We start from the raw sequence: 133,860 nt of genomic DNA on the forward strand, positions 1-133,860 counted from the left end.
CTTTAATGTTTATTATAAATAGTCAACCACACAAGAGTAATTGTTTTTTAGCCTGCACCTATGTTCTTGTCCATTGCCCTCACAGATTCCTGCAGCTAAGCTTGGATGTACATTTACATTACATTTAAAGGTTATTGATGACATGGCTCTGAAGTTTGACTTTTTGCACCATAACAATACTTATTGGCAACTAGTCATCATATCTCTAGTCCTTTAATGTATTTGCATTGTACTAAAATGAGTTCATTTTCAATGGGCATATATGTGGCTGAAAAAGGTAGCCTAGTGCATCCCAAATTTTTCAACATTAACATTTTAATATAACATTATAGTAATTACGGCCTTTAGAAAAATGTTTTTTTGAGGAGGTGGGGTAGTGCACAATAGGCCCCTGTGGCACGGCCCAAGCTTTTGTTCTTAATGGCATTTTTTTTCCTTACATTACTTTTACTTTTATACTTTAAGTAGTTTTTTAAACCAGTACTTTTACACTTTTACTTGAGTAAAAAGCTTGAGTTGATACTTCAACTTCTACAAAAGTCTTTTTAAACCCTAGTATCTATACTTCTACTTGAGTAATGAAAGCCAATACTTTTGACACCACTGGTAAACAAACTATTAATATAGCATTATATTCACAGACAAGCAGATATGAGCACAGAATACAAATGCAACGTTTAGTTTGTCTGTGAATAGAATGCTATATTAAAAACGTTTACTGAGTTTGGTCTTTTAAAAACATGTTTTAATGCATTACGCCACATTAAGCGTTTTCCTTTTAGTCTAATGGTTTTCTTTTGGAGGAAAATGCTTAACACAATTAAATGCATTGTGTTCTTATTCTGCACTCATCTGCTTGTCTGTGAATATAATGCTTCATTAATTATGTGTTTACTTAGACAACTGCACTAAAATACTAGCAACAGATTACAGGTGTGTCCTTTCAGAATCATCACTGGCCGCTAGAAATAAGAGTTTCTCGATTTCTTCACTTTAAAATAATTAGGAGCAGCATATTTTCCTCAAATAAAGGGGAGGTAAAAGTTTATGCTTTGCAATGTAGTAAAGTACGCACACATTTCCTTTCATTTATGTCTATGAAAGACAATCGAATCAATCAGAGCAGAATAATTTACAAATCTCATAAACGTATATTTTATGCACAATAGAATATACAGTAGATAACATATCAAATGTTGAAAGTGAGACATTTTGAAATGTAATGCCAAATATTGGCTCATTTTGGATTTCATGAGAGCTACACATTCCAAAAAAGTTGGGACAGGTAGCAATAAGAGGCCGGAAAAGTTAAATGTACATATAAGGAACAGCTGGAGGACCAATTTGCAACTTATTAGGTCAATTGACAACATGATTGGGTATAAAAAGAGCCTCTCAGAGTGACAGTGAATCTGGAACAATCTCTGTGCGTAAGGGTCAAGGCTGGAAAACCATACTGGATGCCCATACTGGATGGGCTCAGGAATACTTCCAGAAAACATTGTCGGTGAACACAATCCACCGTGTCATTCGCCGTTACTGGCTAAAACTCTATAGGTCAAAAAAGAAGCCATATCTAATCATGATCCAGAAGCACAGGTGTTTTCTCAGGGCCAAGGCTCATTTAAAATGGACTGTGGCAAAGTGGAAAACTGTTCTGTGGTCAGACGAATCAAAATTTGAAATTCTTTTTGTAAAACTGGGACACCATGTCATCCAGACTAAAGAGGACAAGGACAACCCAAGTAGTTATCAGCGCTCAGTTCAGAAGCCTGCATCTCTGATGGTATGGGGTTGCATGAGTGTGTGTGGTATGGGCAGCTTACACATCTGGAAAGATGAGCATCATCAATGCTGAAAGATATATCCAAGCTCTAGAACAACATATGCTACCATCCAGACGTCGTCTCTTTCAGGGAAGACCTTGCATTTTCCAACATGACAATGCCAGACCATATACTGCATCAATTACAACATCATGGCTGTGTAGAAGAAGGATCTGGGAACTGAAATGACCAGCCTGCAGTCCAGATCTTTCACCCATAGAAAACATTTGGTGCATCATAAAGAGGAAGATGTGATAAAGAAGACCTAAGACAGTTGAGCAACTAGAAGCCTGTATTAGACAAGAATGGGACAACATTTCTATTCCTAAACTTGAGCAACTTGTCTCCTCAGTCCCCAGATGTTTCCAGACTGTTATAAAAAGAAGAGGGGATGCCACACAGTAGTAAACATGGCCTTGTCCCAACTTTTTTGAGACGTGTTGATGCCATGAAATTTAAAATCATATTTCATAATCTTATTTTACCCTCAAAATTATACATTTTCTCAGTTTAAACATTTGATATGTCATCTATGTTGTATTCTGAATACAATATTGAAATTTGAAACTTCCACATCATTGCATTCTGTTTTTATTCACAATTTGTATAGTGTCCCAACTTTTTTTTTTTTATCGGGTTTGTATCAGGTTACAGAAACATCACAGAAACATGTGCAAAACACAAGATTTGAATGGAAATATTGGATTTAAACAAAATTGGTTTTGGCCAAGATAAAGGCTTTTTAACTAACGTTAGTGAGGACCAGTCATATGGCTCTAGTCATGTCCTGGTTGTCTCCAAGTGTGTTTCAGATGCAGTCGCTGTTGTCGCGCTGTGCTGCCGATCTCTTTCACAGTGGACAGTGAGACGGGTTCAGTGCAGTGCCGTTATCCCTTCAGACCTGCTCCTGAACACGACCTTCCCACAGATCACTCCCAGAACCACACCAGTGACACGGATGGAGACAGAAGTGAGACATTTTTTTATTATTAGGAGCACTAATGATGCTTTTTTTTTCTCGAGTGTTTTTGTGAGCATCCATGTGAATAGGACAGAAAACATGAAATACTCAATATTGAATAATTGAAAATTATATATAGGAATATCTGCATAGAATAATTTTTAGGTTGAAAGAGCTACACAGTTACTAAAACAACCTTATTTAATTGAATCTGAATATATCATTATCATTGTGTTTTTCTCGTTCTGGTCTCAGTCTCATCTCGGAGTGTCGTCCGTAAGGAACATCCCTGGATGAAGCTGATTAATCCAGGTCCCTGGTCTCGTCTTCCTCCGGCTCCATCCCCTCATTCACGCCACTAACTCACGACCTTTAAACCCTTCCTGGAAGAAGATGAGGACAATTCCAATGATGAAGAGGTATTGAATGAAGGAAGTTTCTGAATAACTGTGACAAAGCAGTACTTGTTCTTCACTTGGTGAAGCTGGTTTATATTTAGTCTCCTCTACTTTAGACGAGTCATGTGATCTCCAGGCTGGAAATAGAGTTGCTGCTGTTATCAGGATAGCAGAAACATCAGCATCAGGTCCGAATCAGTGAGAAACACACTGTCTGTGACTCATTTCAACTGATGATCAGCTATAAACAATAAAGAAAGGGAAGGTCAAAAACCTCAAACTTCACCTGATTCATTGTCCAGTTATCATGAGATCAGATCTGAGTCTAGACCGACAGAGACCAGACTAGACCTGAGTCCTAAATTCAGACCAAGAACCAGGATCTCCACTTTAATGAACTGTAATAGAGAACACGGTGCAGCTTTATTTCACCTTTCAAAACCGTGTGATTTCTCTCTAATGTTAAACCTGTGGTTGAAGCAATTATCACTTTTATCTCATTAGTTAGTGTATCACTGATTCTTGAGAGTCGGGACAAAACATGTCCCACGTAGAAAAGTCTAATTTATAGCAAAAAAGTTAAGAAATTCATCATTATTGACATACTTACAAGGTTAAATCTAAAGGAATTGTATATACCTATCTGATTTTTAGAATAAACTTTTTTATCTTTTTGGGGAAAATTTTTTAAATGTATGGTCTGTGGTTAGAAGGTCCATGTTATTACACTTGTCCTCAGCAAGAGGTCACAATATTAACCATCCCAAAAAACTTTAAAAAAGCTCTACAATCGTGAAAACATATATCAAATAAAAAATAAGGGGTATAAATATAAAAAACAATGCATTAAGTGAACATCAAACAATATTTTCCATAAAAATCTGCCTATTAAAGTTGTGTCCTCAGTTTCTGTCAACTCCGTCAGATTTTTTCATAAAGCTCTTTAAATCAGGAAATAGCATGGTCAGCTATATCCCTGAGGACCCCTTTTCATCTCCCTGCCTGTGGTGAATGCAGCACTACCACACATGCTCTGTTACATTTGACATTTTTTTATATTTTAGACAAACAATGTCAATATTCCTATGGTCACAGCTGCACCATGTCAATACCATCTTTGTGTTAAGATACTTTTTTTTTTTTTTAAACCATAGTGGACTGAATTTAAGCATTTAAGTGAGGTTATTGGGACAGCTAGCAACTGAGGAAAAACTACCTAGCTGCAGTGTACAATACATGTTTTGGCAGGAAAATACATGCCCTCCGTCAGACGTCAACTCCGTCAGGTTCTATGTCTGACGGAGTTGACCTGTGTAACAGAAATGAGTCGAACCAGACAAATTAAAGAGTCTAAAAGCTGTGTGCATTGAAACACGAGCTGAATTCCTCAGGAAGTCATAAATCAGTTCTAGTGCCACAAGAGCCAAGCAAGATGACCAACCAATTTGTTCACACAACAGCTTTCAACATAAACACCACTGGAACAATTATTTACAATTTCAATTCGAAGAAGAGAAATTTGGTGTCAAATTTGTTGTTCGTAATTGAAATGCAACGCTGGACATCACATGGAAACCCATGAGTAAAACACTTACATTGACTTCCCCCCCACCTAGCAGAACCAGACTGAAATTCCTAAGGGGGAAGGGATTTTGTCTCCACAAAAGTCTTTGTCATGAGAATGGCAAAGAAACTGCTTTTGTACATATCTATGGACCAGAATGAACTCAAAAAGAATCAGTCCATCGCATCACTCCATATTCATTTATGTGTAACCCACACATTTGACTATCATGTTATAATCACTTATTGTGTATGTTTTTTTAAATAACTATGGGATAGCTGAAGGGTACATAGTCGTGTTTGATATGTGTGTGATTGTATTTTCTTGCTTGATATTGTCCTGACAATCATTTATTTGTAAAATATATCATAATCTGGTAATAGGAATCATGTCCGAAAATTAGACCCTGCAAATTCGGACCACATGCTTGGTAAGATAAACAAATGATTTATGATATCCCCGAGCCAAGACAATATCTGATTGGTCAAGACAACATTTGAGGTGTGGCCAACAGGCCACTTTAAATACTTTGGACACCATGAAATCTTGCTTTTTAGTCAGCTTTTAGTCGGCTTTTAGTCTGCCTTTAGTCTCTGCTATTAGCCATGTCTGTTTCTAGTCTCTAGCTATGCTTCTGCTAGCTTTTAGCTTCTAGCCATGCTGTTTAGCATGTGTTCTTTGAGCGCGGTTCCAGCGTGCTTCAGCCTGCACACGCCTGCTGCTACTTAGCCACGATGAGAAGGAACACAACCTAGTCTCGTCAAACTTTATTTCTTTTCTTTTTCGTTTGAGAGTTTCGTGTTCTGAGTTAAGTTTTGTAACGTCGAGTCTCCGACGCCTGACCTCGGGTGCCCGTTCAACTTCAACCAGCCCACACGACTCTGCACCTTCAGCCAACGCCCAACAACCATGGGCTTCCCAAGACGTCACTTCAGCGACTGAACTTCCAGCCAATCAACGACCTCGGGATAGCCCTTTCACCGAGGCTCCTTCTTCACAGGAGATGCAAGTAACGTTACCTCCAGACTGTGACCTTTATTGGTGTATCTAATATAATTTTAACCTCATTGAGGAACTCAATGTGAGCACTAATTACGTGATTGATGGTTGTTCATGTGAATGTAATTTAACATATTGCTGTAAACTTGGGATCCCATATTTTCATTCTCTTAAACTCATCTTTCCCTAACTTTCGATCTTCCTGCAACTTGTATGAATGTGTGAGTGTGCGCGTTTATGTGTTAGATTAGTTTATATGTCTTAGATTTATCTAATAAAGCCTTATTCATATTGAAAAGAGAAGTATCTTGTGTTTTGTGCTTACAAGTTAATGTCTTAAACTGCCGATCTTGTTACTGTGCTAATTGATAGTGTTTCACTATAGTTTGGATATTAGTATCCAGCGCAGATTTGATGTTAAACGGCTCGTTCACTGAACCGCAGAGCATCTAAGTGATCAGCCGTGAAACAGTGATTCTGTTCAAATTCCCTTTAAAATCTTAAATGATTCCCTTTGAGCTAAATTGACCTGTTTCCCTTACACCTGTAAGCTGACGGAGTTGACAAATCCACCAATAACCTCTTAATGTGTGAATATAATATTATTTGTGAATATAATGAAGGGTTAAACTGATATTTCAGGGTTTTATTTACACATAAATGCTCATATATAGCGTGCATTACATTATTTAACCATACGCATCTGACTTGTAGATAATGGGCAGGCAGTGGTCTATTATTGTGTAACGTGTAACTTTGCCAGCACTTTAATATATATATATTTGTATATGTAGAGACCGAGATAGAGATATGAGAAGCCAGTGTAGGGCTGAGCGATATGGCCAAAAAAAATGATCATGATACATTTTTTTTATATCAGTCGATATCGATAATTATCACGATAAATGTCAAATCTTTATTTCAAGTTTAAAGGCAGATTTTTGCTCCTAAGTGAAAGTTGTAGAAAACAGAGCGTTAATTGTGGTTTTAAACTACTACTGGTTTTAACTACTTTAAACTACTCTTTATTGTCATTGTCAACATATCATGACAAAAAGAGGTGAACATTTCACAAATCTGAGGTAAAACATTCAAAAAAAATTGTCAACACCGTCAGTTTTTCAGTCAACAGCGTCAGTTTTTCAGTCAACACCATCAGTTTTTTCATCAACACCGTCAGATCTTCGTGAACAGCGTTGGATGTATGAATGTTTTTGTTAATTTTTTTTGGGAAAAAAATATTCTTCCTTCAGTTTATGTTGTTTTTGTAATAAAGGACCATCTGATCTACATCCTCTTATGTTTTATCTATTTAAGGAAGTTGTTTTTACAATATTGAAATTAAAATATGCACAACTATTTAGAAATCTGAGTTTTCTGAATATTGTGAAATCACAACTTAAGTATATTGTAATAGTGTTTAGTTACTCTGATATGTAAAAAAATACAATATATAAACTTTAGAACTTTAGATTCTTGTTGGATTTGAAGAATTAAAATTGTATACTTTTTAGTGTGTCTGACGGAGTTGACACAAATCCAGTTCTGAAGGGAAACATGTTTATTTGTTAAAAATGTGTTTTTATTTAGAACCTGTTCCTTTACATGGTTAAATAGCTAAGACCTTTCTCTGCAGAAACATATAACTCTAATTGATATAGTGTGTTTTTTTTTTTTTTTTTAGTTTTTTAAAACGGGTTTTGTCCCGACTCACAAGAATCAGTGGTATGTGATCTTTAGTCAGTCAGAGAACCAGACAAACAGACATGTGAAGAGTCAGCTTGTGGTTGTGGGTTGTTATTTTTCTGTTTGCAGTCTTACAGGATATGGTTTTTGTGTGTGTGTGTGTGTGTAGGTGTGTGTGTGTGTGTGTGTGTGTGTATGTGTGGGCATGTTTTTGTGTCATATCAGGACACAACTCTGTATAATGACATGGGTATGACACAGGTATTACAAGGAGAGGGTGACTTATGAGGACATAACCCATGTCCCCATTTTTCAAAAACGCTTATAAATCATACAGAATGAGTTTTTTGAGAAAGTAATAATGCACAAAGTTTCCTGTGAGGGTTAGGGTTAGGGGTAGGGTTGGTGAAGGGCCATAGAATATACAGTTTCTACATTATAAAAACCATTACACCTATGGGATGAACCCACTTTTCACAAAAACAAACGTGTGTGTGTGTGTGTGTGTGTGTGTGTTTGTTTTATCATCAGTTTGTCTCTGTTTTTTTCTTTCTCAAGATAAACCCTTTCAGTTGTGAAAACTCAGTTGCACACAAACCCCAAACCTCATCCTCATTTCCCAGCATGCACCAGACTGCAGCTTCTGTTCATGGTTTCCCACTCAGCAAAAAGAAGGTCAGACACAAACTGTCTTTGTTACTTCATACTAATGGAAGGAGAACTTCATTTATAGTACAAGACAGTCTTAGAGAAAAAAAGAAAAATACTTTCATTGTATTATTATTTTGGTCAAATTCATTATTTCTTTCAGGTTTCAGTTAACATGCATCTGTTTCTCTGTATAATCATATTTAAAAACATGTTGTGATTTTCAATGATATGAAAAAAGTTATTTTACACATGATAATCATGTGTTATTGATGGATGTTTGTGTTCTTCATCAGGGAGGAGGAGGAGGATCCAGAGGGAACTTTGAACTGCGTCCTCTAGGGGGCGCTTTGGGGAACACCTCGTCGTGACCTGTGTCTGAAGCATACATTGAAAAAACACCAACTTGTTGGCCGGCGACAACCTCCGACTATAAATCAGCATCGGGAGAGTACGTCACTATCTTTTTCATCTTCACTGACTTTGTTTTGTTTGAAGCGTGCATCTGAAAGAACCGGTAAGGGCAATCTTTCTCTGTTTTCATGGCGACAACTAGCAAGCGTTTATATCTTTAACACTTTCTCATACTGAGGTTAGTGCTCTGCTGGGTTTTTACCCAGGAAAAGCAGGAGATATTTGAGGATGGTGAAGATGCTGAGGCTGAGCCTTCTCAATTCTCCTGCCCTGCGTATGTAGAGCTGTTGGAGGTTATTGAGCATAACCCTCCAGCTCAGGTGAGCCTTTCATTTGTGCATGATCTCCATACAGAGATTAAAAAGAAATGAAAGATGCCGTTTTCTTCTCGCATCCATCGGTTTCGGCATGAAAGTAATCTGCCGACATCGAGGTGATGCGCGAAAGCGGCTAGGAGGGAATGCCCCCTGTAGAAAGAGCTAAAAATTTTATAATTTTTTTTTTTTTCTGCAGGGCAAACCTCCTCTCTTAATCTCCCTCCTTGCCATCTAAGCCCCTTCAGAAAATCATCTTGCTTAAATTGCAAGGCATACGCAGTAGCAGGTCAGGCTGTGGCTTTATTACACACAATGCTGGTGCTTCAAGCATATCAGACTGATCTGCTAAGAGACCTGGATAGAGGCAGGGGCCTTTTTCTGATCAGGTAGCTGAGCTGCGCCGCACCACTGATCTCTCTCCGTGCTACCAAGCAGGCCGCCTCCGCCATGGGCAGGACAATGGCAGCCATGGTGGCAGCTGAGAGACATCTGTGGATGAACAGACATCGGGAGGAAAGAAAATGCTTTCTGCTTGATGCTCAGGTTTCGCCTTCTGAACTTTTTGGTATTTCCGTTGAGACGGCGATTTGAGAAGTTCACGGAGACAAAGGCGCGCTCTGCTGCTTTCAGATCATTCATTCCATGAAGGTCCAGGTCTGAGCCCGAACAACATAGGGGTCAAATGGCTTGTAGTACATCAATTCTTCAGTACAAGACAATGCTCTTGTTCAACAACACTGAAAGCATGAAGGTGTTCAATAAACTCTGATTTCATACACAATACCAAAAAATAAATTTCATCCTTAATAAAAATTTTAACAATCTTTCCAAAAACAGGTGCATCATCAACAAACTCTAAGAAAACAACAAGACCACTTCGATACTCAGTACCTTGACACTTTACCCACGGTGTGACCATTACTTGTAATGCTCCTCATTTAGATTTCTATTACGCAATATCATTCGTGGAACATCCTTCCTACATAGCATACTTCCTGTGCTAACACCTTGTCAGTGAGACAGAGTCTGCAGTAATGTTTTGCAGAAAAAGATTCAACATAACCAAGAATACTATTTAGACCTAGGTTATCACCAGTAATTTGTTAAATAATACCAAAGATGGGCTCCTCAGAAAATGACACCATTATTACCTTCTTCTCAAGTACTTACACATCATCAACCAATGGGCCAAGTATTTTGTCCATGCCATATTTTTTCCATCTTCAGAATGGAACAAAGAAATTAGATGTATGTTCATTAAGGAAGAGTTGATGTGTGCTGGCAGGTTACGAAGTACAAAATGTAAACAGCCATGTTTATGAACTCCTGCTTTAGATCCTAATGGGTTTGCTGTTTCAAAATCATAATAGTAAAGTGCATTGTGTGGATGGAGTACAAAAGGATGTCTTTAGTAATACTGTCCATCACAAAAATCACGATACATGTCACTTTTTGTCGTTCCTCTTGAATAAGATTACAGACTTTATCATTCCTAAAAATGAACAAAAGAGTGTTCAGAAAGTGTCATTAACTGTTGCCTGTTCATACATCCCAGAGATTTTATTTTTTCTTGAATCGTATCTGACACCTGTATTTCAATAGGTTCAACAACACCCCAATATTTTCTCCATTTTCTATCAGTATTAAAATCAGAGAATGGATTATTAAAACCATTTAAAACTGCTTCAACTGAATTCTACTTGTGCTGTCAACAGGCACAACATGTAAAATGTTTTTTCTTAAACTTGTATAGAAATCATTAACAAAATCCTCCATGCTTTCAACAACTGACATGATTACACTGTTTGCAACACCATTGCCCTGTAATATGGCTATTATAGATGCACACCTTTCCCTTGAACTATCCCTTGAAACAGAAGAACATTCATGCAAACTGGCATCATTATGTAATCTTTGCTCTGTGTCAGACACAACAAGTGATACTGCTTCACTGAGATCTGGAGCTTGTTGATTTTGTAAAGATACCGTTCCACTGCTTGATGCTACAGCCCTCAAATGAAATCTAGTTAAATGTTTTCTAAACCCTTCATAACTTTTAAATTGCAAGGAACAACCATCCTGATCACAAACCAGACCAAATTTCTTACCAGGATATAAACCATGTACAAGTTTTAGGTGCCGAATTAATTTAGCTATTGTAGCAAACAGTGATTTATAGACGTAGCATCTAAACATCATTCAAAAACTTAGCTCTAAGCTCCTTTACTCTTGGGCTCTCACTTGTGGTACCAACATCAATTCTGTACACTGTAGCCTGGAGAAAAGTGTACAAATTCTTGAGTGGAGGATCATAACTGAGACTGAAAACAAAATATACCATGTAGAGTTCATCAATGGCAGCCAGTGAAGAGGATTCTTGACAGGGGATGAGCTTTTTATCCACCACAATGAAGTAGAGACTGATGGCTTCCTTGCTGCTCCCTGAGGCAAGAATGTATGGCTGACGACTCTCTTCCAGCTCAAGGTGTTCCTGTATACTCCCGCATGCCTAAATGGGGAAAAAATTAAGTCTATGAATAATAATGATAAATTAATAAGTACAGCTTTATCAGTTAACATTTATTTGAGACTTTTTAGCTTAATTGCACATCATAAAGACCGGGAAGCACTCCAAATCAAAACAGTACATGCACGAACAACTTAATTTTAGTTTAGATTTAGATCAGATTTAGATTAATTTTACATTTATCGTTTTACAGTTTATCTAATAGTAAAAAATAAGATGAAGAAATTACTGAATCAATTCCAAGTGTAACACTTATAGCCCTTGTATTTTGGCACCAGTGTACCAGATACCTACTTTGTGAAACACCACCAGATGGTCAATAGCCTGTGAAATACTGATCCTTTGGATTTTCTTTCTTCCTGAAGCCTGGGGTGATAGGAGATGCAAAAGTAGAAGGAAGGATGATATATCACTGTCCCACTCTGAAAAAAAAGTAACTGTGTTAAATGTCTACACAAAAATGAGTATGTATAGTATGATTTCACTGCAAAGTCATTGGAAGTATCACCTGGGGAATCCTGTGCCTCGCTGCTTTCTTTGCTCTGTTTGGCAGATGACAGTAATCTTTTCAGCAGTGGAGTGGAAGTCAAGGTTTCTCCTAGTCTGATAACCTTTGCTTTGAAAAACTGTCGGCCACCTTTCCAAAAGTCTGGAAGCAGTTTCTGACCCAAAGAGGAGTGTGAAGTCCTGAAGAATCTGAAGCAGTTTGAAGAAAACACAAAGAAATTACAATATATTTTGATTACAATAATGTGGCCAGTTTCAACAATGCAGACCATTTGACAGTTCTCTGATACTAATATTTCAATTTTAGTAAAAACTGAAAGAAAATCCATACCAATCCTTTAGTGTCCAGGAATCGAGGAAAAACAGAGAGAATGGTGGTGGATCCCTCTGGATCATGGACAAGGCGCTGTCTGTATTCAAACGTTGCCTTCATCTTCTGCATGATGACCTCACGTTCACTTGTATGATTCATCAAAGAGATGGCCTCCACACTTTGATCATTATCTAGCTGATGTTCTTGGAAACATAGCTGTCTGTCAAGCAAAGGACCTCCCTTTTCTTCTGTTTTTGGATCGTCCTTATTTCCAGAAGGTATTGTCCCCCTTTGTACTGTCTTGAGGCGCCATGACAAGAATCCAGTGTTTTTTTGGCCATCATAGAAATTTTCCTGTTGAAATGACACAAATTCTTAATTTAACCCTTAATTAAAAATGAAAACATCTTTAGACATTTCCAACTGAGCACAAAATATTGAATGTCCAATCAGTGATGACTTACATATCAAGTCCTTCCTTGGGGATCTCTGAGTGAGGGAAACAAGGTGATAATTCCCAATCCATACTTTTGTTTGGTAAGTCGATGTGGGACCCTTCTGAAGAATTGGAACACTCAATGTTACTTTACGCTGATAGGAAATGTTTAAGAACATTTAATTAAACTAATTTTTAGAAAAAAAAAAAAAAAATTGGTCAATTTGCACAAATTTGTATCAGCCAACTACATCTATCTACTTCACAATCTATAGAGCATCAAAATCACTAACAAACTGAATAATGCAAGACCGAATTATATTTTTATAATTACCCTTCTGTCTCCATCATGTGTGCAACTAAGATGTTCACCATCACTTTCCTTGTGTCATCACTAATTGTGCCTGTATCTTCATACTCCTTAAGCACATTTCCTCCACCTGGTCTTGTCTGTAGAATTTGTTTTATCAGCTATAAAAAAGAGAGTATTATTAGCAAATACTATTATGAGAGAAAATAGTGCAGTAATATCTAAATTACCCTTAAATATGACCCTGATCTAAAAAATATTACCATGATATATGGGGATTACAAAAAAAAAAAAACCTTAATGAAACTGAATATCATGATGAGTAAAACACCCAGTGTCTGTGTAAGGCTACTGGGACTCACATCTCTGGCCTGTGCTCGTTGTGATGCCACATCATCATCATCATCCTTTCTGAATCATTTTGGACTAAAACAGTCACTCTCTTCACTGCTTTTTGAAGTTAGAGACAGTGTATCTGTATCCAAGCTGACTGAAGACTGAGGTGTGGAAGATCCTGTTAACGTTAAAACTGGGGTTAATAGATGTCATGTTAGTATATATTAATACTGAATTTAAAAAAAAAACTAATAATGAGAATTTTTAAATCCAGGACATTGGTTGTTGAAATAAAACGACTGAATATGACCCATTTGTTTACTTTTTAGAAATAAATAGAAATAATTAAAACACTACCAGTACTCATTCATAAATTGGGATACCGATCATTCAGCAGGTCCTGTTTTCACTCACCCATGTCAGTCAACTCATTTATGACTAAAACCAACCCACTGGTGGACATTAGATCAGGAAACACATCTTTATCCACCTCTGTACCAGTTTCATCTGTAACTGTAATAGCAAGGTCGTCTGGAATTGAGAACTTCTCTTTCACTGCAAAACAAAATATTTACCAATTTTAGTCAAGTTTTATTCATAATTTGATAAAGCTATAAAAACATATAGATTTAATTATTATGATATTAAATATCTCTCACCCTCTGCTAGAAATAAAGCACGCCTCTGAGATTTTTATGAATTTCTTCCTATTCCGAAATTGTGCTTTGACAATCATTGTGATTAAGCATCTGAACTCCTGGCTTGTAGAGGAAGAAACACATCTTACTGGTTTGCTACAAACACAGACTCAATTTGAAACAAGATTGTAAAAAAATAAAAATATCAAGACAACTTTCATAATTTATCAAAACGGCAAAGATACCAATTAAATCGAAATAGGTTAACTTTTTATCCGGTATAACCCGTAATTTACAAGACAAAACGGGAACTTTTGAGAAATGATATCATTTTCGTCTCCGTGTAAACTTTCACACTCTCCTCCTCCGGCAGTCTAAATAAGCACGCGGTTTCTTCATCTATTGTAACCGGAAAGACTTGAAATACAGTTTTACGCTACGTACAGCACCCCAAAGGTCAAACCTCGTTATTGCCGATACATTTTACATAAAAATATCTGTGGTAAATTGGTTTTAATTCTCAAATGAGACTTCCCCGATGACGTATGCAGCCTTCAAATGCGACCAGGACGAAGCCTCCGAAATGAGACAGCAATATATTCCACGACTTTGTTAATACGAAAACACATATTACATTTTTTGCTCCTTAAAATGTAATTGAGTACTTTAATTCACTAAAATAAATAAACTAACTTTAACCACATCTGACCATAGACTGTATAAAAACACAAATCATATAACGCTGCTAAAACATCGACATTAAAACGTATCAAGTTACCACAGTTCAAAACCATGAAGGTCCCAGAAGCATGGTCAACGATCAGCAGAAATCCAAGCCGAATCTTAAAACAAAATCTGAACAATCTTTTTTAGGCCAATAACCATATTGATATATACATTTTCTGTTAACGTTAGAGGACTGCAGAAATTCCACGTGCCACAGTTCACCTGTAAAATGGCGCGCGCGACTTTATAGACTCATTTTGAAAAGAACACGATCAGACTTTAATCAATAAAATTGACTGCTGTGTGCGACACACGAAATGACAGACGAAACTTCTAACGTTAAGTTATATTCAAAGCTTTAATTCGTTGATAAAGGGGCATGACATAGGATGAATTTACAAAAAGCAGAGCTCGTTGGCTTTCTCAATCATTATTATAATTATCTGTGATTGAATTATAATGATTATATACAAATTATAAATTAGAATACATTTACAGTCTGTATCTGTAATATAACATTAAATTGAAAGACTTACCACCACGCTTCCAGCGAAGTAAAATGGCGTCCGCATGTGGTCTGTTTCGATGAAAATTGACGTCTGTCTGCACGTTAATGGAGGTGTGGCCTGATTAACTCTGAATGAGAGTTGACGTCTGCAACTATGTAAAATAACACCAACTCTTATTTGAAACCTGACACTTCTGGTGTTAGACCCATTCTGTTCAGTGTTGATCCAACACTATATTTTAACACTTTATTGTAACACTGGAAAATCAACACTGGTAAATTTATTGTGCAGTAAATGACAATATTATTATTAATATTATTTAATTGTACTACAGTAAATTAATGTTTAAATGGCAGACCTACTTCACGTTTCACAGCTTTTACTGCTAAAAATGACATGGATGAAATGGATTTTCAGTACAGTGCTTCTTTAATTCAGTTTGAAGGTGGTTTTCAATCTGCTCAAGACAGTCGGGTGTTTGAGTGCATTTATACACGTCCTCTTCAAGTCTGTCAGTGCAAGATTCAATCATCATTTAAACAGGATGTTGTCACTGAAGATTTAATCAGAGACCGCTGCTTCACAACAAATGTTTCTCAAGGGAAAAATACAACAGATTTTGAATTATGTATATATAGACACTATAATCTTATTTTGCATGCCACTACAGTATTTTCAGTGGATGGTAAAAATTGGAAACTAGCAAATCAAAATGAGGATTTTTTAAAGATTGCTAAGCATAAATTTAGTTTTTAGGAATAATAATACTATGGTTTCATAGTTTACAAATATGCAACTATGAATTTCTAAAATGAGATAAAAGCCCACCCTTTTATAGCTGACAAAAATCTGGTCTGAACTAATGCATTAGCTAACATTAACAAATCAATTGTATTGTAAAGTATTATGATTAATACTGTTAGAAATTCAAAACCATAAAAAGTCTTACTTTTTAGAGAAAAAAAATGCATTCCAGCTCTGGGTTTATTATATCTAATCTATATAGAAGGTGTTTATTGTATTTAAACTGGGTTTTATATAAAGACACACTTGGCTGTATTTAAAACTCGTCTCTATAGAGTATAAAGATGTTTTTTTTTTCATAAAGGGATGAATGTCTGTAGTGGAGCGGTTGTGGTAAAAAGTCCTTATATGGCAATGATCTGGATATTTAATATGCTAATTACCAAACACTAGTGTTCATCTGCTTCCTTATCTACATCAGAATAATTTAAGAACAACTTCAGGCTCATATAATCTTGTGAATCTGTCAAGGTTTACTCTCAAACCAATGATTCTATTCAATTAAAAAAGTCCATGTTCATGTTTACAAAAGAAAACACCCATTCTCTTTCTGATCATTCTGATCATGTGATTTCAGTAACCAGAGTGTGTCCGTGTCTATATAAAGACCTGCAGAAAGCTGACATTTGTTATTTGAACTTCAGAAGATGAACAGACTGACTTACAAAGAGAGACAGCAGCTCTCAGGCTTGACTTCATTGCTGAATATTCAGTTTGTTTTTAATTCCTGTAAATAAATCAGAATGACTTAATTTGCAATGGTACAGTATATAAGATAAAATTAGTCTCAAATGTAACAACTGCATGCACATTTCCACCCATTTGATACATTCTGCAACTAAATGCTTTTTCAACTAGCTTCAGCAAAACTCAGAAATAAATTTATGTGCCTTGATGTGTACAAATACTGTTTGTAAAAACAAAAGTTCTCTTTCATGTTAATGCATCATGATTTTTGCATGCGTCACATCTGAACATTTCATAAGCTGTTGATGAAACTAATGTAGAAAAGGTTTATTTGCCTGTTAATAAGATACAAGATTATGTGAGAGTCATATCAACGAGAATCAGATGCCACTCCAATATAAGAGTATTTTCCAGAGTTGTGAATCTGGTCCCTGTGTGTTTCTGCTGGTCATCAAAGCCGACAGATTCACTGCAGAAGAGAGAAGAACTGTGGAGAAGATTGAGAGATTTTTGGGACCAAACCGCTTGAATAAAACCTGGATTCTCTTCACCAGAGGAGACGAACTAGATAGAGGAAACACGACAATAAAAGAATCTCTTGAGAGAAATGAAGCACTGAAGACACTTGAGAAGTATGATCAGAGATACCATGTGTTCAACAACATGAAGAAGAGAGGACCAAGTGCAGAGGTGTCAAGTAACGAAGTACAAATACTTCGTTACTGTACTTAAGTAGAAATTTGGGGTATCTATACTTTACTCGAGTAATTATTTTTCAAACGACTTTTTACTTCTACTCCTTACATTTTCACACAAGTATCTGTACTTTCTACTCCTTACATTTTAAAAAATAGCTTCGTTACTGCTATTTCATTTCGGCTTGTTTTCATTCCGGCTTGTCATCATTTAAAAAAAAAAAAAAAAAAAAACCCTATACAGATAAATCGCGCCATTCGGATGGAGTGAATTTGATTGTGGTTGGATGAGAAGTATAAACATATACCATCCCGACACCCTATTGGTTTGTACGCGATCCATCACACCTGCACATGACACAGATCACATCACACTCCAGCAAGGACATAGCCAGTTTTGGGTTTGTTTATCAAAAAATATATTTCTTAAAAGTAGGGTTGGGTATGGAACCAGTATCCGATCGCCTCAGAGTCAGTCTGCTTAAATTTAATATGAAGCCGGCATCAGACCGGTCTCCTCCCCCAACACAGTCTCACTCTCTACTCGTCAAATGTCTGACGCATGGTCAAGTGATCTGGCGTCACTTTTTTGACGCACTGGGTATACCTTTGGCGTTATTTTTCAACGTGCAGGTTAGTCCGATAGACTTCTATGGAACTCAGCAGCGTTTAAATTTGACGTCTTGGTTCAGCACACCGCAACTACACTGAATAAATAAAAATAAATAATAGGCTACAAAAAAAATTATATATGACAGAGATCGTTTTTATCTGGCCCTCCAACTTGTTTTTAAGGGTTTAAATATTCTCGCAATCTGATATCAAAGTGATCTCTGTGCCAAAGCTTAGCGCGTTCATCAGTGGTGAGTTTAACAACACTCAACTGCAGGTAAAACAGCATTCAGCGGTGAGTTTGACCAAATCAACACTCAACTGCAGGGAAAACGACATAAAAAGGTGAGTTTAACAACGCTCCAAGGCGCGTGCAAGTAAGCAGTTTAACCGTTTTCTTACAACCCATTTCGCTTATCGCTTATTCATAGTTCATCATCTCTATGAAATCACGTTCAAGAAGTCTCATTCAGCACACATCGCGATACTTGCCATCAGTTTCCATGTGCCACAGGGTCGGTGAGTAGATATAATTACGCTCTTTTAATGCCTGTTATAAAATGTATTCTGTCTTTATTAATCAGATTAGCGCCGTATTGTTTTCTCGCTGTATTATATCAGTCATCCGCGGCTGTCTTTGAGTTTCATTGCGTTTAACTAAATGAACACACCTGCTAACTAGTGTGATTAAACCCTGTCGGTCACGTGACGTGCCATAGACTTTCAATATATTCATTTCATGTCAAAGATGTAAATTTGTAGTAAAATCATGGTAACCACGACACGTACAATAGCAACAAATTAAATTTGAAGTTAAAACCCAGGAACGGGACATTTACCATGTTTTTGCCTCAGTAACTGTAGTTCTACTATGGTATATTAATAACCAATACAACAATACAATAATCATCAAACTAACTATGGTTGTACAACTGTAATGGTCGTTTTTGATGTGCTTTTATATGACAGATATCACACATTTACTGTACCATGCTTTTGATACCTTTTTATGTAAATCCAAAAAAAGTAAATAAATAAAAGGAAACATTTTTCCCTTCCTGCAGTTCATTCATATCAGTTTATATTTTAAATATTTTGCTCACAAAACATTATTAAAATTCTGTTTATAATTCTATTTTATTCTACCCCTCTCCCTTTCTTATTTTTATTATTATGTATTTTTTTTTTAGCTGAAAAGATGTAAAGGAAGCAGTCATCCCTGTGGTGTTTGTGGAGAGGTATTCCTTCAGAAATGGAGAAGACTGAAAGCTGCGGAGGCAGACATTTGCAGCAGTAAGTCTGTGTTGGTTTTACATTTTTATCAAACTGCTGTTATAAATTGCACAGCATTTGTTGTTTCTTAAACTTTTGCACTGTCCAAATACCCACACTTACCATCTTTGCACTTGACCAATCGATTATTTATTTGACGTATTTCCTATGTTTAGGCCAAGTGTTCGAGTGGGCATGGTGACCACAAGTGTGTGTCGAACTTTTCATCACCTGATGACAGTGGTTCCCAATCCTGATCCTGGAGAACCCAGCACTGCACGGTTTTGGCGTCTCTCTTATCTGACAAACACACTTTTGAGGTCTTGGAGTCTTCACTGATGAGCTGATGAGTTGAATCAGGTGTGTTTGATCAGGGAGACATCTCAAATGTGCAGTGTTGGGCTTCTCCAGGACCAGGATTGGGAGCCACTGCCTTACGGGACACACTTAAGTGTTTACAGAGATTTTTAGTTTGATCATTCAACTTTGCATTTTAAAATAAATTAATTGAAAAATTATTTTCAATATCTAATTATTATTATTATTATTATTATTATTATTATTAATATTTTACATACATTGTAAAGGTTTCCGTGACCCCTTGTGAGATCTCGACAAAAGGTCTCACAATTTATTACAAAAATTGATGCATGATGGGATACACTAAGCCTGGTATAGAGCTCCGGAGTGGTATTGGAGATAATGTGGGTTTAGTGTTCATTAAGGGCACTGCGCTTTGGCATTATTAAGACTTGCGCACTACTGATAACAGTCCTGTTAGCTTGTAATAATTTTTTTTTATATATATATGAATATAGCTGTATAATTACACACACACATACGCACAGTAATGTATAAGATGCATGTAATGTAGTAATATTTTTCTTTCTTTCTGTCTTACAGGATTGTTTGCAGATAATGCTGTTCAAGCTCAACAGCTCTTTTAAGAGCTAACCCTCACAAACCTTCCTAAAAACTAAAAGAGCTATTACTGAGTCTCAGCGAATCTTGCCATGATCAGCTCTTCCCAGGTACATTTGTTTAAAATATTTTTGAATCAACATTTACTCATCAAATGCTCTGGTCTGAATCTTATTTTAAATTAACTTAATTATATGTTTAATGAGCAATGTTAATTGCACACAGAGTAAGATTATCTTGTTTTTCAGAAGAGAAGGAAGACCAAGGAAATGATTTGCTCATGAGGAATGAAGACGGCCATCTTGAGCCCAAACAAAGACTGAAGTCCTCTGGTATGTGTGTGTTGAAGCAATGCTGTGTTATGTGTTACAGCACTTTATGATTTTATCTCACAGGACTGTTCATCTCAGCCGTAATTTATTCTTTCTATGTTTTTATTCTTAATAAAAAAAAAAATTATATACAGCTATTACAATTAAATCATGTAGGCAAAGTGTGACTGGAATATTTTTAAACTTTAAGTAAAAAAAAAAAAAAAAAAACACCAACTGTTTGTCTTAAATAAAAGAATACAAGTTTTATGTAAGTGGTTTACATTATTTCATTGTTTCATAAATGTTGTATTATAAATTGTGGATTGATAGTTGATTGGTTTGAAGCCAGGCCTTACACTAAAACACATTTGTGAGAGAAGTCAGGAACTTTGAAGATAGATTAGAGAGGGGAAAAAAGACACATTTACTGCAACAATAGATGAATTATAGAGGCAAAAAATTCTGTCACATGCTAAGGGGTGTCTCATGAGCAAGTCCTTTGCCTTAATTCTTGCAGAATGAAATTTTTATTGCAGTATTTTAATTTGTACAGATGATCTCATCAGCCAAATGGGGGGTTTTGACCAAGTGATGCTCTTGAAAGGACTGAAAGAAGAGGATGTGGTAAATTGTCTTCAGAGAAAAACCTTCTCAAAAGGTCTTAAAACAGCTTGAAGAATGGTAAGTGTACAGTACTACAAGGGTCATAGTTGCTCACCCTGCTAAAATCACACAGAACATAAGCTGAGCTCTCTGTCAATTAAACAACTTCTTCTGCATTGTTTGTTTCACTTTGACCAGGTCTGGGATCTTAGGACTGAGAGATCCTCTGGCTGAGAAAAGGCTACACCACACCAGTGCTGGATATCAACCACAAACAGTTTCCAGACACGAGAGAAGAAGAACACGATGGGGAGATGAAACCAGTTTAGATGTGATGATGGGAATCATTATTTTCTGGAACAGTATCACATGTCTTAAATGTATCACATGATCTGTATCACAGTTGACTGGATGGATTATTTTTACTTTTAAGGACATTTCATCACTCATCTGTGTGAACTGATTAATTTATGATATTAATGAATTTTTGATCCTTTATTATTTTCCTTGAACTGTGTTTGTCTTGAAGCTACTTTATCAACTTCATAGTCTATGCTTCAATAAAATTAATATGGTGAATATTGTGTGTTGAAAATTCTTGGTAAATTCATAATTTTACTAGATACTGTAGGCTACTATGGGTTTATTCTACACTTGAAAAACTACATATTAATTACCAGGATTATTTTTTGCTTAAACATTAATGACATCTGGAACAACAATACACCAGAAAGTTAGTATTGTATATATTTAATCACAAATATGCCTATATATATATCTATATAAAGGGATTTACTAGATGAATTATTTTGAAAAGCCATTTACTTTATAGTTACAAACACTTGAGGGATAACTGAGAATGTAGCAGGAATGATCAACATGGATCTTGTACTGCATTAAATCCAAGAGCACGCACATTACTGATGTTCAGCATCTGAGGACCCAGATAAGGGGATGAGGAGGACATTTTTACACTGATTGTTGCTAATTAGTTAATATATATGGTATTCTGAGTACTCCATGAATTATTCCTTGTGGAATAGTGAAGTATCACAATGTGTATAAATTCCTTTCAAGTCCTTGATTACTGCTTAACAGTGGGGAATAGATAATGGCATGTTGTTGCAGGTTTATCCATTATATTTATTACTGTTAACTTCAAAAATAAAATAAATAATCTATAATTTTTATTATTAAATCATTTCTTTCTAATTTTGCCATGTTTCATCAGAAAAGGTTAGTCTATGAAAACTGTCAGATATAAATGTGACTCAGCTCAGTTTGTTGTCCATTATGAGGAGAATACATACATGTAGGTTTTACTGCCCTTCTACCCCCAGGGGCCCAGTAGCACCCCCCGGAAGAGCCAAAAACTGTACATTTGAAATGGCTGTAAATCAGAGTCCAATTAATGAATCAAAGAGAAAACCAGAAGAATTTTTACTTATGCTATGCTGATAAAGTAATGTCGGGCACAGTTTTCAGATATAAATGGAAATGTTTCATAAAGCCATTTTAAATATTGCCCACTCTAAAATACCAAATTTCACTCTGTCTTTCAATTATATCATAGAGGTTTACACAATGAAACTATTCATATATCCAGTTTTCCATTAAATATATTATTTATTTCATTTCGTCAATAAAACGATTTAAACTACATTACCCACAAGCCTCCGTCGTTCTATATATGGAAAGGCGAAACTAGGGGCTGTTTTTTGTAGTTCATCGAAGTTATGATTAGGGTTAGGGTTAGGATCTCGCTAAAGAGGTAATTTTCCTCAACATAGCAACCCTTAATTGTTGACTTAATATATTACTAATGTGATAATAGTAGCAAAACGTTCTTTTGTAACACGATGCGCTGTTTAATATGGGTTAAAGGATAGTCCAACCACAGACAACCCTGCGATGACAAGGGACATTGACAGCCAATGATATCAAAGCTGAGCAGCGGCGTCACGCTTCCTTATCCATTTATGACCGATGTCTTTCGTTTTTCGGCTGAAGGGATAGATTGGTTAACAATCAATAACATTTGCTACCTATTAGATTGTGTTTTATTAACGTCTACACCTTCCTCCAACAATAATGCAAATGCGCTAATTATTGTTTTCAGCTTGACAAAAATTGGACAATATTGATGAGCACATGGCCAGCATTCGCAGTTCTATCGAACCGATTCCTCTCATTAAATCTTTTTTTTTTTTTTTCAAAGACAGGTGCATTTTCTAATCAAATGATTAGCTTGTAACATTTAAATTGCATGTTATGTTTTGTTTTAAAGCTATAAAAATTATTCACTTTTGTTTTCCTGTGATTTGCCATTCTTTACCAATTGAACTCTAGCAATAAAAACAGAGTTAAAAAAAACTGATTCAAAGACAAATTGCCCATATAACTGCACTGCATCCTCTGTCAATAAGTTGTTTTTGCCACTATGAAGAATAAAAATTCTTTGCAAATACTTTTATTTAAAAAAAAAAAAAGTAAATACAGATAGTCTTTCAGAGAACACTGAAGAATTTATTTGACCAAAAAGTGATACAACACACTGTTTCAAACTCAGAAAATAAAGACCATGAAGACATGCATGTCAAGTGTGCAATATCATCTATAAACCTCCATCAGCACAGCATCAAATAAACACTGATTGTCCAAACAAATGGAAGAAAGATAACGTTCAGGAAAACAAACACCTGCTACATAAAAATGCAGAAATAAAACTGACAATAACATCATTCACTTCATGACTGGAACTAGGGGATGGCTGTGCATGAATACGTCCTTTACGAAAACTCCTGATGAGAACTGATGTTTGTTTTTTTATGATAAAAGCACCAGAAGTACAGTTTACTGTATGAAGCTTGAAAAAGAGAACACAATGCTTTATCAATATAAAAATACTATTTTCAACCATTGTTTTGATCACTGGTTCTGTATACAATATATGGGTTGCTGGAAGGTCACAATGTATTCATTATAAGCTTAGAACTAAAACAAAACTGCACTGCAAAGTCTAAACACTGATCAAGGGAGCATTTCTGTGTGTGTTGGGAAGATAAAGAGTTAAAGAGGTGAGTCCTTGTGCATGATCGAGAAGAACATCATTATCTGCGAACAATCCTGAAAGACAGAAAGGAAGGAAATATTATTACATGCTACTTTTAGACCATAAAACCAGCCTCTGTAAAGATGCTGTATAATTATATATTAAATGCATCTATTATTAAAAGCTAGTCAATAATAGCAAGCTATATTCATATGAATTATAAAAAAATATATTACATGCTTAAAGGAATGTTATCCGTAGTGTAATTGATCTGCTCACGGAAACCTTTCCAATGTATGTGAAATATTATTAATAATAATAATAATAATAATAATAATAATTAGATACTGAGAATAATTTGGTAGTAAAACAAAGTGTTGCATGTTTTCTTGGTGTACAGAAAAGTATATTTATTTTGTACATCATTTGCAACTGCTTTTTTTTTCACTTAATTAGAAGCCCCAAAAATTAAATTGTCCTCTGTAATAGGGACTAATGAAAAGAGAATTAGAATTTATTTTAAAATGCAAAGTTGAATAATAATAAAAATAAAAAAAAAATCTCTGTAAACACTTAAGTGTGTCCCGTAAGGCAGTGGCTCCCAATCCTGGTCCTGGAGAAGCCCAACACTGCACATTTGAGATGTCTCCCTGATCAAACACACCTGATTCAACTCATCAGCTCATCAGTGAAGACTCCAAGACCTCAAAAGTGTGTTTGTCAGATAAGAGAGACGCCAAAACCGTGCAGTGCTGGGGTTCTCCAGGATCAGGATTGGGAACCACTGTCATCAGGTGATGAAAAGTTCGACACACACTTGTGGTCATCATGCTCACTCGAACACTTGGCCTAAACATAGGAAATACGTCAAATAAATAATCGATTGGTCAAGTGCAAAGATGGTAAGTGTGGGTATTTGGACAGTGCAAAAGTTTAAGAAACAACAAATGCTGTGCAATTTATAACAGCAGTTTGATAAAAATGTAAAACCAACACAGACTTACTGCTGCAAATGTCTGCCTCCGCAGCTTTCTGTCTTCTCCATTTCTGAAGGAATACCTCTCCACAAACACCACAGGGATGACTGCTTCCTTTACATCTTTTCAGCTAAAAAAAAAATACATAATAATAAAAATAAGAAAGGGAGAGGGGTAGAATAAAATAGAATTATAAACAGAATTTTAATAATGTTTTGTGAGCAAAATATTTAAAATATAAACTGATATGAATGAACTGCAGGAAGGGAAAAATGTGTCCTTTCATTTATTTACTTTTTTTGGATTTACATAAAAATGTATCAAAAGCATGGTACAGTAAATGTGTGATATCTGTAATGTAAAAGCACATCAAAAACGACAATTACAGTTGTACAACCATAGTTAGTTTGATGATTATTTTATTGTTGTATTGATTATTAATATACCATAGTAGAACTACAGTTACTGAGGTAAAAACATGGTAAATGTCCCGTTCCTGGGTTTTAACTTCAAGTTTAATTTGTTGCTATTGTACATGCCGTGGTTACCATGATTTTACTACAAATTTACATCTTTGACATGAAATGAATATATTGAAAGTCTATGGCACGTCACGTGACCGACAGGGTTTAATCAAACTAGTTAGCAGGTGTGTTCATTTAGTTAAACGCAATGAAACTCAAAGACAGCCTCAGATGACTGATATAATACAGCGAGTAAACAATATGGCGCTAATCTGATTAATAAAGACAGAATACATTTTATAACAGGCATTAAAAGAGCGTAATTATATCTACTCACCGACCCTGTGGCACATGGAAACTGATGGCAAGTATCGCGATGTGTGCTGAATGAGACTTCTTGAACGTGATTTCATAGAGATGATGAACTATGAATAAGCGATAAGCGAGAATGGTGTGTAAGAAAACGGTTAAACTGCTTACTTGCACGCGCCTTGGAGCGTTGTTAAACTCACCTTTTTATGCCGTTTTCCCTGCAGTTGAGTGTTGCTTTGGTCAAACTCACCGCTGAATGCTGTTTTACCTGCAGTTGAGTGTTGTTAAACTCACCACTGATGAACGCGCTAAGCTTTGGCACAGAGATCACTTTAATATCAGATTGCGAGAATATTTAAACCTCAAAAACAAGTTGGAGGGCCAGATAAAAACGATCTCTGTCATATATAATTGTTTTTGTAGCCTATTATTTATTTTTATTTATTCAGTGTCGTTGCGGTGTGCTGAACCAAGACGTCAAATTTAAACGCTGCTGAGTTCTATAGAAGTCTATTGGACTAACCTGCACGTTGAAAAATAACGCCAAAGGTATACCCAGTGCGTCAAAAAAGTGACGCCAAATCACTTGACCATGCGTCAGACATTTGACGAGTAGAGAGTGAGACTGTGTTGCAACACCTCCCCGTCTTTCAGCGCGCTCTTCAATCCGCAGACCGCGGCGCAGAAGCGTGAGCTCAAACAGAGACAGAGGACACAAGGTGTGTGTTTATCGATAGATTGTTAGAATGTCCGTATCTGTGCAGTTTTTTGTCATAAATACGGTTTACAAAAGGTCACGAAGAAGCTGTCGCTTTCTCATCTACTGTAAAGTTTTCGCTTGTCACAGCTCATCACACCACAGCCGTTTCCTCCAGCGACAATCTAGCCCTTAACACATATGAACGAACACATACTTTAATTACACTTATTTAAATATACTTAATTTAATCATACGTACTTTATACATACACTACTGTGCAAAAGTCAGGCACGTTAGTATTTTCACTTAAAAGAATGGTGTTCTGCTATTTATATATTTTGCTGTAGTGTGTCAGTATAAAATATCAAACTGCTTGTGCATTCAAAATCGCACTAGATTATTATTAAAATTAATGGCAAACTGATATTTCCTACTGACACACTGCAGCAACAGATATAAATAACTGGTTAAAACCATTTTTTGGGGTGAAAATACTATTTTTTTTTCTTTTCCATAAGACTTTTGCACAGTACTGTATTTTAAAAACGACATTATAGCTACTTTATAAAGAATGATCATACAGTAATTCACAGAACTGATTAAAGACAAGTGACAGACAGCACTCATCTGAACTAAATATCAGAGTGAGTGACAGAGATACAGTAGAGACATTATGTGTGCTTTTATATTAAATAATGACCCAGATTGTAAATTTAATTTTTTAGCCTTAGATTAAAGGAGGCACATCTTGGAAAATGAGAGCATCCAAGGTGAAAGTTATGGATTTATTTTAAATATTTGTAATGTAATGTTATCCATAGTTTTTTTTTTGTGTGGTTCTTTTTTTTAAAGTATCGGTTCAGGCACCGTTTAGGAGCCGGTACCATTATAAAAGTATCGAAAAGACACTGGACCTTACTTAAAAGTTATTATTTCTCACTGGCTCATTTACCAAATGAGTACTTTCTCTTCTTCCTCCGCACATTAAGCTATTGTAGGTAGTTCGGTAGCGAGACGTTTTAATAAATTAGCGTTTTCGATTGACGATGCGATTGACAATGTTGTGATAAGTAGGCTATACCAACTTTGTAACTCGTTACCCCCCGAACACTGGACATAGCAGACGTATGTACCAAATACAAGAAGTTATCAATCAAGAAGGTATCAGGATTATGACTTTTTTTTCATTTTTAGTTTTGATTACTCACTTGGATTAATCATTCATTTTGACAGCACTATAAAGTTTATTGTATATAGACAACCATACAAGTGTAATTGTTACTAAGCCTGCACCACTGTTCTTGTCCATTGCCCTCGCAGATTCCTGCAGCTAAGCTTGGATGTACATTTACATTCCATTAAAGGTTATTGATGACATGCTGCTGAGGTTTGGCTTTTTGCACCATAACAATACTTATTGGCAACTAGTCATCATATCTCTAGTCCTTTAATGTATTTGCATCGTACTAAAATGCGTTCATTTTCAATGGGCATATATGCGGCTGAAAGAGGTAGCCTATAGTGCATCCCAAATTTTTCAACATGAACATTTTAATATAACATTATAGTCATTATGGCCTTTAGAAAAATGTTTGTTTTGAGGCGGTGGGGTAGTGCACAATAGGCCCCTGTGGCACGGCCCAAGCTTTTGTTCTTAATGGCATTTTTTCCCTTACATTACTTTTACTTGTATACTTTAAGTAGTTTTTTAAACCAGTACTTTTAAACTTTTACTTGAGTAAAAAGCTTGAGCTGATACTTCAACTTCTACAAAAGTCGTTTTAAACCCTAGTATCTATACTTCTACTTGAGTAATGAATGCCAATACTTTTGACACCACTGCAAGATATTTATGATTGCCAGTCAAATTGATATCCTCTCCATCTATGTTCGTCAACTCTGGACTCAGTGTTGATCTTCCAAAATCAATGAACATATCCATGTTTTTTTTTTCCGCCTTTATTTGAAGGTGGAATTTCCTACACCTCACAAAGTCTTCTACTACAGGACCGTGCACTCGATCCTGTTCCTGTAGAAGACTCATTATCATAGAGTCATCTGCATATTTGATAATATACCTATTGACAAAACATATGGATATGATTTATTGATTCTTTTAAATAATCTTCAAATAAGCCTATTCCTTAACCTGTGGCTCTCTCTAGTGGGCAACATTAATATCACAGCTTTTAGCCTCAGGTTATGTTATCACATAGGCTTTGATAATAAAATGAACTGCATTTTTTTTCTTTGAGCATCATGTAAGTCTATTCAGTGACTAATATGGTGGTTCAAATATATTCACACTTACAGTTTAAATAAATACAATATAATAATATAGGCTGATGTTTATCGGAGCACATATGAACTTGCTGGTAATAGTTAATACAACACATCTCTAAAGAAAAAAAATATTCACTATACAGTAGACCCCATTTCTGAAAATGAGTTAGTTGTATGATCAGCAGATGTCTATTATTTCAGAGTTCAGAGTTTTGTTATTTTCTCATGTCATACGGCTGCTTATTATAATAACAGTTTGTTCATGTTAATAGCCTATATATTGATACCCCCCCCCCCCCAACACACACATGTTAAGGACTTAAGCCCTTGTTGATTTTTCTGAAAAGTAAATAATATTACGTAAATCGTAACTATTCACCAGCTGTTTTATTTACAGTATAGGCTAAAGCTTGGAAATGCATCTTCATCTTTTACATAATGAAAGACTTTTTTGTTTTCGATTTGAATTATTTAAAGCATTCATTGCAGATAAAATCACAGTGTCATCGTCCCCACAGATTTTAGGTTAGTTTGATTAACAAGTTAACAACTTGATGGATGCATATTGCTTTTTGTGTTTGAACAAAGTATATTCACTTATGGTTTGAGAGATACAGGTAGAAATACACCAATTGTTTGTGCGCAGTGATGTACGTGCATGATGTATGTTAAGTTTTTCATTTAACCATATTTTAACCATTGTGGTTTAAAAACAAATGTAACTGGTCAGGGAAATTAAGCGGTGGGGCAGAATTCATTTTGGCAAATGCCCGCTTTCAGATGCTTAAAAGTTCAAAAGCTCACTTAGGCCTATGTGTTGCATTGTCTCGTCGTCCACACACTCATTTGAGTCTTAAACAAACCTTAATAGTTTAATATAAAGATTTTAAAGGGATAGTTCACCCAAAAATGCTGTCAAAATACTGTCATAATTTACTCAGCCTCAGGTTGCTCTCAACCTGTATGAACTTCCTTGTTCTCCTCGGAATGAAAGAAGACATTTTGAAGAATGTTCACAACTATGAGGTTTCTGGTCCACATTGACTTCAGTAGTGTATTTTGTTTTTCATACTGTAGAAGTCACTAGGTCCCAGCAACTGTGGGGTTACCAGGATTGTTTCAAATAAATAATTTTACATTCAACAGCAGAAGGAAACCCTTACAGGTTTAGAACAACAACAGACCTTTCATTTTTGGGAGAGCTATTCCCCTAAAGCAGCTTAACTTAGCTGCTGTTAAAATTGGTCAATAATGTTAATCAAACATTAGAAAGAAAATCACTCGCTCTCCTTGACATAATCACTTTTGTAAAATAAATAAGAATTAATTTATATTACATTTATACAGTGAAGACTATACAGTTTATTTGTACATTTATTATTCAGTGCCGTAAGTGTTTCAAGTAGGTCTATTTGTATTTGTAAGTATAAGCTTCTTTTTACTTTTTACTTATATATTAGGGAGCCTTGCAGTAAGTCATAGCCTCGGGGCCTTAATGCAGCCCTTTAGCTTATAATGATGTGTGTAGATTTTACTTTAGTTTCTGCACAATTCACTGTATTTATCAGGATTTTGTTTCAATTTTAGTTTAACTCCGTATTTAGTCTGACTAAAATTTTCAAGTGATCATTAAATTTAGACTGAATTTCTAAGTGAAAACTGATCACAAACGTTGATTATCACAGAAACATCGAGGTGAAATGTCTCCCGTTAGAAGAGAGCTTGAGCAAAATGTCACACCATTTACTTTCACTTTCACTTTTGAGTCACGTGACGCTGTTTCTCTCCGGAAGGATATATACATATACACAAGAAATATTGGAAATACAATGATAATAACATTACAAGGCTGGCCTCCAGTGGTTGCATAGGGAAGTTCAGAGAATATCACGCAGAATCAGTACAGCTGTTTACTATTATAATGCATGGAAACCAACTAGATGTGACACACTTCTGCTGGAAAAAGTTATTAAGTATCACAAATATGTGCAATAAAATTTTACAAGTGGTTAAGAGAACTGATAAAACATCTGTCTTAACATGAATGAAATACGTTCATGTTAAATGTTGAATGCAAACAAAATCATTTAATCAGAATACAGCTACTTCTCAATGGCTAGCAGTGGAGATGGTGAGTCAACATAAGCTCATTGTTTTAGCAGACGCTGAGAGAAAGCACTTTTTTATGTTCGAAAGAAAGAAAGAAAAATGACAGACAACGATTATCTCTGAGATCTCATAAAAGCTGCAGGTGCTTGTATAAGTGTGGAATGTCAAGATTTTTATTGAAAAAACTAAAATACACAGTTGAACCAAATGAAACCTAACTATATCAAGACAGCAGACAGAAAAAAAAACTTACCAAACCATAAACAAATAAAACATCCCTGACACAACATAATTTACATAAAAGGTTGGTTAAAAAAATAATGGACAGATACAAACTTGAGCATGCTTAATGAACATGAACTTTGCCTTAACTTAAAAAAATTATAATAATAACAATAATATTACACACTACACTGTAAAATAACATAAAAAAGTTCTCTCAACTTTTTGAGTTATCTTTTTTGTACTGACCAAGTTAAGTTGTACTTACTTAGAACATGAAGTATTTTCAATTTGAAAATTTTAGTTATTTGAATATATAAAGTTTTTGGCTACTACGGATTACCATGTGGCATCACAATTGAAACCACAACCATAAATGTATTTGGTTTTCTGGGAGAATGCACTGGTGATATTGCTTAATGCTTTAAATGGAAAAACTGAGATTAAATCTTTGTTATATTAACTAAGAAACATTTTTTTTTTCTTAGTCCTAAAACAGCAGAAAGCAACAAATCACTCTAGTATGTTTAGTAAATATATAATTAAATATCTACATTAGCTTTGTATTATTTTTTTACCTTTGGATGATCGCCAGACCCATCTCCTGTCATGCATGTCAGTCTCACTGGGAATCTGACTTGGGGGGTTTGTCAGTCTCTCAACAGTGGCAAAAAGAGTACAAGTGTTATTTAAGTTACTGTTTATAAGGTTTGAGAAGAAGTTCTGTCTAGCTGTGGCTAGTTTCACATTAAAAGCATGAAGGCTGTCTTTATAGATGCTATAGTGAATTTCAAGTTTCGTCTTCCTTCACATCCGCTCGGCTTTTCTGCATTGTCTTTTCATAGTCTGAACTGCTGTAGATCTTCTCCAAACTGATTTCTGTCTGTTTGTTTTCTTACTGACTATTATTGGAGCAATATCATCAATAACATTCTTAACTTTTGAGTTGAAGGAGTCAAGGAGAATATCAACAGAGTCTGCAGAAATGCTTGGTGTTAGAGATATAGCCTCCATAAATAGTACGCTTGTGTTCTCGTTTATGCATCTCCTTCTGACGGAGACAGATCTAGATTCAGTGGTAGCAGAGATCAGTATATCAAAGAAAATACAGAAGTGATCAGATAGTGCTACGTCCTTAATAACAACGGATGAAATGTTTAGACCCCTACTGATGATTAAGTCTAGAGTGTGTCCTCCTTTGTGTGTGGGTCCATGCACATGCTGAGTCAAGTCAAAAGTGTTTAGAACCGTTATCATTTCTTTTGTAGTTTTGTTTTCTGCATTATCTATGTGAATGTTAAAATCCCCTGCAATTGCAAAACAGTCAAACTCTGAGGAAATTATTGATAACATTTCTGTGACCTCTTCAACAAAGGCTGGAGAGTATTTTGGAGGCCTGTAAATAACAATAAACAGAATGTGTGGAGCACCTTTCAGCACAATCCCTAGATATTCAAAAGACAAGTACTGACCAAATGACACTTGCTTGCATTGATAGACATCTTTAAATAGAGCAGCTACACCCCCACCTCTCCTAACAGTCCTGCAAACACTCATGTAAGTGAAGTTAGGAGGGGCTGCTTCATTTAGGATTGTTGCACTGCAGCTGTCTTCTAGCCATGTTTAGTTTAGAAACATAAAATCCAGATTGTTTGTGGTTATAAAGTAATTGATTAGAAATTATTTATTTTTTTATGGAGCGAATGTTTAAAAATGGTTAACTTAAACTTGATGGCAGTGCTTTGTGTCTCAATAGCAATATTAGTTTGATGCATAATAGGCAGAGATATGCATAGGTATTTACAAAATACTTGAGTAAGAGGTAATAATTACAGATGTAGAATGAATTACAGAAATGAATTACAGAACACAGGTAATGATTTGTGTGTTAGCTGTTTAAGCTAGAGATGGAGGATAAACTGTTTTTATGTGTAAATGTTCTAGTTCACAGAGATCTGTAGCGTCTGTCTGAGGGGAGAAGTGCACACAGGTTGTGTCCGGGGTAAGAGGTGTCTGTGATGATGTCACCTGCACGTTTATTCACTCTGGAGTTGTACAAGTCCTGAAGACTGGGCAGGTGCACACAACTGATCCTTTCTGTGGTCCTAACAGTCCGTTGAGATGAATTTGCTGGCTGATCCAAACCAGACAGTTATAAAAGAGCAAAACAGATTCAATAATAGCCGAGTAAAACTGTGTCATCTGTGCCTGTGGCAGGATTAACTTTTTCAGCTAATGAAAGAAGTACAACCTATGCTTTTTTACAATGGAGTCAATGTGAATGCTTCACTTTGTGTGAACCCCCAAAATCTACATATTCTAATATTTTAAGCATTTTCCCCAATATTCAGATTAAATTAGTTGTTAAAGTTATTGTAGTCGTCTGTGGAAAGCTGCTAGGCTTACTGATTTTTTTATCCATCCAAGAAAACATAATTTAGCACTTTAGTACATTTGCAGATGTATTTTCTCTTTTTAGAGTCACTTTTACAAGTCTCCTGCTTGTTATTACTGTGTCACTTTTTGTACTTTCGTTTAAGTGATATTTTTACACAAACCTGTATTTTACTAGTTAGGCTTTTCTTGACAATCTGAAATGTATTGTTTAACTTTTCTTAAGCTTCAAAGTTATTCAGGTATGTTGTTATTCAGAGTATTTCTTTTTGTTAACCAAAGAAATGTTGAAGGACAAAGAAGAAGAGCCTAGAAAACAATACAGTCAGATGATACAGCAATTAACTTCTAACATCATTAGAAGAATGGCATCTACGCTAATATTAGTCTGTTTCTCTCTTATTCCGAGGTCACCGTAGCCACCAGATCCAATCTGTATCCAGATCAGAGGGTCACTGCAGTCAAGTAAAGTCAAGTCACCTTTATTTATATAGTGCTTTAAACAAAATACATTGCGTCAAAGCAACTGAACAACATTCATTAGGAAAACAGTGTGTCAATAATGCAAAATGATAGTTAAAGGCAGTTCATCATTGAATTCAGTGATGTAATCTCTGTTCAGTTTAAATAGTGAAGTCAACGATATTGCTGTAGATGAAGTGACCCCAACTAAGCAAGCCAGAGGCGACTCCATCGGTGACAGAATGGAGAAAAGACCCTTGGGAGAAACCAGGCTCAGTTGGGGTCCAGTTCTCCTCTGACCAGATGAAACCAGCAGTTCAATTCCAGGCTGCAGCAAAGTCAGATTGTGCAGAAGAATCATCTGTTTCCTGTGGTCTTGTCCTGGTGGTCCTCTGAGACAAGGTCTTTACAGGGGATCTGTATCTGGGGCTCTAGTTGTCCTGGTCTCCGCTATCTTTCAGGGATGTAGAGGTCCTTTCTAGATGCTGATCCACCATCTGGTCTGGATACGTACTGGATCTGGGTGACTGCAGTGACCCTCTGATCTGGATACAGACTGGATCTGGTGGCTACGGTGAACTCAGATGCCATTCTTCTAATGATGTAGAAGGTACATGTTATGTGAAGTGTTCCCTGTTCCGGTTTACCTAATTAATGCAGCCTAAAAATACTTTAACAGATTTGGATATAAGAAGAATATGAGTATGTTATGTGTAAGCCAGGTTAAAGAGATGGGTCTTTAATCTAGATTTAAACTGCAAGAGTGTGTCTGCCTCTTGAACAATCAAATTGCCTGAGTTTTGAGAACCCAGCAGACGTGGAGGATTATAATGTGAAAGTGAAAGTGACGTGACATTCAGCCAAGTAATGTGACCCATACTCAGAATTTGTGCTCTGCATTTAACCCATCCGAAGTGCACACACACACACAGAGCAGTGAACACACACGCATACACACACTGTGAACACACACCCGGAGCAGTGGGCAGCCATTTATGCTGCGGTGCCCGGGGAGCAGTTGGGGGTTCGATGACTTGCTCAAGGGCGCCTAAGTCGTGGTATTGAAGGTGGAGAGAGAGCTGTACATGCACTCCCCCCACCCACAATTCCTGCCGGCCCAAGACTCAAACTCACAACCTTTCGATTGGGAGTCCAACTCTCTAACCATTAGGCCACGACGGAGCTAACAGGAGCTCATTCAAATACTGAGGTGCTAAACAATTCAGGGCTTTAAAAGTAATAAGCAATATTTTCAAATCTATACGGTGTTTGATGCAGTCACCCGGATACAGTACGTATCCAGACCAGATGGTGGATCAGCACCTAGAAAGGACCTCTAAAGCCCTGAAAGACAATTCAATTCAATTCAAGTTTATCTGTATAGCACTTTTTATGATACAAATCATTACAAAGCAACTTTACGGAAAATTACTTTTCTACAATATTTAATAGTAGCTTATAAGTGGTGACTGTCAGTTTGTGCGCATGACAGGATTTTTCAGAAAAATTAATACAACATGTAGTCAGCTAGACGATGAACATTATTAACAGCAATAATTATATGATGCAGTCACACTTTTTAGCAATATGTGTTAGTTCTGTTTGTTCAGGGTTAGCATCATCTGAGGGCCTCTGAGGGTCAGCATCATCTCTTCTCTGGTGTTCTGGATCCAGACTGGAGCTTGTGTAAATCCTAGTTACCATGGGATGTAAATCCCGTGGCAAAACATAGAAACAAAATAGAGACATCATTAGCATAGCTGCTGATCCAACAAACTAAAATTAATTAGTTTAACCCAAGCTAAAGAATAAGAATGTGCATTTGATCAGATGCAACTACACTCACAATTTAAGAGATACATTATTCAAATGCTTGGCGAAAGAGATGCGTTTTTAATCTAGATTTAAACAGAGAGAGTGTGTCTGAACCCCGAACATTATCAGGAAGACTATTCCAGAGTTTGGGAGCCAAATGTAAAAAAGCTCTACCTCCTTTAGTGGACTTTTCTATCCTAGGAACTACCAAAAGTCCAGCGTTGTGTGACCTTAGGGTGCGTGATGGGTTGTAGCGTGGTAGAAGGCTAGTTAGGTACGCAGGAGCTAAACCATTTAGGGCCTTGTAGGTAAGTAATGATAATTTGTAACTGATACGGAACTTAATAGGTAGCCAGTGCAGAGACTGTAAAATTGGGGTAATATGATCATATTTTCTTGACCTCGTAAGGACTCTAGCCGCTGCATTTTGGACTACCTGTAGCTTGTTTATTGACGAAGCAGGACAACCACCTAGAAGTGCATTACAATAGTCCAGTCTAGAGGTCATGAATGAACTAGCTTTTCTGCATCAGAAACAGATAACATGTTTCGTAGCTTGGCAATGTTTCTAAGATGGAAGAATGCATCTCCTTCTGACAGAGACTGACAAACCCCCCAAGTCAGATTTTTTAACTCACTCTGTTAGCTTAGATAATTGAGAAGTTTCATCTGGTCTCATTGAGATATATAGCTGAGTATCATCAGCATAACAGTGGAAGCTAATTCCGTATTTTCTAATAATATTACCAAGGGGCAAAATGTATATTGAAAATAGAAGATGACCTAGGACGGATCCTTGTGGCACTCCATATTTTACTGATGATAAATGAGATGACTCCCCATTTAAATAAACAAAATGGTAGCGATCAGACAGGTTGGATCTAAACCATCTTAGAGCCTGCCCTTGAATACCTGTATAGTTTTGTAATCGATCTATGAGTATGTCATTATCTATGGTGTCGAACGCAGCAGTAAGATCAAGTAAAACTAGAAATGAGATGCAGCCTTGATCTGACGCAAGAAGCAGGTTATTTGTAATTTTAACAAGTGCAGTTTCTGTGCTATGGTGGGGCCTGAAACCTGACTGAAATTCTTCATACAGGAATATATATATATATTTTTTTTTTTGCAGGAAGGAGCTCAATTGAGCAGACACAATTTTTTAAAAAATTTTAGACATAAATGGAAGATTAGAAATAGGCCTATAATTTGCCAGTTTACTAGGATCTAATTTTGGTTTCTTAATAAAAGGCTTAATAAACACCAGCCTAAATGGTTTTGGGACATGACCTAAAGTTAACGACGAGTTAATAATATTGAGAAGCGGTTCTTCGGCTACAGGTAACAACTCTTTCATTAATTTAACGGTACAGGATTGATCTAATAAACATGTTGTTGGTTTAGATACAATGATAAGTTTATTTAGCACTTCCTGTCCTATATTTGTAAAGTGCTGCAGTTTATCTTTGGGTGCGATGGATGAAACTGAAGTGTTAGATGCTGTAGAATCTACATTTGTTATTGTATTTCTGATGTTATCTATTTTATCAGTGAAGAAATTCATAAAGTCATTACTATTAAACGTTGGTGGGATATTTGAATCAGGTGACGTCTGGTAATTTGTTAATTTAGCCACTATGATTAATAAAAACCTTGTTTTGTTTTGGTTATTTTCTATGAGTGTGTGTATATGCTCAGCCCTAGCAGTTTTTAGGGACTGTCTATAGCTGGACATACTGTTTTTCCATGCAATTCTAAAAACTTCCAAGTTAGTTTTTCTCCATTTGCGTTCAAGACTACGAGTTTCTTTTTTGAGGGAGTGAGTATTACTGTTATACCATGGTACAGTACGTTTTTCTCTAACCTTTTTCAATTTGATGGGGGCAACAGCTTCTAATGTATTAGAGAAAATAGTGCCCATGTTGTCAGTCATTTCGTCTAATTCATGTGTATTATTGGGTACAAATAGCAGCTGAGATAGATCAGGAAGGTTATTTGCGAATCTTTCTTTGGTGGCTGGAACAATAGTTCTGCCCAGACGGTATCGCTGAGACATATAGTTAATATCAGTTATACGCAGCATGCACGATACAAGGAAATGGTCTGTAATATCATCACTTTGAGGTATAATATCTATAGCAGTAAGATCGATTCCATGAGATATAATTAAATCTAGTGTATGATTAAAACGATGAGTGGGCCCGGTGACATTTTGCTTGATTCCAAAGGAGTTTATTAGGTCAGTAAATGCAAGTCCTAATGCATCATTTGTATTATCAACATTAATATTTAAAATCTCCCATGATTTGCGCTTTATCAACTGTAACCAGAAGGTCTGAGAGGAAATCTGCAAAAAGACAGCGGAGACCAGGACAACTAGAGCCCCAGATACAGATCCCGTGTAAAGACCTTGTCTCAGAGGTCCACCAGGACAAGACCACAGGAAACAGATGATTCTTCTGCACAATCTGACTTTGTTGCAGCCTGGAATTAAACTACTGGTTTCGTCTGGTCAGAGGAGAACTGGACCCCAACTGAGCCTGGTTTCTCCCAAGGTTTTTTTCTCCATTCTGTCACCGATGGAGTTTCGGTTCCTTGCCGCTGTCGCCTCTGGCTTGCTTAGTTGGGGTCACTTTTCATCCTCAGCGATATCGTTGACTTGATTGCAAATAAATGCACAGACACTATTTAAACTGAACAGAGATGACATCACTAAATTCAACGATGAACTGCCTTTTTGTTTTATTGACACACTGTTTTGCTGTTTAATGTTGTTCAGTTGCTTTGCCATAATCTGTATTGTTAAAAGTGCTATATAAATAAAGGTGACTTGACTTGACTGTATAGTAAAAGAGTAAAAAGGTCCTCTACTGGCAGACTGGTGTTGATACTGACATGACAGCTACTGCTTTATTATAAAATATATATATGTATATATATATATATATATATATATATATATATATATATATATATATGTATATATGTGTATATATATATATATATATATATATATATATATATATATATATATATATATATATTAGATGGTGTTACGTTCATGGACTGTCTCTTTCCTTATTTGGTCTTTTTCCTGTTCTTGTGTAGTTAATTGATTGATTCCCACCTGTCTCCAGTTCCCTCATTACCTCCTGTGTTCTCAAATACCCTGTCTGTTCAGTTCTTACTCGTCCGTGATTATTATGATGTAATGATGTTAATGTGTTGTATATTGTCTGTTATCTCCTTCGATGTTCAGTAAACTCCTCATTTGATCAAGACCCTCCTCGAGCGCTTTATTCTATACTAGAGTACACCCACCCAACTGTAAAAGAATCACGAACCAAAACATTATAGTCAGCTGCGTTTTTTCTTTCTTTTGTTTTTGTTTTCCTCCCTCTCCCGGAATGGCTATTCCAGCTGTCCGACTCCTATGCCTGGAGCAACTGGACCATTCGCTGGAGGACCATACCAGGGACTTTCTCGATCTGGCGTGCCTTACCCACTTCCCCGACCGCTTCTGTTTCTGATGCAGAAAAGCTAGTTCATGCATTCATGACCGCTTCCCCGATGACTTCCTCATCTGTGATTATTGTGATGTAATGATGTTAATGTGTTGTATATTGTCTGTTATCTACTTCGATGTTCAGTAAACGCCTCATTTGATCAACCTTTATTTGAGCGCTTTATTCCATACTAGAGTACACCCCCAGATGGCAATGGCAATGCCAATTTTATTTACATAGCATTATTTACTGTAACCAGAGTTGACCAATGTGATTTACAACATAATATCTTAAAACAGCAATAAAATAATGAAAATAAAAGTAAAATTAAAAGCCTTATCGAACAAATGGGTTTTTAATTAAGATTTAAAACTGATCACAGATTAAGCCATTCTAATAAAAATGGGCAGATCATTCCAGAGTCTTGGTGCAATTGAAACAAAAGCTTGATCCACTCAGTGTTGTCTTGGGGATAAACAAGAGTTTTTGGAGGACTGAAGAAGTCTAGTTCGACTGTGCTCAATACATAAATCAGATATATAGAATGGAGCCATATCAAATAGTGACTTTTAGACAATTTGTCAAATTTTAAAATATACTCTGTAATGCACAGGCAGCCAGTGTAAGACTGTAGAACTGGAGTAATATGATCATGTTTATGAATACCGGTCAAAAGTTTAGCTGACGCATTCTTAACCAGTTGTAATCTATATGAAGATGTTTCACTAATCCCAGCATACAGAGAGATACAGTAATCTAATCTAGAGGTAATAAAAACATTAATACCTTTCTCAACGTTTTTAAAAGACAGAAAAGTCTTTGCTTAAGACAGAGGCTGCAACTGAAAAAAGGATGATTTGACCACAAAATTTATCTGCCACATTAAACTTCAGACGTTCATCAAATATCACCCCAAATTTTTTATATATTGCTTAACACATTAATTTAACCCACCAAGGTTTGTGTTGGGAGCAATCAATAAATCTGAGGGTTTAAAGACAATCATTTCTGTTTTTTCCTCATTGAAATTCTTAAAGTTTAGTGACAACCATGCCTTTACATCTGTCAAACAGCCCAAGAGGGCATCCAGTCCATCCGAATTCCATGTTATAGTCAGATAAACTTGTGTATAGTCAGCATTACAATGGAATGACAGCCGATAATATCTAAAAATGCAACCATGCGGAAGCATATATAAAGAAAAATGGATGGGAGCCAAAATTAATCATTGGAATACCCCACAGGTTACTACAGCATTACCAGAAGTACGATCGCCTGTCTTAACTGAAAAAGTTATTGTGATGAGTGGGGTGGGTGATTGATTTGGGCGGTGGAGTGATTGGTAAATTAGTGACACCTGCTCGACCCACCGGTCTCGAGTCCCACGGAGGAGATTGGAAGGATACAAAAGAGGATGGACGATAGTGAAGCAGGAGAGAGGACCAGGCCTGGACTTTATTTTGTGTTTGGTTTTGTTTGTGCGCAGCAGTCGTCCGTGAGGGGCTGTCACGCTGTTTTGTCTTTATTTTAAAATTAAAGTTTCATTTCAATGTCCACCGGTTCCCGCCTCCTCCTTCCTGATATTATGAAGTTTTTATATTGTTACAGTTATAATGGTAAGGTAAGATTTAAACCACTTCAATACACTGTCTATTACATGCCTGCAATACCTGTACAGTGTTCCAATCAATCAATAAAGGCAGCATGATCAACCATATCAAACGGCAGCAGTAAGATTTAAAAGCACAAGAACAGCATATTTGTCATAGAGTCACATGTTAATAGTATCATTAAAAACCTTCAACAGTGCATGCTCAGTAGAGGGATATTTTCGGAAACCAGACTGAAATACCTCAAAGATCGTATTGTCAGCTAGAGAAGTTTTCTCTTGTTCAAGAACGGTTTTCTCCAGAATTTTTGTAATGAATGACAAATCGGAAATGGGCCTAAAATTTGCTAAAACGATGGGATCCATGCTCTGTGTTTTAAGCAGAGGACAAACAGTTTCATGTTTTAGCAGCACTAGAATAGTACCAATGATTTATCAGAGTCAAAAGATATGGACCCACCACATCCAAAACTTAGTCAGATGCTTTAAGTCAGATGCTTTAAGATGATACACTCATTCTATGAAACAGTTTTCAGTAGGAGTAAAATGACTTAAGACCACTAGGGGAAGCTGAAGGGTCAAACAGAACAAGATTTAGACCCATTCTTAAATCATGTTCCTTATTTACAAAGAACTTGAGAAAATCATAACATAATAGCAAAGACACTTCTGTAGAAGATGGGAATTTAGCCTGTCTCCCATTGCATGATAAAAGAAAACGGCTAAAGATAACACCAAACTTTATAAAGTTTTTTTTTTTTTTAACTAAGAATATATACATTTTGGGCTGTAAATTGACTATTATCCAAGAATACAGACATTTTGATTATACAATAGACACATTTATCATTCTTCAATCCTTTTCCTTACATTTTGCAAGTATATCTTTACTATTAAAGCTTAACACTTTATGTCCGTATCCGTTTATTGGTCCCATTGAATCATTTTAGTGTTATTTGAACAATGAACATAGAACTAATGTGAAACTGATTTTTTGGGGGGATTTTTTTCCTTCTGTCAAACTGAATCCAGTCTAGTTTTTCCTTCACTTTTCATTTTGTTCTTAGTATGTTCTTTGTTAGTGCTGATAGTCCTGGAAGCAATTTCTCTTTTTGGTAATGCAGAGGAACATCTTGCATTTGGTACATCTCATGTACGTCTTGCTCTTGCAGCCCTTATTTCTGCATCTTTCTGCATGCTTGGTATCCAAAAATATTCAATTGGACTCCAGTCTGCACGTGTTGTAGGGTCATCTTGACACACAGGAAGCCCAGGTAACACAGGTGCAAATCTGATATGAAGGCAAAAGAATAATAAATGATAAATAAGTTTAAATACTCAATGCAGCTGAATTAAAAATTGTGGAACTGCATAAGACATATATATTACTCCTAGCCCACAGAGGGTGTCGAGTTTCCTGCTCATCCCTGTCTGTGTCTGCATCTGAGCCTTCTGCTTCATCTTCCTCTTCTTCATCACTGTCTTCTCTCACTGGTTGAAACTCATCCTCATCTCTCTCGTCATCTGACAACTCTAAATCTGAATCTCCCTCAACTGTTTTGTAAAGAATTCTATCTGCTTCAGTTCTGTTTCCTATAACAATGTGGAGTCATTATTTACATGAAGATAGTCCTGATGTCCACTATAATTGACATTCATAAAATGGCAAATTTTTCAAAAGATACATAATGTATTTGCTATCAGAACTAAATATATGATTCCTAACACCTTAATAAACAAGAAAATATATCATAGTAACAAAACCATAGACAAACAATATTTTACTCACCTTTTATCTTTCCATAAAATGTGCTTGTTCCTATGCCGTCCAAAATTCATACAGGTTTGGAGTGGCATGAGGGTGAGTAAATGATGAAAATTTTTCATTTTTGGGTGAACTATCCCTTTAAGATATCAGCACAATAGCATACTAAGCAAAATATCATCTAATTATTGTTATCGATAAAATCCCAGAAAATATTGAGATAAATAAATATGAGAAGGGCTTTTTTTCCCCACAAAATGTCTGTGTACGTCCCTGGATATGAAGCTGGATATGTGTGATGCTAACATTCAGAAGCATCAACTTTTAAATCTCCAAGCATATTAATATTGTTTTGAAGTCAGAACATAATATTGTTCAAGTAATTGTGCAAAAATTATGCTTCATGAGAAAACAGTTTGCAAAACATGCTGTGTATTAAAAACAAAGTGAAAGTTGTTGGGATTTTTCAGGTTCAAAAACATTTTTTCAGTTTTATCAGTTTCCATTTATAGCTATTTTTATGTTTCTGAAAAATTATATTCATTTTTAATCATTTTTAGTAATTCCACAGCAGTTTAGCGCTGCTGATTGAAGAGCGTCAGTGAAGCATGTAAGTGAATGAAATGTCACAGTTTTGCACTGTGCTTTAAAAATGGCACCGGATGTGTGCTCTCAGTTCATATAGAAATCAAAAAGTATAACAGTTTGTTGATCTAAAATTGTAACTGTGCATTAACAGCTGTCAGTCATGTCAGTACCAAAATGACCAGTCAGAACTTATCTACACAGCACATGCCGCACATGCATTCCACCTTATAAATCCTGTATATATCACATAATGGCACATTTTGGATTATTTTTAAGTTTTTCTACTTCTTGTTCTAGCTCCTCTTTTTCTTCTCCTTTCTGCTCGTTCAGGTGCTGATAGAGTTTTTCCAGTACTTCTCGTTGTTTCTTATGTTCTTCCAGCATCTCTTTGAGCTCCTGAACGTGTTGCTCTTTTCTCTCTCTGAAATCATGCAGTTCTTCTGCTTGTTTTCTGGCTTCATCTTCATGTTTCTTCTTCATCTGTTCTATTTCCTCTTCATATTTCTTGTAAATTTCATTTCTCTCTTTCTCTTCTCTTTCTTTTCTCTCTCTTTCTCTTCTCTTCATCTCTTATTCTTGTTCTTGTTTCAGGTCTTCAATCATTTTTTTCCATATCTTTCTCTCTTCTTCTTGTCTCTTATCATCTTCTTGTTTTCTTCTCTCCCACTCCTCTTTTCTCTCTCGTTCCAGTTGTTCATAATGTCTTTCCATTTCAGTTTTCTTTCGTTCATATTCTCTCTCTTTTTCTTCTCTCTCTTGTCTCTGTTTCTGTCTCTCTTTCTCTATCTTCTGTCTTTCTTCTTCTCTCTCTCTTTCAAATGTCTTTCTCATTTTCTCCATTTCATCTTGTTTTTCTCTCAGTTGTTCATCATGTTTCTGTTTTCTCTTTCTTTCCTCTTCCTCTCGTTCTTTCATCTGTTGTTTCTTTTTATCCTCCCATACTCTCTGCTGTTGTTTAATTTCCTCTCTTCCTTCATTTTCAGCCTCTTTTATTTTTCTCACCCATTCTTGTCTCTCTTTCTCTTCTTGTTCTTTTTTCCTTTTTTCCTCTAAATCTCTCTTTTTCATTTCTTTTTCTTCTTTCATCTTTAACTCTGTTATAACACGTTCTTGTTCATTTCTTATCTTTTCTTGATCTCGTCTGTATCTCTCTTCTCTCTTTCTATCTTCTTCTTCTCTTTCTTGTTTCTGTTTTTCATACTGTGATCTCTGATTGTCAATCTCTCTCTTCATTTCTAAAATTTTTTTTATATATTCAGCTCTTCGCTGTTTTTCTTCTTCTGATCGTTTCTGGTTTTCCTTCTCTCTTTCCTTCTTTTCTGTTTTCTCTTTTTCTTCAGACTCTTTTCTGAGTTTTTCCTCTGTTTCTCTGAATTTATTCTCCATCTTCATTCTCTCCTCATCTGCTCTTTGTTTCTCTTCCTCGAGTCTCTTCATCAGGTTTTCCTTTTCCAGCTCATATTTGGCTTCTAATTCTTCTCTTTGAGCATGAATCTCTCTTTCTCTCTCTTTCATTATTTCCTCCATTCTCTTCTTAATGGACATCTCTGCCTCCTCAAACATGCTGTTAGTGAAGTATCGACCCTGATTACTGTTCTTCACCTCTTCTATCATGTTTAACAGTCGGCTCACTTGAGTTCTGTCTTGTTTTTCTCTGTTATTGAAAGACAGGAATCTGTTTCCACAATCTCTGATCAGTTTCTTCAGTTCAGCAGACTTACTTCTCTCCACATAATCCTCTATAGATTCACCCTCAAGTTCGTCTCCTCTAGTGAACAGAACGATGCTGAACTGAGCAGCTTTTGGACCGAAGATCTTCTTTATCAGATCCACAGTGTCTGTTTCTTCCTTGGTGAATCTTCCCAAACTCAACACAATGACAAACACATGAGGTCCAGGAGATGAGAGTGAAACACATTTCACTATTTCATCCACCACTTGTTTATTTGGCAGTGATGTGTCAAAGAGTCCTGGAGTATCAACCACAGCTACTGATCGACCGTCAACTTCACCAACTCCCTTCTTACAGTCAGTCATCACTGAATATCTTCTTGCTTTACTCTCAAACTCATTTCTTCCAGAATAGTGTTTCCTGTTGCACTCTTTCCATTTCCTGTTCTCCCAATCAGCACAATCCTCAGACGCTTCAGATCATCTTCACATTCAGCACCTAGAAATCATGTCAGAAGATTTCATGTATTAGTGACGTGGAATTAAATATGGGGCTTTTCAGCATATATAACAGTATATCAAGTGATTATACCTTACTGTCATTAAGCCATTGACACATTTAGGACACAGCCAGAGTATGTTCATCTACAGAGACAGGTGTGTTATAGTGGGAAATGTTAATTCATCTATTTAGGATGTTGAAATTGAGCAATGCTGGAGGGGGAAGTGGACTAACTAATTGTTTTGAACCATCAAAAATAAAAATAAATAAATTATAATTTTAATAATAATAATCATCCCTATATGCTTGTCCACCAATCAAGAGCAGCAAAATACTAGGCTGTTTGTCCATTGGATATAACAATTGTCATTCAACTGTAGTAAAACCAATTAATATCCCCCTTTAAACTTGAGTCACGCCAACCCTCTGAATATTTGAATGAAGAGATTACATACCGGTTTTATGAATGAGAACCAATCTACTAGTGCCACAAATTGATCTGATGGCGCCGAAACGAACGCATCCTTCAGGGGCTGCTAAGCGTAAGGCTAAGTAGGCACGCAAAGAAAGTGCAGCTCGTCGTGCAGGTATCATCTATTTTGGAGTGATTGTAATGTATTGTAAAAAAAATAATAATAAACTGAGCCTGACGATCAGCGTCGTTTTGGGATAGATCATTTTTACGGTTATTCTGAGTTCAAAAGAGCGCGATCACTGATGGACAATTCACTTCTGACACTTTGAATCTGAGCGTACAATGCTGAATTTTGTTAGAAAATAGATACGTTACGAAACCGTACGAAAGAATATGTTCGCAGAAATGGCAGAATTGGAAATGGAAAGAGGCGAATTCATGATGAACTGTTGATCTGAATCTTACAAAAGAGTCGGTTCTCCTCGATGGAATGGATTACAACCTGTGGAATCAAATCTTGATTCCTTACGCCTCTGAATCAAGGAATTGATTAATTTCCTTTGGAATCGATTTCCAGCCCTAGTCAGGCGCTTACTGTCAAAATACTAAGTCAAAGAAAAAGTAAAGAAGTTTGTCAGTCAAAGAGCAAGCGCACTATACTAGAGCAATGTTTATTATGTTTCAAAACAGCTACCTCAACTGTCTGTATATCTTCTAAAACGCAGATGTTTAGCCTACATTTACTCCTCGATCATAATACACTTACTTAATTTTTTTCGTTTTCCAATCATAAATACTGTTGCCATATTTATTGAAAATAATTTTAAGCATATGAACAAGCACACCCGATTATAGTTAAAGAAACGAACTAGACTTTTTATTCAGTAGTTTATTTCTATCACTTCCACTAGCAGCTGATTTTTGTATATTCATATTAAATGTATTTCTCTACAAAACATAATATGACATATTTAGTCTATCAAAAATAAAACTGTTCATTATCCCAAATAAGGGGTTAGTGTGTTACTATAAAGAAATTACTGAACAAATTACTGAAAAAATTCTGGGCCAAAATTCAGAGCCCAGAGCACGGAAAGCTCGCCAAATACACATAATCTTTACTCTTTTTAATTTGATGTGTAAGTGTGAACTCGTGAATTCTAAAAGGTGGAGAGGAGGAGGGTGGCAGGGGGGGCTCCAACATACATTTTGCCTAGGGCCTCCAAATGTCTAGAACCGGCCCTGCCTAGCATATGCTTATAAACTGAAGTGTACTTTGCGCTTTAGTTTTAGCAGATTATCAATGTTTTCAGCCTCTGGAAGCTTGAGTGATGAGATGTTTGAAGACTCATTATCAGTGTTCATATTCTCAGACATAAAAGAGCAGCTTTTGACAGCAGATGATTGTAAATGCTGAATTAGAGCAAATGCAGTAAAATATGCAATATATTTAAACTTACTGTTTGTACGACCAGCTATGTATGTGTTTATGTATTAGAAAGTTCATATTGCTTACGGTTGTGTCTTTCTTCTCCTCTTCTTATGTTTTCCTCTCGTTGATGTTTCTCCAATTTCTCTTTTTCTTTCTTCATCTCCTCCATTTCACGTCTAAGTGTTTCTCGTTCTTGTCTCATCTCGTCTCGTATCTCTCTCAGATGTTTCTCTTGTTCTGTTATCTCTCTTTTGAGCTCCTCTTCTCTTCTCTTTCTCTCTTTTTCATGATTCTGTTGTTCTTCCTTCATCATCATCTTCATTCTCTCTTTCTCTTCTTCATGTTTCTTCATCTGTTCTTCTTGTTCTTTATTTATTTTCTCCATCATCATCTTCATCTCTTTTTCTTCTGCTTCATGTTTAGATTGAAGGTCTTCTTTCTCTCTTTCCATTATTTCTCTCTCTTGTTTCAGTCTCAGATTAAATTCATCATAAACTCTCTGTTCTTCCTGTCTTCTTTTCTCATCCTCCTCTTCTCTTCTCATCTTTTCCTCTAGTTTCTGTTTCTCCCATTCCTCTCGTTCTCTCTTCATCTTTTCCTCACTCTCTTCTTTCTCTTTCACTAGTCTTTTATATCGTTCTTCTCTCTCATTAAACTCTTCTTCTCTTTTTTTCCTCTCATTTTCTATTATGCTCATCAGTCGCTCTGTTTCTGTGTTGTGTTTGATCTGAAGTGTTTCTTTTTCTCTTTTTCTTTTCTCTTTTTCTTTCTTCATCTCCTCTATTTCACGTCTAAGTGTTTCTCGTTCTAGTCTCATCTCATCTCGTATCTCTCTCTGATATTTTTCTTGTTCTCTTATTTCTCTTTTGAGCTCCTCTTCTCTTCTCTTTCTCTCTTTGTCCTGATTCTGTCTTTCTTCCTCCATCATCATCTTCATTCTCTCTTTCTCTTCTTCCAGTTTCTTCATCTCTTCTTCTCTTTCTCGGACTCTGTCCATCAGGATCTTCATCTGTTGTTCTTGTTTCTCTCTCTCCATCTCTCTGAACATCTTACATGAGTAGAAACTCCCTCCGTTCTCTCTCAGCATGTCGTCTATCTTCTGCAGTAGATCAGTCACCTGTGTTCGGTCTTCAGTCTGATTATTACTGAACACATGATATCTGTTTCCACACGCTTCGATCAGCTTCATCAGAGGAGGTCCAGATTTCCCCAAACACTGTTCAATGGTCTTGTTCTTCAGGAAATCTCCTCTGGTGAAGAGCACCATGGTGTACATTAAAGATATCTCCCCAAACGTCTCTTGGATGATCTTCACTGATTTAGCTTCTTCTGGAGTGAATCGTCCCAGTGGTATCAGTAAGAGAAACACATGTGGTCCAGGCAGGATCATGGAGATGCAGCTGCTGATTTCTCTCTGGATCTCTTCATTACTGAGTTCAGTATCAAACAGTCCTGGAGTGTCGATCACAGTAACACGTCGACCGTTGATTTCAGATGATTCTCTACGACTCTCTTTAGTCACTGACTCAAATGATGTTTCTGCCTTAAAAGCATTTCTTCCTAAGATTGTGTTTCCAGTTGCACTTTTGCCAACTCCAGTTTTTCCCAGAAGTACAATCCTCACTTCATCGTCTGTGTTTTCTCTTGAAACTAAAATTGAAAACAAAACAAATCATACAGAAATGTAAGAAAATATGTTAATTTACTCTCATGACAAGACCTACAGGGGGTTCATTGATCTCCAAATCAGTGTAGCGCCATTTTGGCAAATCTGAGCAGTATGCAGGCGTCGTACGATCTTCTGTATCAGCCGCGCTGAGCTGATGCACTGTTTTCTTTCAAACCAAAGTGTAAATACAATACAAAAAAACATATCCTTGTGGCGTGGCTGATACAGAAGAGCATATACGCTGCCTGCGTACAGCTCAGCTTTTCCAAAATGGCTCTACGCTGACTTGGAGAGACACAGAGGAGAGGAATTGTAGAATAAAGTCGTTACTTTTGGTTTCTTTGTGTACAAAAAGTATTCTAGTCACTTCATAATGTTACAGTTGAACCACTGATGGCAGATGGACTATTCTGATGATGTCTTTCATACTTTTCTGGACCTTGACACTGTTATTTATTTGCCAGTCAATGGGACAGTCTCAAGCCTCCCTGTTTTCATCCAAAATATCTTAAATTGTGCTCTGAAGACAAACAAAGCTTTCAAGGGTTTGGAATGACATGGTAATTAATGACAATATTTTGATTATGGGGTGGAGTAACCCTTTAAGAATGTTGAATGTCACAGTTTTGCTGTTTATAAATACAAATACATAAAATACAAATTATGAAAAAAATATATATATATATACCTTGTGACAGTAAATGTGTCTCTAATGAATTAATTTTCTTCTTCATCTCTTCATATTCCATCAGTTTATTCATCTGAGTCTCCAGAAATGTCTCTGTGGAGTAAAACTCTCCTCTGTTTTCTTCCAGCATCTGCTCGATCTTCTCCATCAATGTGGACACTTGTGTTTTTGAATCAAAGAACTGATGTCTTCCTCCGAATCTCTCGATGACAGACTGTGTTTCTTCATTGAGTTCTGTCTGATGCTCTGAGTCCTGCATTATGAGGATCATGAGGTGTTTTTTGATCCTCGAGCTGAATATCCTCTGGATCTCCTCTATTTCTGCTTTGTCTTCATTATTGAGTGGAGCACCAGGAACAATAACGATAAAAACATGAACTCCAGGATCACAGAGAGACACACAGTTGAGAGTCTGACGCATCACTTCCTCTTCTGAGAGACGAGTCAGAGCTGGAAGCTCTATCACTCTGATCTGACGACCATGAAGCTCCCCGTCTGTCTGCTGCAGGATCTGCTCTGATACGGAGGATTTTAACATCCCGTCGCTCCCACACATGACCAGATTCAGCTTCACATCCTCTGAAACTGATAGAAGAAAAAGATTAAAACATGTTCAGTTATTACTAGAAACATTTCATTGATTGGTTTTTCCGTATATAAACTGACATTCTCCACTGATAAACTACAACTAAATATTGCAAAAACTTAATTGTCTGTAAAGTTATAATTGAATTGAAGCTTCAAATATCCTCACACTCACGTTTATCTGTGGTCTGTTGCTCCACTATGAAACACTGTGCAGCTTCAGCACACTCCAGGTGTCGTCCATCATTCATCTTCACAATCTCCTCAAACATCTGCAGAAGATCCTCAGGAGAGCTGCTTCTCTGAAGACTGAAGTGTCCGTTTGCACATTTCTGAATGATTTTCTGTAGGATGTCATTGGTTTCTGTGGTCTCTTGTGTGCTGAGCACCATGGTGTGTTGATAAACCTGCTCAGAGAAAGAGAGCAGCACCTTCTCCACACGCTCCTGATCTTCTGTTGAACACTGCTCATGTTTGAGGAGCAGAAGGATCACATGAGGTCCTGGATCAGACAGAAACACACACTCTCTCACTGTCTGTGTGATCTGATGATCTGAGATGTTCGTCTGGAGCAGCTGAGGACTGTTGATGATCATCAGGTGTCTGTCCTTCAGTCTTCCTCCGACTCTCTCTACAACATCTGGAGCAGCTTCACTGTCAAACGCTGCTCGTCCTAAGATGAAGTTTCCTACGAGACTGTTTTCTGACACGCTCTTCCCCAGAAGAACAATCCTCAGATCACTCACTGAAACACACAAAACATGTTACAACATTAAGAACTGTAGCATTCTACTATCACAGATAGTACACTCCAGCAGGACAACATTTAGATTGAGAAAAACTGCCCACATTTGTTGCATATTGATCATTATAGTCATTGATATTCTTCTCTAGACTTACGGTTGGGTGGTCTTTCTTTGCTCCGTCGTCTCCTCTGAGCAGTACCGCGAACAAGAGCTGTAGAAATTAAAAACACAAATTCAATTCTTTCCTCTGTCCCCCTCCACCACTTCTATAACAGCTGATGATTGTGCCACATTCTTCACAGACAAAACCAGAATGATAAGTAGTAATTTCTTAGCCCCACACACACAGGACTTCAAACCAACCACATCCACTGTTATAACACCCATCTTCTCCTTCTGTTCCCTCACTGAGGCAGAAATAGCCAGCCAGCCATCCTACAACATGCCCAGACCCAATCCCCTCACACCTCCTCCAAGCTAGCTCTCCTACACTTTTACCAGCACTCACACACATCATCAACACATCTCTTCACACCGGCACCTTCCCCAACCAGTCAGGTTTCAGGAGTGGCCATTCAACGGAGACTGCACTACTGTTAGTCACAGAAGCCCTGCGGATTGCAAAAGCTGATTCCAAATCATCAGTTCTTATTCTGCTGGATCTATCTGCTGCTTTTGACACTGTCAATCATCAGATCCTCCTGTCTGCCCTATCATCACTGGGCATCACATTGATTACACTTCACTGGTTTGAATCATATCTTACTGAGGCTTGGAGAGGGGAGGTATCCAAAGCATATCAACTGGTCACTGGGGTTCCTCAGGGTTCAGTTCTTGGACCCCTCCTCTTCTCCATATACAATACATCACTGGGTCCCACCAGCTCTATCTTTCATTTCAATCTCAGACTGCTTGGTGGACATCTCGGCATGGATGAAAGAATACCACCTACAGCTCAATCTGGCAGAGACTGAGCTTCTTGTCTTCCCTGCCACTCCAACTCTACACTATAATTACTCCATCCAGCTAGGTTCTTCTACAATTACCCAGTCAACTTCAGTCAGAAATCCTGATGTTACCTTTAATGACCGGCTGACCTTCAAAGACCACACTGCAATGACTGCTTGATCTTGCAGGTTTGCATTGCACAGCATCAGAAAGTTCAGGCTCTTGTCATTTCAAGGCTGGACTGCTGTGATGCTCTTCTGGCTGGACTTCTATCAAGCACAATCAAACCTCTACAGATGATTCAGAATGCAGCGGCATGACTTTTCTTCAACGAGCCCAAAAGAGCCCATGTTACACATCTCTTTATCTCCTTGCACTGGCTACCGGTTGTGGCTCGCATCAAGTTCAAGGTATTGATGCTTGCATATAGAACGGTCACAGGCTCAGCACCCGCATACTAGGGCTGTGCTATTAATCTAAATCGTAATAAAATCACAATTTGAGCGTGCACAATTTCTAAATCGCTTAATAGCATGATTTTCAGAGGCCCCGACCTCCCGCAGTAAGCTATCTGAACCAGTCAGAATGAAGTGCGCCTAAATGGAGCGCGAGAACAGAACAGACTGGGCATATGCCTAACTCCAGGTTCACACACTCTGTCTGTGATGTGTATTTCTTCCGAGCCCATGTTAAAGGATCAGAGCGTTCACACTGCACACTGTAAATGATGTGACCACAGAAAAGGTTAGAAATGGAAAGGTGCTAAAATAATGAATATCTAGCGCATGAGCATATAGAGAGTTGCGAATGCACAGAATACAGTTTGAGCGAAGGGAGACACATTTTAAGTGTGCGCACTCTCTCCGGGTGAGAGCATCGTGTATATGAACACACGTGTCTGGTTTTGTGACCAAGCAAAGGAAATCTGCGTGCGCGCGGAGAGATTGGCGCTCATGCATTATTTTTATGTGCTTTCGTGTTACAATAACGCGCTCTCGCTGCTGCTTCTGCACCGCATACACATATTATATGCACTGCAAACGGAGTACGTGTGAACCTTGGGCAATAAATCTATTTCAACACCTGAGGCGCTGCTACAATGAGCTCTATGACCAATGCCATGTCTAGACATTTTGTTTGACATCTTTACTCAGTGATTATTTTGACTAATGTCTTTTCTAGAGACATGTTACAACTTCTTAATAAAGCTCTAATTGGTGAATCTAAAACACTCATGACCTGAAACATCAACAGAAACATGACTGAGAAGGAATGCTTAAAGGGGGAGTGAAATGCTCGAGTATGGCTCTGTGTGACGTTAGATGGAGCAGAATTTCCTTATATGGGTCCTGAAGGCACTTCTGCCTAGAGCAGAGCAGAGCAGAGGCATTCACTGATCAGAGCGAGAGCGTCGCGAAATGTCACAAAAGAAGTGTGTTTTTGTTGCCAGGGCAAGACAACCCTGCACAGATTACCAAAAAAAAAAACATCAAGGGACCAGTGGATGGAGTTTATTTTTACAGAGCATCAACGGAGTTGTGCAAGTGTTTTTGTTTGTTCCCTGCATTTCGAAGATGCTTGTTTTACAAACAAGGCCCAGTTGTACACCTTTAAAGAAAAAAAAAGACGACATAAAGTGGAACTTAGTCATTTTCCAAAACCGCTAACAAATATATACAGTTTCAGTACATACCACATAGAGACGTCGTTGCTGATGCTGCTCTTGTTAAATTTCAGCCTCTGGATCTGATTCTGGATCATAAATAAACGGCTGAATCTGACTGTTAGCCATGGTTTGTTTGGGATGTTTTTTTCCTCACGGTAATGTCACAGCTTCAAACGCTCTCAACGCAAAAGCTTACTTGCGCTCGTGATTCTTTAGCTCCGCCCACACGTCACGCCTCCAGCCGCTCGTGTTTTTCCGAAAAAAATCGGCACAGACTATTTTTATCTTATAAATATAATAAAACTAAAGACTTTTTGGAGTTATGAAGTATGCAGTACTACTCTATAGGTACTCAAGAGAAACGGGATATTGAGTGAAAATGAGCATTTAACCCCAGTTTAAATCATTTACATTTACATTTATTCATTTAGCTGACGCTTTTATCCAAAGCGACTTACAATTGCTATATATGTCAGAGGTCGCACGCCTCTGGAGCAACTAGAGGTTAAGTGTCTTGCTCAGGGACACATTGGTGTCAACCAGTGGATTTGAACCCAGGTCTCTCCAACCAATGGCATGCGTCTTATCCACTGCGCCATCACCACCCCCAAATATCCCCAAATACCAAAAATAAATAAATAAACAAATAAATAAATAACTTTTATTGTAAAAACTCAAAGTAAAAATTCTCCACATTTCATTGTACTTAATAGTAATTGAGTAAAACTTAATGAAAATCTAGATAAATCCGCTGTTCATCTTACAAAAGGACAGATTAGAGCTCTTCTAACTGAATTTCAGCTCTTCTTTACATGATCTACTTTTATTAATTAAGCAGATCAACTCAAGATGTTTTGTAAACCTGTATATCTCCACATTTTGCAAGTGTATTTTCTTTAAAAGAGATGACTGACTCTGATGTTGATTCAGCTATTAATATGATTGCTAGATGAAAGTCTCACCTTGTCTTTCTCTGCTGGACATGTTTAGGTTCTGTTCTTTCTTTACTCATCAGCTGATCATCATCTTCTCTGAGTCCTGACGTCTGTCTCTTCATCATCCTGTCAGATATTACACTGGTTTAACCTTATTAACACACTAAACATACGATTTAATGACAAAACAAGAGCTGTCTGAGAGATTTGTTTAGAAATGTGCACAATTTTAAATGAAAATGTATTCAAAATGCAACAAAAGCATTAAACTTAATAAGAACTGATTAATTACAACTTTACATTTTCCCCTAAGAAACAACTTTAGATTGTGTTATTGTTGTTCTCTGATATATATGAAAGTGAAACCAACCATTTCTGCGACTCGTACAGTTACAATTACACTCTTAATACGGTCATAAAATCATCATTTTGCGTCGTATATTGTATTTACTTATTTAACTATATAGCACGGAAAGTGTCTTTAAAGTAAAAGTGATACCAGCATGTCGAAGTTTGTCATTCCCTTCATGGAAGCAGGAAGAAACCTGTGTGGGCGGAGTTTGTGACGAATCACTCGTTTATCATTAATATTAATTATCTGTTTAGCCTCATCCTTCAGTCACTCGGTTCTTCAACTCCCTTTCACTTTAACTGCATTGGAGAAAAGTTGAAGGCAGTTGATAATTTTCTCATTAAAGCTTTCAAATAAATGCATTTTGATTTTATTTGCGTACTGACACGTTTGTATTTCACAGTCTCTCAGTACATTTAAACCATAGACATATAAATACCTAGACGCCTGATTGGCCGCTTTGAGCCGTTGACGCGTCCGCCATGTTAGTGAGGGCAAGACTGCCTTAAAACAAATGAAAGTAAACGGGGGAGTTGAGGTTTTTACTGAATAGAAACACCATAACGTTCTCACTTACCAATCAATTTCAGAGGTTAAAAAACAGTTAAAAAAAACTTTGCCTCCAGTTGTTTAGTAAGGTTTGGAAAATTATTAATTGAAAGCTCACATTTGTCTCACTTGATGATTTCGTTGATTTTTTCGGTTTACAAATCTGTTAATTTAGTATAACTGTGACATATTCATGTAATGTCATTTGAATGTACATTACATGATATGTAGTTGTTTTATTGCTTTCTCTGTGTTCAATCGCAACATTTTTCTTTCTTTTTTTTTTTCTCTCTTTCTAGTGTCTCAGGTCAGAACACAGCTCATTCCCTTTGAAATACTAGGATAAAACCTAAATAATACATATTTAAAAACTAATAATTTACTATCGTTGAGAAAATTTAATAAAACAAGTAAATACAAATCACACACTTGAAGTCTGCTTTTCATTTTGATAGCACTTTAGCCTACAGAAGAATACAACAAATAATAACATGTAACCGATGAGGCTATGGATCCATTGAAAATGAAAATATGCACTGATACAGTGCACAGTAGAAATATAGTAAAAGTGATATGTTATATTAAAAAGTATATGTAGTACAACTTAAAGTAAAGTGAATAATATGAAAAGCGAGTACAACAGTACAATAACATATGAGATATAATATATTTATTAAATTCTATGTATAATATGAATAATACCATAATAAATAACTGAACAACAATAGGTTAATAATAGCAAGAAGAATATGTAATATAAAGGCTGGAATAATACAGAATAGGTAAAAATGAAGAATAAATTAATAGTAAAATAAAGAGTAAAGATGTAATTTTAAAATACTAATTATTAATCAAATTGAGACACAACTAATGACACAACACAAAAATATTGTGGACATGAGTTCCAAATTGTGTTTAATTAATGAGCTCCTGTTCGGAGCCTGTTTGCGACTCCGTTGATTCGGATCGGCACTTCGGAGCCTGTTCGCGACTCTGTTGATTCAGATCGGCACTTCGGAGCCTGTTCGCGACTCTGTTGATTCAGATCGGCACTTCGGAGCCTGTTCGCGACTCTGTTGATTCAGATCGGGACTTCGGAGCCTGTTCGCGACTCGGTTGATTCAGATCGGCACTTCGGAGCCTGTTCGCGACTCTGTTGATTCAGATCGGCACTTCGGAGCCTGTTCGCGACTCTGTTGATTCAGATCGGCACTTCGGAGCCTGTTCGCGACTCGGTTGATTCAGATCGGCACTTCGGAGCCTGTTCGCGACTCGGTTGATTCAGATCGGCACTTCGGAGCCTGTTCGCGACTCGGTTGATTCAGATCGGGACTTCGGAGCCTGTTCGCGACTCTGTTGATTCAGATCGGCACTTCGGAGACTGTTCGCGACTCTGTTGATTCAGATCGGGACTTCGGAGCCTGTTCGCGACTCTGTTGATTCAGATCGGCACTTCGGAGCCTGTTCGCGACTCTGTTGATTCAGATCGGGACTTCTCTGAGCCTGTTCGCGACTCTGTTGATTCAGATCGGCACTTCGGAGCCTGTTCGCGACTCTGTTGATTCAGATCGGTTCGCGACTCTGTTGATTCAGATCGGGACTTCGGAGCCTGTTCGCGACTCTGTTGATTCAGATCGGGACTTCGGAGTCTGTTTTTTATTATCGTGTGACGGTTTGTAGGTGTCCAATCTGTCGATGAGTCAGGTATGTTTTCTTCTGTCTGATGTGAGAGTTATGAGAGTTGCCCACTCCAATATGGCGGCGACGTTGACGTGCGGTCGAGCGGCCAGTGAGGCGTATTTATATGTTTATGATTTAAACAATGGCTTTTGTAACTCACTGTATATTCAATGATATGCTCAACAAAACTAATGCAAACGTTGTCTTCAAAGAGGGTAACTTACATTTCAATCATACAATCTCCAGCGAGCTCATTATTTAGCTAATTATTAATATGCATATAAACGCCATAAAATATATATATATATATATATATATATATATATATATATATATATATATATTCGTCGGTTTTTGTTTACGTACGAGGTCAGTGTTGTTGCGCTTGTGTTTCTGTACGGACTTTGGAAACTGCAGCACCGCCGGAAGTTCATTCCATGCTTTGATTCGCGAAGAGACCACAATTCTAATTATTTAGGAATTTAACAATTTAATCGTTTTATACGACACGCGAGACATCAATAATGTCTGACAACGAAGACAAGTGAGTTATCCAGCGCGTCTGTTAGAGTGTTTCTGAGATGTTTATGAGTGTAAACACGACGAGACTCTTAAGAATCTAGTGTTTGTGAATCCTGTCTGGATTTAAAGCGCGAGGTCGAGCGAGTATTTCATTTGTTTGTCTGCTTGTATGTTTATTCATCTCTGGTTCTGTGTTTTGTCTGTGCTCAGTTTCGACGATGGAGATTTCGATGATGTTGAAGATGAGGAGGCTCTGGATGATCTGGAGAACGTGGAAGATGTGAGAACAGAGTTTATATCGTCGTGTCTGATGAATGTATATCTGATAACTTATATAGAACGAAGTTAGCTGACTGAGTGGACTCTTTCAGGGTTCAGTTCTTGGGTTTGTAGCGCTTTAAAATGAAGCGATTCTGTGGGACTAGGTTTAAGATGCCTCCAGTATTTGAGGGATCGTTTATGCATATTGATAATCTCTCTCTCTCTCTGTGTGTGTGTGTGTGTGTGCAGGAGGATCAGGAGCACGTTCAGATCCTGCCGGCGGGTGAAGGACAGCAGGCCAATCAGAAGAGGATCACCACTCCGTACATGACCAAATACGAGCGTGCACGAGTGCTGGGGACACGAGCGCTGCAGATCGCGTGAGTGACCTTTGACCCTCACACCCAAGTGAACTCTAGTGAATGTGTGGCATAGCCTTTCAGAGTAAACCTCATTTGGTGTGTGTGTGTGTGTGTGAATGAGGAGAAACCTTCATCGTTGACCAGTGTCTGTGCTGTTTATCTTCTGAAATCACAAGCACTAAAAAACCTCTAGCAATCTTCTCGTCTAGAGTTCATTAGTTTCTGAGTCTCCTCACGAGCGTCTGTTGTGTCTCCAGCAGTTTGTGTTTGTTCTGTCTCCTGTTTGTTTGTGTCTTCACCTTACGATGCTGAGAGTCAAATATACATCACACACAGCAGTATCAGATTACTGTTATTAATATACTATTACTATATTTATTCATATTTTGAGTTTATTTCAGATTTGTTGTGCTTTTGTCACTTGTTAAACATTTCCCTTTATTTAGTATCAGTCATGTTAGTACTTAAACTTATTATTAATTTCTAATGCAAAGTTGCTGCAAAGAAAGCATTTATAATTTCCATTTAGTTTGCTTTTAATCCAATAATTAGGTTTTATTTCAGTCTTATTTCAATTGACAAAAAGGTTTAATAGTTTTATTTCTAAATTTGTTTTTTTTTTACCATAAAAACATCAGCCAGTTCATATTATTTGTATAATAGCACTGTTTTTTAAAGAAACATTGCTTTGAAGCAGCTTTATATTTCCTGTTTGACAGGATGTGTGCACCAGTGATGGTGGAGCTGGAAGGAGAGACGGATCCACTGCAGATCGCCATGAAAGAACTCAAGTACGACAAGAAACACACATTTTATTATATTACAGCATCACTGACAGTCAGAATTAGTATGTTTGTGTGTGGTGTGTGTTGATCAGGAGCAGGAAGATCCCCATCATCATCCGTCGGTATCTGCCAGATGGGAGTTATGAGGACTGGGGCTGTGACGAGCTCATCATCACTGACTGAGACACACACACACACACACACTCAGCAGTGTTTCCAGCTCAGATCTCAAGTCTTCTGCTCTGGAGCTTCATGTTTCTTCCAGCAGTTCCTCTGTTTGTCCAGAGGAGGGCAGCACAAACACATGATAAACTCTCAGCAAAGAGGACCAGTTCATTCTCAATATCATTATTTATTGTTCATTCGTTTCCGTTTTATTCATGCAATATTAAACTTTTTTTTGTAGGAAATTATACACTGTGCTCTTATTTTTCAGATTGTTGAGAAACAATGTCACATTATCAGTAGATTCACACTGAATGTGTTTAATAGTTTGATTTTAAGTTGTTGATTACCACAAAATAAAGTTTAGGAAAAGTGAGGAAAACAATAAATAATTTATAAATCTTTTTTTTTTTTTTTTTTTTTTTTTTTTTTATGTAAAGTCAGCATAGCCATGAGAAGAGTTTCGCGGGGTTTGATTCGAATGTATCATCGATAACGAACCGTTTCCACTTGACTGACGCACTAACAGCGGGATCTTGATGTAAATATTCATGTCTGAATCTGTATTTTGAGGTGAAACTACTTCTCAAGATATATGAACGTCTTGTGATGTAATTCCTGTGGATGGAGTTTAAGGTCCGTAATCACATTGGCTGAGTAAGTACCGTTACAAACGCGCATTCTTTAGAGTATGAATGTGTGTATATGGATCTATTCTGGATTTATAATATTGTCCCAGTCATCATTGTCACGTAAATGACGGAGTATTGTGTTGCTTCACACTCGTAAATCCTCGGTTAAAAAGTCCGTTGAACGCGCGCTTCAGAATCTCACCGGAAGTAGAAGGTCATGTAGAGGAGACCGGAGGAAACTAACGCGCTCAGTTCCTCCAATCAGAGACGAGATAAGAGTGACGACACCATCTCTGTCTGTGCAAGATCGTTTCATCGTTTCTTTTACTGTCTATGGTTTCACCTCAGCTGAAGTTTTCAACAAAATACTGATCTTGAGGCATAAAGGGTACTTTTTTATTTTAGATGACTGTGATTTTGAACATACATACATTTGACCTCTGTTACTGATAAAAAAAAATGCTAATATATGTGTTTCCATAGGCATATATATGATGTCTATGTGTGTTTCTACCTAGCATATGACAGGGGCAGGGCTAACAATGTGCCACATGAGTCGGTGTAAACACCTTGTTTGTCTATTTTGACATTTTTCAGTTAGAAAATGAACATATTTTAATCTAAAAGTACTTCAAAAATATTAGTGTTGCACATTAAACGAGCTGGGAAGTTGTGGCCTAATGGTTAGAGGGTTGGACTCCCAATCGAAGGGTTGTGGGTTCTAGTCTCGGGCCGGACGGAATTGTGGGTGGGGGGAGTGCATGTACAGCTCTCTCTCCACCTTCAATACCACGACTTAGGTGCCCTTGAGCAAGGCATTGAACCCCCAACTGCTCCCTGGGCGCAGCAGCATAAATGGCTGCCCACTGCTCCGGGTGTGTGTTCACAGTGTGTGTGTGTGTTCACTGCTCTGTGTGTGTGCATTTCGGATGGGTTAAATGCAGAGCACAAATTCTGAGTATGGGTCACCATACTTGGCTGAATGTCACTTCACTTTCACTTCTTTATTTTTAACCAATGAATATTATCCCCACATGATCTTAATGCTAATATGTCTGTCTTGTACCATTTCATTAAAGTTTGGTTAAAGACTGTTCTTGATTCATCAGCTGATTACTATATACGAGTAAAATATATATTTAAATATTTTTTTTCTTCTGCAGAAATAAATAGACTTTGCTTTTCAAATTCATTTGATGCCAGACATCTAAAAGAATTTGAACCATTCACAAAAAAGTATTGGTACTACAGTAGTAAAATGGTTTCTCTGAGGTCGGCTCTTATTTGAGATCCTGTGGGTTAATGTGGCTTTGTTTCAACTTTATAATAGTCCCCACCAAAGGGGCAATACACTTTGACTTCTTGCATTTAACTTAATATCGTAGTTTTGGTGTTATTAGTGAAAATATATCAAAATATATATATTGTATTATTGGAAAATGTTAATGAGGTGTTTATATGATCGTCCCACAGCCAGTCTAAGTGGTTTAAATATATGTTAGATGTCACTTCAGTTCATTCCTCACTCTGGAAACGGATGGTGACACTGAGCGCACATCATTGTTGGATACATGATATAGAAAGGTCACATACAGTTGTGTTTCACATCCTTCATGTTACTGGATTTCATTTCAGCCAATATACATATTCAGTATTCAGTAAATAATGCACTTAGATTCACTTCTGAGCAAAACATTAGCAATGGTTTATGGGCAATTAATTTTGTCCTCGTAACTCATGGAGTCACAGTCGTATGATGATACAAAAGCAGAAAATTAAAGGTTTTTAGATTATGGTTTGCACTCGTTTAACTTCTCTCTCTCTCTCTCTCTCTCTCTCTCTCTCTCTCTCTCTCTCTCTCTCCCTCTCCCTCTCTCATGCACACTGTTTAGGAATGTCCAAATCCTGTTGCAGTGAGACCTGCAGTGTGTGTGTGTGTGTGTGTGTGTGTGTGTGTGTGTGTGTCTTTGTATCCAGTGAAACCCTCCCTCCTCTCGCTCAGCCGGAGCTGAATGAGTCTCTTTGTTTAACCAAAGTATCACACAGATGATTAAATCAGGGGAATTAGAAATCAGCGTCAACTCTCAGCACACACACACACACACACACATGCAGATAAGCAGGGTAGCATTCACACACACACAGTGTCAATGCAGAGGCTGTAGAGATGTGCAGTGCATGATATTAGTCTCATCCAATCAGAATGAACTTACAAGCTCATAAAAACATTGCATTTGTTCAGAACAGAATACTAGCATACTGCATGGACACAAACTCAATCTAAACTACATTGCTGTCACATGACTTCATTGTGTTGCGTGATATGGAAATATTTGCATTATTATATGCAGCATTCAGTTTCACATTTGTCTTAAATACAGAAAAGTAATATATTCTATGTGTCCATATAGGCTACTGTGTTCTGGTGGAATACATGGGTGATAACTATGGTATAGATAATGAATACACATATTTTTACACAAAAAATTACACATCTAATGTGTTACTCACCATTACTTTGTAATTAATTGATTTGTGAAAATAAATATGTGTGTGTGTTAAAAAAGTAAGGAAGAATAAAATGAATATCCAGGTAAGTATAAAGACAAGGAGGCATTTGAACAGACTGCAGCTTTATTTAAAGTGAGGGAAGTTAGTCACTGCTCTCTTCTATTTACACTGATAAAGAAAAACAACAACACTTTTACCCACCACAAAATTACAGTTTCCAACATCAGAATAAAACACTACTGATAAAAACCGAACAAAACAACAAATATAAATAATAGTATGTAATATACAACAAGAATGCTGTTTGTTTGCTGTTTTTGAATAATACTAAAGAACAGGGCAAAAACTGTAACAGTACCAAAGGGAAGAGAACATCTAATAACTAACCCTGATAGCACAGGTATCACAGAGATGTCATTTACATCTCCAGGACGTCTATGGGACCTTTCCTATCAGATGACAAGTGATGCATATGATTATGTAAAAATGACATCTTAAAGACATCTATAAGATGTTTGTACACAACAGATGCTTTCCAGATGAAGCGATCTTTAACAGACCTCTTGCAGACGTGCGTGTGCTATCTGGGAAACATCGTTTACAGTAACAGACTGCAAAAGACATGTTTATATTAGCCGCAATCTTTTATTTCAGTTTTTTTTTTTTTAAACGGTGTTTTAAAAAATATATTAAACGTTAAGACTGGCATTGTTCTGAAACGACATTACTTCAATAAAAGACCAAACGGCGCGCTCTTTCAAATTCCTGTAGACTATTTGTCACGTGGGCGTTTAAATATTCATAGCGGCTAACGGCTGATCAATTTAGCGCGCTGAAAAAAAAAATAGATTTGCGAGATTTAATTCGAATTTATCGTCGATGACAAACCGTTGCTGATGGACTGAGGCACTTAAGTAAAAAAAAAAAGTCTTTATTAACCGGAAATGGTTAATACCGATGACTGAAATATTGCCTGTGTTTGGAGTAAAAAGGTAAAGACGAGTAATTATCACGTCCTGGCACTGATATTTACACACGCTGAAAGTCATAAAACACTAATGTCATTAACAAACACTAGACAGTGGTGAAGACTTTTCAGTGTAGTTATGGCAGCACAAATAACAAGAGTAACAACAATAGAAACGATTACAACAACGAAAACACGTCATTATTTGTTGATAAAAACAATATGGCCTTGTTTTGGTTAATAAAAAGAGATTATTCACTCATACAAAACCACAACAACATGGATTTCGAGATACTATCATCAGTTGTGAGTTTGTGTGTGTGTGAAGTTTGAGTGATCTAGTGTTTGAGCAGGTCGACTTCTGTACTGATGTTTGGTTTGAGTGTTACTGCCACTCAAGAGTTCAGAAACTGCACCTATTTTTGTTGGATGTTGTTTAATGTTTTGGTCTCAGAACTTTGGTAATATGTTTCATGAGGGACCACAGGTGTTTAATTTCTTCCTCCTTTAATTCGTCTAGCGTTGAGTGAATCTGTGTCGGTTGTGAAGGTTTGATCAGCCTGAGGCATGTGAGAATATGTTCCCTGCAGATCTCCACACACACAAGTTTCTCTCAGGTTCCTGTCTGTGTAGACTGTGGTGCAGGTGAGCGTTTGTCATGATATTCAGTCACACTTTTGTTGGACCCTACATCGACTGGATACCAAACCAGCACGTTGCGTCATGGTCGAGATAAGGTGGTGTATACGGGCTGCTCCCAGTGTGTTGGGCTGTGTGACTGCGGCACGGAGCCGGGGTCTGGAATGGCGGTGTACAGGGGCCTCTGCGAAGGGCCCATGTAGGAGAAGGCGGAGTAAAGGCCAGAGGTCTGGCTTGAGTGAGCGTAGTACGAGCCGGATGCCTGGTGCTCAGCGTATTCGGCGAACTGCGCGCGGGACGCCAGCGAGGGGAAGGCGGCGCTGTAGTGTGGCAGGTATGTGACGTGTGACCCGCTCGCCGCTGCATCACTGGAGAAGTGCGTCTCACTCTTAATCTGCGTCTTCCCGCCATCCGATCCCAAGTGCTGTTGGGATGGCAGCTGCTGCTTGGAAAGCCAGGCGGTGGAGTGACCGCTAGCGGCTGCCAACGCACTGGAGATGCCGTAAGTGTACGGTGAAGCCGAAGACCCAGCGCTTGTCCCACTCGATGACTGTGGGTGCCCGTTGGGCGGCAGGTACTGATCGAACTCGTTCACATCAAACGGCTCCATGTTGGCCATCACCTCATGGCTGATCTCGCCAATGTCCACATTTCCAAAGTCGATATGCGGTTTTCCACTGGCCGATGAGGAGGCGGAGCTTCCATCTGCTCCCACCCCCAAACCGCTCCTGGAGGCTCCGCCCTCACGCTTGCCCTCACCGGATTTACCACCCTGCAATTCTGTTTTAGGAGTAGTAGGGGGCGTCGGAGGGCTGTGACTCTGACCTGAAGGAACAAATGGATGCATTTTAGAGGAAGCAGTTTGGGGTGAGTAAGATTTTTAATGTATTTGAAGGTTTTTGCTCACAGATGCTGCATTTATTACTTTTCTAACACTATAAATGTCTTTACTGTCACTTTTGTCAATAAAAGTGAGCCCGGATGTCTTAACAGTAGTGTAGGTGAGTGTAGCTCACCTGTAGTGTGAGGGTGGTGTCCGTCGCCCAATGGTGATCCTGCGGCTCCGCCATGAGCCACCTCCAGATGCAGACTTTTGTAATGCGATTGGCTGTGACTGACCTCGCCCTCAGAGTGGGCGTCACCCTCAGAGCTGGATCCCGGTTTGCCGTTCTTGCGTCTACGTGGCTGGTACTTGTACTCGGGATAATCTTTCTTATGCTGCTTCCTCAAACGCTCAGCTTCCTCGATAAATGGCCTCTTATCTGACTCGTTCAGCAGCCTGAGACAAACATGCAAAAAAAAAAAAAGGATTATCTTTCCACAGTATATATAATGCAAAAATGTTCATGCATTTTAAAATGCCAGATTATTCAAGAGTGAAATGCTCAACCAATGTGACATGTAACAGTTAATCACTGGACAGATAAAGAGAATCTAATAAAGAGAAACTCCTATAGAAATTCATAACTCAGGCACCAATATAAACTGACATTACAATCTTATTCCAATCAACAGAATTGCAATACTCCATCAGTGCTTTTTAAATTTTAATACTTAAGTTTTTAAAATGTGTGTAATAATTTTTTTCCCTGTGGCCTTATTTACTGTATGTAAAAACAGTAGTTAAGTTCTGAATAGACTATAGACACTAGACTTTGAGATTGTTGAGTTGTTAAACACTGAAACTGTCTCAGATTTCTCATCTGAGAGTTTAACATGAGCAGACGATCAGTGTGTGTGTGTGATATTCCAGCTGGTGTCTGAACGAACTCTGCGGTGTGATTCTCCACCTGTTGTGCTGTCATCTGTAGAGCGAGACACTTTCATTCAGAGACTGCAGCTATAAACCCAGCAGAACCAAACACTCGCTCACACATGAAAATAAACTATTTTAGATAAATGCCCTCAGTAATAGCTGAAGCTGGCCTTCTAGCTCAGGTTAATAGTGTTGTTTACAGACTGTGGCCGGTGTGTGTGTGTGCGCTCTTTTCCACAGCAGCTCCTGAAGGGATTTGTCCTTCTAATCTGGCATCTTGAAGGAATGATTATTCTGAGTTAAAGCCCCTGAGAAACTCAAAGCCAGAGGCTGCGTTAACAACAGCACTGGAGCAGTGTACAGTCAGTAGTGTGGTCATCAGATGGACAGCAGAACCTAAGAGAGCCATTAAACTCCAGCATCAGTTATTTAATGAGACAATTACAGTAATGAATTCATGGAGGCTGTTTCTTGAGTGCTTTATGATGTGAAGGGATTGAGAATGTGCAGATGGACCTTTAATTCAGTCACCATGATTTTATAGAGATGCTTTGTTTTGCTTCTCCCCCCCCCCCCCCATTATGTTTATTAATTATATTTTCAACAATGACTAATTATTCCTATCTGTCAATTTTTTTTACGTTTTACTGTTAATTTGATTTCTTATGCATCTTTTATGATTATATTTCATATTTCAAGTAAAACAAAGTGAAAAGCAAACGTGCTGTTTAGATAAAGATGCCTTTGGAGTATATTATATAAATATTAATTTGTGCATGACATTGCAAACATTTAGTAGCCTACCATATTTTATAGTATTATGGTACTAACATCACTGCACCATGGTGGCGCCACAGCATCTTTAGTAAGGGTTACACAGGTAAACGTTATGTTTTGTCTCTCACCTCCAGAGTTTTCCGAGTGTTTTGCTGAGCTCGGCGTTGTGCAGGTGCGGATATTGATCCGCCAGTTTCCTGCGCGCGGCCTGCGCCCACACCATGAACGCGTTCATCGGACGCTTCACGTGCGGCTTGTTCTTACTGCCCGAGTTCACGCGCACGGGCATGGGTACGAGCGTCCAGTCGTAACCGTTGAGCACCTGACTGACCGCCTCACGGATGCCGATGGGGAAACGGTCGTCGTCTTCGTCGGACTTCACCGAGACCCCGGCCGCATCATCACCGACGCCCGGCATCTGAGACGCCTGACCGGGAAGAGGGGAGTCCGCCCCGCCGGGAGCACCGGACGAGTGTCCGGGGGACATGGAGTGACCGTCGTCCGAAACCCCGGGACTCATTTCCACTTCGGACATACTGTGCTCCTCCGCCGACATCGGTCCTCGCTCTGCGGCCACAGCTGTCTGCGGAAGGTCTAGTTGTTCTGGCAGGGCCTCTGGTTTTTAAGTTTATTCACTAAAAACAGTTGCCAATGCTTTTTAAAATATTATATATATTATTATTTACTTTAGGTCCTCCAATGGAACGTTAACTCGCTTAATTTTTACACGATCTCAGTTCTTTTCAAAATGAATCCATCCGCCGTCTTTCTCAGGATAGCCTATAGATCTGCTGAAAAACCTGCAAAAAACACACACACAAAGGAATGTTTATTTATTTTTATTATCATAGGTTGTCACGCTACCTTTACATGTTTTATAAAGTATTTCTTCTGAATGTGTGATAATATAAATACGGAGTTGTAATGGGATATAACCGCACAACCTCTTGGCTGTTCATGACCCAGCACTCCGAACAAGATAAACCTGTTCAGGAAAAACTGCTACAAACACTGAGGCTTTGACTTTATTTAGGATTGGTCTTTTTTCCAGCAGTCATACGGTGGCGTCAGTGTGTGAGTGTGTTATTTTAGCTTCACTTCTGCTAACAAGCTACTGTTGAAGGTTTGTGGGTTTGTTCAAGCTCCCGGGAGAGAGAGGGCAGGATAATACGGGCTTCATTCCGCGCGCTGCTGGATAAACACGGAGCGGGCGGCTGCGCTGCTGAATTACACACTGTTTGTTGCTGAAAGCACAAGTGACGACTTATAACCAGCAGAAAAACACGGAGAGTCATGGCAGTGCGTTTCTGAAAACTCAAGCAAGCGGCATAAATAATAAACTATTTATTTGGCGTCTATAGGTCTGACTGAGGATCAATCGGAGAACCAGATTTTCTCTTAAAGTTTGAACTAAACACAACAGATAACCTACTGTTTTATATACGGCAAAAATACTAGAGATGCCTCTTGAATTAGATCTTAGACCTGCTGTTGATCTCACACATCCATCCGACATCAGTTTTAATTAAGATCAGTCACAGGTGATTTATCTCAAGTGATAACAGATTCATTTAATATTAATTCAGTGATCACATTTGGCTGGGTCACTGGGATACAAACGTTTAGATCTGTGTCCGATTGACTTGTGTGTGTTAAGTAGAAGTTTCTTTGGGACACAAATAGCCTAAAATGCACCTCGTGAGACTTGATAATTAGTTTTTAGTAGGCTAATACAGGTATCGGTCAATTTCTTTAATTACGCTTTTGGGTTTGCTCTGTTTTCCGTTCAGCACATTTTCTTTTCAGAACTTTGTTCATTCATTTTAACAACTCACAACTCTTTATTATTGCTCTTTTTTTATCCGCCAATTCTAACTTCGTTTAGGCCTACTATTTAAATCTTATTCAGTTCATCTTTAGCTACATTATTTCGGGATACTCTGACAAGGTTCACACAGTACAGTAGGGCGGGTCATTACGCCTGGTTTGGCAATAATTTGCCCCTAATTCACTCATGCCAAAACTCTCCTAAATGGAACAAGCCCATTCAAATATTCCCAAACATTTAAACAAGTGTGCTCAGATTTGTTATATCTTTGATATATATATATATATATATATATATATATATATATATATATATATATATATATATATATATATATATATATATATATAACGTCAAGTATATCCCGAAATAATGTAGCTAAAGATGAACTGAATAAGATTCATATGCTTCCAGTGATTTGCATCTCTGGTACAATTTCTGCATTTCTATCAGAATATCGGAGCGTGAAACTTTTTTTCTTTTTGGGTGAACATATTATGTAGATTTTGTAGGCTACTTTAAGTTTTCCTCTTTTCATATTAGCAAATTGAACTTAAATCTGATGGATCTGTAGAGCAGTTTGAAACGGGATTTGCTCGATAATGCGCGAGTAAAACGTGTTTCAAAGACTATAGCAAAAATTGTCTGTATTTTTAAAAGCTCTTATTTATAATACCGCCAACAACATGGAAATAAGTACTTTAAATTCGTTATTTAATTACCTGTATTATATATTGTACGTCAAAAACAGATTAAGCAACTTTCCCCTTAAAGACAGATTAACCCAACACGACTCTGATTTACACATTCACGCAAATCTGGAAAATTATCCCTCGTGACGCCAACTTAGTTTAAAAGACTTTCGTGCTCAGGACATTTGAGTATTTTACACTGTTAATCCAGAAAGATATATAAAAATCGTTCTTCTTTACAATGACGCCCTTGTTACCAAAGCTCAATCCACAGAGAAACCCCGACTTCACGTGTAAATAAGAAGGTGTAGAGAAATAAAGTCAAAGCAGAGCATGTGTAGCCTATTATTAACAATACTGATACTAATTTCTGTGTTTAGCGGTTTCTCGATACATGCATAGCCGTATATTCCCACACAGAGTAAGAGATAGAGAGAGAGGTAATAATGTGAAGCTCTTACAGCACTGAAGCAGGTCGCCCGCCCAGCGCGAGAGTCCGTCGGTTCAGCCCCCTCGCTCGCGCTCTGAATGCCTGCTCTGTGTCGCGCGCCGGGGCTTAAAGAGCCTCGTTGTGTGAGGAGCGAGAAAAAAAAATCAGTTCGTGGAAAAAAAAAAAGAAAAAAAATTCTTAAAGGAGCAGCGGAGGCTCGCGGGTCGCGCTCTGATTGGCTGCTGGACTTCGCCCTGAAGTTTCTCCGCGGAGGGCGGTGATTTCTGCTGCAAATCAACCACATATCAGGGTGTAATCATTTTATTTTATTTGAGAGTTTAACATTTTTTTTTTTTACATTTACTCACACATTTGCATCTTTATATGCTGATTTAGCTCTCAGTTATTACGTTTTGGTGTAAAGTTGTTCTATTATAAATAGTTTTAAATGGCTATTGTCTTCTTAAAAATAAAGGTTCTTTATTGGGATCGATGGTTCCATAAGGAACCTGCAACATCCATGGAACATTTAAAGGTTCTTAATAAAAATATTCTAAGAACTGTAGGCTTGCTCTGGGAAACAGAACTGGGTCTTTTATGGCATAAGTGTGAAAACGCCCTTTTTTGATGAGTGTAAAAATTCAAATTCTGTTAATAATCTGAATCTGGAATCTGTTTCATTTTAAAATCAAAGCTTATGGTTATTTTTGATCATTCGGACTTACACGCAGTTTAGCGGATATCTCATTTCTAACACATATAAAAGTTTGCAATCAAAAATAAACTAAACTGGAAATACAGAGAGTTGAGTTGATGGGGGAAACACAATAAGTTGAAGAAAAGTGAATACCAATCAAAGCTACTAATAAATTAAATTAAAAAAGTATAAAATAATAATTGGTAAATAAAAATAATCATCAATTTTATATGTGCCTTTTAACAGACAGTGAACGTGCGAATGTGTTGTTAAGAAAAAAATTATAATTAAAAAAAATAATAATAATTACCCAGACAGCAAGCAATTTCGGCTCAGGTCTGGCCCAGATCTGGCCCGTATGGATTTCACGCAGGCCAGATGTGGGCCGGTTCTGGGCCGAAATAGCTTGCTGTCTGGGAGATAACTGGGCTGAATAAATTGCTCGGCTCACAAAGTTTGGGAAATTCTGCAATAAAAGAATGCAAAGATGTCCATTAGCTGCTGATGTTCCGTCAGTAATGTTATAATGCAGGTTTGTGGTTGAGTCAGACTTTCACAGGTGGTCGCTGGTTCCTCATTACAGGGTCATGGGGTTTTTCGGGTGTTCTTTCAACTGTTTCGGACCACACTGGCGCGTTGTTGTCCTGCGGGTGCCGCGGGGTGAGTCGGAGGAGGCCACACATCGGACCTGTCAGCAGCTCCGGCAGCGCGTCTCTGAACACCTGCTGTGCGCAATAACGCTTTCCCTCTTACTCCAGTGCGCGCGGAATAGCCCATCTATGAGTGTATCTCCATCTAGTTTGAGACTTTTTAGCTGATTTTATGCTTAGTTTTATCTGCGGGACGGTGTGCGCGCATGTAGGCCTGTAGCCGTGACCCGCGGGCGCGCGCTCAGCGCTGGAATGAACTCCTGTCGTGCTACGTGTTGGTGTCATAATTGCATCACATAAACACACAGAGAGCGCATTTAACGCGTTTAAACAGAATATAGAAAGACGAGAAGAGAGGCGAACGACGGGCCAACGCACACAAACACGCGCGCTGTTCTGGTCAACAATAACCTCTTGTATTTCCATCTCCCTCTCCCCCCCACACTCAGGCCAAAAATCATTGCCTTTTTCATTATCCATGAATGTTGACTCTGATAAGGGGATCCTGGCCATGAGAGCATCTCTCTGTCTCGGGCTCCGGCGCTCTTTGCGTCCTTTGTTTTATCTCAGGTGAATTGTAATCATGTGATCAAACGAACACCCCCCTTCCATTACCCTCTTAAATGAAAAAAATGAGGAACAAAAAGCAGTTCTGTGTATATAAAAAAAGAACAGAAAAGAGAAAAGACGCGCGTCTCCCTTTGGAGCGTCTTTTCTCCGTGAGCTTCAAACGCACACATGTAGAGGAAGCGCGTCGCGTCTCTCGGCTCGGATGTACGCGGGATCTCGCGGATCTGAGGCCTGCTGCACGCTCTGATGTGAGTTTCTCCCGGTTGCTCTGTCAGGGGAGTTGGGAAAGGCGCGCGAGCTGGAGGCGAGGAGAAAAAGGCGTTTATAGGAATATGACTGCGCGCGCGTCACTCGGTCTAAACACCTGAGACATGCACTTAAAGTGCAGACCTGGGGATTTAACATTATTATGGGATCATCATGCAGTTGATTTGTTTGTGTTGAATTGTTGTGTAGCTACGTCTGGATGTTTGTCTTCCTGTAGCTTCTTCCAGCGCTTGGTCGTTTTGGATGAGCGACAGTTTTATTATCATTATTTTTTATGGCGTGTTTGTTGTGCATTAACATTTTCGAGCATTGAGAATTTGTACTATAAATTAATTTGGGCTGATGTCGATTGATTAGGCTATTTTCATTTTGTTTACATTTTTTTCATAAATTGTCATTGATACTGACATTCGTTCTCAGCAATGGTTTCCGTTTTTTTTTTTTATAAGAAGACTTATAAAGTCTTAAAATCACGATATTATACGAATAAATTACATATAATAATTTAAAACGCATTTTTAGTTAAAATAAGTGAAACCCGCAGGTGCGCGAGATGATCTTCATTACCTGGACTAATTAATAAATAATTAACTCACGCCTTTGACTTTCTTGCTTTTGAAAACTGTCAGAATTACAGCAAAATATTGTCAAAATGGTTTTCATCTAATAGCATGTATCCGATCAGAATGAACTTGTTTGTATTTCCATTTCAAACTTGCTAAAGATCGAATATAATAACAATTGTTAAAAACTCTTATTTACATATGAACTCGATATTATTATTATCATTAATTATAATAATAATAACATCGATTTCATATGTAAATAAGAGTTTATTATTCTTAATAATATAAATAGCTACAATTATTCCGTCGTTCTTGTGTTGTAATGATTGTTGTTTTGTGTAGGCTACTTGTCATTTTCTGCACGGCTCTCAATGGCGCGTTTAAATGCATTAAAATAAAGTCGAATTGAATTAGTTTTCCATTATGTTTAATAGTTTTTACTATTTTATGAAACTTAAAATAATTTTAAATTGGAGCAGGGCATTATCGAAATGTCTCGCTCGTTTGTAGATAATTAACGCGACCGTATTCGTGCTACACAATAATGTATTATTTGATTACGAGTTTTATTATTAATTCGTAGTCTGTATTAGTGTAAATCCCCGTTAGAATAGAGCGCGTGATTTAGACTTATTAAATAAACCAATTAATGACTGATATCAGTTCATATGCGATGAATAATGATATGTGCTGCAGTTAACCACTTCAGACCCTTCATCGTTTCTTTAAATGAGAGTTTTGCCCTAAAGAGCTGCAAACTAAAGTGAATTATTGAACCTTCTCGTGGATTATTCTTCATTCTGTTGGAAACTGATGTTTTTAGCAAATCTCTAACATTGCTGGCTGTTTTTCTCTCTCTGCACAGTTTAATTGGATAATGTGTGTGTGTGTGTGTGTTTTTTAGTCATGCAGCATGTGACAGTGATGCTGCTGCTGGTTGCCGTTGGAGACGGTCACTGGGATGTGCAGGGGTCAAAAGGTCAGTATGAGGACATGCATGTCTCATGATCGACTGATGGCTGGCCTTCACACACACACACACACACACACCTGATCACACTGGGTCTGCATGTGTGCCTGTTTCTGGCCTGACAGGAAGTGGGGCGAACAAAAGATGCAAGTGGGCAGAGTTTTTATCATTTTTCCTCTGAGAAGGAAAGGTTTTGCCCTTTGTGTGCTTTAGTAATGAGGGCTGGGGAATTCCTGGTGTGTCAGGAAAGGTCAGACGCTGATGGACTGGTCTCATGCGTCCAGGGTTTGTTTCTCTGAACGAGGCGGAGCTGCTGAGAGTTGAGTTCCTGTGGGCGGAGCCTCAGCTTCACCTGCACCAGCGTGACTCACCTGTGTGATACTTGACTCGAGTACACACACAACACTTTACTTCATCGTCTTTATTTGCTGTATTTCAGGGACTTTCAGAGGTTATTTCTTTAGTGGAGTATGTACGTGTTTAACACATATAACTATCATCTATATCAGTAGAATATTGTCTGTGTATTAGTACTTCTACATCCCACATGTCTAAACTTAACTACTACAGTACATTACTAACTATTAATACACAGCAAATTACTAGTTTACTAAGACAAAAATCACAGCTAATAGTGAGAATTAAACCTTCAAATTAAGCGTGACCACATAATTATACATTTTCTTTCATATACTTTTTAAATATACATTATTAAATATGTATTTTAATTTTCTATACTTATTTATTAATATTCATGCTAATAATTTGATATATATTTTACTTGTTTTCTTTGCATATATATATATATATATATATATATATATATATATATATATATATATATCTCCGTAGTATGTATAAAACGTTTATTTATCTATTTATTTATTCTTGCATGCTTAGTTAAAAATCTGATTTTTGATATATTTTTTCTTTTGACAAATCTCTTATTCATTATAATCTAAGTGTGTATGTAGGTGTTTGTGATGATCTCTGCTCAGATCCTCCAGATGTGGAAATACTGTTAGAAAGAGCCGTGTGTGTATATGTGTGTGTGTGTGTGTGTGTGTGTGTGTGTGTGAGACAGGTGGTTTTCTCAGTACACTCATCTGTTAAGTACAGTAGTGTAGGGAAGTGTATTTATTCAGAAGTTATCTTGACTGTAACATCTGAAGCATGTATTTCTGTGAATCTCCTCTGGAGCTTTAAGTATTGTGAAAAGCGCTATAGAAATGAACATGAATGGAAATACATACACTAACTTTAATTCATCATGTGAGCTGTTTTGTCCTGGAACGGAAAGATTTAGTTTCTCTCTCTTTTCCTCATCAATCCCTCCATTCTGTACATTCTCCCACTTTCTGCTGAATATTAATTAAAGCTCATTAACATGTCATCATCTTCAGAGGGTTAATAAAGTCTGGGGGCTCGTGACCCCTGCTGACCCTCTCCCTCCCTCTCTCTCTCTCTCTCTCTCTCTCTCTCCACCCATCTTTTAATAAATCGATGCAGCTGCGTAACGCTTAAACGGGTCCCCGTCTCTGGGATGAATCCTGCTTTTGTGTCGTCTCTCTCTGCTGGTGGACGGGTGGCAGTGGTGCGGTGTGGGGGGGCGAAGTCTTGGACAGGATTCCTCTGCAGCTGGGGAAGAATGGATGAAGAGAGAGAGAGAGAGGGAGCATGAATGCACCATTGTATGCTCACTTCATATCTGCACCGACTGCCTCCGCCAAGAGTCCAGTTACCCCAATTGTGTTGGAGAAACATCTGAAGGAAGCTGAGATGGGGTTTCAGAGGCTTTAATGGGGGTTAGGGTGGAGGAGGGCGAGAGAGAGAGAGAGAGAGATGGTTACCTGGTTTCCAGGTATGCGTAAATCCTTCCTCATTAATATCCCAGTTAACAGGGGACGTTCTTAAAACGTTCTCTCCAAGTTCTGAACAAACGTTCCTCCAGTAACATGTATATTCTTTCAAAAACGTTTTTAAATGGTACTTTGAAAACATTCAAAAGTAATGTTTCTGTTAGTGAAATAATAAAATGGAATGTTGCACTGTAACTGTAACCAAGCTTAAAAAAACACGTTCAACACATTGAAACTGTATGTTTTGAACGATCAGGGAACTTTAGTAATAATACTGATGAGAGCGTCAGCAAGCGTTCAGAACATTGTTTACTGGGATGTTGCTACAGGTGTGGTCTCCATAGAAACAACCCAAAATAATGTCAGATGTATTTAAGTGTAGATGGACTGCATTGATTCCATATTTGCTGTTAATGTCATTGTTCTGTTGAGGTTTATTGTTCAGTGTGAGTGATTGTGAAACATTACTCACTATTAGTAGAGTTTGCAACATTGTTGTCTTGTCACATGACCTCAGTAAGTGTCATATGAGTGACATCATGGTGAAAACAAATCGGGTTATTATGCTTTTTTTAAATCGTATTAGGAGTAAAATGCTTAAATTGCAAGATGAAGTAATTAAGTAAGTGTTGGGAGTCAGAGCTGGTGTTAATTCTGACTGGGAATACAACATCGGCTCAAGTGCACTGTGTGGTTTATGGCATGCAGTACATACTAGATTCTTTAGAAATAATAAGAGCAGTTTAATAGTGTCCAGATGTAATATAGCATTATATTTGAACTGTTTAGATAAAATACTGTCACTTAGACAGACAGAGCAGAAACAGTGTCGCCTGAAACTGTTTCCTACAAAACTGAGCTCCACTTATTATATTAGTCAAGGTTTTTTGATGGTCATAATTTAGTTTGTCATGATTGTTTCCACCCTCTTTCTGACCCTAAAGAAGCTGTTTGCCCTTCTATATAGAAGATAGAAGACTTCTATGTAGAAGAGTTATAATAGAAGTGTTCTTTATAGACGTGTCTTCTGTTCAACATTTGTGGCTCTGAAGCTCATCTGACATCAGTGAGAAACTCATCTTTGACAGTGTCTGTGTTCAGGCCGTAGTGATTCACTGGAGTCACAGTGTTGAAACAGGACACACACACACACACACACACACACCTGCTGACGTTCAGTATTCTGAGTGGACTGTGTTCTGAAAGCTACAGCATTAGTTCATCAAACTGTTCAGCCATTTTCTGTATATTTTTTGAAAATATATTTGATTTGGATATCTTATTAAAATCATTTTTAAAAGCAATAAATGTTGTTGCTTCCATATATTTCTATACAAAAATACATATTCATGTTACATTTGAAGAATCATGCTATTTGCTTTCAGTAAAACACACACACACACACACACTTACACACAAAAATATGGAAATGTATTTTCTTGCCCTTGAAATACATTTTCAAAATATATTGTTAAAATATATTGTACTTCAAAAATATTTTCCATTGAGCTTCATTGTTAACAACACGTATACAAAAATATTGTATAATTCATACTTGAACAATTTATTATGTACACTGTATTAAGTGAATAAATGTATCTTATATTCTATATTGTATTCTTATATCTTTCAGATCCCTTTAAATGTGTAACTTAATGTAGTTTGGCTAATATTTTACTTCTATAAAACTTGTTGATTTGTAAGATTCCATTTTAGTTTTTACCGTGTGTGTGTGTGTGTGTGTGTGTGTGTGTGTTGTGCCGATGGATGGACAGATGAACACACAGAGAGGGCAGGAATGAGATTTGTGGCTGAGTTTGAGTCACAGCTGATGAAATGCAGAAAATGATGCAGAAGAATTCAGACGACAAAAGAGTCTTTCTGTGTGTGTCTCTGGTTCTCAGGATGCTCTCTCTCCCCTCGGGCCGCTGTGGGCCTTGTGACTCTCGTCTTGATTTCTGAGGGTCACGCTGGATGGAGGATCAGAGCATCTGCTTCTCACGGCCTCGTTCCTGCTGACTGATCTGTGATTGACCAGACCTCAGAGATCACTCAGCAGAGACTCTAATAAATGAGTTCCTTAAACATCTGTCATTTGATCAGGAACTGTCAGCCCTTTCTTCAGCAGCAGACACGTTAGAATACATTTTTTATATATATATATATATATAAAAAAACTGATAACTTACCCAGCATCTGTTGCTAGGGTGTCTCTGTGCAGTTTCTAGGGTGTTTAGAGTAGTTGCAGGTGGCAGTGCATTCCAGGTAGTTGAAAGTGTGTTCTGAGTGGTTGTTCGTGGGGTTTTTGGTAGTTGCTAGGATCTTTTGAGTGGTTGTTAGGGTGTTGTTTTGGTGTTCTGTGTGGTTATGATGTTGTTAGGGCATTTATTGTGGTTGTTAGGATGTTGTTAGTTGTTGTCATGGAGTTATGTGTGGCTTTTAGTATGTTGTTGGTGGTTTTGTAGTGTTCTGTGTGGTTGTTAGGGTGTTGTTAGTGGTTGTTAGGCATTCTGTGTGGTTGTTAGGGTGTTGTTGGTGGTTTTTGTGGTGTTCTGTGTGGTTGTTTGAATGTTGGTGGTGGTTGTTAGGCATTCTGTCTAGTTGTTAGGTTATGTGTTCTTAGGTTGTTAGGTTATGTATTCTTAGGTTGTTAGGTTATGTGTTATTAGGTTGTTAGGTTATGTGTTCTGTGTGGTTGTTAGGATGTTGTTAGTTGTTGTTGGTGCATTCTGTCTGGTTGTTAGGATGTTGCTAGGGTGTTCTGTCTGGTTGTTAGTTTGTTGGTGATGGTTGTTGGGTTGTTCTGTGTGGTTGTTAGGGTGTTGTTAGTGGTTGTCAGGGAGTTATGTGTGGCTGTTAGTATGTTGTTGTTGGTTTTTGTGGTGTTCTCTGTGGTTGTTAGGGTGTTGTTAGTGGTTGTCAGGGAGTTATGTGTGGCTTTTAGTATGTTGTTGGTGGTTTTGTAGTGTTCTGTGTGGTTGTTAGTGGTTGTTAGGGATTTTTTTGTGGTTGTTAAGGTGTTGTTGGTCGTTTTTGTGGTGTTCTGTGTGGTTGTTTGAATGTTGGTGGTGGTTGTTAGGCATTCTGTCTAGTTGTTAGATTGTTGTTAGTGGTTGTTGGTGCATTCTGTCTGGTTGTTAGGATGTCATTAGGGTGTTCTGTGTGGTTGTTAGTTTGTTGTCTGTTAGGTTGTTCTCTGTGGTTGTTAGTGTGTTGTTAGTGGTTGTCAGGGAGTTATGTGTGTTTGTTTGGATGTTTTTGGTGGTTGTTAGGCATTCTGTCTGGTTGTTAGGATGTTGTTAGAGTGTTATGTGTGGTTGTTAGCATGATGTAAGAGTTATGTTTGGTTGTCATGGTGTTGTTGTTGGTTGTTAGGCATTCTGTTTCATTGTTAGGATGTTGTTAGGGTGTTTTGTGTTGTTGTTTGGATGTTGTTAGGGTGTTTTTTGTTGTTGTTTGGATGTTGCTATGGTGTTCTGTGTGGTTGTTAGGATGTAGTTATGGCGTGCTGTGTGGTTGTTAGGGTGTTTTGTGTGGTTGTTTGGATGTTGCTATGGTGTTCTGTGTCATTGTTAGGATGTTGCTATGGCGTTCTGTGTGGTTGTTAGGGTGTTTTGTGTCATTGTTGGGATGTTGCTATGGCGTTCTGTGTGGTAGTTAGGTGTTTTCTGACTGTCTGACATGTATATTGTCCTGTAATTTCATGTCTCTGTGATCTTCTGCTCTGTGGATGTGTTCCTGGTTCCTCCTTCATTGTCTGTACGGGGTCTTCACCTGTTTTCTTGTTTAGCAGATGAAAATGATCTCATATCATCTGAGGAATCCTTAAGCACAAACACACACACACTCAGCTTTAACACTGACTGATAGAAGCACTAGTGGTGACTGACTGAGTTAACGGCTCCACATGAATCTTTACAGGTCTTTAGAGCACAGTAAAGTGCTGGTGAAGATAATTGATTGAGTGTTTGTCAGTGAGATCAAACGGATGGCTCTCAAACGTCTCTGATTATGTGACATCACATGACTCACAGGCCTGCAGGAACACAAACACATTTCACTGCTACTGGAACAGACGACATGTGTCTCTCTCATGCAGAAAAGCCCCTGAAACAGACACATAGCTCTAGAAACCTGAGCTGGGATCCTGAACATCTCAGGTTCAGTCCTTCTGCGTCCGGGTCCTTCAGTCGAACGCTGCCCTTTGTGTTCCTCGTTTACAGATGAGTAAACATGGCTTTAATGGTGTGGTTTCAAACACACTGTCCAGCAACTTTCTTTCTGTTTTTTACTTTCATTTCACTTTTCTTTCCTTTGTGATCTTCTCCATGCTGTTTGAAATACACATTATATACTCTAAACGAATAGCATAGAACTTTGCCAGAATGTTTTGAGTATACATTATTAAAGAATGTTTGTTCATGACATTCAACGACGTACTGAAAACTTTCCCTGTTAGATGCACGCTCACACTCAGATTAAAGCATCTGTGATTTCTGTCCTGTTTCCAGTCCATGGAGGTTCATAACAATTCATCCAAGATCTCGTTTCTGCTGAAATGTTTGAGTTCATATTGAGTTCTCAGACTTATGATTGATATACTGGCAATTTGAGAGATAAGAAATCTCATTAGTGTCTCATTTTGTTCTCATGGCTGCTTCATGATGATCTGAGTGTGTGTGTGTGTGTGTGTGTGTGTGTCTGTGTGTGTGTGTGTGTGTGTGTGTGTGCGCGTGTGTGTGTGTGCGTGCGTGTGTGCAGATGTGCTCCTGCGGTTGAGGAAGACTCTGAAGGGCCATGAGGAAGAGGTTGAGGCTGTAAAGACTGACTGACTTTCCAATCATGTGTTTTTCTGGAACATTGAATTACAGCGGTGGGGGGCGGAGATGAACGAATGAAAGGAGCCGTTGTTACTGACGGGATGAACAGATGAAAGAGAGAGAAAGAGAGAGAGATGAAAGACAGAGAGGATGAAAAATCACTGTGACAAACACACACACACACACACACGATGTGAGAGATTCACTCGTTCATCACTGTAAAGTGTCTTGTTCTGGATCCAGTGCACTTGTAGTGAACTTCAAATATTAAAAATATATATTTTTTTTATTTTAGTTTAATGTGCTTTAAATCAATATGTTTTAATTTCATTTCATGCTTTAATGACGTACACTTATTGTGATGTGTTGATTAATTTCCTAAAGCACTTATACTGTCATTTAACTCGAGTGTGTTATTTGATATTACATTTAGATTTAATATATTGAAAATGTACTAAATTGCAACTTAATCATAAGAAATGTTTAATTACAAATATATTTAAATTACAAGTTTCAACATTTATTACGGAAATTGTCACTTTGGATAAAACCATCTGAGAAATACATACATGTATATAGAAATTACATTGAAATATATTTCAGTTTATCATATGCACAAAGTTTCCTATGAGGGTTAGGTGTAGGGTTATAGAATATACAGTTTGTACAGTATAAAAACCATTACACCTATGGGATGAACACACTATATACAGAAACAAATGTGTGTGTGTGTGTGTGTGTGTGTGTGTGATGAAGCTCCAGCGACACAAAGAATCTCCTCATAACAGACGAAAACAAAGGCGTTCACGATCGGCTGCTTTATTCAGTCTTTAGTGTAGATTATGAAGTTATTGAAGAGGCTTGACTTCAGCATCAGGTCGATGTTACCGATGTTTAACTCTGACTAAATCTACTCTAACTGCTGAAGCTGTGTTCTTCCTCAGTGTCTCTGGCTTGTCTTCAGGGTCCGGATGTCTAAAGTTCCTTAAATCAAGACACGCAAAACGAGTCTTGTTTTCTGAGAAATGAATTAAAATGAAGGGAGTTTGAATTATCTGTCAATGTGGTCAGAAAAATACACTTAATTTAGAGGAAACAAGTTCATTTTTGACCTCATTGGCAGATATTTCTAGTTAACTAAAACTAAAACCATTTAAATAATTGTATTTCTGCAACATTTCTCATTTTAATTCAGTTTAACTTGATGTATTAACTAAAACTGAAAATGAAATAAAAACTGTATGACCTAGAGAATGAGGATCAGTCATCAGTTCTGTATAATATCCTGTTCAATTTACAGTAAAAATGGCAGCTGTGGTGAATATATGAATATGTACAAATCAGCTAAATGCCATCTTTAAAATGTTATGTTTATTATGTTTATTAAAAAAGATGCACGGTTTTTACTTTCAAAAACCATAACTTTGACTTATGTTGACAGATTTCTAATTTGCAGTTTTTTACTGTAGCATTTTAGCAGTGTTTTTCCTGTAGAAAACACACAATAATGCTAATACTATACTAGTAATAAACTTTATAAAAACTTTAACTGAATACAACTTAAACACAAATTAAAATGAAACAGAAAACATACAGATAAAACCTGATTCAAATTAGTAATACAAACTATCACAATAGCACTGGTCAGTGTTGCAGACTTCATCTAAGATGAGTTAAGTTTAAGTTCAAATGAGTTTTTGGTAGTTTTATTCCTCTCTTTCTATAAAAGCATCTGCAGTGCAGTGGTTTGCAGACAGGAGGCGCTGCTGACACACAATTAAACTCAGCAGGACGGTATTTAATGCTTTTACTTGAATGAAATCAACTGATTTATTTAGTCATATTAAACTGAAGTGAAATGAGCGTAGATGTTCTCTGTATTTCACAGCGAGAGAAATGAAGTGAGACCGGAAGCAGTGTTTGTGAGGAGAGATGGAGCTGAGCGAGGGACGGCTCATAATGAGCAGCGCAGGGGGCAGAGAACTGACAATGAGCCTCTGTTACTGACCACACAATACAGCACTATCAGTTTCATCACTCCTCTGTGTGTGTGTGTGTGTGTGTGTGTAATGAGTGTCTGCCTCAGGCATGGTGCACACACACACGTCTCTCTCTCTCTCAGAGCTTCATCCATGACACTGTGTTTGTGCTGTCTGTAGAGATTCAGAAATCTGCTTCGGTCACTTCAGCTTTACACTGTAGAAAACGTCCACCTACTTCAGCTTAGAAGTTTAGTTTAGTTCCCGCCTTAGTTTTTAAATCAGAATTAAATGCATTCAGCAGACTCTTTTATCCAAAGCAACTTCCAGTGCATTCATAATTCATAATGCTATAATTTGTTTTGTTTTTTCCCTAATCAGTATGTGTGTTCCCTAGGAATTGAACCAAAAACATTTTACACTGCTAACACAATGTTCTACCACTGAGCCACAGGAACACCTCATTGAGAGACTGTTACACTGAAAAAAAAAGTTTTTGGTTTGTATTTTCAATAATTTGAATCATTTAATTAATTTGACCAATATTCAGCTTTATTTTTGTGTTATACAATGTTCAACTCAATTTATAAAGTTAGTTTAATATAACTCAAGTTGAAATGACTTGCACAGACAGTCATACGATGTCACTTCCTGCGTCTGATCTCATTAAGAAACAGGCTTTTGTTTAACGAAAGGGTTTTACATTTGACATGAAGAAAAAAATGAAGAAATGTTGTCTTTGAACTTTTACTCTGACCCTTGAGGTCAAAGGTCAGCAGTCGGTTGCATGACCTGATTAGACTAATATTACAAATTAGTGATCTATTTCTTCACCCCCCCACACCTCCCCTTTTTTTAGACTAGTCAAAACTGTTTTAAAGTCAGTTTTATATATATATATATATATAGAGGTTGTCCCTTGGCTAGCTGCAGATTAGTAAACAGTGACTGTATCAGGTCTTCTTCTTCTTCTTCATGTGTCTGTGTCTCCCTCTGCTGCTGCTGTATGATGATCACACCACTGATAGATCAGCTGATATGAGATGGTTAATTAGTGGAAGCAGGTTACAACAACATTCTACACTGAAAACGTATAACTGTTACTTTTGAATATTCTGAATGTTCTGAACATTTTCAAACAAGTATAAAATAATAATAATAATAATAATAATAATAATAATAATAATAATAATAATAATAATAATAATAGAACCTTAAAGTAAAACATTTCAGAGATAGAATATTCCATGAACGATGGCTACACTCAGGCCATGTTTTGGTTCGAGAACATTAGTGACGAGGTGAGTTTGAACGAACGTTCTATCAGCGTCACTGAAGAACCTTCAGAACTTCGAGAGAAACTATCGCGTTGAAATGAAGAACTGTCCTCTTGGTTTTTCGCACATTTTAAATAACGCGCTGCGCTTTAAAGTTCAAGGACATGTGTGTAAACTCAAAATAGAACAGAACCATAGCAGGCTACTTTTTCCTTTTTAGACTTAAACTAAATATATGCTGAAATATCGTCGGGAAAAGCCTTCATGTGTTCTCTTGACTAATTGCAAAGGATATTAATTTAAATTAGGTGATAAATGATAGGCTACTTGGATGACCTCATGTTTAATGTTTTTTGTTCAGTGTTTTAAGAGTGTATCCTAGAATTAGGCTATTTTTCTTTTTTGAAGTGATCTATGACTGTCGTGCAGCTCTGGTTTGGAGGTTTTAACCCCGCGGTTTATCTTCATCACAGAGCAGTAACCGGACGCGGTGAACACCGGACTGAGCCAATGACTGACGGCTGATGACGTGCAGTGCTCGTGAGGTCATCTCATTCTGTGCTGAATGATGACGCGGAACCGGGACCGGAACCGGTTTATGCTTGAGCGTCTTGCCTGATTCGGTCAGTGCCAGCTCTTTTAAAGACAGTTTATACACTCATTTCATTTTTGTATCCCTGTAACCTTTTAAAATATGCTAATATATTTATTTTATTTAAACTCATTTTTATTCTCTCTAAACGTTTAAATGTGCAAATATAATTTTGTCATTTATTTTGTTGACTTAAAATGTCTTAAATATTATATTTGAGTATTTATTATTATTGTTGAATGCGTCAGTGTGCAGCAGAGGGCGCCCTTGTGTCGGTTTGTGTGCTGCTTGTGTGTACATGTTGGTGTTGTGCTCCATCTGCTGGAGAGATCAGAGAACTGCAACTCATCAGTCAGGCTTTCATCAGATGTGTGTCAAATGTGTATCTGCAGAAGCTATGACTCTAAATCTGTATTGTTCAGATCTGAGCTTATTTAAATAACTAGTATATTTATCAAACAGCTGTGCAGTTGTATTCAGTCAAGGTCATGTAGAGTTCGTCCCAGCTTGTGTGTTTAATATGGGCTTAGACATCCAAACATCCAAACATAGTGCAGCAGAGAGATTTATTAAGGTGCAACACAACAAGATAAAGTGCATTTCAGGAGTTCTGACGCTTTCAAGTAAAGTTTCTCCATCTGAACATCGTCTGGAATATTTTCAAATGGGAAGAGTACAATAAAACCAGCTCTGAAAAGTTTCCCATCATGCAGCAGCTTTATATTCACACACATCAGGTTCGCCAAAACCGTCCCGAGAAGAGTACGATGGGAGGGAAGTCTGGGGGAACCAGTGATGAACATAATGAAAATGAACATTGGTATTGATCTCTAGTTTATACATTAAAGACTGGAGCGTTTGTAACTCATTACATCAGTTTATATCACCGCATCATCTGTCTGGGTTTCACAGTACAGTTCAAGAGTAAAAGTGCTTTTTCCACAAACACACATCACCAAACGGCTCGACTGTATTAAACCTCATCCCTTTTAAATGCTGGAGGAGTCCAACACAAAACCACTCAACAGCATTATAATAAAGATGTGCAACACGCTTAACATGTCAAACTGAATCTGAGAAGACCCAGAATCAGCTGCTTAAGACTGCATTAGGAGCAGTGTTATATATGGAAGCCTGTTTCCAGCGCAGAATAAAACATTTGATTTATTTCACAATTCAGACATTTTATTTTATTATAAAGTCAGAATTGCGAGATTTAAACTCAGAATCGTCCGACTTAAAAGTCTGAATTGCGAGAAACAAATTCTGAACTGTGAGATATTAACTTTACCAGGAAAAAGTGTGACGTGCAAGATTCTAAACTCAGATTTGATCGATATTAACTTGGAATTCTGAGAAAAACATTTGGAATTCTGTGAAAATTGCAAATCAATTTGTTTTTTTTCTCAGATTTGTAAAAAACTAAAGTATGATTTGTGAAAAGTAGCAATTATCTTATATTTTTTTATTCCATTCCAAGGGGCTTCCCTAGATTTCAGATTAAATCATGCTTTCTCTATATCTTGAAAAGCTTCACATTTTTAACACTAGAAAGCTGGCATTGATTCAAACATAAATTCCTAAAACAATTTTGATGAAGCATTGAGATTTTCACCAGGATGGAAATAAATCTTAGACAGTTTTCAAAGATTTCATCTTTCCATCCCTCAAAACATCAAAATAATTCATTAAATAACAGAGCTGCGAAAAAAAAAAATCAACTCAAATTTAAATGATTTAATATTACTCTAATTACTATTGCTTTCGTATTCAAGTTGTCAAAACTCCTCTTTTGAACAGAATCTGACAGGTTTTTGTCATATTTACAGTAACTGTACACATGAACAGAGAGAAACGTCAGTCCTTCCTGAGCTCGGCTCCTTTGGTGAAGTTATTTGTGCTTCAGTAGTTTCTGTCTTCTTGGCATCTTAGTCTTATATTCGCTGAGGATGCATTTAATCTCCACCGCAAGCCTCATCAATGACCATTTATGCTGCATGACATGAGGTCACGACCTTTAGTGTCAGTGTTCCTTGAGGCCAAACACATCCACTTCCTCCTTTGGGAAGACTGCGATGAGCAAAGTACAAAACCAATGCAGGCAAGGCAATTTATTCAGAAGTAAATAACAGATAGATCTATTTATTCATGTAAATATAGTAAATGTATGTAAATGAATATACATTTATTTAAATACATGTATTCTTTATATACAAATGCATTACTTATATTAGTATATTTATTTATAGTGAATTATTTGGTTGCATTATACAATATAGTTTTATACACGAGTACATTTATGACTTACAAATTACTATTTATATAAATGTATATGTATACAAATAAAACATGTATTTATTTTTAATAAATGTATTTAAATAAATATAATGCATTTTATATAATTGAATATATTTATTATTTATATACACATCTATTACTAGCCAATTATATTTATTTATGCAAATAAATAAATCAGGTGTATCATAATTATATGATACATATACATTACTTATGAATAAGTGTGCTTTTATATTAATATGTAAATTATAGATTTGAAAAAATTTACTTGTATAGTTATATTTATTTTTATAAATGTATTCAAGTATTTATAAACATATTACTACAAAAATGTATATTTATATAAACTATTCAAGTGCATTATCTTTACATAATACATTTATATAAATGAATGCATTATATTATATTTAGTTTTATTTATATAAATTAATTGCGTTAAGTAGAATACATTCAAATAATCAACTTAAATATTTATTTAACTATCCATTTCTGTATAAATAAATGTGTTTAAATAAATGGATGTACTTGTGAGAAGGTCATATCTCAGATTCGCTCTTATAGGTCATGGGGTGGACTGGGATGGCAGTCTGCAGGATGTCAAACCCGATCTGATTGTCCATGTCTAGTACACAGAGCATGTTGTTTCCGGAGGTCATTGTGGACGAATCCTGGAACATTTTCCGGTCCTCGTCGTCCTCTCCGCAGCACAGCGCCACCTCGTTCTCGTAGCAGAAGGCACTGGGCGAGTGCGGTGGGAGAAACGTCTGAGATGGCGTCACGGAGCGGGACGTCCCAGATGAACGGTGTCCGGTCAGTTCGCTCAGCTCCTTAGCGCTGCAAGTGGGCGTTGAGCGAACCTCATAGGTCTTGTGGAAGTGTGTGTAGTCGACCTGGTAGCGGTCACGGTCCTCGAAGATGACCGGCTCGAAGCGGTGACCCCATAGGATCTCGCGAGAAAGGTACGAGCTACGCGTTTGTGTGGTCATTGCTGTCGCCTCCACCATTCCCTCCAGGATCACTACGATCTCGAAATCATCAGACTCGAGATCCACGCGGCTCAATCCCCACAGAGGCGAGTCCTCGTCGATTTCATGCACGATTACTAGCGGCGACACCAGGAAGAGGCGGTCTGTACCGTCGTCGTAGCCCACGTTCAAATCCATCTGTTCCAGCGGGATGAACTCGCCCTCCGCCGTCATATAGGGGCGGATGAGCTGCGCGCGGACGTGGGCTTCAACAATGTGGCTCCGCCGAAGGTTCCCAACACGCCACATTAAACACAGCTTTCCATCTCGCAGTGCAATCACTGCGTTATGCGAAAACATCAAGGTTTGGTTTCGCTTCTTCGGACGTGCCATTTTGGCCATAATGGTGCCAATCATGAAAGAGTCAATGATGCACCCAACGATGGATTGCACCACCACCGTTACGATAGCTACCGGACACTCTTCGGTCACGCAGCGCCAGCCGTAACCAATCGTGGTTTGGGTCTCGATTGAGAACAGGAATGCACCAACGAAACCCTCGACATGCAGCAAACACGGTTTCCATGGCCTTCCGCTGCTTCCGCGATCTTTCTCGAAGTCTCCGTGCACTAAAGATATGCTGTAGAAGATCAGGCCAAACACGAGCCAGGACAGCAGAAAGGTGGAGCAGAAGACCATCAGCAGGTACCGCCAACGGATGTCCACGCATGTGGTGAAGATGTCTGCCAGGTACCGCCATGGCTTGTCGTCCATGTTGGCGAAGACCACGTTGCACTGGCCGTTCTTCTTGACGAAGCGGGAGCGTAGCTGGCCTTGGCCTGATGTGGAGATCTTCCCATTGTAGCCGGTCCTCATCAGCTCTGATGCCATGTTCGAACCCACCTCTGCTCCAGGGGAGTGAAGCCGTCCGGAGCAGTGGCCGTTGTAGAGGCCGAGGGTGGAGATCTTCAGTCCCTCCTCATCAGGAGACACAATGCTGTACCTGAGAGACAACAGAAGAGTGTCTGGTCAGAAAACATGTCTTCAATAAGCTTCTTTTTTTCTAAACAAGAATTGAATGAACATTGAGCTGAACAATTATTAATATATTTAATTAACTTTTTTAGTTGTCATTATAATTTTTTTTTTTTTTTTTTTTTTTGTAATTTAGAAATTGAGTTTTACTATTTCTATTTTAGCTTTAATATTGTGAAATGGCTTTTTTTCAGTTTTCATTTTCAGTTTTCATTTTATTTTCACGTGCTTTTATATTTTTATTACATACATACAGTGACATAAATTTTGTCTTGCAATGATAAGCTTATAAGTTTTAAAGGCTTTTATTGGCAAAAAATAGAGTCTTTACAGTCTTGACCCTTGTTCTTCATAACCTCTAAAATTCACTTCAGTCATGCTGGATTATTAGCTTCTGGCCCAAATCCTGACTGATGGCGATCCGTTCTTGTCTTATTAGTTCTTGGAGTTGATCATAATTTGTGGGCTTCTGCTTGTCCACTCGCCTTTTGAGGACTGACCACAGTTAACTTTGCACTAGTCTGCTGCTGTCCAATCCTTTGACCTTTGACACCAGACCATTGTCCAAAGGTCTTGGCCTCACTGTGTGTACAGATTCTCTGACACCAACCTGCTGCCATTCTGAGCAAGTTCTGCATTGCAGGAGACACGAATCTGTAGATGACTTCCCAGGAGGAGACGGTCCTGTTATGTTCTGTAGCTGGCTTCTCAAGAGGAGACTTGTTCTGTAACTGAGTCCTCCTTTTTTCGTGAAGAGTTCGTTTTTTGGCCAAAAAAGCTTTTAGCAATTATTTAAAATGCATCTGATCACTTTAAACAATAATCTAGAAACAATGTGAATAAACACCACAACAGCTGAAGCAGCAGCTTTCTGTGTAGCTGCTTTGAAATGAGCTGTATTATGTAAAGCATCATATGAATAAATAAAGGTGTGAGAATGTGGGTTTTTGGAGCTTCTGGAGGACAGGTTGAAGTGCTGTAATCTGATTGGAGCATTTGTTCTCTCAGTGACCGGTCTAAAGGACAAACACTCGCTCCAGATAAACCATGAGTCACTAATGCGTCTCTCTGCAGAAACTGTCCTGATGAACCTCCCAAACCTATCAGTGGGATCAGGACTGTGTGTTTCTCATCGTTTCCCTGTCACTCTCTTCAGAGTTTTGTGTGTGAAGGTACGAGGGCCTCAGGTGTGCATTACCTGCCCCTCATCTGGGATTATGAGGGAAGGCCAGTCATTTAGCCATATCAGGATTGCGGTCAGTCAAGGTTTAGGGATTATAACCTGAGCTCTCTCTCTCTCTCTCTCTCTCTCTCCTTCACAAACAGTCTGCCAGTGTTACTGGCTCTCAGTCACCTGCTGATGTTTGGTGGAGCACATGAGCGAGTAAATGTGTCTGAGCCAGTGAAACTTCACATGAAACAGTACTTTCAAGCATCTGTTACTGTTTCTATTGTACTGAACAAAAGAAGTGTTAAAATCTGTGTTTGTTGAATAAAATGGATAAAACTTTGGCAAGACGTTTATTATTTTAAGATTTTTCCTAAACACAGTCATCATTTAAGAAAATACATTACAGGTGAATAATGTTAAAATATTCAAATATGCAAGTTAAATATTCAAATTGGGCATAATCTTGTTATAGGTTTGCATATATTTATAATAAAACAAATCTGAAAACTGGATAACACCAGATTCAAAACTATTGTTTGATTTTGTTGACATATTAGAGTTTGGGAGATGTTTTTTTTATTATTATTTTTTTTAATCACTCCATAAATCAGAAAATATTGTTAACAGCCAGAAAAAAAAAATGCCACGTTTTTTTTTTTTTTTCAGAATAAACTCTATAATAATAGAATAAATCCTATATAAATGATTGTGGGTAATATATGAACAACCCACTCAGTTAAATCCTTCAGAATATAGATGTGTATTTTGGATGATTTCTTTCCACTAATCTGAAACAAGATATGATATGGAAGCAAAATAGCCCATAGTCTTGCCTCAAAGAGCAAGCCTCATCCTCTTGAATTGGTCTTGTTTTAGAGAAGCAGCATTAAACACACATTATCTGACTCGGAGAGTTCAGACTGATTCACAGACCAGCTGAGAAGATGACCACAAACTTTGAGCTGAACCCTGTAGATCTACATTTGCCAGCAATGTACCATTTCTTCTACAGATTTTAGCACTTAAATGGATATTTAACCCAAAAACGGATCATTCTGTCATTATTTACTCTCCCTTATGTCATTTCAAACCTGTACTTTGGGAACCAAACATACGCAGGAACCTCTTGACTTTGCATGAACAAAAAGCTTTTTGAGACCAAGACAAATGTCCTTGGAAAAAATTAAATTATTTAATCAGATCAAGACACACAAATTGCATCACATATACTGACTCATCCAAATGAGTTTTTTAATATTATAAATAATCAAAACTGAGTAAGCTAAGCGTATTTTTGTGCATTATTTTGACCCATAAATAAACACGTTCTCCTCTTACCTGCTGGCTCTGTTGGCTCCCATGCTGTACTTGATCTTCAGCTTGTGTGTGTGCGCTGCTTCTCCAGTGACACGACAGAACAGTGTTCTCCGTTTAACCGGAAAGATTGGGGATTGGCATCCTAACACACCTGGATCTACGGTACGTCCACGCTGCGGACACAGAGTCAAGATGCTGTGCTGAAAGTTCAGGATGATGTGATGATGATGCACAGAAACTATATTTGTGTTCTGGTTTGGATGCTGTGATCTGGGTCATAGCAGCTGTTAAAATAGCCCGTGCGCGCGCACACACACACACACACACACACACACACACACACACACACACACACACACACACACACTCGGATGTGGGCTAGCAGCCACCACTGATCTGCATGTTCTCTAAATGTTCAGCTCTATATATACACTTATGTTTTTAGATATAGATGCACATATAACATTTATGTTTAGATATACAGTGGCTTCAAAGTATTTAAATATTTAATCTGAAGGCCTGTACATTTAAAATGACAGAATATGTGGAATAAATAAATTAATTAAATAAATGTTATTTTAAAATGATGTGAATAAAAATACTCATGTTTAATTGAGTAAATATGTGCAGCGGTTGATGTCTTCTAATCTGGATGGCAAAACAACTTAATAAAATAATTTGATTTGATTTTCATCTTCCAATCCTGCATTTAATTCAAACAGAAGCTGCAGACATCATTTTAGTTCTGTTGACATAATGTTGATCATTACATTAACTAAACAGTCTGTGTAATTTAACCTGAGATGTCTGTATTGAAATTGTATTTCTAGTTCCCAGAATGCTTTGCATAGAGCTAGATAAGTTAATTAAATGTTACAATTCACTGTTATTTAATGTGTTTTAGTGAATGGAAAGAGCTGTTAGTATTGAATGCTGTTATGTTTGACATTTAAAAGAGTTTCTGTACGGTTGGTTTAAAGTTTTTACCATTGTGTTGAAGAGTAGAATCTTACACTGGTCAAATGTACACGCTAAATAAGTTACATTTGACAACTTGCCAAGTATACATTAGATTTGAACTGAATAGATCAGATTAATTGGTTCCAAGTCCAGCATTTCATTTATGACTGAATTATGTTGCACCAATTTGGATAAACTTTATTTTAAGTAATCAACCTGCATTAAAACCGTTTTTGTGCTAATAAAAATGTAAAAATAAAAAAGTGTTGTTTGTTGAGTAAACATAATTTTAATTGGAAGTTAACTTAAAAAGATGTTAGACTCTTCCCGTTTTTAGAGTGTACTTGTACATTTTGTAGGTTGTGTGATTATTGTGTATTTTATGTTTCTTCATGACACTGTAAATGAATTGATCTGATTGTATCTAAAGGGCAGTTTTCAGTTTCTCATTATCATGGTCTCATCACAGATATCAATCACACACACACACACACACACGTCCTCTAAGCTACTGTTTGAAAAGATTAGTATGTCTTGTTATGAATTGTCAATTTAAATGACATTAAATAGTTTGAGGAGAGAGAGGGATTGTGGGAGATGCAGAGGTCAACAGGTCAGATCCATGTGACTCAATAACTGCTCTTTACAATCAAAATGGACTTTGTTACACAACATAAACACACACATACTTAATCCATGATCACCTGTTTGTGTGTGTGTGTGTGTGAGGGAGACGTTTGTTTCTTTATTCCTAATCCAGTTAATTATATCTGAATAATCTCTTCACCTCTCATTTTTAACAGTGATATGATGCAGATTTGTTTTTCTTTTATCCAGAGTGACTTGCACTGCTGTCAAGGTATGCATTTAATCGGTCCATCTGTGGGAACTGAACCCATGACCTTGTTGGCAGTGATGGAGCCAAGATCTAATGTTTGTAGTTCTACACTAACTCACATTAACACAATCTTGACATCCAATGTTATAGCATTTCAAACCAACAACCTTCTGATTATATATATATAGCTGGTGCATGTTTCTTTATAATAAATTATATAATTGACATAAGCGTGGTTTCGGTATTCAGACACTTTTTGTGGCCACTGTAGATTGGTATATTGGCTGAAATAACAGCATTGTATGTTTTGGGTACGTCGTTAGACTTTTTACACCAACTTTTGACAGTTTCAACCATATTTGTACTAATTGTTCATTTACACACACACACACACACACACACACACATGTCCTGTTCTTGATAATTTATTATATCTCAAAAATACTGTGATACTTTGACATATACAGCTCATCAGAAGACTTTTAATTACTTCTAACTAACCGCTGATGGGGTTCATCATGAAGCAGATTGAAGCTCTGACATAAAATATGATGCTGGATCAGTGCTTGATCTCAAACAGAGAATAATCTCTTTTCATTACAACATCATGTTTCTTTTCTCTGCATCTATCCTTCCCTCATCTGTTCATCCTCCATCGATTTGATCTGAAAGTCAGTCCTTTAAATCTGAATACTGAAATATTCTTTCACAATTGAAAGTTATAAATATAGTTAATTTAAGAAACGTACATAATAGTGGGCTACAATTCATAATAGTAATTTGTGTTTCTACGTGACTCCTTTTTACAACAATATAATGATAACAATTTGCCAATAGCATATTGTCGTAATCTACGCAGATTGTTTAACCAAATATAGATCCCATTTTATAATATATGCAGCGACATCTTCATCAAAAAATAAAAAAAATAAATAAATAAATAAAAACAAACAAAAAAAAAATCCTGAAAAAAACTTCAGACATTTGTATTATCAGACCAATTTACTCCACACATGAATGAAGATGTGAAGAATTGCTCACCTTATGAAAGCAAAGCAAATATCTAATCTGTGAAGGTTTTTTTCGGGTGAATTTGTCTTCTGCTCGCGCTCACTTGGTGTTTTGATGCAAGCGCGCGCTCTGTTCGCGCGTCCTGATTTCTTTCTTTCTTTCTTCTATTCTCAGAATACATCCATCTTTAACACGATATTACCAGCGGCATGTTCGGAATTCGTGTTTTCTTGTATGTTTATCCCTCCGGTCTCTCCGCTTTGACTTCCCTCATGCAGTAATCTCCGAGCGCGCGCGCTCTCCTCCTCGTCCTCGCGGTCTCGCGCTCATGTGGGTGACCGGCGGATAACGGAGGAGGTGGAGGAGAAAGATGTGAGCATGTCACTGCGATTATATTCACTTCAGAATGATGTAAAGTGAAATCCAGTCCACATTAGTCCAGACCTGACGGATATCAAGGCGCTTCTGTCTTCATCGACACTGATGAGTTGACTTGATTGAATTATCTTTGTTTTCCTTCTGTCCATCTGCGGGACAAGACTTTTAATATTTTTCATTTTCCTCAGCGTCCCAGAGGTTCTGCTGTTCCTCCATCTCTTTCTGTCTCCTGGGTGCTCATAACTCCATGAACATTATTTATGTTTTCAGTTCAAGACGAATATGACCCATATAAACCACCACCACACTTTTACAAATACAGGAGTTTTCACAGCAACAGCCTACAACAGAAGTACTCCTGCAATGTTCAGAGAACAGTTCTTAAAATAACCATTTCTAGAACATTTTAAGAACTTTATTCACCATAAAGGACCTTTTGTGCAATGGAAAGACTCCACGGATTTTAAAGGTTCTTCATGGAACCGTCATTGACAATAAATAACCTATTTGTATTAACATCATGGGGATAATTTACTGAAATCCCCGTGTTTCCGAAGGTTAACGAACACAGAATGTGAAGGGTTTACCGCACGTATCCACCGTGAAGGTCCGTGAACGCAGGTTTATGACTTCAGCTCTGTGTTTCAGGCCTGCTGGCTTGTTTTAGGTCTTGGAGAACAGCACGACAGGTTTCTATGGAGACTTTGCTGAGCGAGCGCTTATTTTCGGCGGTGGAGGCCTGGATGAGGAGGTGGGGATGTGAACGTGTGACAGCCGTGGAGTGACAGGAGGAGTGTGTGGGAGAAAACACCGAGAGACGAGGAGGATCCTGCGAGGACATGATCACGGGGAGATGCCCTGTTTAACTGGATTACAAACAGATGAGGCTGGTGCTCTGTTAATGCACAAGATATACATTTCTGACAGCGAAATTTCGCATAGGCTGTGTGTGTGTGTGTGTGTGTGTGTGTGTGTGTGTGTGTGTGTGTGTGTGTGTGTTTTCGAACAAAGCTAGATGTATGCAAAATTTAGTCATTTTGACGTAATCGGGAGTAGTAGCTAATGAAGAATTCAAATGACAGAGATAGATGCACATCATAAACTAAAAGTTTAATAAATTGTTGTTTTGTTTGGCAATGCAGACACTTAGAGAGACAGACAGATGACGCTGTGTGACTCAAACGGGACGCGACCCAAAACTAAATGCGCGCGCGCGCACAAACACACACACACACACACACACACACACACACGGATGGCGGTAGCGTGAGGTAAAATGGGTGAAGGGCACATATGTAAAAACAAGCTTAATGCATTAACACTTTCATATGAGAGAGAAAGCCGAGGATGACACAAACGCGACACTTTTCCATCTGAAAGAATAATCGCATCTGTCAATCATTAAGTTCTGCTTTATTATTTCTATGAATATGAAGACAACCTTCAGATCACATCTGCTCCTCAAACATGTTTTAAATAACTTTGAGAGAGAAAAGAAAAGAGAGTGATTGTTCGAAGCCAGACTCGTGTGTGTGTGTGTGTGCGTGTGTATGTGTGTGTGGTGTCCTGATAAGTTCCCACGACCTCCCACGACCTGCGTCTCTCAGTTTTCCGGGTTTTTCTCTCCCATTATCAAATATCAGTCTGTCTGAATCTCTCTCTCTCTCTCTCTCTGTTTCTCTCTCTCTCTCCACTCGTTCAGTAGATTGTCGCGCAGTCGTGTGGAAACTCTCAGTTTCTGCCGTTTTGCACACTATACTGCCGTGTTTCGCCGTTATGTAAGAAATAAAACTTGCTTATTTGACCTCGAATGGCTGACTGCTCCTCTGTCTCACTGCGTTTACACGCTACACTCACTCAAACCCGTTTACAAAGACCTGAATGACTGAACATAAACCCGATTCTGTGACAAACACTGGAGGATGAACAGCACGCGCCGCCATAAAGCTCATCATCCACTTTTATCTCAAACAATTGAATATGACCTAGTTATTAGTTATCAACTCTTCATCATTATCATTATTATTACAATTAACGTTAATTCTAGCTATTCCCCCATTTAACATTACTTGAAATACTCTTCAAGTTTTACAATGTTTGTAGTTTTTATATGAACCATAATTCACTAAATCATTGTTAAATAATCTGGAGTGTATGTGCTTCTCTGTTTATGTAAATTTGTCATGTATGTCATGTGCTGAATGTTTTGAGTGTGTTTTAATCAGTCATCAGTATTTGAGGGTGTTTTACTGTCCTCTAGAGGAAAAACACTGCTACAGACACTCAAACAGAGTTCATGGTATTCTTCTGTATCGCTTTTTATTCATTATTTTGTTGCTCGTCTAATGCATTACGTTTTTATAAAACGCATTGACTGCTACGTAATTCACAATTGCACTTTTATTCTTATTTCTTAAGTATAAGGCTATATTCTGTCTATCTTTCATCTGATCTAGTGATTTCACTTTACATGCCATATTTTGCGTTATTCACATTAAACTGCTTGACAATGCAAATCTACATCCTCAGTGAGGAAGAGAAGTCACAACATGACAAGCTAAAATACACCTACAAAGATGTACTTGAGCATCTGTACAAACTAGACAATTCTGCATCTGTTTTGGTAGAAACAGTAGATTGGTAAGCCAAAATATAATACAAAGAATGATTTAGATTTAGAATGAATCAGCTAACACTGAGGATTCAGTCCTGAATTTGCGCGGTGAGTAAATGATAGTGAAATCTGCTTTTCCACATGAATTTACGTCTTTGAATCATTCTAGCGGAACTGTAGAAATGTTATCATAATTCACTAATGTAACTTATTTTAAAATTAAATGAGCGATTTTGAGTGCACATACACAACTTGACACTTTTATTTTGTGAGCTGAACCGATTCCCCTTTAAATGCGCGCCACAGAAAACGGTTGTGGCTAAAAGGGATACAGCAAAAACCGGAAGCTAAAAACAAATGGAATTTTCTACCTATTAGATTGTGTTTTATGAACATCTACACCTACCACAACCCTAAACCTACCTCTTACGATAATGCAAAAATAGTAATTATTGTTGTACAGTGTGAAGAAAAATGAAGCTATATTGATGTGCGCATGCCCAGTAGTTTTTGCTTGTAACCGAGAAAACCCGGATCCTGGTCGCGCGCACCGTCAGCCACGTCACCGATCAGCGGCGCAAGCCCAAAGTCCAGTGTAGATCAGCAGAGAGTTGCAGGACATTTTCACGGAATCTGTTTGGTATGTCTATTCAATTAATACGAAATTTATACTTGAAACCCGGATGACGTGCACTCGCTGAGCAGCAGAAAGAAATAGCATGCTTTATTTATCATCATTATTTCTGCAGGACAAACATCTGATCTGAGATCAGCTTCACAACTCTTTAATTCCAGCGCTGATTACTGAACAGTAACATGAATATCTTCCGACTGTCTGGAGATGTTTGTCATCTGGTCGCCATCATTATTCTGTTCCTGAAGATCTGGAGATCCAAATCATGCGCAGGTACATGCAGAAACACAGACCAGACAATATATATTATATATAATTGAGTCTCATATGCAAACGCTTGAAACATTTTAAACGCGCGACTGTGGGACTGTAAATGATTTTACGCGTTTGCTCACGTGTTTTCATTGTGTTTATGTTACGTGGCAACTGATACCACCTGTGTTACCCACCTACCCAAGTTTGTCTTTAAAGTCCGTGTAAAGCCATATTAAAATATGTGTTCGTCACACAACAACAACAACAAAAAAAACATTTGTTTTTGACCACCCAGCCACATTTGAATGATACACACACACACACACACACACACACACACACACACACACACACACACACACACACACACACACACACACAAACACACACACATATAAACCGCCAAGTAAATAAAATAAGTTATTAAACTCTTGGAAAGGTAAGCAGGACCCTACTCTCAATCCGCTGGAGGCGTGTCCGCCGGCGGCGCTGAAACCACGCCCTCTCGCGGGAAAGCGTCTCTCTCAACAGTCAAATCCCGCTACAACCTGGCTGAATGAATTCTTCATATCATCGTTTTAAGCAGGGGTGGTTCTAGGGTGAGTGGAGATCTGGGGCTTAGCCCAGAAAAATCCATGTATGTGACTTTTTTATTTTAATAAATCAGAAAGATTTAAAATATACAAAGACAATAAAAACAAATTTAAAACATTTTATTTAAGGTATTGAGGAAAATACATTTGCTTTATGCAAACAAAAATTAAGAATTGCAAAACAAATGAAACGGCGCGAAATGATTTTGCAATACATATTTTCCATGGTCATATCTATTAACTTATTTTCAAAGCTGCTTTTATTTTGTGTGTCAGTCTAGTTTGAGCTTGCGATACCATTTTTCCTTTGCGCTTCACTTTTCTGCACATCTCTCTTTGTGGCACTGTTTTGACGTGGGGGCGGAGTCAATGGACGGGGGCGTGTACAACATGCCTCCATGGAAGTGATGTCATCGGCCCGAGACGCAGCTCACTGATCCAGGTCCTGTCATGATCAGAAGAGACTTTCGAGTGGATCGTTTATTTTTATTCAGTACAGTAGCATTAAAACATTCATGTTTTCGTTTTATTTACTTTATTAACAAATGTATATGTATTAGCAGCGTTTGCTCAAGTTAAAGAAGTTGTTAACATGAACATCTGCTGTTTATTTCTCTCGATGTGCACACTTTTATAGCATTATGTGTATTGGGATCGCAAATCATTTGAGTCAGTTCCGGAGTTCGTAGCGGGTTCGCGAATCATTTGAGTCAGTTCGGGAGTTTGTAGCGGGACCGCGAATCATTTGAGTCAGTTCGGGAGTTCGGAGCGGGATCGCGAATCATTTGAGTCAATTTGGGGATCGCGAATCATTTGAATCAGTTCGGGAGTTCGTAGCAGGATCGCGAATCATTTGAGTCAGTTCGGGAGTTCGTAGCGGGACCGCGAATCATTTGAGTCAGTTCGGGAGTTCGGAGCGGGATCCCGAATCATTTGAGTTAATTTGTGGATCGCGAATCATTTGAATCAGTTCGGGAGTTCGTAGCGGGATCGCGAATCATTTGAGTCAATTTGGGGATCGCGAATCATTTGAGTCAATTTGGGGATCGCGAATCATTTGAGTCAGTTCGGGAGTTCGTAGCGGGATCGCGGATAATTTGAGTCAGTTTGGGAGTTAGTAGCGGGATCGCGAATCACTTGAGTCAGTTTGGGGATCGCAAATCATTTGAAGCAGTTCGGGAGTTCGTAGCGGGATCGCGAATCATTTGAGTCAGTTTGGGGATCGCAAATCATTTGAATCAGTTTGGGAGTTCGGAGCGGTGTGTGTGTGTGTGTGTCCTAAAGACTGTGCTGCGCAACCGTTAACTGTTAGATGTTCAAAATGTAACGTTAAATCAGACACAATTTAAAACCGAAAAAGAAATATACTACTAAGATTAAAAGTTACAGATACCTGAAGCTGTTGTATCTTGGCGTTCAAGTGTTTTGGCTGGGGGGGGTTTACTTCCTTTTTTGAAGAAGAAGAAGATGAATTTTGCAATATCCATTTTAATTTTCAAATAAATTGATCTAGTAAAATACTACACGCCAACAAACCGCCTGCCTCAAAAAGATCTCATTTTATTGGCTGGATCGTACAGAGGCTCATCGATGGTTGGCCAGTTTACATGTCAGTCATAAGCACTAGAATCAGTGGGCGGTTTTCGTCGGGTGTGAATGACAACGCGTAACTTATTTGGGTAAATTTACAGACACTGTGGACTTGAGAGTCGAGAGATATTTATTTATTTATTTAAATTCTAATATAAATTACTTTATTGGGCATGAAAACTCATTGATGGCATGGTGGTAATAAAAACATTCGGGGCTCCAGCCCCCTTAGCCCACCCCTAACGCCGCCCCTGGTTTTAAGGAAATGTAAATAATAACACCGAGCTGTTTTGTACAATGTTGCAACCAGGTAATAGCCTATGCATTTACATATGGAAGATATAGCTAGCTAGGAAAATGTAGATTGTAACGAACGGTGACAGTGAGCAGGGGAATCACTGACGCTAATAGAGCATCACAGTCCCGCCCACAGCTGGTGCCGGAAGTAAAAATTCAATGCAATTTCTGCTTTGATATTTGGGGTATAAGCCATAAAAACTTAACCATACATGGTAGACTTAAAACCAGCTACTGCTGTACTAAGCGATAGTATATGCACATATAAATGCAAAAGGATCATGGGGCACTAACCTTGTTTTGATATAAATGCCTTTTATTCGCGATGTCTTGGCTAAGTACTTCCTTACCCAAAATCCTGAACAATCCCACAATCCCACAGTGATGCATCTGATTGTTGGAGCTCGTGTAAGCGTCTGGTTAAACCCCGCGAAGGTCCGTGAAGACTGAAGATCATTAATAAAAAAATAAAATAAAATAAAAACCTGTGTTGCGTTTTTGCACGGTAGACTTATCAGTGCAATCATGATCTCCTTGGCTGCCATGAGAGTTTTGCAGGGAGGTTGGTAACTTTAGTTAGCATTATCATCAACTTTAGCAAGGCTTCTGTAGCCTTCATATGGTATGAGTCATATCAAGCATTTTATTATGCCACTGTCAAAACAATATTTAGCCTAGGCATACATTTTTGTGCATTTACTGAACATTTGTGTAATGGCGACGACATGTGTTGACAACGATTTGAAGTGATTTCAGTCAGGTACAAAGCACTGCACCATGTTGCTGACGTTATTGTTAACCACTTTCACACACGCACACAATATAAAATACACGATGATAAATATAAAAATCAATACACAATACCTATATAAAACACTATTTATTTACACAATACTGAAAGAACTGCTAATACTGCACATTTACTATACAAAATAAAATTAACTGGAGGAAAAAGTTCGCGCGACCGTCGTCAGATTTCGAAGTCGCTCAAAAGGCTCGTTCGTGGTTGTGGCTTCAGTCGACTTCAGTGAGGCGTAGTGGTTTATGGGATGAGTAGTTCCTGCGCTCGAAATGAAAATATGTACACAATATGATCAGATTTTGTCTTAATTTTTTCACTTGAAATAATATGTTATATGCTTATGAGTTGAGCCGTAGCTGGTTATCATCACACATGCTCTATCTTTAGATACAGATTTTTCCAAAATTCAATGGGAGAAATGAATGGGAAATTTACTTTCGGCACCAAAGCTCTCTCGGGCCGTGGGCGGGACTGTGATGCTCTATACGTCATCGAGACACCGTTTTAGCCCCACCCAAAACATCCTGAGCACAAAATTGGTCAAAAACTGTTCCACGATTCAGTACTACATAGTTTAGAGTCTTTGTAATGTGTTTCAGCAATACATTTCTAACATTTAGAATGTGTTTAGACAATCCTTAGAACTCTCTATACAGTGACTTTAAGGTTCCTCAGGACTTCTTCGGGTTCCTTGGGAAACTCAAGATCATCTCTTGACATTTATGAGTCTGTTGTGTTCTGTTCTGAAGTTTGTTTTATGTGTGTTTCAGGTATTTCTGGCAAGTCTCAGGTGCTGTTCGCACTGGTCTTCACCACCAGATATCTGGACCTGTTCACATCCTTCATCTCTGTCTACAACACCATCATGAAGGTAAAGACCATGAAAGCCCATTGAGACTACATAAGAAAAAAAATATTCTGCTTTGGTACATAATTATTGACATAAGTCATAATTATGAAATAATAAAAAATAAAAATAATTAAAACCAAATATATATATATATATTTTTTTCATATTTATTAAATAAAAAGTCTAAATTATCACATACTAAGTCATAATTATAAGATAAAGCCATAATTATGACAAGAACAATGTCAACACTGAGATAAAATGTCACAATTATGATACAAATTCTAAATTATAAGACACTAAATCTAAATTATTTTGTGCCAAAATTAAGAGATTAACACATTGTAACTGAAAATAAAGTAATTATGGCAAACCAATGATAAATGAAAAAAAAAAACTATGAAATAATCTGTATTTATTTGTTTAAACTCATGCTTTGACATAAACCCCTTACTAGTAACCCCCCTTTTTCGGCATGGAGACCGAAATTACATACCCAAAATAAAAAGGTTTCTGCTCATGATTCTTTCTGACTAGATACATAATCAACCTTTGTTCACAAAGCTGACACTTTAAAGTTTACTGTTCAGGAATCAGAATCACTCAGACTGTTATGATAATAGAGATATATAAGCTCAAACATAAAAACAAAAATAAAAATATTAAAAACATATGTTTTAAATGTATTTTAAAAAATGTTGATGTAGGAAATGAGTTTGAAAACACAGTGTAGCTAAGGCCACAAGTCTTCCAAGACTTCATAAAAAATTTCATAATCGAATCTGTAAAACTGTGAATTTTATGAAATATTTTCTAAGGCCATGTCATGTGTGTTTTTAGAGAAGGCTAATCAGATTGATTTATGGCCCTTGTCATCTCTGTAAGATCTCACATGTAAACATTCCTGTGCTCTTTGTGTATGTTTCACTGTTGAAAACTGCCCGAATCATGATTGTATTGTTCTCACCAAACGGTTCTTTCACACCTCCGCCAAGTATGACACATTATCCGCATTATTCTTTTATCATTATTCTTTTGTTTTTATTCCACCTTTATTAGCCTTGATTGTGGTTTTTCAGGCTTTACAAAGCAACAAAGCAGCGATCTCACTTCAGTCTCTCTTTGCATTTAGCCCTTATTTATCAAAAGTCTTACTATAAAAATACAACAAAACATTTTCTTACGACCTTACGTGAATTATTGAGACAAAAATGCATTATGAAGAAGAAAAGCACCTGCTATTAGTAGCATTGGTGCTAACGTTAGCATCAAGCTACATCTGACAATTTATGAAATTATTAGTACACTTTTACTCAAAACTCACTTTAAACCCCGATCGAGTGTTTATAATAACTTCGTTTAGCGATCAGGGGTGGAATTTGGTCGTTTACTGTTGTAAAAATATGTTATTTGTAGCCTTTTTCATCGCTGCACAAGTTAGCATTTCCGATGTACATTTTCGATTTTTTTTATAAAAACGCCCCAGATCTCAAGAAATTCTCATACCAAGCTTTACTATCGTAATCGCGGGTTTATTATTCGGATATTTTGTGTGTACAGAGGTGTTTCAGTGTTGTTTTGGCCAGATAACTACCAGGAAGTGTGCAGGAAGCATGTGACACGATGGGGCGGTGTCCAGATATGAAACTCTAGATTGACGTTTGAAAGACCCAATCAGAGTCTGAGTCACACACCGCACGAGCTGTGACTACTGCACGCACACACAGATCGCTGGGAGAGGCTGTTTATCATCTGATTGCGTAAATCCGTGGAAAATGAATAGAAATGACGATTCTGTCTGAAGAAATATGAAGTAAACATCAGTAAATATATCCATATATCTCCGCAGATATGCATCTTTGGTCTATAAATCCTTATTGACGCTGTTCAGTGAGTCTATGTGAACACAAATAAACCGCTCTTGACGTGACTGAATATGAGTGAGTTGTGAATTTCTATTCAAAATGTGGCATAATACGGATTTATTATTTTGCACTCCTGACATAAATCACTAAATATCTGTCACTGCAACAATGTTTTATCAAAATATTGGTCAAATATCGAAGCTTGAGTCTTTAAACTTTCCATTGATGCACAGTTTGTCCAGATGAAGTAAGACAGTGATGTTTAATGTGCTGTGAAAGTGAAACAATAATAAACTGGGGCCGTCAGCGATGTTTGCACGTAAAGGGGTTAAATGTGCATGACAAACCAACAGCTAGTTCGCTGAAGCTGCCAAACAACAAACACTCAAACAATGTTCCTGCTGCTCAACTGATAGAACAGGGTGCTTGCAACACTAGGTTGTGGGTTTGAATCCCAGGGAAAGTGACTGGTTAATGAAAGCAGTGTGACAGATGTGTGATTGGGATCTGTCTGTCTCTCAGGTGGTGTATCTGGTCCTGGCGTACGCCACCGTCAGCCTCATCTACTTCCGCTTCAGGAACTCGTACGACTCTGAGAGCGACTCGTTCCGCGTGGAGTTCCTGCTGGTGCCGGTGGCGGGTCTGTCGTTCCTGGAGAACTACGCCTTCACGCCGCTGGAGGTCAGAGCTCACCACGGAGCTCTTTAGATGTTAAGAGACATTGTCGTGACAGATCTCTGTGTTTGTGTAGATACTGTGGACGTTCTCCATCTATCTGGAGTCGGTGGCCATCTTGCCGCAGCTCTTCATGATCACGAAGACAGGCGAGGCCGAGTCCATCACCACACACTACCTGTTCTTCCTGGGCCTGTACCGCACGCTGTACCTCGCTAACTGGGTGTGGCGCTATCACGTGGAGGGATTCTTCGACCAGATCGCCGTGGTGTCTGGCGTCGTCCAGACCATCTTCTACTGCGATTTCTTCTATCTGTACTTCACCAGAGGTCAGCAAACATCTCAACTTTGATCTTATCTCAGTTTTCATGAAATAATCAGGAGATGAATTAGAAGAAGATTTACTGACCAATATATGTTTTATCTGTCTGTCTGTCTGTCAATGCATCCGTCTGTCTGTGCGTCCATCTATGTCTATCGTTTGACTGTTTATCCGTCCATCCATATGTCCATCCTTTTATCTGTTTATCTGTCTACTTGTCCAACTGTTTGTCTGTCCGTTGGTCTATCCATCTGTCTGTTCATCCATCCATTGATCAATCTGTCTGTCCATCCATCCACCATTCCATCCATCCATACACTCATCCATCTATCTGTCTGTCTATCCATCCTTTTATCTGTTCATCTGTCTACTTGTCCAACTGTTTGTCTGTCCATTGGTCTATCCATCTGTCTGTTCGTCCATCCATTGGTTTATCTGTCTATCCATCCATCCGTCTTTCTGTCTATCCGTCTGTCCATCCATTCATCTGTTCATCTGTCTACTTGTCCAACTGTTTGTCTGTCCATTGGTCTATCCATCCGTCTGTTCTCCCATCCATTGGTTTATCTGTCTATCCATCCATCCGTCTTTCTGTCTATCTGTCTGTCCATCCATTCATCTGTTCATCTGTCTACTTGTCCAACTGTTTGTCTGTCCATTGGTCTATCCATCTGTCTGTTCATCCATCCATTGGTCAATCTGTCTGTTCATTCATCCACCATTCCATCCATCCATGCACTCATCCATCTATATGTCTGTCTATCCATCCTTTTATCTGTTAACCTGTCTACTTGTCCAACTGTTTGTCTGTCCACTGGTCTATCCATCTGTCCATTTGTCTGCAGTGCTGAGAGGAAGTGGAAAGATGAGTTTGCCGATGCCAGTGTGAGTTGGTGGATCAGACCCCGCCCTCCGTTAGGCCACACCCAGTTGTGACATCATCAGCGGCCGCCCCTGTAGTTCTTGTGTTTGAGCTGCATGTGCGGCTGGCGAAAATGTGCCTTACAGTGATCACATCTGCTGGACATATCTCGTCTTTGATGCCTTAATGTATTTTTGTTCATAAAGACAATGTTTTGAGGACGCCTGTGTTTGTTTATATGTATAAATGTGTGTGTGTAAGTTTGAGAAACGCTCCACATTCTGTATTTCATAGTTTGCTTTTCACATTTATACTCAGTCTTTTTTTTATCCTTCTGTATAGTACATGATTTTTTTTTGTAGGATGACCACAGACCAACCGTTGTATGACATCAAATTACTGTGAAAGATGCAGAGAGCAGAAGCTCCCTATGCTTTTGAATCGCTCTCATGGTAATTTGATGTTACACACTGATTGGCCTGCGCAGCACCGCTTCAAGTTTAACACACTAAATATGTTTTGTAATGCATCAATTATGTACAATGCCTGCATGTTATTGGTCAAACTCCATTTCAATCATTAACTTCAGCAAGTATGAAAACAGGAAGATCTGGATATTTTAGGCAACATATAAACCCTGGCCAGGAAAAATGGCACATATGATCACCTGAGTTTACGACCAATGAACTGTTTTTCATTCTGTAAAGGGACGTTTGTTTGGGATCTTTAAATGTTTTTGTGCCAATGAAGAACCGTGAAGAACATGTTAAACCACATTTCAGTCTGAGAACGACATTTACCAGATGTCTGGCAATAGCAGAATGATTTTTTTAATGAAGATGGGCAGTTTATCTGTCCTGGTTTTTATAAAGCATGCCAATAAAGAGTTTCTGTCTCTGCAGAGCAAGTGCTTGTGTTCATGAGAACGAATGAGCACAGAAACACACTCCAGTCCATCTGCTTGTCACGGCTCTTAATTTCCTCATTCTCTATTAATTCATCAAGTGAATCCGACATTCATGATAATTAAACCGATGTTATCATTCAAGCAGCCATAAAAATCTATAAATATGGCGTATGGCGGTGTCAGCCTGCAGCAGGATTTCAGCGGTGTAATGTGCTCCTGCATTACGCTTCATCAGCAGATCGACCTTCTTCAGCAGCTCGGTGACCTGTGACCTCCCCTCAAGACATTTAGTCAAGACACATTTCTGTAATGATCCTCACAATACACACCATTTCAAAGCAGCTTCTTATTAATGTTATCAGATTACATCTGTGTGACAAAATAGTAAAAAAAATTGCGTTGATACTATCAATCAATCATGGAGTTGAGATTCTTATCTCGCACAATTCTGAGTTTGTCACATTTTTAGTTTTATATATATATATATATATATATATATATATATATATATAAAATTATGAATTCACAGAATTCTTAGTTTCTCTCAAAATTCTGTTTAGATCTTGCATTTCCGAGTAGTTTTTATAAAATATCAAGTTCATATTGCAAATCTGGGTTTATTCCACTATCCTGTCTCGAAAGTCTGAGTTTCTCACAATTCTGAATTATCTTGAAATTCTGAGTTTATCCTGTGTCACAATTAGGTTTGTCTTGCAAATCTGGGTTAACGTCTCACAATTCTTAGTTTGTCTCACTATTATGTCTATAGTTTTTTTCACAATTCTCTCGCAATTCTGAGTTTGTTTTGCAATGGTTTCTCACATTTCTGAGTTTTTTTTAAAATTGCAAGTTTATAGCGCAATTCAGCATTTTTTAAAATCCAGAGTTGGGAGATAAAATGTTGCAAATACAATAATTCATTCAATATGTGTCCCTTCCTTTAGTGTTGCCGAACACGTGATAACCGCCCGCGCAGCTGCACGCAAACTCCCATAATTCCTCGCTCTCCTTCAGGAAGTCCCCAGCGGCCGCGTGTTTTGCTCCGAGCGTGTCATCGTGGTCAGGACGACGGTGAAACCAAGCGCTTGCGGTCCGAATGCAGCACTAATCCAGTCCAGAGCGGCGCTGCGCCCACAGGACCAGGAGGAACGCGTGCGGTCTGGGCACACTAAACTCCACGCGCAACTCATCCGGGCTCAGACAGGTGTGGAAGAACCCTGGGGTGTCAGTCACACGCAGGCTCCGCCCATCTACCACGCCCTCTGATCGCTGGCAGCGTTTGGTCACGGACACGGGCGACCCAGAACCGTGTTTCCAGATGAACTCCGGCCTGAACCCGTCTGACCCCTCGGAGGAACCGCCTGAACACACGAAACGTGAGTATATTGTAGTTGATATAAAATGTTTTTAATATAAGAGTGTTTTCATGAATATTCTGCAGGTCTCCACACAACTAAAGCTTATAAAGTAAATAATAGCCGATTAATAAAAAATTCAATAAAAAGTACTATTATTAAATGTATAGTCAAAGTAAACTAATAAAATAAATGCATATGAATACAAAAACATACACCTATAACACATTCATACACACAACATAATAAACATGGGTAAATACAATACATTTATAGAAATAAGATTTTCACACAGATTAACAAAATAACAGCAGGGTATTTTAGAGCATATAGTTCTCAATAAGACATTTATAGTAATTCCTTATAGAATAGATCAGTCCTGCGTGAGCTGAAAATGAACGTAAGCTAATTAACACAAGTCCGTGTCCCGGAGCTCTGATCATTTGACTGTGACTTTGGATTACTTCAGTGTTTCTGTTCATTCACCAGCAGCTGGAGACTCAGCTTTCTCCGTCATATTCCCGAACATGACTGAGGCTTACTGAGACAAACACACAGGACTCAGAACACATCCAGAAACACATGCATTTACCCAGAAATAAAGCATCTAAAGGTGAATCGATACACGCTTATAAGACTACTGTATTTGAATAGGTAATATGAGAGTGAGGAGTCACGTGTTGATTTGGGAGGAGTCTGACCCGGTTGGCCATGATGGCAGGATACAATATCGGTTGCCAGGGGCGATGCCTTCAGAACTTCACAGATGCGCGACTAAACATTTCAGAGCTCTTTAATTTTTGCGCTTTTATTATTTATTATTTCTAGACGGGACAGAGATGGATCTATGAATACGAGAAAGAAAAGGAAGAAAGTAAAGTAATACAAAAGGATAACGTGAAAGAAAAGGGTGTGTGTGATCAGGGTTGGAGCTGAACTCTACAGGACAATCGATCTCTAGGCTAATCTTTCAAGTGCATTTGATTTCAAATGTGTCCTGGAAGGGTAATTATTTAATAAAACTAATTTCTGCTAATAATCACAGAGAAAAACACTTAAAACCTGTATATTTATGCATTTAACAAAAATAAGATACAAATAAACTTAAATCTTTGTTTTCAATTGAATTGTATAAATACAGATGAATGATGCTGCAGGGTTTCTATAAACAATTAAAAAAATGCATATATATCACAACAGACTATCGACAGAACAAGGTTCATTTGAACATTGTTCATAGTTTTATATGGTTATTCACACAAACAACTTAAATATATCTAAAGTCAAACTTGGCCTAGAAAAATCAGTTTAATTTGATCAAAACACATCTATTCCCGTCATTAAGACCAACTCTTTTAATAACACAGATGGAGAGGCTGTCAGCGGGTGGGTGTTTTCTAAATTTATCAAGCATGCATACGAGGACACACAATTATAGCTACTAAAAGAGTTAGAATTTATAGTTAGCATTAAATTGGACAATTAATTTAACATTAACAGAATTAAACTACCACAATCCATCTGTTCTGTAGCCCATGATAGTGCTCAGACATCACATGCTTCTTGTAATTTTCATGAAGGTGGTGTTTGATCTCACAGCCGTACAGACAAAATCTTTTACTGGTTAAAGATCTAGAGAGAGAAAGGTTGAGACTAATGAGGGTTGATCACTATTGTTACAGTATAACTGTACGTGTCCTGTTTTCATCCAGGGCAGTCTTTGTCTCCTGTGTCTCGAGTGGTTGTCAAGATGACTCCATTAAACGGACACATTCTCATCTCATCTCCCACCACACCGGCGAAAAATGACAATAAACTTTGTCTTGCTCACACACACATTCAAACTCGAACTGCGATGTCTCTACTGGAACTGTTTCTTTTTTCATTTCTCCAGACAGTAGCTGAAAGAAGCTCTGTGAATAATTAAATCATTGATTAAATTACCTTTGACATTCGGTAGCAAAAGGAAATGGAACAACAGTCCCACGGGCCGGACACATCTGTGTAAGCACATACAGTGCTCATGATGGGAAATGGCTCGCTGAAACGTGAACAGGAAGTGTCTTTAATGCTTAGCAGTTGGAGATAGAACACTGCTTCTCTGACACAAACACTGGTTGTTCTTGTATGATAAATATGCAATAGTCTCGCCAGGCCCATGAGCAGCAGTTATTACGGTACATGAGTTTAATTCAGCCATCCTGACCTACAGTGCATGAGTGTTTCAACTAATGGTGCTTTTACATCCCAGTCATGGCAGTTCAATGGAAAGACAGTTTGTTCATTAAATGTCAGTTTTCCACAAAACATATTACATATTATTTGCAATGAGGGATGCTACAGTGACACCTCTGTTTATTCAGCCATTGTTGTTTCCACTGGAAGTTCTTCCATATTCAGATACCCTTAAGTGTAAATAGGTCTACGTGGTTTCAACCAATAAGAAAACAATGTGGTGATGCCAAGATGCGGACGTGGTGAAGCAAGCAATATATTTAGTTTTTGGCAGTCAGTGAAACGCATCTTGCACAGTGGTTTATTGCTGTTAGAACAGAAATCAGTATGAGCAACAGTTCAGTATTGAAACTGTTGAAACCAGACGGTCAAAAACAGACCAAAAAGAAAATGTATTTCTAAATTGTTTAATGAAAAATCGCACATTATAAGTGAACTATTTATTATAAAAAAATGCAGTTCATGATCCTTTCAAAGAAACAGGGATTTCTTTGGTGATCAAAATTAAAATGGAATTACAAATAAACATGATTAACACTGTCAGTATATACAGTATTTACATGCACTACTCTTTGACAATCCGAATAAATACAATCCTGTTTCAGATTGTGAAAATTCTGCTTATATAAGCCTTAAGCTTTGCAATCTATTTCACATATTTGTTTACATGTGCAATATATTTATTCTGATCAACAAGTCAGTGCATGCACAGTGCATCTATTCAGATTAATGATAATGGAGCTACATGAGTAATAATATTTTTTTATGATTATCAATTATTTCGGTGAATATATATGTAGCTTGTGTAAAACAAACTAACAAACAACACAAAAGCATGCTAAAATGATTTAAAGTAGAGGTTAAAAAGCATGCTAATCCAATTTCCACTGCTTCCAGTCACATACTGTTCCAGTGTGAAACAGCTGTATCTCCAATCATGCCGTCACAGCATCTATACAAATGCAAAAAGATAGAAACAAATGGGGATATAACAAGTAAAAACCTTTACAACTTTTCTTATCCAATATCAAGTATTTCTTTCTCTACACAGCTTTAATTACCCCATTGGACAATAACTGGTTCTTTGAAGGTTCTGTGGGACACAAAACAATCATATTCTGCTTTTTCATCCTCATTGATCTCCACACTCTTCCTCAGCTGGAACGTTTCATCATGGTTTGGTCTGATTCCTGTGGATTCAACCTCATTTTCACACAGAGATGTGCGATATTTCCTCATGACCAGTGTCATGTCTTTGGGGTAGAAGCCACTGACTAGACAGGTGAGTTTCAGCTTGGTTTTGTCTCTGGAAGACCTTTTTGCAAAGACATGAACATCTGGAGGAGCTGAAAATAACACAGGAATCAGTTTATCAGCCAGGTTCAACTTCAACAGCTGCAAAACTTAAAACAATTACAAACACATTTACACACAGGTGTTTCTGAGGTGCTCATTTCCATATTCTCTGAATTTGTTGAGCCAGTCCACACACTCTTTCTCCAGGTATCCTTTGGTGTATTGGTTTAGGATCGGCACATTGTCCCATTTTCTCTTGGATGGTATAGCTGCATCAACTGAGGCGACCCACTGAGACTCTTTATCATCAAAAGACAGAAAGTCCACTCCATCAAAGCCGTATTCACTAATGCCTTTGGAAAACTTCACTTCATCTCCCTCCTGCTCAACTTCACAACCGTGTCTCCACTGAAGAACATGAAGCTCTGGAAAGAAATCAAAATGATACCTGCTCAAACAACACATACAACTACATAAAATACCATAAGTGGGACAAGCCTGTGCAAAACTTTATAAATGAAGCAAGCAAATTGTGTGTGTTCAATGACACAACAATTAAATAAAAGAGTGGATCCCCCCCAAACCTTTATGCCTTTCGTATATAATTATTCTATTAAGGAGTTGTACCACCTGCGAAGGACCAACTAGTAAAACTATTCTCGATATGCAAACAAAAAAAAACCTGAACATAAAAATTACATAGCAGGACCAGCAGTCAAACCTGGCCAAACTGTAAAATTCTGTAAATTAGTTTAACAATATTAGACAGCTGTTTAATGCTCCTCACTTCATCTCTACTAATTGCTTTGTTACACACAATATTCTTAGTATTCAATAGCAGATCTGACATGGAAGGCCAATGCCGAACATTGGTCATTACTGAGGTCAAAGTTAAGGAAACTTATTCAAAGCTATTTACATTGGTAAAACTATGGACATCGTCCAGACACACACACACACACACACACACACACACACACACACACACACACACACACATATATATATATATACATCTTTAGACATTTCATGGAAATCATTACTATGAAATTAAAATTAGATTGGTCCCATGATGGAGCCTTGTGGAACCCCTTTGTGCAAGCCAGTTAAGAAGAGTTAGTACAATCAATACACACACACACACTTTTCTTCCTATTTGAGAGATATGACTTTATCCAGTATTACCTCTTCAGAAAAATCATGGTTACCACAGTGTCAAATGCCTTCTTTAGATCTATAAAGACCACTCCAACACAGGTATCTTATCCAGTAAGTATTTATCTTTTTCAACTAAACACAACTGGCTGATTTTGGTGAATAACTAGTATGAAATCCAAACTGTACTCGATTCAAAGAGGTAAATCCATTATTTACAGTAAAGGTTTAGCCACCATTTTTGCACAACCTTAGAAATGAAAACCTTAAATTCTACAACCTTAGATATTATTGGCACAATACTAATAGGCATGTAATTACTCAAATTCGATTTATAACCAGATGTATAAATTTGGATCACTGAAGACACTTTTGAGATAAAGCACCAACTGCTTGCCTAAAGGATAGATTGAACATATGCTGTTTAAACTTCATATTTAATGTTTCTCACCTGATTCATTGTGTCTCATGCGTTTCATCAGAATATCAACATTCACATTAAACCACTGTTCTTTGCTCTTTCTGGACTGGGTGCCTTTTTCCCAGTAATCCTCCTGCATTTTCTCTTTCATCCAGGTCTGTTTGGGAATCTTCCTCTGTTCTTTACTATTGTAAGAGTCGATCTGTCTGTCATCTAGCAGACCCATAGCACTGAACTGATAGATGCCCGGCAGATCCACAGGTTTGGACAGAGCCATGTAAATGTAATACAGCGAGTGCTTCTCTGCAATGAGGAGAAATAAAATGTGAATTAAACAACTATTCACTGGTTTAAATGTGATAAAAGTGCAGGAGAAAGCAGGTCAAACATCATAGGGTGAAGCACATTAAAAAGTCTCAAAATACTTCAGCTACAGAAAGAACCAAATAGAATCTGTTATGATTATCCCAAACACCAAATTCAAGAGCAATCCTAATGCAATCAAACATATCCTCTCAAAAACATATTGTTTGGATTTCAGTCCAAGAAAATAATCCTACAACCCTGTTTATGTAATTCAGGGGGCTAGATAAAACACAATTACAAGCATGAAGCGGTCATTTAAATATTAAGTCATAACCTCTGACTAATGATCAGACTGGAGAGTTTGAGATCGTGGGCTACACATACATCGGCCAGCATGATAACACTCTGAGCAAGGGTGTAAATTTCGTCTAACAGTTGGCGGGGGGACAACATAAAAAAAAAAAAAACTTGGAAGGATACGTATACACAGAGGAAAGCCATACTACTATTAGTGTAGCAGGGAGACCGTGCCAAATTAGACAACTTCAAGATGTTTTGGTTGCCCCGAGACAGTGCTCTGTGTCCATTGTAGATATTACTTATTTGTCCGCGGTTTCCCCTTTGAATTGGGCCTCTTTTTCACTGTTGCCACAGGCTGTTTTTCATGGGAACTGTGGGTAGAAGCTACCCCAATAATATGTATTTTAGCCCCCAAAATGTGATTTTTACCAGGGGACCCCACTCGACACAAGGTTAGCTTGGGCTAGTTTTGAGTAGCAATTGGACAGTTTTTGTTGTTAACACTTGGCAAACCTTTCCGTCAAGCAAGTAATGTTATTATTAACACAGCTGACTCATCAAGAAAACACTGAAATCATGTATTAAAGAGAAAAAAAAAAAACACTTTATGTGCTGGACCAACAAATTCAATCCATGGAGGCCCCATCTCACCATTTGCAGGACATAAAAGATATGTTACAAATGTCTTGTAAACCAAAGGACAAGTCAAGAGGTTTTGTGGAGTCAGTGCCTCTATGCATGAGGGGGAGTGACATGATATTAAGCAGGTGGTTTTAATGTTCTGGATGATCAGTGTATTATATGTCATATGTGATGCACAGAGGCACAGCAGCACATGAGCTTCTGTGAAATGCACGAAAACTTGAGCTCCTTTTGTAAGAAGCCCTGAATCTAAATGAGATTTGTCCTGTGTAGAAACAGAAACACACTGATATTCCTTTTAAAATGGAGTTACCAGTTTGAATGTCTTTCTCCGGAGAGACTGTCACACAGCTGTCTAATGTTTCTCCAGCTTTCTCTCGTCCTGTTGGAGAAATAGTGCAATGTCACATGGATGCGGTTTGAATCTACTTGAAATTTGCTGGAAAATAACAAAGACATACCAGTAGATGCTTCAGCGATCAACGGTTCAGTAACTTGTCCTGGAAAACCATGATAATATCAAGCATAGAGCTATTCTCAGATATAATATTTAATCTCAATGTGTCAGGTCACATAATATTTCATACAGATGAGTAAAGATGGAGAACTATTTGAATATTCTGAATGAAATCAGAGCAAGTCGTTACGATGCTTGAGCATTAATGACTGAATTAACGCTTTCAGTTAACCTACCCAGTTTCAAGATAATTGATTTGAAGGTTCTGTGGGACACAAAACAATCATATTCATCTTTTTCATCCTCATTGATCTCCACACTCTTCCTCAGCTGGAAAGTCCCATCATGGTTTGGTCTGATTCCTGTGGATTTAACCTCATCTTCACACACTGATGTGTGATTTTTCCTAACAGTCATCGTCACGTCTTTAGAGTAGAAACCAGTGGCCAGACAGGTGAGTTTCAGCTTGGATTCATCACTGGATTTCCTTGCAAACACACGAACATCTGGAGGAGCTGAAAACACAGGAGTTGGTTTATCAATCATATAAACAACAAATACTAATAGTGAACATTTACTCACCAGCTTTTCTCTGCTCCTCGTCTGCATAGTCTCTGAATTTGTTGAGCCAGTCCACACACTCTTTCTCCAGGTATCCTTTGGTGTATTGGTTTAGGATCGGCACACTGTCCCATTTTCTCTTGGATGGTAGAGCTGCATCAACAGGAGCGACCCACTGAGACTCTTTATCATCAAAAGACAGGAAGTTTTCTCCATCAAAGCCGTATTCACTAATGCCTTTGGAAAACTTCACTTCATCTCCTTGTTTCTCAATTTCACAACCGTGTCTCCACTGAAGAACATGAAGATCTGAAATGGAGACAGAATGTCTGTGAGATGAATATATAAATGAAATGATAGTGTATCTGCAGGTTAATATGTGTGAATGTTTCTCACCTGATTCATTGTGTCTCATACGTTTCATCAGAATATCAACATTCACATTAAACCACTGTTCTTTGCTCTTTCTGGACTGGGTGCCTTTTTCCCAGTAATCCTCCTGCATTTTCTCTTTCATCCAGGTCTGTCTGGGAATCTTCCTCTGTTCTTTACTATTGTAAGAGTCGATCTGTCTGTCATCTAGCAGACCCATAGCACTGAACTGATAGATGCCCGGCAGATCCACAGGTTTGGACAGAGCCGTGTAAATGTAATACAGCGAGTGCTTCTCTGCAATGAGGAGAAATAAAATGTGAATTAAACAAATATTCACTGGTTTAAATGTGATAAAAGTGCAGGAGAAAGCAGGTCAAACATCATAGGGTGAAGCACATTAAAAAGTCTCAAAATACTTCAGCTACAGAAAGAACCAAATAGAATCTGTTATGATTATCCCAAACACCAAATTCAAGAGCAATCCTAATGCAATCAAACATATCCTCTCAAAAACATATTGTTTGGATTTCAGTCCAAGAAAATAATCCTACAACCCTGTTTATGAAAATCTTATTATAAAGTCTTGACTTGAAAACAGAAGTAAATAGATAATAAGGATTATATATATATATATATATATATGTTTATGTATGTATATGTATATATATGTGTATATATATATATATATATATATATGTATATATATATGTATATAAGTATGTGTATGTGTGTGTGTATATATATATATATATATATATATATATATATATATATATATATATATATATATATATATACAGTGGGGATCGAAAGTTTGGGCATCCCTTGCAGAATCTGTGAAAATATGAGTAATTTTCAAACAATAAGAGAGATCATACTAAATGCATGTTATTTTTTTATTTAGTACTGTCCTGAGTAAGATATTGTGCATAAAAGATATTAACATTTATTCCACAAGACAAAAAAAATGCTGAAATTATTAAAATAACCCCCTCAAAAGTTTGGGAACCCTTGGTTCTTAATACTGTGTTCTGTTACCTGATGATCCTCGACTGTCTTTCTGTTTTGTGATGGTTGTGCATGAGTCCCTTGTTTGTTCTGAACAGTTAAACTGAGCAGCGTTCTTCAGAAAAATCTTTAAGCTCCTGCAGATTCTTCAGTTTTCCAGCATCTTTGCATATTTGAATCCTTTCCAGCAGTGACTGTATGATTCTGAGATGCATCTTATCACACTGAGGACATTTGAAGGACTCAAACACAACTATTGAAAAAGATTCAAACATTCACTGATGCTCCAGAAGGAAACAAGATGCATTAAGAGCTGGGGGGTGAAAACTTTTGCAATTTGAAGATCGAGGTAAATTGTACTTAATTTGTGTACCGGGAAACATACAAGTATCTTCTGTTGCTTACGAAGGGCAGAACTAAATGGAAAAAAATTATATTTCAACAAAATAAGACAAATTTGGCCATCTTCATCGTGTTCAAAAGTTTTCACCCCCCAGCTCTTAATGCATCTTGTTTCCTTCTGGAGCATCAGTGAATGTTTGAATCTTTTTAAATAGATTTTTCTGAAGAACGCTGCTCAGTTTAACTGTTCAGAACAAACAAGGGACTCATGCTCAACCATCACAAAACAGAAAGACAGTCGAGGATCATCAGGTAACAGAACACAGTACTAAGAACCAAGGGTTCCCAAACTTTTGAGGGGGTTATTTTAATAATTTCAGCATTTTTTTTGTCTTGTGGAATAAATGTTAATATCTTTTATGCACAATATCTTACTCAGGACAGTACTAAATAAAATATAACATGCATTTAGTATGATCTCTCTTATTTTTTGAAAATTACTCATATTTTCACAGATTCTGCAAGGGGTGCCCAAACTTTCGAGCCCCACTGTATGTATATGTATGTATATATGTATATGTATATATATATATATATATATATATATATATATATATATATATATATATATATATATATATATATATATATATATAATATATATATATATATATACACACATACAAATATACATATATTTATATATATATATATATATATATATATATATATATATATATATATATATATATATATATATATATATACACACTTATATATACATATACATACAGTAAACACACACACACACACACTCATATATATATATATATATAATCCTTATTATCTATTTACTTCTGTTGGTATCGTGTTAATTTAGTGTATGAGGATATACCGGTATTAGTGATAACCGCAATATTTAAAATGAACAGTTCTCTTCTGATGACACCACATGTAAATACTTGGTAACAGTACCTGGTTGAGTGCCCAGGTGGCAGTATCGTGCCTTAACTCTGACAGAGAGCTGTGTTTATCAGAGTGAGTTGTTATTATTTTACTAGTCATAGACTGGGAAATATGATATAACCTATTAACAGCGGTTTTCTGTGTTCATAAACTGTACTTAAGTAAAGGGTGATTATTTTAATAAGTACCGCGTTTTCTTTACTCGTCTTATTTTTGTATTTGCAATCAATACGGTCTGTGCGTAGTAACACTTCATTTCTTTCTTTGTTCAAATCCACGAACAGTTACACGATTAAAACGGATCTTGAAAAACTGAGCGACCACATTGCTACATTAAACTCTGTAAAATGTTAAGTTGGTCACAGTGCCATGCACTTAATGCCTCATCTGTGGTCATTCTTCAATAAGGTTCATTAGTTAACATTAGTTAATTACATAAGTTAACATATATAGATAACATTAATAATAATTAACAATATTTCCACAGCATTTATTAATCTTCGTTCATGTTAATTTCAGCATTTACTAATGCATTGTTAAAATCAGAAGTTGTGTTTGTAAACATTAATGTACTATGAACATGAACATTGAATAATTCGATTTTAATTAACATTAGCAAAGATTAATAAATTGTGTAATAAATGTATTGTTCATCGTTCATTCATGTTTGTTAAACATTAATGTTAACAAATGGCATCTTATTTTAAAGTGTTACCATTTATATTTATTCATCATACTGTTGAACTTGACAGTATTTTCTCTCTTGTTATTTCATAAGAGCTTCAAAGAAGACAGAGAAAGCCAGAGTCTTGTGCCCTGCGTTTATCAGTATCAATATTAGGCTCGTTGGGTGAAAAAGAAAAACTCAATAAACAAAGTAAAAAATAATTTGACTGATATCTTCCCCACCCCAAGGTTTCTATAGATATCACGATATATCGAGATCGTGAATTCTTATGGCCACAATAACCGTGATATGAAAAATCTAATATCGTGATAGCCCTAGTATATATGTATATGTAAAGTTCTATAGTAGGTGTTTTTTTTTCCATCATCATATTTGAGGAAGGGGTGCTCAACAATACAATCCTGCTCAGGACACACATTTGGCCAGCAGCGACCCTGAAGATGTTGTTATACACTTCTCTGGGAATGTGTGCTCTACTACACACACACGCACACACACACACACACACACACACTCACTCACACTCACACACACACTCACACACACACACACACACACACACACACTCACTCACTCACACTCTCACACACACACACACACACTCACACACACACACACACACACACACACACACACACACACACACACACACACACACACACACACACACTGAAGCACGCATGGTGTTTTCAGCTCTTCACTATACTGACGCATGATGTAGGCTACACATGTGGACATTACTACACAGTACTACAACCTGTCAAAATAAAATCTCTGTATAACTTGAAGAAATTCAAACAGAAATATAGTACTATTGCACAGTAGAGTATGCTATACTTCAAGTATTAGCATATTTGATATGCTATACTTCCTATTAGCTAATAATAATAGTTAATTAAAAAACACAGAAACTCTTTCTACAACCCACCAAAATAAAAGTTTGGTCTAACTCAAAGAAGTTATGTAAGAAATTGCACAGTAAAATATACTTAACATTTTTTTTACTAAAACATTATTTTATGTTACCCCATCAATATTTTCTAGATCCGCCCCTGCATGAGGGGGGGGGGGGGGGTGACATGATATTAAGCAGGTGGTTTTAATGTTCTGGATGATCAGTGTATTATATGTATGTGATGCACAGAGGCACAGCAGCACATGAGCTTCTGTGAAATGCATGAAAACTTGAGCTCCTTTTGTAAGAAGCCCTGAATCTAAATGAGATTTGTCCTGTGTAGAAACAGAAACACACTGATATTCCTTTTAAAATGGAGTTACCAGTTTGAATGACTTTCTCCGGAGAGACTGTCACACAGCTGTCTAATGTTTCTCCAGCTTTCTCTCGTCCTGTTGGAGAAATAGTGCAATGTCACATCGATGCGGTTTGAATCTACTTGAAATTTGCTGGAAAATAACAAAGACATACCAGTAGATGCTTCAGCGATCAACGGTTCAGTAACTTGTCCTGGAAAACCATGATAATATCAAGCATAGAGCTATTCTCAGATATAATATTTAATCTCAATGTGTCAGGTCACATAATATTTCATACAGATGAGTAAAGATGGAGAACTATTTGAATATTCTGAATGAAATCAGAGCAAGTCGTTACGATGCTTGAGCATTAATGACTGAATTAACGCTTTCAGTTAACCTACCCAGTTTCAAGATAATTGATTTGAAGGTTCTGTGGGACACAAAACAATCATATTCATCTTTTTCATCCTCATTGATCTCCACACTCTTCCTCAGCTGGAAAGTCCCATCATGGTTTGGTCTGATTCCTGTGGATTTAACCTCATCTTCACACACTGATGTGTGATTTTTCCTAACAGTCATCGTCACGTCTTTAGAGTAGAAACCAGTGGCCAGACAGGTGAGTTTCAGCTTGGATTCATCACTGGATTTCCTTGCAAACACATGAACATCTGGAGGAGCTGAAAACACAGGAGTTGGTTTATCAATCATATAAACAACAAATACTAATAGTGAACATTTACTCACCAGCTTTTCTCTGCTCCTCGTCTGCATAGTCTCTGAATTTGTTGAGCCAGTCCACACACTCTTTCTCCAGGTATCCTTTGGTGTATTGGTTTAGGATCGGCACACTGTCCCATTTTCTCTTGGATGGTAGAGCTGCATCAACAGGAGCGACCCACTGAGACTCTTTATCATCAAAAGACAGAAAGTTTACTCCATCAAAGCCGTATTCACTAATGCCTTTGGAAAACTTCACTTCATCTCCTTGTTTCTCAATTTCACAACCGTGTCTCCACTGAAGAACATGAAGATCTGAAATGGAGACAGAATGTCTGTGAGATGAATATATAAATGAAATGATAGTGTATCTGCAGGTTAATATGTGTGAATGTTTCTCACCTGATTCATTGTGTCTCATGCGTTTCATCAGAATATCAACATTCACATTAAACCACTGTTCTTTGCTCTTTCTGGACTGGGTGCCTTTTTCCCAGTAATCCTCCTGCATTTTCTCTTTCATCCAGGTCTGTCTGGGAATCTTCCTCTGTTCTTTACTATTGTAAGAGTCGATCTGTCTGTCATCTAGCAGACCCATAGCACTGAACTGATAGATGCCCGGCAGATCCACAGGTTTGGAAAGAGCTGTGTAAATGTAATACAGCGAGTGCTTCTCTGCAGTGAGGAGAAATAAAATGTGAATTAAACAACTATTCACTGGTTTGCGATTAGTTTAATGTAATTTTTTTATGTAATGTAAATTGTATTTTTGTGTGCTGGTCTTTCTGTAAATTCAGTTGTCCTTAGGGGAGATAAAGAAAGAAAGAAAGAATGTGAATGAGAAAGTACAGACTTTTATCATAATACATACATCTGTAATTATCTGAGTCTAGAAAACATTCGATATCTGAACCAACGCAATAAAAACACACATATTAAAAAGACAGATATATGGTTATCCAATAGGATCATAGTCTTTGTCAATTAATTTGATGCCCCTAAAACAGTCCTGTTTAATATGTAAACCTCTAATGCTGATCAGTCACATAACGGTGTTGGCAAATGCTGCTGCAGTGTTTATCGAAAGTTAGTTGATATTTTTAGATTTTAAGCAGACAAAACTCGTATTACTTTTATATTTCATAAGCCTATACGATGTTAGCATGCATTTCTCATCACATTTAATTTCTGTCGTTACAAAAACGTCTCAAATCACGACGCGTACTTGTTTGTTACTTTCACTTTCATTCTCTGAGAAACGCAGACACTTTCAATCTTTTACCTGCTCGCAGTGAAGGCAAAGTCCCATAAAGGAGAAGAAAATACAGCCGAGCAAAGATCTTCGTTGTGACATTTGTTCGCATATTGAAACGTCTTTGTGTGTGAATTTAACTAATTATAATTTTCTTAGATCGTTGAACGCAAAGCAGCAGAATTCGAGCTGCAGAAAATAGCGGATGTTTTGACCAGTGAGAAAATACGACGTCGTCGTTGAAATTTGATCTGTGTCTGGGCAGAAAGTGGTGAAGCAACACACAAAAACTGCGGTTTATTTACAGTGATGGATAGTTCAGTGTTCATGAGGACATTTATCAATGATAACCTATATTTGCTATAAAGAAGTCTTCCACAAAGATATAGTTCATTAGATGATGGTTTTATTTGCTGTTAAATATTAGCAAATAACTGATTAATACACACACACACACACAAACCCGATTCCAAAAAAGTTGGGACACTGTACAAATCATGAATAAAAACAGAATGCAATGATATGGAAGTTTCAAATTGCAATATTTTATTCAGAATACAGTTGCAATCAAAATGATTCAACCCCCTTGACTTGCAAGACAATTTGCTGTGGAGGATAACATTTTATGAAATCAATTTAACAAAGGCATCTGTAAAGTATTAGAGAAAGTTTGTTAATACACTTTTGAGTGATTCTGAGAATGGAACATTGATGAATCATGATAAAATTCGAATTGGCTCTAAACATTTATGTTCAAAATTATTCAACCCCCTTTGTGCAGAGTCTTTTATTCTTTAAAATCTCCAATAAACGCTGTCTGTAAGTGTTTAGAAGCTTCTGTCACCTCTCTACTACAGTTTTGGCCCATTCCACACCTGAAAAAGCTTTCAGATCACTGATAATCTTTGGTTTTCACATTGCCACTGCTTTCTTCAAATTCAACCCGATATTTGAAATGAGAATTAAGCCTGGAGACTGATCAGGTCACTCAAGTACATTCTGTGACTGATGCCTGAACCAAGCAGTAGTAGATTTGGATGTGTACTTTGGGATGACTGTCCTGCAGCAAAGTCCATTGATCATCAGCTTCAGTCTTTGCACCAAAGGAATCACAATTCTTGTCAAAATGGCCTGATACTTGAGGGAATCCATGATTTTCACTTCCTTCTACAGTAAAGAAACCCCATAACAGGACTGATCCACCTCCAAGTTTGAGGATGGAGATGGTGTTCTTCTGCTCATGAGCTTTGCCTTTTTTGCAGAAGACATATACCGCTGATCCATGGGTCCAAAAAGTTCCAGTTTGGTCACATCACTCCTTATAACATTCCTCCAGAGCTCCACAAGTCTACACAAATGAATTTTATTAAGTTCAAGTTGTCCTTTGTTCTTCTTGATCAAGAGTGGTATGCTTCAAGATGTCTCAACATGAAGGCCATACTTGTCTAGTGATCTTCTTACACACTGCATTGAAATGGTTTTCCTCCTTTCATTGGGTCATCTTGCAAGTCTTTGGCTGTACATTGCAGATTTTTCTCAGTTGCTCTGATTAAACATTTTATGATATTGTGCTTTTTCTTCCACAACCTCAAAGGTTTTCTGGTTAAACACACTTTAAGCTAAGGAATTAGGCTGAGAACTGTGTCTCTAGGAACTTTCAATGTCTTGGAAATCATCATATAGCCTTAGCCTTTCTAAAGTACTATGATATTTATTCTCTTTAACTTTTGTGAGATCTCTGTTGACATTTTTGCTACTCAACTTCAACACATACATGGGCTAACTGTATGTGTAACGGCTCAAGCTAATTCTGTTTTTAAAAAAGCTTAATTTCTGTTTTGAGACTGTTTAATTCCCCACCATGCAAATAAGTGATTTAAAAACAGCAATGTTGAATAGGGGTTGAATAATTATGACATAGCAGTATTATTAAAAAAATCTTATAACTCAAAAGTATTACATTATATATTGACAATATCACTTTTAATATGCCAGTGAACTGTTATAGATACAATTTTTATTTTATTCTGGATCTTCAGAAAAGCTTGTATTTGTAAAGTTTTTGTACAACTGTGCAACATAGATGACATATCAGATGTTTAAACTGAGAAAATGTATCACTTTAAGGGAAAAATAAGTTGATTTTAAATTTCATGGCATCAACACATCTAAAAAAAGTTGGGACAAGGCCATGTTTCCCACTGTGTGGCATCCCCTCTTCTTTTTATAACAGTCTGCAAATGTCTGGGGACTGAGGAGACACGTTGCTCAAGTTTAGGAATAGGAATTTTGTCCCATTCGTGTCTAATACAGGCTTCTAGTTGCTCAGCTGTCTTAGGTCTTCTTTGTCGCATCTTCCTCTTTATGATGCGCCAAATCTTTTCTATGGGTGAAAGATCTGGACTGTAGGTTGGCCATTTCAGTTCCCGGATCCTTCTTCTACACAGCCATGATGTTGTAATTGATGCAGTATGTGGTCTGGCATTGTCATGATGGAAAATGCAAGGTCTTCCCTGAAAGAGACAACGTCTGGATGGGAGCATATGTTGTTCTAGAACTTGGATATACCGTTCAGCATTGATGGTGCCTTTCCAGATGTGTAAGCTGCCCATGCCACACACACTCATGCAACCCCATAACATCAGAGATGCATTCCTTGCTGATTCACGTATCGATATGGATGATTATGTATTGATACAGCAGCAAATGCTTTGATGCAGTTTTGAAAAAGAAACAATAGAGAAGACAATTTTAAGTTTAAAATAATAATAGCTCTGGGATTAGAAAATGAAATGTCTTAAATTGTCCCCAAAACTAAAAAAACTATAGAAAACACTTGTGCCTCTACATTTCCTCTTTCTCACCAGCCTCTGTCTCCTGGCTTTCTGTTCCCTGCTCCCTTTCTGTCACTTGTGCCTCTACATGTCCCTCTTTTTCTTCCTCTATCTCCATCTCCTCATTTGATCTATTACTTTCCACTCTCTGTCCATCTAGGAACAAGGCTCAATTTACTGTTTCAGCATTAATCTATTATATTAACCATCACTACTAATCTTGCACCTAATCAATAAGTCCACCTTAAATATTGATACAAAACATTTAAAAACTGATACACTGGAATATAGTGATTCATATTATTATTACTATTGTAGTTGTTGTTGTCTAAAATTGAACACCTTTGCAATGTAAACAAATGACAGGCTACATTTGTTATTCATATCCTTCACACTGCACTTTGATGTCAAGTATATTATGCATTTTTTATTGACATTGATATTTTTACATTTATTTCCAGAGAGATATTATTGCGTTTACAGGCTAAAGTGGTATTGCTGTTGTAAACACTGTTGGTTTTGTAGAAAAAAAAATTTGTGTCACATTTAAAATAGAATTATATTTTAATTCATTTCTGAATTGTTTTTATTTTTATAATGATAATTCAGAGAATGAGAAAATCTGAATAAGCCTTACCAGTGTTGTGATAATTATTTTTAGGGCACTCTATGTGTTAAAAATAAATAAGTACTGTAATATAATTAAAGTTTAGTCAAATAAAATAAAAAAGACCAGACCCCTCGATGCCTGTGAAACTTTTCTCCCTCAAACAGCACGCTAATGTTACTTCTACACCACAGGCTACACACAGCAATAAACAACATATCTGCATGTTCTCACATCACATCATTCTTGTAAAATAATAATAAGTAAATAAACATCAAAATCACTTCGCTGAGAATTAAACACCACTTACCAGCTGCCGCGGTGTTGAAAATATCCTTTAGCAATTAAAAAATGCGCGTGAGGAGTCGTCCCGGTCAGATGAGGTCGTTGTCGTCAGGTGAAAGGTCATCATGTTGGTCATTTTATTTACGGCTAAATTATTATTAATAAATTGTACTAATATTATGATTGAGTGTGGGCAGGCATTCACAAAAGGGAATGTTATTACAAAGAAAATTTGAGGAAATTTTGCTTTGACAAAAGGGCACTTAAGGGGCAAAGGAGCAGGTGCTCAAGTAAACCGGTTCTTTCGGACAGTTCGATCAAATAAAACCAGTAAAAAAAAAAAACGGTTCTTTTTCACTCGACGTAATGTCTTTGCGATGATTGCCCTTCATTCAAGCCTTCAGTTTACCCGCGCTTATAACATTAGCACAGAATCAGTTCAGAATCAATCATCAAAAGAATCAGTTCGGTTCAGACGATCTGTGTGTCGGTCTGCTTCACACTGAATCACACATGCGCAGTATCATCAGCTCCTCGGTTCACGAATCGGACCATCCGACAGAAACGGTTCTCGTTCAGTGTACAAATAAATGTCGAAATAATTATTATTTATAATTGTTCTGCGTAGTTTGAAGAGAATTTTGTTAAAATATTTATCCCGGATATATATATATATATATATATATTAGGGGTGTAACGGTTCACAAAATTCACGGTTCGGTTCGATACGATACACTGATGTCACGGTTCGGTTCGGTTCGGTTCGATACGTTTTAGATACAGCAAAATGTAAAAACATCTCAACTTTTCAGAATGCCGCAAGCGCACCGCGGGTCATGTGACAAGAACCAACCAATCAGCTTCATCCTTTCCCGTAACAACGTTGAGAGCTCAGCCAAGATGAAGGATCAGCTGATCATAGTTGTATATGGATTGCAATTTTGAAATAAATTTAGTAGCAGAGCTACTGCATGCGATTTTTAGAGCTGCAAATCCATTTATCCTTCGCTGAAATTTCCGCGTCTCATGGAGAGAGCACGTCATTGTTGCTTAGCAAAGACAGATGCCTCATGAGCGCTTCTGCCCAAGCGCTTTGGAAAGGAGGAGAAAGACGCGCTTAGCGTTTTCCATGCGTTTTTAGGCACGATATGTGAACGGCCCCTAAGGCGCTCGCTCACTCAGCACGCGCTGAAGGCTCGTTGCAAAATGTCGAATGCATTTAACAGACCAGAAATATAAGATCCTAAAATAACCAACAGGTCTGGTGTTTGGGTTGGATTCCCTGTAAGCTATAGTGTCTAAATGCTGCAGGGATAGTTTGCTGCGTGCATGTTTCTCCTTTTTTTCGTCTTTTCCCAGATAGTACTGACGCATATATCCCAGATATTCCCGCTGGTGGTTTTTTTTTTTTTTTTTGTATTCCCGCTGGTGTACCCTGTCATGTTGCAGATGCAACATACCGTTGTTTTTTTTTATCCACCACTCTCTTGCCATCACCATTATAGCTTAAAGGGAATCCAAAGTGCACCCAAACACCAGACCTGTTGGTTATTGGAGGATCTTCTCATTTCTAGTCTGTTAAACGCATTGGCTATTTTGCAACGAGCCTTCAGCGCGTACTGAGTGAGCGAGCGCCTGCTGAGTAGCCTAACATAAACATATAAGATGGTGTTTTTTTCTTCTTCGGGAGTGTCAGGGGCGTTGCCTGTTACGTTGTTTGGGTTATTGGGCTACCTTGTTGAACGCATATCATTATATTTCTCTCTCTCTTTTTTTTTTTTTTTTTTTCAAATATAATTAATTACTCCAACGAACCGTTCGGTATACATAATGCGTACCGTGTACCGAACCGAAAGCGTCGTACCGAACGGTTCAATACGAATACGCGTATCGTTACACCCCTAATATATATATATATATATATATATATATATATATATATATATATATTAGTGGTGGGCCGTTATCGGTGTTAACGTGCTGCGTTAACGCGAGACTCTTATCGGGCGATAAAAAAAATATCGCCGTTAATCTATTCTCAAAGTTGGGTTGGGAGCTGGGTCTATACTATGCGAGCTATGATGACTTTCACCTTGATATTTTATATAACTGACTGACTGAGGCCAGCCTAAAAAGATGCTCAGGACAGTTGACGGGCCTCTGCTGCGCATCGTCACGAAAGCTTATCTTTTTCACATGTTTTTAAACATTAAAGCATCCAAACACAAGACACGGAAAAGCTGAACAGACCAGCTGGTTACTCGAGAGAGAGAGAGAGAGGGAGAGAGAGAGAGAGAGAGTATCACGGACAGCGACACTGAACTCCCTCCTGCTCCTGAACGAACAAATACAAATCGCAGTTTGAACAAACAAAAAGATGTGAAAGAGTCCAATTCAGCACCGCGGTGTTCTGGTGTTCAGGGTTTTACGAAGAGAAAGGCGTTCATCGTCTCTTAAAGGGAACGCGCCTAATTTAGCTACTGGCTGCTGTAATGTTAATCCAAGAAAATGAAAGAAAATCACTCACTGCTCTTGACTGAATTACTTAGTAGTTTTAACACTCAAACCAAAAATTATTCAGACACCAGATATAATTTTTGATATATATAGCAAAACTGTAATAATGTGAGAAATGTTGAAGGTGTCTGAATAAATGTAGGTTTGATTGTATATTTCATTTTACATTTACATTTTTGACACCTACAAACTTGAAAAAAAACTTAAACATTGGTGTGAAACAGGAGTAATGTTGTTTGCACCTTGTGCAATGTGGAATTAGTTTACAGCTTTTTCAAGCACTTTGTGATGCATTTTGGAAACAGGAGATGAGCCCCTTTTCAAATGCACCACCTAGCTTGATAAACCCCTTCTCAAAGACTTACTGTTTGTCAATTTTATAGTGGTAACACACATATTCTGAATGCCATCGCAGAATTCGAATGAGCCATTTTAATTTAGATTAATCTAGATTAATTTCAAGATCACAGTGAGATTAATCTAGATTAAAAAATTGCCCACCTCTAATATATATATATATATATATATATATATATATATATATATATATATATATATATATAAAATCAGGAAGAGTGTGGGGGGTCAAATGGGGGGTCAAGGAGTTTTTTGGCAGGGTCTTGAGACCCCCCAGGACCCCCCCGGCGCCGCCGGTGCCATGTTGTGATTTTCATAACAGTATAATTTCTGTATGTGATGCAGTGCTGTCTAAGGGCCGAAGATCACGGGCATCCAGTATGGTTTTCCGGCCTTGACCCTTACACACAGAAATTGTTCCAGATTCTCTGAATCTTTGGATGATATTATGCTCTGTAGATGATGATAACTTCAAACTCTTTGCAGTTTTTCTCTGAGAAACTCCTTTCTGATATTGCTCCACTATTTTTCGCCGCAGCATTGAGAGAATTGGTGATCCTCTGCCCATCTTGACTTCTGATAGACACTGCCACTCTGAGAGGCTCTTTTTATACCCAATCATGATGCCAATTGACCTAATAAGTTACAAATTGGTCCAGCTGTTCCTTATATGTACATTTAACTTTTCCGGCATCTTATTGCTACCTGTCCCAACTTTTTTGGAATGTGTAGCTCTCATGAAAATGTATATGTATGTATGTGTATATGTATATTTGTATATGTATATAATCAATTAGCTCATTATGCTGTATGGTGTCCTTGATTGTATTGTGACAATACTTATTTTACTTAATTTACAAAGTAAATGTAATATGAGAGAGATACTCTACGTCACTACATAGGAAGATGTGCATAACATTGCCCAAATGTTCACACAAAGAAAGAAGGCATACCTTTTATTCTTGTTGTTGCCAGTGCTGCCATATTGTGGAAATTACACACTTCCTTCACACACTTGTGGTAGCCTATTCGGCCAATCACAAGGCACTGGATAACTGGCCAATCAGAGCACACCTCTCTTTTCAGACAGATGAGCTTTGTAAAAATCCATGCATTTTAAAAGGCGGGGCATTGAAGAGCAACAATAATGTACAGTATGTGGAAAATAATGTTTTTTTTTTTTTACCTTAAACCGCATAAACACAGTGCATTACACCAAATAATATTATTTTTAGCAACATCGAATGACACCTTTAAAAGTAGAGTAATCATAGCAGGTTTAATCCATAGTCTGTCTGTTTAAACAGCTGCGTTTTGCTTCTTTGACATCAGCATCCTATAAAATTGATTGCATTCCGGTAAAAAAAAACACAAAACAAACAAACAAAGAAAAAAACTATAAGCATAACAATATTTTTTTTCTCTTATGCATATATTATATACGTATATATAAAACAGAACAATGATATCATACGTATCTGGGCAGAAATGGAGAGACATAACCAACATAAAGCGTTTTAGTCAGTCAATGTTCAATAAATATACATTTTCATATATTTACACATTAAAAATTGTTTCACAAAGTTATATACCTAAGAAGTCAGTTTTATGGTCTCAAAATGTTATTGATAATTATTAATGAGAAACGAAACCAAGCACTTGAGTGACTGTATGATTATTATTATTATTATTATTATTATTATTATATTTGAAGCAGCCTGTTTTGACAGTAAATACTCATATATAATCTAATCTAATCTAATCTAATGTCATATAATTTCTACGCTACATCCATATGGCCGTATGGGTTTTAAGAATGAGTGAGGTCTGGAGTGGGGTTAAGAATTGTGCGATAAAACTACAAACACAGCTCATTATACTCTAAACACTTTAAAAGAGACAGACATGGATATGTTTGTAAAATGTTTTCTCTGTTTTGGAGGAATGAGGAACATTAAATTATAATCATATGCAGGGATTATTATCAGTTGTTTATTATTCATTCAACAGTTATAGGACTATTACTGTTAGAGTTTTCATTAGTAACCATTGCTCTACTAATGATAATTTGTCTAGTGCTCTTATGAATGTTGTAGACATGATTTGGTGAAAATTTAACAACAATACTCTGTGAAATAGCATAGAAGTAACCTATGTGTTCTACATACCTCTTTGCTAATGTTATATGCTACTGTTTTGATAGCTTTGATAACATTTCTGACAGATAATATATATATATATATATATTATATATATATATATATATATATATATATATATATATATATATATATATATATTATATTTTCTTTTTAAGGCCACAGGCTTAGCTAGAACTGAAATCAAATTTATGAACTAAACATAAAACCAATACAAATCTAATCAGAGTCAGAATGAGTGAATAATCTGTGTCACTGAGTTTACTTAAATAAATAAATAAAAATAAAATCAACATAGGAGTTATACTTACTATACTATAAATAAAAAATTTTGATTTGAAAATTAAATAAACGTTAGATGAAATAAACAACTTAGTCATTTTATTTAGATTTTAAGATTACACTGCTGGAACCATACTATTAAAAAACTTTTCCTATAGTTTTGTCTTAGTGTATGTTCCACAATGTTGTGACCCACCTCTGAGGAGGCCTGTTAAGGCCTACTAATCGGCAGTGAGACTTCTGCCCAAACTACCAGGGCCAACCACAGAAGGTGAGCTGGCCTAGGAGCCCTATCGGGGGCTATTCGGTCAAGGAGGCCTGCTGGGGGCTACTACCCAACCGTGCAGCCTTCGCGGCAGAAAGCTGTTGCTACAGCATCCTGGTACCTAATCGCATTGCCAGAGGCAGTGTACTCAGCAAAAAGCAATACCCTTATAGCAGGGGAGTACAACATATGCCATTCTGCCTAGTGGAGGCCCCATAAGGGGCCTACCTACTAAATGCATAGGCGTCAGCCCATGGCAATGCTCTGGCTTCAAGGGAGTTCAAAAACCGGAATGAAATGTAGTTTAGACAGGGAGCAGGCCTGCAAGTGGCTCCAAAGGGTTACAGGGATTTGTCCTGAGCCCAGCCCTAGGGGAGCGGGGGGGGGGGGGGGGGGGGGGGGGGGGGGAGGGGGGGGGGGCTAAATTGCACGCCAACCCACTTCAACCCATCGGTCGAGCGATTAGCTCAACGGGCTGAGTGGAGCAAGCTTTCGAGGCCCAAAAACATCTCTGTTCAGCAGGGTCTGACAAACTGTCACTTCGCAGAGCGAAAGATGGCCTAACCCTGCGAGACTGATCCTACCTCAGCTACCACCCTGCATTACTCTATCACCCCTGAATGCAGAGAAAGGGGCGGGCCTTGGCCAACAACTCCCATTTAAGGGAGGAGGCTGAAATCTAGGGGAGGAAGCCTAACACATAATGACTGTGGCAGCTATATTTAGCAACACACCTCCAATATCCCTAGCATAGCCTAGGCCAGCTACAGAAGCGGCCCGGACAAACCGATAGGCAGGACATCTATCTGAAGATCTATCTGAAGCGCCAGCGTCAGTCTAAACCTAAAGCAAAAAGGTTTTTTTTTTTTTTTTTTTTTTTTTTTGGAAGACCAACTACTCTACCCCTGGGTGGCTAATAGCCCTGAGGCTAAACAGAAATGAGCGGTCGCCCACCACACATATAAAATGTTATGACAGGAAGGCCATCACATACTCATCACAGAAGCCAAATCTTCTTTGAGCTTCTTCCTAATTCGTTCTAGCCACCATCTGGGGGAGGCTTCAGGGCCCTAAAGTCCAATACTTTAATTGCTCCTCTAAGAATGACCCCAAGGTCTATACATGGAACAAGGTCTGTAGAGAAATACAAATCAGTGTTAGTTATATACACAGAATTTTACAAACCAAAAAGTTCACCTGCGGCGTGTGGAGTGAAGACTCGCCAGAGAGTTCTCAATGAATCTGGGGTCCACCACTTTTACATGCCTAAAAGAGGTGCTCACATCAACCAGTTGCTACGGCGGGCCATCAGAACATAGTTCTCATTATAAGGCCCATCCCCAGGGCTGGTGTAATGTAAACGCCTGGGGAGTCAAGAAGAGGGAGAGGACTGGTAGAAAAGGCCCTCCAGGGAGATCAAAACCCTACTTCCGCTGAGCGTTGCTGCGCTTGTGCTGAATGACCTCCCTTAAGTCCCTCTTCTTGCGGGAGGCTCCCCTCCCCCATGGAGGGGGAGCACGAGAGGCAACACTAGACCTCTGGTCCTGTCTACGGTCCCCAGACCAAGACGGACCCGGTCCTCCCGCCTGCCTGGGCTGGGGCCCGGATCTCAGCGGTATACACTTAAATGCGACTGAGCATGCCTTTGCTTCCCTAAACTTTCCAACCACTGCCTCAACGGAGGTGCCAAAAAGTTTAGCAGGCGAAACTGGTGAATCAAGGAGAAGGGATTTTTCTTTCTCCCCGATATCAGCCAAGTTGAGCCACAGATGCCTCTCCATGGTCACCATCGCCGCCATCGATCGGCCGATCGCTGCAGCAGTCTGTTTAGTGGCCCGGAGACATAAATCTGTGGTCCGGCGCAACTCAGCGACCGCCTCAGGGGACAGCCCTGCCCCCTGGTCGAGATCCTGCAGAAGGTCAGCTTGGTAGGCTTGGAGCACTGCCATGGTATGAAGGGCAGCACCAGCCTGACCTGCTGCCGTGTACGCTCTGCCATTCAAGCGAGCCGTGGTTTTAAGGGGCTTGGATGGCAGAGTCGGAGCTTTTAGTGTCGACACCTGCCCAGATACGAGATCGCAAACATCTCGTCAATGGGCGGCATCGACACATAACCATACTCCCCGATCCCCTCAACATCAGCGAAATTACCCCACTGATGTCGATGAATGCGGGCAGAGTATGGTTTCTTCCATGCCCTCTCGATCTCTGAATGGAGATCAGGAAGGAATGGAAGGCTCTGCTGAGCTGGTGGTCTATGTTCAGGGAAAAAACGATAGTCAAAACGAGGGCGAACGATCTCTCCCTGAGCGCGCCGCCATGGCAACTGAAGTTTGCCAGTGGCGCGCTCCATAACTTCCACCAACTCTGCGTACAAGGGGCAGGATGGCTGACGAGGTTGAGGATCTAAATCATCCTCCTCAGCCATCTCTTGCCCAGCCCGAAGAGCACTCGCTGCAGTATCAGTAGGAGAAAAGTCTCCGTCATCCACCTGCAGCTCACTCTTGTCAGCCGTTGACGCGTCCGAGATGTTAATTTGCCCCTCTCGAGTCTGTCAGCGAGCTCCATCTGGGAGCCCCATGAAGCGCGTTGCCGCTCTGCCTCGGCACGAGCGGGACCCGATCTGTGGAGGACCGAGAAGAGAGCTCGACGAGAGCGGAGCGTTCTCATAGAAAAACGCTCGCAATTTGCACAGGACGCTCCCTCAAGAGCATCCTGTGCGTGCTCTTCACCCAAACAGTACACACACATCTCGTGAGTGTCACCCGGCAACAAATATCTTGGGCACGGGTCAGCACATTTCACAAAACTTTCAGGACTTGCCTTAGATGTGCGTTTCATTTTCGCTGTAAGCAGACATTTAAATCAGATAAAACAGTCCCTGAAGACGAAAAGGCTACTGTCATGGTTTCAAGGCGCCCTTTTTATATCCAGGTCGCATGCTCATCATTCAAGCTGATGATTCACGGCTGTCGCCGTCAGCATGATTGCTGTGAGTTGATATTTGATTTCAGACACCTGTCACACTTTCAAGATTCAATTTGATATCACAATGTGTTGCATCCTCAATTTTCAATATTGCTACACACCGCTACATTTTTATCTGTGAATATTATACAGTCAGATATTCTGACTTCTATTTTATCTGGTCCAAGAAAATACACTTCCTGGATGTAGCAAACTTCAAAACAAAAACTTAAGTTTGAAACTGTCAAATACTGTACTTGAGTACTTATATATTAGTCTCGCGTAGCCAGACCTTCAGGCTGAAGGTCTGGGATCCATG

The 133,860-nt window shown here is 37.8% G+C and overlaps 7 protein-coding genes, 1 long non-coding RNA gene and 1 pseudogene across 10 annotated transcripts; 2 read left to right on the top strand and 7 right to left on the bottom strand.

Annotated features, from left to right (window-relative positions):
• Positions 1 to 12,638: 12,638 nt before the first annotated feature.
• LOC113081871 (uncharacterized) lies at positions 12,639 to 13,307 on the bottom strand. Its single transcript, XR_003282357.1, has 3 exons — positions 13,269 to 13,307; positions 12,931 to 13,067; positions 12,639 to 12,718 (listed from the first exon to the last, which is right to left on the bottom strand). It is a non-coding gene; the product is annotated as an uncharacterized LOC113081871 (long non-coding RNA).
• Positions 13,308 to 41,488: 28,181 nt separating this feature from the next.
• On the bottom strand, positions 41,489 to 45,318 carry LOC113081861 (GTPase IMAP family member 4-like). Its single transcript, XM_026253762.1, has 2 exons — positions 44,483 to 45,318; positions 41,489 to 41,498 (listed from the first exon to the last, which is right to left on the bottom strand). The coding sequence occupies exons 1-2, from the start codon at positions 45,316 to 45,318 to the stop codon at positions 41,489 to 41,491; spliced, it is 846 nt and encodes a 281-aa protein (XP_026109547.1).
• LOC113081865 (GTPase IMAP family member 8-like) lies at positions 45,089 to 55,264 on the bottom strand. 2 transcript variants are annotated; one of them, XM_026253767.1, is made up of 7 exons: positions 55,038 to 55,264; positions 54,566 to 54,664; positions 51,144 to 51,200; positions 50,419 to 50,988; positions 49,659 to 50,243; positions 47,386 to 48,951; positions 45,089 to 45,451 (listed from the first exon to the last, which is right to left on the bottom strand). In XM_026253767.1, the coding sequence occupies exons 2-7, from the start codon at positions 54,585 to 54,587 to the stop codon at positions 45,318 to 45,320; spliced, it is 2,934 nt and encodes a 977-aa protein (XP_026109552.1). In that variant the 5' UTR covers positions 54,588 to 54,664; positions 55,038 to 55,264; the 3' UTR covers positions 45,089 to 45,317. The 2 variants fall into 2 exon arrangements, with proteins under 2 accessions (XP_026109552.1, XP_026109553.1); XM_026253768.1 differs by lacking the exon at positions 55,038 to 55,264 and adding an exon at positions 54,909 to 55,034 and having other exon boundaries at positions 45,213 to 45,451.
• A 2,241-nt stretch (positions 55,265 to 57,505) lies between these two features.
• On the top strand, positions 57,506 to 59,462 carry LOC113081863 (DNA-directed RNA polymerases I, II, and III subunit RPABC2-like). The gene is made up of 5 exons (XM_026253764.1): positions 57,506 to 57,663; positions 57,852 to 57,921; positions 58,152 to 58,282; positions 58,984 to 59,055; positions 59,142 to 59,462. The coding sequence occupies exons 1-5, from the start codon at positions 57,644 to 57,646 to the stop codon at positions 59,230 to 59,232; spliced, it is 384 nt and encodes a 127-aa protein (XP_026109549.1). The 5' UTR covers positions 57,506 to 57,643; the 3' UTR covers positions 59,233 to 59,462.
• Positions 59,463 to 62,462: 3,000 nt separating this feature from the next.
• LOC113081864 (transcription factor Sox-10-like) lies at positions 62,463 to 69,673 on the bottom strand. Of its 2 annotated transcripts, XM_026253765.1 has the most exons (4): positions 69,478 to 69,673; positions 66,625 to 67,296; positions 64,980 to 65,242; positions 64,046 to 64,788 (listed from the first exon to the last, which is right to left on the bottom strand). In XM_026253765.1, the coding sequence occupies exons 2-4, from the start codon at positions 67,050 to 67,052 to the stop codon at positions 64,046 to 64,048; spliced, it is 1,434 nt and encodes a 477-aa protein (XP_026109550.1). In that variant the 5' UTR covers positions 67,053 to 67,296; positions 69,478 to 69,673. The 2 variants fall into 2 exon arrangements, with proteins under 2 accessions (XP_026109551.1, XP_026109550.1); XM_026253766.1 differs by lacking the exon at positions 69,478 to 69,673 and having other exon boundaries at positions 62,463 to 64,788; positions 66,625 to 67,052.
• Positions 69,674 to 86,500: 16,827 nt separating this feature from the next.
• On the bottom strand, positions 86,501 to 93,792 carry LOC113081870 (ATP-sensitive inward rectifier potassium channel 12-like). Its single transcript, XM_026253774.1, has 3 exons — positions 93,319 to 93,792; positions 90,501 to 90,652; positions 86,501 to 87,959 (listed from the first exon to the last, which is right to left on the bottom strand). Exons 2-3 carry the CDS (start codon positions 90,521 to 90,523, stop codon positions 86,528 to 86,530), a joined length of 1,455 nt encoding a protein of 484 aa, XP_026109559.1. The 5' UTR covers positions 90,524 to 90,652; positions 93,319 to 93,792; the 3' UTR covers positions 86,501 to 86,527.
• A 2,995-nt stretch (positions 93,793 to 96,787) lies between these two features.
• On the top strand, positions 96,788 to 105,926 carry LOC113081860 (ER lumen protein-retaining receptor 3). Its single transcript, XM_026253761.1, has 6 exons — positions 96,788 to 96,920; positions 97,030 to 97,187; positions 101,222 to 101,322; positions 103,689 to 103,847; positions 103,918 to 104,170; positions 105,009 to 105,926. The coding sequence occupies exons 2-6, from the start codon at positions 97,097 to 97,099 to the stop codon at positions 105,050 to 105,052; spliced, it is 648 nt and encodes a 215-aa protein (XP_026109546.1). The 5' UTR covers positions 96,788 to 96,920; positions 97,030 to 97,096; the 3' UTR covers positions 105,053 to 105,926.
• A 139-nt stretch (positions 105,927 to 106,065) lies between these two features.
• LOC113081862 (GTPase IMAP family member 7-like) lies at positions 106,066 to 107,804 on the bottom strand (annotated as a pseudogene).
• Positions 107,805 to 109,968: 2,164 nt separating this feature from the next.
• LOC113081859 (uncharacterized) lies at positions 109,969 to 121,463 on the bottom strand. The gene is made up of 15 exons (XM_026253760.1): positions 121,299 to 121,463; positions 120,419 to 120,691; positions 120,044 to 120,331; positions 119,698 to 119,976; positions 119,466 to 119,504; positions 119,318 to 119,386; positions 115,057 to 115,329; positions 114,682 to 114,969; positions 114,336 to 114,614; positions 114,104 to 114,142; positions 113,956 to 114,024; positions 112,425 to 112,697; positions 110,956 to 111,243; positions 110,584 to 110,868; positions 109,969 to 110,474 (listed from the first exon to the last, which is right to left on the bottom strand). The coding sequence occupies exons 1-15, from the start codon at positions 121,378 to 121,380 to the stop codon at positions 110,458 to 110,460; spliced, it is 2,841 nt and encodes a 946-aa protein (XP_026109545.1). The 5' UTR covers positions 121,381 to 121,463; the 3' UTR covers positions 109,969 to 110,457.
• Positions 121,464 to 133,860: the final 12,397 nt, after the last annotated feature.

The sequence above is a fragment of the Carassius auratus genome, unplaced genomic scaffold (genome assembly GCF_003368295.1).
Source record: "Carassius auratus strain Wakin unplaced genomic scaffold, ASM336829v1 scaf_tig00035131, whole genome shotgun sequence".
In the NCBI taxonomy this organism is placed as follows: domain Eukaryota; kingdom Metazoa; phylum Chordata; class Actinopteri; order Cypriniformes; family Cyprinidae; genus Carassius; species Carassius auratus.

Excerpts from the sequence above, each read along its gene's own strand:
- LOC113081865 (XM_026253767.1), bottom strand. The coding sequence starts at position 54,587 with ATGTCCAGCAGAGAAAGACAAG. Across the intron at positions 50,244-50,418 it reads GCAACAGACCACAGATAAAC|TTTCAGAGGATGTGAAGCTG; the intron begins GTGAGTGTGAGG and ends TTCTTCTATCAG. Across the intron at positions 45,452-47,385 it reads AGGAGAAGAAAGACACAACC|GTGCTGAATGTGAAGATGAT; the intron begins GTAAGCAATATG and ends CATGATTTCTAG.
- LOC113081870 (XM_026253774.1), bottom strand. The coding sequence starts at position 90,523 with ATGGGAGCCAACAGAGCCAGCAG. Across the intron at positions 87,960-90,500 it reads GGAGCCAACAGAGCCAGCAG|GTACAGCATTGTGTCTCCTG; the intron begins GTAAGAGGAGAA and ends GTTGTCTCTCAG.
- LOC113081863 (XM_026253764.1), top strand. The coding sequence starts at position 57,644 with ATGTCTGACAACGAAGACAA. Across the intron at positions 57,922-58,151 it reads ATCTGGAGAACGTGGAAGAT|GAGGATCAGGAGCACGTTCA; the intron begins GTGAGAACAGAG and ends GTGTGTGTGCAG. Across the intron at positions 58,283-58,983 it reads ACACGAGCGCTGCAGATCGC|GATGTGTGCACCAGTGATGG; the intron begins GTGAGTGACCTT and ends CCTGTTTGACAG.
- LOC113081859 (XM_026253760.1), bottom strand. The coding sequence starts at position 121,380 with ATGCGAACAAATGTCACAACGAAGATCTTTGCTCGGCTGTATTTTCTT. Across the intron at positions 119,387-119,465 it reads GATCGCTGAAGCATCTACTG|GACGAGAGAAAGCTGGAGAA; the intron begins GTATGTCTTTGT and ends TTTCTCCAACAG. Across the intron at positions 112,698-113,955 it reads GGAGAAAGACATTCAAACTG|AGAAGCACTCGCTGTATTAC; the intron begins GTAACTCCATTT and ends TCCTCATTGCAG.
- LOC113081861 (XM_026253762.1), bottom strand. The coding sequence starts at position 45,318 with ATGACTGACTGTAAGAAGGGAGTTGGTGAAGTTGACGGTCGATCAGTA.
- LOC113081860 (XM_026253761.1), top strand. The coding sequence starts at position 97,097 with ATGAATATCTTCCGACTGTCTGGAGATGTTTGTCATCTGGTCGCCATC. Across the intron at positions 103,848-103,917 it reads ACGCCTTCACGCCGCTGGAG|ATACTGTGGACGTTCTCCAT; the intron begins GTCAGAGCTCAC and ends GTGTTTGTGTAG. Across the intron at positions 104,171-105,008 it reads CTATCTGTACTTCACCAGAG|TGCTGAGAGGAAGTGGAAAG; the intron begins GTCAGCAAACAT and ends ATTTGTCTGCAG.
- LOC113081864 (XM_026253766.1), bottom strand. The coding sequence starts at position 67,052 with ATGTCGGCGGAGGAGCACAGTATGTCCGAAGTGGAAATGAGTCCCGGG. Across the intron at positions 65,243-66,624 it reads ACACTCGGAAAACTCTGGAG|GCTGCTGAACGAGTCAGATA; the intron begins GTGAGAGACAAA and ends TGTTTGTCTCAG. Across the intron at positions 64,789-64,979 it reads ACACCACCCTCACACTACAG|GTCAGAGTCACAGCCCTCCG; the intron begins GTGAGCTACACT and ends TTGTTCCTTCAG.